The 144179-nt window shown below is 38.1% G+C and overlaps 3 protein-coding genes across 10 annotated transcripts; all 3 read right to left on the reverse strand.

Moving 5' to 3' along the window:
• Positions 1 to 15823: 15823 nt before the first annotated feature.
• FBXO5 (F-box protein 5) lies at positions 15824 to 21576 on the reverse strand. Of its 2 annotated transcripts, XM_015858231.2 has the most exons (5): positions 21464 to 21576; positions 19232 to 19953; positions 18468 to 18558; positions 17312 to 17473; positions 16050 to 16406 (listed from the first exon to the last, which is right to left on the reverse strand). In XM_015858231.2, the coding sequence occupies exons 2-5, from the start codon at positions 19936 to 19938 to the stop codon at positions 16155 to 16157; spliced, it is 1212 nt and encodes a 403-aa protein (XP_015713717.1). In that variant the 5' UTR covers positions 19939 to 19953; positions 21464 to 21576; the 3' UTR covers positions 16050 to 16154. The 2 variants fall into 2 exon arrangements, with proteins under 2 accessions (XP_032299502.1, XP_015713717.1); XM_032443611.1 differs by lacking the exon at positions 21464 to 21576 and having other exon boundaries at positions 15824 to 16406.
• Positions 21577 to 23507: 1931 nt separating this feature from the next.
• Positions 23508 to 36632, reverse strand: MTRF1L (mitochondrial translational release factor 1 like). 5 transcript variants are annotated; one of them, XM_015858226.2, is made up of 7 exons: positions 36235 to 36632; positions 33799 to 33878; positions 31628 to 31811; positions 27682 to 27845; positions 26744 to 26861; positions 25063 to 25199; positions 23508 to 24796 (listed from the first exon to the last, which is right to left on the reverse strand). In XM_015858226.2, the coding sequence occupies exons 1-7, from the start codon at positions 36530 to 36532 to the stop codon at positions 24593 to 24595; spliced, it is 1185 nt and encodes a 394-aa protein (XP_015713712.1). In that variant the 5' UTR covers positions 36533 to 36632; the 3' UTR covers positions 23508 to 24592. The 5 variants fall into 5 exon arrangements, with proteins under 5 accessions (XP_015713712.1, XP_015713715.1, XP_015713716.1 ...); XM_015858229.2 differs by having other exon boundaries at positions 31628 to 31786; positions 36235 to 36570; XM_015858230.1 differs by having other exon boundaries at positions 31628 to 31786; positions 33799 to 33939; positions 36235 to 36345.
• Positions 36633 to 38365: 1733 nt separating this feature from the next.
• RGS17 (regulator of G protein signaling 17) lies at positions 38366 to 109496 on the reverse strand. 3 transcript variants are annotated; one of them, XM_032443646.1, is made up of 5 exons: positions 109308 to 109496; positions 69967 to 70110; positions 47904 to 47981; positions 43989 to 44223; positions 38366 to 41966 (listed from the first exon to the last, which is right to left on the reverse strand). In XM_032443646.1, the coding sequence occupies exons 2-5, from the start codon at positions 70083 to 70085 to the stop codon at positions 41778 to 41780; spliced, it is 621 nt and encodes a 206-aa protein (XP_032299537.1). In that variant the 5' UTR covers positions 70086 to 70110; positions 109308 to 109496; the 3' UTR covers positions 38366 to 41777. The 3 variants fall into 3 exon arrangements, with proteins under 3 accessions (XP_032299537.1, XP_015713723.1, XP_015713722.1); XM_015858237.2 differs by having other exon boundaries at positions 47904 to 47993; positions 109308 to 109495; XM_015858236.2 differs by having other exon boundaries at positions 47904 to 47993; positions 109312 to 109418.
• Positions 109497 to 144179: the final 34683 nt, after the last annotated feature.

Consider the following 144179-nt stretch of genomic DNA (forward strand, 5'->3'; position numbering starts at 1 on the left):
GATGATAATGAGAAAATCAGCCCAGTTCTAAATACAGTGAACAACAGAATCCGATAGAGAGAATCTACAACACTGTGTTACCAATCTGGTATGTAACTCTGAGCTAACATATAAATATGTATGAAGAAAAGAAAGATGGAAATGTGATCAAATCAGAAAATGCCAGTATGTAGGTGAATGCTCTTCTCTACTCACTGCCTGAAGAAATCATAGAATCATAGAATTGCTCAGATTGGAAAAGGCCTTAACGATCATAAAGTCCAACTGCAACCTAACCATACTACCCTAACCCTAGTAGCACTCTGCTAAATCACATTTCTGAGAACCACATCCAAACAGTTTTTAAACACATTCAGATATGGTGATTCAACCACCTCCCAGGGGAGCCTATTACAGTGCTTAGAACCTCTTCTGTGAAGAAGTTTTTCCTGATATACAACCTAAACTTACCCTGGTGCAACTTGAGGCCATTTCACCTTGTCCTCTCACCTGCCACCAGTGAGAAGAGACCAGCCCTGCTCTTGCTGTAAGCACCTTTCAGATACGACATGTCAAAGCTCTGCAACAAACGTGTGCTTCAGACCCACTAAAGTGCAGCTGCTCTTCACTGACCTCAGTTTCTGAAACAGAAATAAATAAACAGATAAAAAGTAAAACATACCTAGCAAGAAAAGCTCCGCATGAAGTTCCTAGGTGCAGTAATTCACAGAAAGTGATTTTATAGGCTCTAAGCAGCTGCAGGAACCAGCTGGAAAAGGGCCTGTGTCAAGATCAGAGCCTCTACTTAGTCCCTTTTCCACTATAAGAAGCGCACATGATTCAACTCCTTGTTCATCCCTGCCCCTCCTCTTTACTTGTTGAAGGATGATGCTCTTCCTGCACACCTCCACCTTCTGCTACACACTTCCAGGTGTTTTGACAGATCTACCAGTCATATTTGAAAACAGATCCCACCTTTTGGGGAATAATGCTTCTAATAACATCCTAGGCTGTACCACTGGCCATAAATGCCTGGGGCTATTGTGACTTCTTCATTATGCCTGCTGGGGAACAATGAGCAATTCAAGCCCATTACTCTCAAATTATCAGCTGTCCCATCCTGGCTGAGTGGGTGAATATTTCCTTGAAGTGCTCCAGGCAAAGACCTGCTGGCAAAGATTTCCTCCCATAGAAATCTCCCTCCTCCAGTCACCTGAGGGAGTTGCTTCCATGATGGAAGAGACAATACAAAGAGAGTCTTGGCAGCCTGTTATTCTTCTGCAGCCCTCAGGCACCTATTCTGTATATAATGGGGAAATCTTCTTCATGGAGTACCTCTGAACAACTGAGGGGAAGGGATAGATGGAAGTACATCAGTTGGCTTTAGTCCTCTAAGAGTCAGTTCTGAGTCATCTCAGTCATCACATCATTGTCACCACTTAGCACACAGGATGACCAACACTTTTGACAAATGACTAATAAGTATCTATAACTTCTATTTTCAACTTTCCCTCTTCATTATACTGGGTCTGATTTCTCATATCAGCAATGCATAACCATCTTTAAAAGTAACCTTCACAGAATACCCTCCCAAGCTCTTAGTTACACTGTTTAAGAGAACTGAATTTTCAGCCTAACAGTCTGAAATTCACCAGCTTCAGGGCTACATCCTAGCTGACATGTTTCATTTTTAGGCTGCCCTACTCTACAAATAGGTCTACATGGTGAAGTACATGGAGATGTAGCACAAGGTCCCATTCCTATCTGCCCTCCCACTGAAATACACAAGAGAGGCTTGCTCTCTGCAGTGCTAATGTAGACCAGGGTGGCTCACTAAGACCACTTGAATTACTTGAAAAACCACTATTCAGAGAGTGTGAAGAGCCAGGCAGAATTATCTTGCAATCTAAATCCATTTTACACATCACCAGCTGGACTATGTTGCTCTAGAAAATAAAATAGCAGAAATGATAGTTGTAAACAGTATAGTAGCTACAAAAAATACTCTGTGGGGAAACACCAATTCTAAACATATTGTTACTAAGGAAACATCTCATTATAGTCTTTTCCAAATCTGATGACAAAACCCTGATGAATTATCCAAAGAAATAACATCTCAGTATATATTTTTAGGATATGTTCACCTGCTTCTCTTATCTCTTTGAAAAAAATGCTGTCACTTTCAATAATATTCTCAGCATTTCAACATCATCAATTAAATTGAATAGAATAGCATTAAGAAGTGAGAATTACTGTTATTTAGCCATAAATCTATTGCACGATTAACACCACTGTAATTTAACATGACTGTCATGAACACAAATATATAACTGCTCTGTTTTAAATTTGACAGTGGCAGCAAGAAACATGGTATAACCTGGCATCTGCATCTTTGTAATGTAGACCTTGGTTATAATACACCTCTCATTCAATGATTAAATTCTTCAGTGTTCACTGAAGTTATTCCAAAATTATATATATATGCAAATCACAGGAATACTAAGCTCCAAAACCATTCACAAAAAGAAAAAATGCGCAGTTTACACTGTATCATCTTACATTGTAAATCATGTTGATGTTTTGATTTACAACAGCTGAAAACCTGTCCTACCAAATATAAATCACAGAAGCTTTAGCTGATATTGAATCCATGTTCTGTTTTCACAGCTGCTGTCTGTGTAGTACCAGTCAAAACCTTTAGTTGCTGGATAATTCATTATACTCATGTACAGGTAATGCATGGAGAAGTTCAGTAACCAGAACCATACTATTGGCTTTTATCTCTCTCCTTTCATTCCCAACCTGCAGCAGGGATTTCATTAAGAGACTTTCTTTCCATCTTCTTGACACTGCCCAGGTCTAGAAGTCCTTACCTTTTTTTCTTCCTGCCATAGTACACAGCCCTTTTCACCTACTTCCTTGTTCCAAGGTAGGACAAAACCCTTTTTTGCCAAGTGGTTGGCACAAAGCAGAATGCTTAGCTCAGTTATCTGAGGATATCTATAATTTCTGTACTTTTCCTCTGTGGTATTTTTAGGAATATACATCTTTCCAGAGAGATGGGTCAGATCTATAAATACATGATAATTTATTCACTGTAATTGTTTTTTGAATTCATGCAATCCATCTATCTAGCAAGAAGGTATACTATCCCTTGGGCAACTGTAGAAATTTCTTACATTCCTTAAAACACTGAAAATGTGCATAATGTATTTTTATTTCTCTCTTAAAGAGTCTTCAGAAAGTGTAAACTGGAATAAGATGAGGCAGTTCACCACAGATTGCCAGATGTCTTCACACCACAATCTGAGACTCACTGTGCCCAGCAATTTGACTTAACTTTAGCATTTTGGTTAGATCTGAATGTGTACTGAATGTTAGATAATAAATTCTCTCTCTGACATAATTTATTCTAAATGTTACTAGATGGGCTTTAAAATGGGGTATAACATCTGTACAAAAACTAAAACTAAGAGTTGGAAGTTACCACACTCAGAAGATAATCAAAACCTCTGTAACATACTCATACATTTGATTGCTAAAAATGTAGCCTATGTTATGAATACCTTAAAGCGTAATACTATTTCTATTAGGTTGATAACTATTTCACAAAGAAGTAAGCATGTATTCTAGTTAGAATGCCTGTGCTGTGGTGGCTAATAGCTAAGGACATGTCTTTGTTGCATAACGCTTTCAAAGTATCTGTTTTTCAAGTAAACGGATGAGTATGCAATTAATAATACAGCAATGACATTACAGAAGATTGCATCAATAGATTAAAGCACCCCCAATCTTGTTGTAAGATGGGAAGAGAAGGTCACGGCTCTATTCAGGGGTTAAAATTAACGGGATGATTCATCAACTTTGAATCCAGTTGATGATGTCTGCAAGACTGAATACTGGGCAATAGGTTTACATACTCATTAAGATAAGAAAACCTAGGAACTGAAGGACTCTCAAATATATTTTCAGTGGAGAAATATTAAAAATTAAACTGTATCAGTTATAAAACAAGCTAATAATTTAAGGAATATGCATGTTTTACAAATCACTGGTGAATACATCAATATAGATAAACTATTATGTTTTCTCATCCTAAACTCTGATATCTTTCTCAAATGACTTTTGGAAATTAATGATAATCAATATAGAAGTACTGTGCTGGAAAGTAGTGCAAAGCATGAGTTAAAATGCTTATATATGACAAATATCTGCTGGAAGGTAAAAATGTTTGGTACTTTATGTTGAGACCTCTTTACCTTCCTTTTTTCTAGAATAGGACCCTTACTTTAGATGCATGCATGAGCTAGTATTGTTGCTGGTATCACAGAAACTGTCAATTACTGAAACTAGAGAAGATTTTATATATATTTATAGCAGTGAAAAAAATATATATATAAATAAAAGAACACTGATATAAGATAGCCAAAAGTTAGATGGTTAAATTAATATGACAACAAACTTGAAATCAGGGCCAAGTTAGTTGGGATGTGAGGTGGCACAGATGACAAGAACTCCATTGCTTGTTACTGCAAACCTGGCAGCATGTATGAAAAAATCCAGTGCCACACTGTTAGCGTGACTGTTTCTGAAAGGTCACATCAGTAAGGGGTTTCCACAAGGAAGGTCTTCACAGGAATTCACTGTGATCACCACTTTCAAACTCTGCCCTGGCTAAAGATCAAGATCCACACATGCATGAACAAAACTGCTTTCTGGAATACCTTCACGCAGCAGGTAAAAAGACAGCTGTGTCTTCTCTGCTCTGGTGGCTAAGTACTGACTGGGCTTTTTTACAATTGGAAATGATAGCACGCATAGTAAGTATTTTAAAATAACTAACCTTTCAAGGAGTGGCCCCTAGCTGCTTCAGAACATTGGTTAAATGTATGAAGGTGTGATGGCATACCCCTCACCACCTAGGAGAAAGTGGCCAGCCTGGCAAAGCACTGTGGTGGTCTGGTCTCAGGTCCTGCTTCTGATAGTGGTGGATCCCAGCTGTTCTTCCTGCCAGCCTGCTCCTACTGGCCAGGAAAGAACCTGCCCACCTCAGGATGGCCAACAATGGGTGAGTATAAAGGTACTTATAATCTAATTTTCAAGGTCAGCTTTTGTTTGATCAGACTATGGTTCAGTCAGAGAGGGGATCTAAGTCTTTTATCCATCAGCCTTTGATGAAACTAAAAACAAGAGATGCATATTCTATGTTCTTTTTTCAATATTTCAATTTTGGCATAAGCTGAAAAACTCCGTAATAAAAACACTCTGAATTCAAATTGAACTGATGCTAACTCTGTTTAATGCAAAAATGATGTTGCTGCTTTTTTGCCCTCATTAAAATTAGCTGCAAAATACATACAGGCTGGAAGGACACTGAAAATAGAAGAGTATAGTTCTTCAAAGCAATTTAGCAGCAGTAGATATGGCCACACAGCTGTATTTCTAAGGCAAATTCATACACAGGATATATTGTGCCATTGAGTGTTCTGAGTTCACCAGTAGATGAAATCCATTTTATTTATTTATTTATTTATTCGGGAATATAGATACTGGCTTAATTCCCAATGATTTATGGATTAATTTCTTGTCTACCAGCTTTGCGTCAGTCCTGTGTTTTCTTGCCCTGTAAGGGCAGGCAGGCTTAAGGAGAAGAATTCTGGGTTATCTCTCCTACTGTGATAGTTTTTTAATAACAATGTGCTTGTTCACTGGCTTTAAACAAGTCTTAAAAATGGTAACTGAATAAATGCTGATTGCTTTTGATTTCTAAACCACAGACCTTAACTACCAGTTAGTACAAGCTTACTACCAGGAACCTGTGGTGGCCTTCGTGGAAACACTCTACTTACTTTTACAGAACAATTTAAAATAGGGATTTTTCAAGTAAGTAATATTTATTTTCGACAGTTATTGTAAGCTGCACAATAAGTAATAACAACATATTTCCCTTGGAACACCAGGAGCTCAAGATCTGAAAGCCATATCACATTTCTAGTTTGAATGCCCTCTGTAGGTGACACAAAGAATTCACATTTATTTTAAATTTTTTTCACCTCTTTCTGGACACAAGTTTACACAAATGTGCCTTCTGCATAGTTTCCACAGTAATTTCTGCTCAGTCCTGACCGATATTGAAGATGAATTGAACATGGCATAGTGTTTCTCCTTCCCTTTTCTCTGAAGGAGTCTGAGATAAGAAGAAAAAGAAGGAAAGAGGCAAAAAAAAGCTTTCTAAAATGAGACCTAACAATTAAAACTTTTTGCTTTAATTATTTTAGCTAGCCTGTATAACAGTAGTTTACAGAGAATGAAAATGAATATTTCATGTCTGACACAATTTGTATTAAGATTAGGTGAGTTATCTGTAGATAAATGCAGTAATTAAATATATAGAAAACCTTGGAATAGAAGAATTCTTAAACTTTGTTTGCTGAACACATGCTGAACAATTAAAGAATTTCTTCAAATGTGGTAGCTGAAATGTTGAGAAATATTTTTGGACTTTATAATTTTATGGAGTAATTAATTGATTTCTTTGAAAGACAAATGTTAGAAGCACTTTCTTTCCAGTTTGTAATCCTTGAAAATCTATAGTAAGTTATATTTAATTTATTCATAACAGATAAAAGAGGAAAAGCTTTGGTTACCGTCTACCATCTTCTCTACTATTAACATTTGTTATTCTCTGGAGGTGCAATCAATAGGTCAAATCACAGACACTTCTTCCCATAATTTAATTTTTTTGCACTTCCAGTGTTGTTTACATACTGTAACACAACCAATTCTACCTGCTTAGCACTGCTATAAGATCATCTTGGATTTTTACAAGAGCATAAATTTCTGTTTTCATCAGTTGCATAAGCAATGAATGCTTGCTGTTAATTTAAGCTGGCAGAACAAGCATACATCACTTACTTGCAGAAAGGAGTTGTTTCAAAGGATTTGCCTTGCTTACTATGAATGCTGAGGAGGAAAATGTCTCATTGAATTCCATCACCTTCAAAAAAATCATGGTCACCAGAATATATGAAACTGATATTGAAAATAATTAAACAGTCATTTTGCTTCAGGGTCTATAAATAGATACAGGATATCTCAAAACTTTATAATATTCAAGACTAGCATGAAAGCATAAATGTATATACTAAATTACTATTGATGCCAGAAAATGTGAAAACCTTGCTATGGAGAGCTGCCATGGGAGAACAATAAAAACCTTATTCTTGACTGAAGCTAAGGGAGAGTGCCTTTCTTCTGTTGTTATATCTGAAATAAAGCAAAAGTGTTTCATCTAATTGAGAAAATTGCCTTTCATGCTTTAATCTGTATCAAGAATGTTGCAGATTATTACATTTCCTGACAAGGAAGTAAGTACAGTATTAACATATTGAGAATATAAATAGAAATATTAAGTTAGTTCCTTAAATATTTCATATCTATTTCTTAGCAGATCCATGGGACTGTGATAGTTGTGTAGGGCACTAAGACACTTTAACAATTTGAATTTATATTTCATTTATGTGTTGTAAGCAAATACAGAAAATAAAATAGTTATTTAATAAATGTGAAAAGACTAGGGCAAATATAAACTGCCTGGCTTAACTAAACTCCTCATAAATAGTATTCTGTGAGACTGGAAGCCCTTCAGTATTCTTTCTGATTTATTTATCTTCAACATGCATTTTACAAGACTTTTTACCCTGCTTCAGTGGGTGTTTCCCAATAGAGTTTAACATCATGACTTATTATATAATAGCGATGTGAAATACAGAATTGTAGGTACCCACTGACTTTCTATTTTTCTTACCAGCACTGTGTCACAGCCCACTCATAAGGAGAAGGCATGGGTGACCAGAGCTTTTAATTATTGAGGGGTACATAAGCACACATAATATAGAAACGAAATATTATTGTGTTGTCTGTTGTTGGGTTTTTTTTGTTTGTTTGTTTGTTAATTGTTTTTTGTTTGTTTTTCTTTTGGCAACATGGAGCTTTTTAATTTAAAAACATGATGTGTATTTTTACAAGCAGCTGGTGTTTAAAGTATGTTTGTAAGCAAATTGCAATTGATGTCTTCTCTACTAATTTGGTACCCAGGGGCAATCTTGAAAATTAGATCTACATATGACTAACGAAAATTTGTTGCACAATGTAATTAACTGAACTGAGGTAGACCCTTATAAAATGACAGTAAGTATGAGAGGTAAGTCTCAGAGGTCTCGTGTCATCGTGTTTGCATTATGATTCATGCATGAGCAAGCTACCGCTTTGAAGAAGCTCTCACACTGATTGAGAAGGTGGACTGCGCACTCTGGTGGAAATTACAGCGCTTGCAACAAGAGTTTCAACTGGCAACAATAGGTGAAACACCCACATAGCTGGATCCATCCTAACTCTCATGGGAAGCTGTAGATACGGTGTGCCAGCCCTGGCAAAGCTAGGGCCTTCTTATGAAACACCCAGGAGCTTCTTCCAAGCCTGGTCCTTCTGCTGTGCTCTTGTTGTCCAGTGGTACAGCAAGGATCCACCCCATACCTGCTCCAGGTCTCATAGAGTCCAAGCTTTGCAGCATGTACTGGGATACTGTGGAGGGCTGCTGAGAACTACCTGAGCTTTATGAGCCCACTGCACATACGGTTGGTTAGAGCCACAGTGACCTTTGGGATGCTCTTCATTTGGGTCTTACATTACTGAGGACTCCAGTATAACAACACTCAAAGAAACACCAGCATCCAAACAACTATCCTGATCCGGCTATAAGGTATTATCAGATATCCAAAAACTCTTCCTCATCGTGTCCCAGAGTGACACTTGCTCCAACTGTGTGTGTCACCTTGCTCTAAAGTTCCCAGCCCTACTCCCAGCCCTCTTCCATGACCCTGCCCTTCCCCTGCCCCAAGTCCCACACAACCACCTCACTTTCCCCTTGCTAAGCTCAGCTGTACCAACCAAGGGCAGCAATTCTGCCACCTACACCCCTCCCCCCCCCCCCCCCCCCCCCCCCCCCCCCCCCCCAAAAAAAAAAAAAGACAAAAAAACAGTCCTTCATCACTTAGGAGGTGACAAATGGAGCAGAAAGTGGCCAGAGAGTTCCTTCTGCTCTCGGTATGGCCCCTGCACTGCCAGAGGACATTCTCAGAGCCATCCTTGAGACTGCAGGTGGGTGCTGCCATTGCAGCTGGTTGAGGGCTTTGGATTGCTAGGCCCAACTCTTATCCACCCATATCTATCTATCCTCTTTTTTTTCCCCTCATATCTTCCTCTCTTCCTTTCCTATTCCTCCATTTATTCCTTTCTTTCTCATTCCAGACATTCCTGTAGTTCCTTATCCTCTATTACAGAGGTTAACTGTATTTGAGGGAGAACCTCATCTACTATGAGAACTGTACTCTGAAGTCAAGTATGTTTTCGAGAAATTGTCCAGTCCATCTTTTGCATCCAGACAGCACTATTTCAGCTCATAACACCAGCTCATCCTAAGCACAGGAGAGGCACTATCTCAGAATTTGTCTTACATATTCTTACTAAGCCTTTTAGAAATTTCCAATCTGGCACTGTTAGCTTCTGATAGAAGATATATCTGTGACATTCTGTAGCAGTCAGTCAGCTGGTATGTTCTCTGAATTTCAGTCATCAGAAACATAGAACCAGATTCCAGTCAGAGTTCAGTTCTGTGCTGTGTCATGGAATAGGTGAGGCTGGCAGGAATTCCCAGAAGAGGATGCTCAAGCCTACATCTGGGTGGCTTTTGGAGATCTTCAAGGAGGAGAATCCACATCTTCTCTGAGCAGTCTGTGTCAGTGTTCCACCACCTGCACAGCACAGAAGTGTTGTCTGGTGTTCAGAGGGAACCTCCCGTGTTCCAGTTTGTGTCCACTGCCTCTTGTCCTGTCACAAGGCACCTCTGAGAAAAGCCTGTCGACCACACCCCACAATTTGGTGTCATCTGCATGCATGGTGAGAGCACTCAACCCCATTGCTGATGTAATCAATGAAGGTATTAAACAGTATTGGTCCCAGCAGTATTGTTCCCCTGAAGGACACCAATCATCACTGATCTCTGTTCAGACATTGAGTCATTGACCACCACTCTCTGGATTTTGTCATGTAGACAATTCTTCATCCACTCAGTCAAACAGTCCAACAATCAAATCCATATCTTTCTAGATTGGAGAGAAGGATATTGTGGGGCATCATGTCAAAAGCATTATTGAAGTCCAGGTAGATGACATCAGTGGCTCCTTCCTTGTCTACAGATGCAGTTACACCATCATAAAAGGCCATCAGGTTGGTCAAGCAGGATTTGCCTTTGGTGAAGGCATGCTGATTCTCCCGTATCAGCTCCCTGTCTTCTATGTGCCCTAGCATAACTTCCAGGAGTAACTGCTCCAAGATCTTTCCTGCCACGGAAGTTAGACTCAACAGGTATGTAGTTCCTGGTGTCATCCCTCCTGAGCCTTCTCTTCCCCTGACTGAGTAGCCTCTCTGAACCATTCCTTGTAGGGGAGATACTCCATCCCTTCACTATCCTTGTGGCTATTTTTTGGACTCTCCATGGTACGTCCACATCTCTAATACAGAGAGGAGCAGAAGTGTACACAGCACTTTAGATGCGGCCTCTCCAGAGCTGAGTGGAGCAGAAGGGTCTCCTTCCTCCACCTGCTGGCCATACTTTGTCCAGTGCTGCTAAGAATACTGTTAGCCTTTTTAGCAGCAGGAGCCCACTACTGACTTGTATTCAGTTTGTCAGTGATCCAGAGTCCAGCAGTCAGTACTTCAGACCTTCACTGGTGAGACAGTTCTTATCCACTGCTTTGGCATCATGGCTTTGCTCTTTGCTCGTCACTGAAGGAGAACAAAGTAGGCAAAAGAAACTTCACGTTTTAGTGCAGCCAATCACTGCCTGAAGAAAGTGTATTTAACAGTAAACATTTTCTACGTTGCATGTCTTCTAATTTAAATGTAGCAAATACACATTTGACAGAAACATATTTACAAGTGTTAAAATCAGTAATTTATTTATATTTTCATGCTTGTTCTTTTAATCACAGATTTAATGCAGTTATCCTTGACAATGGTAACCGGATGGAAAGACACTGCCAACAGAAGAGGAAACTCGATGAGCTCAGCAAGAAGGAAGTCGATCAATCTGGCTTCATGCAGTGTTTAAAGAGCACCATCTTGTGGCTTCCCCTTTCCATAGCATATTTTGTTGCTTTCAAATCTGTATATTACAGTGTAATTTCCTCACAAGCTATGTCAGCCTTTGGCCTTAGAAGTAGATATTTTGGGAGTTGAGGAGGTAACTCTTGTTGCAGTCTTAATACAGATACTTTTTTAAATTCTATGAGTTAGAGAAGAGTTCATGTTCTTACAATTCAATATTCTGAGCTTTTATAAATGGTCACTGCTAGAATTTTTGAGTCTACATGTCAAAAACAAACAAATAAATACATAAACAAACCTGCTAGCGAAAGAAAAATTACACTGATAAGTGCTTATAAACTAATCTTCACTTAGAAGTATTGTATCATCAGATTAATCAAAATCCAACATCTCCCTACTTCCTCTGGCTGCTGCGGCAGGACAGCTGAGATTTTATTTTATATTTTCCAAAAAAGACATAAAGACACATCTTCAAACTGCCAAACTAATAACTGATCATCTCCATTGGTTCTTCAGATTGGCACTGTAAGTGCAAGACAGAAAAGTTGCCAAATGTAGTCATTCACAATTTATGAAAGTTCTGAATGCCTCCCTGCCCCTCTCAGTCACCGCTATCTTTCTTCTCCATGCCCAGACACAAGCAAGAATCTGGGAGAAAGCTGCATTGCACCAACTAGCTGTGAAACTCAGCCTGCAGGTATTACGTCCATGAACTATGCTGTTCATGGAAGCCCACAAACTTCCTGTAGAATTCTCCTAGACTCTAGTGCGCAGCCACGGAATCATTTAGGTTGGAAGAAATCCCTAAGATCATCAAGTCCAATCATCAAGCAGGTATTTATTACTCTCTGTAGATCTGAAATGCACAAGTACTGTGGCTAAGAAGCTCAGTTTGCTTCTGAAACATTGCTAGGGCTGCCAGATGGTGAATCTAAGTTCCGTGACAACACAGCTGTAGCAATTGAGTATTACTCATCTGTATGTAGTGACTGCCATGCCATGAGGTATAACTCTCATGTTGATTACATACCAAAGGCAGGATCAAGACTGGCCCAGCACAGACAATAAGTATAACTTATATCTACTACAGTGTTTTCACTTTTGGCATTTATGTCTTCAGCATTGGTAGCAATGTCAGCTAGTATTAATATGTAATGCCACTGTCAGGAGTGGCTTCTCATTCAGCAGTAATTACTGGTATGCATAAATGGGGGTTTCTGCTGTATGCCCTTCACAGAAGGTATCTGTGAGGAGACCAACAATCATATGGCTTTCGGGAGGATGCGCACAGTCTTCATGTTCATTGCTATACTCAGTATTGTTGGGCAAAGCTTCAACCATCTGGCAAGATTATCACAAAGGAAGAAACAGTTGTGTGGCAGCCATAGATTCCCACGCTTCTTTTAGAGATTTTGCATAATGAAATTGCAAGCGTGAAAAACTTCTTAAGGATCAAATACAAATGGACTTACTGGGATACAAAAATCCTGTTTTTAGTAGGAGTTAATTTACGCCAAGGTTTCTAAGAACATGCACCTTTTTGCAATACTTAAATACAGACATTTCCTGTAAAGTGTTCACCTTGCTGCTAAAGACACATCTTCTTCAAGCAGTGATGGGCTGTGCTAAAACATGAAGTTTTTTTGCTTACCTTGTGCTGACAAGTTGAACATGAGTTAGTAGTTTCCCTAGACTTTAAGAGTAGGCAGAAGTCACAGAATCATTTAGATTGGAAAAGACAATGAAGGTCAAGTACAAAATCATCAAACTGACTTGCCTACTCCCGTCACTGAACCATGTCCCTTAGTGTATGTATGTAGTGTATGGTATGTATCTTACATACCACCAGGGAGGGAAAATCTACCACTTATCTAAGCAGCTTGTTCCAATGTCTCACTACCCTTTCCATGAATAAACTCTTCCTAAAGTCTAATCTAAACCTCCCCTGGCACAAACTTGAGGTTGTTTCTACTTCAGAAAAGAGACCAAGCCCTAACCCACTGCAGCCTCCTTTCAGGTAGTTGTGGAGAGTGATGATGTCTCCCTCTTCTCCAGACTAAGCAGCCCCAGTTCCCTCAGCTGTTCCTCAGATATTTTCTGTCGTCCGTTATCCAGCTTTGTCCTTCACTGAACACACTCCAGGATCTCATTCTTTTTCTTGTACAGGGCCCAAACTGAACACATTGCCTGAGGTGCAGTTTCACCAGTCACAATTTGCATTCAATTTCTACTAAGCACAGCTTCCCTATAATTTCTTTCTAGAAGAAAGAACCTATGCTTTTAGTTTCAGATTCACCAGGGACACTACTTTGTTTCCACTCCACCTACGAAAGGCTGTAAGCCTATTACAACCTGGCTGAAGTTTCATTAGTAGTCAACCTTTTCAGCAAGGTTTGAGGTAGAAGCTTGAGGTTCTAAAGACAGTGAAAAACATCTTTGTATCATTTATACCCCATGACCACCAAAGCCACATAGTCCAATTTCTCCCCATTAGCTGTGAGAATAAGTTATCCTCAAAATTCTGTATAAGTCAGTAATACAAGTAAATTGACATTTCTAAAGGAAAACAAACAACAACAAAACAACACAATTTTTCACTTTCACTGTGTAAAAATTATTAGGTCTATCAGAAACTATTTAAAGTTTGCTGTATTAATTTCAAAGGTTGAAAAAGTGAATTTATGCAGTCTGTAATATCCACATTCAGCTTCAAAACTTCCATGTCAAACACCATATTGTCAGACCACCCCTCCCTCTGCTGCCATCTGTTACTTGCCAATGGTCATGTAATATTGTCAGGAAAGGTTCAGCCTCTACTGCCATACCATCAACACCTGCCTCTGATATCATGGGCTGACAAGAAATAGAAGGCATTACATTCAGAGCAGACTTTGTATAGTGGGATGAAGGGCTTTTAGCTTCCATTCTAAATTAACCCGGAGACCTTTTACATAAAGAAAGTTACTGATATAACTCACTCAGCCTCCTAGGCTAAGTCTCAGATTTATGTTAGGAAATTAAGTATACCACATAAAAGCAGAAATTAAGGGACTCTGCCTATTTGTACCCCAGTTGCCAAGAATGAAAAATTCAAGGGGTCAGTACAATATTTGATGATTGCTATACCAGCAGCATAAGCAGGGCATCGTGCTGCTTATCCCAGTCATTTGTTTGCTCACTAACTGAAAAACAAGCAACAGAAAACCACAATCATTTCCAGAAAAAAAAATGGAAATAAAAACTAGTGTTTTCATGAAAACCTTCCTTCCTTTGCTGTGGAACGGTCAGGATGAGTTTACTAACAGCTAGGTAGATCACAGAATCGTAGAATAAGTCATAAAACGGCCTGGGTTGAAAAGGACCACAATGATCATCCACTTTCAACCCCTCTGCTATGTGCAGGGTCGCCGACCACCAGACCAGGCTGCCCAGAGCCACATCCAGCCTGGCCTTGAATGCCTCCAGGGATAGGGCAGCCACAGCCTCCTTGGGCAACCTGTTCCACTGTGTCACCACCCTGCACAACAGCGTAACAAATTCAGTCAACAGAAAATTTGTTACAATGTAGTAGATCAGAAAACTATTAGTTACAAGGCCCTTCAGTAAGGAGGCCGGAAGGCAGAGAGGGGATTTGGTAGGTGTTGAGTAGAAAATAATACAAGAATGGTGGTATATAGTAGGAGATAATACAAGAATGGTGGTATAATAGATAGCCAAAAGGTTATCTATATGAAAAACTCACTGATTCTGCAGCCTTCAATCTAGATGGAAAATGCTGAGACTGGTTACCCAAACTCCACGAAGGATCAATCTCCAAAAGAGATGCTGCTATCATGGTGGTCAGCCCTTAAATGAAGTCTAGGAGAGGTGGAGTCAAGCTCCACCCCTTCCGGGAGCACAGCTGGATTACCTTCATCTGTGCTCCCACAGCTGACCCAACACTTGCCTCAGATGGTTAATCAGAGGTTCAGGCTGTGATCAACAGTTTCCTATACAGTAGGTTTTACACAAAACCAGGAGATTTGACTGTTGTAAAATGAGCTTTTTTAGGAAACACTACTAGCAATGATAACAAATGAGCATGAAAAATTGTTTTAAGATGAAAAGCAAGAAGTCCAGAGATACCAATCAACTTGTGGAAAACTGTAATTTATTTTTCACATTTACAAGATGAACAAAAAAAATATTTAACTTATTTACAAATATATACAAATACTAAAATGCACCTTATTATTTGGAAAAGGAAACTGGCAGTATTTTTTTAAAATATTGAACATGACACAGTACTTCCTTTTTTTTTTTTTTTAAATAAAAATGATAATAAAGTGTTTCACCACATTTCTAACAAAACATCTGTAGATCCTGAATAAATGAAGGAAATTTAAGATTCAAGTAATGTAAACCATCAGAGAACATGGGATTATTAACATTCACAGTTCAAAAAACTCAGGGAAAACCTTGAAAAATTACTAAAATTTTGAGTCCCACACAATTTTATTTTAAAAGAGACTTCACTCACCTCATCTGACATTTTCACTAGAAATGCTGTTAAAAACCTAGAAGAACAAGAGTAAGCATTTAAATAAAACAGAGCTTAGGCTTCCTCCTGTTAACAATTCAAGAATGGTTTGCATTATGCCAGGAAGATAACTTGCCAAAACCATGTTGTTTTTTTTTAAATTCAGTACTTCTGTGAGGAAGTTTGGAAGTCTTCAAACACCGAGGACAGAAATCATCAGAACGACATTTAAAACGTTACCAGTACCCACATCCAGAGTTTTCTTTTCAATTTGGAATCAAGACATTTCAAAATAGTTATTTCTGAAAACTCTGAGAAACACACAAGGAAATGATAAAATTTACTTTTGCTTGTTTTTTGTTTTTGTTTTTTTGTTTTTTTTTTAAACAAGTAGAATAGCAGAAAGCATTTTTTGGTTTGGTTTCCTTTATGGAAGGATTAACGTCCTAAAAACCTTTTATGGCACATCTGACAACGCTATCAGGATGGATCACAATCGACGCAGATTCTGCTTGCTTTTCTTAGTCCCAGGGAGTGCTCCCAGTTTAAAGCTTGATTTCACTGGTTTGCCACTCATACAGTCATTGGAGCTGTGGTAGCTGCACATGCACTTTGTGCAGAAGTCAAAGCCACAGCCTTCACGATTGCACGTTGCTCTTTGCAGGTAGGAATCGTACTTTGCAGGTGAGCCACAGCGACTGCAGACTTTGAAGCTTTCAGTGTTTTTCAAGGTCTTGGCTGCCTAATGGAAGAAACACATAAAGTCATAAGTGGAAGGTAAACATTCCCCAGTGTTATTAATGTGCCACAAAATATATCATAATTGCTCTCACTCTAGCAAAAGTAACTACATGCATACTAAGTTTAATTCTGGTTGCACCAAATTCTCATAGGAGACAGGACAGTCTGCAGGTACTTTGGGCTGAATTAGAGGTATGCAGTTTGTAATTTTTTCAGCTTAAAGGACAGTCAGACTAAATTCTAAGCATTTATGTATGAAAAACAGCCCAAGTCAAGCTCTGAATCCTCCAAACCTCATCCAAGAACAGTGATTTAGCTAACCTTAAAAAGGAAAAAAATTCTAAATTCTACTGAAATTATACATCCCATTTTTCAAAAAATGAACTGGCTACTTAGTTCTTGAAACAAGAAATTGCCCACTGGAGTTGAAGTAAAACTGACAGATTCTCTTGGATTGCATAATTGGAAAATGTGTGACTCATTATAAACTCATGGGAAATAAAAGGAAATGACTACAATTCTTATGCCTGATGGAGGCCAATATTGAAGACAAAGAAAAAAATACAGAAAACACTGAGCCATTTTGATGATACCTAAACACTGGGAGGAAAAAGGTGGTGTAAAACATCCCAGTGTATTAATGTTCTCCATTTTATTTCTGTCACTCTCTTATGATAGCCTCAATAAGCAAAAGCGGACAGCTTACAATCATAGAATGGCCCGGGTTGAAAAGGACCACAATGACCATCTAGTATCAACCCCACTGCCACAGGCAGGGCCACCAGCCACTAGATCAGAATGTCCAGAGCCACATCCAGCCTGGCCTTAAGCACATCCAGGAACAGGGCAGTTACAAGTACTTCAAGCTGGAGATGCTTTACAAGTTGAACAAAAATCCCCAGTTACCTCAGAGAATTCCACGAGCCTGCTGTGATTTTTAGATGCTTTGGATCTGCTGCCTTTTTTACTCAGGCTCTTCGGTGGGGTTGCCTTCTGAACTGGAGCCAAAGCTGCTCGGTAGAGAACATACTCCCTTGTTGCAGCATGTTCTGACGTCTTAGTGCCATTCTAACAAAGAGAACACAAAAGAAACATTTAAGAGACTGTTTATGGCAACTGTTCGACTTTTTGTTTAATAGAAATCAAGAACTTTACAATTTACTTTTTTATTATAGTATCATACATATTTAAGCAGAATGTTAAATTTAGCAATGTTTTAAAGCACAAAGCAATATTTCCACATTTTTGCAGAACAGGAGTGCTTTTACACTTTCCTTCTGAAAAGTAAACTCCTCCCCACCACTGATTTTCTGTTTGCATTTCTGTACAATGGGAGGGGGAAAAATCAAGCTTTGTGAGATTAATGTTTATGTCAGTGGTGTCCAGCTGTTCCTCTATGACAGGCTGGCATCAGGAAGAAGAGAGTAGTTGACTACCTCATTTTGTGGCAGACACCAAGCCTTGTTTTATTGTCTTTTCACCTCTCAAGGAAAAAAACAAACAAAACACTTTTGGTGTTCTTAAAGAATTCTGCCTTAGTAGAGTGCTAGATATAGGACTGTAGAGCTCTATAACTAGATCTTGTATCTATTGTTCATCCAAAAAATAGACATTAATAGTAGCTCAAAGTAGTGCAAAGTTTTTTTTTGTTATTTGTGGCCAACACACTTCAGACTGCTGCTATAAAATTAGCATCTCTGAGTCTCTCTCCTTCCTGGATCACCATGAACACCAAAGCAGCAATTTTCTATGGAGTCTCTCAGTGAGCAGTGCTGGAACTGACGCTACTTTCTTCTCCTCTAAACAGGACTTGTGGAAGAACATCCACATCTCTTGGTGTAACTTCTCAGCCAACATCCCTTGGACTGCAAAAAGTAGTGTATGCACTACTAGTGACCATTAACACAAGAGATAATAGGGCGTCCTAATAGCACAAACTTTGGCACACCAGTAAAACTCTTTCCAATCTAATAACCTCTTGGATCGCTTAAGGCTGGGAAGATTCCTGGAATAAAAAAGACACACCACTGGTTTAAAATACCCTACAAGTGCAGAAACTTACAGAAAGGTTTTTCAAAGCTTTACTGTACATTTCGAATCCCCGTTTATCTTCTTGCAAAACCTTCTTCCACGTTGCGCTGACTTTGGCGAAACTGTAATGACAACACAAATATATCAGTTACCTTCTAAGAAAGTTGGAAAACTCATTACCTAATAGCAGGGATAACTAACCATGTTTCTTTCTTCCATACACAAATGGGAAACGTCAACAATAATTGTTTCGTCTTTCTAGAAAAACATACTGTCTACCAATATATCAACAATTCTTGTATTAATAGAACGGAAGGGATCTTAAGGACCATCTAGTTCCAGTCCCTCTGCTATGGGCAGGGCTGCCATCCACCAGTTCAGGCTGCCTGGAGTCCCATCCAGTGTGGCCTTGAAGGACTCCAGGGATTGGGCACTCACCATCTCTCCATGCAGCTTGTGCCAGGGCCTCACTGCCCTCTGAATACAAAATTTCTTCCAAACATCTAACCTCAACCTCCCCTCTTTTAGCTTAAAGCCATTCCTCTTTGTCCTGTCACTATCAGGCTGTATAAAACATTGGTCTCCCTCCTTTAAGCACTGGAAATCCCTCTAGAGTCCCCCAGACTCCCTTTGTGAATGAACCCACACTAGCTGTGCCTAGTGACTGCATTGTCTTCTAGGTACTTTTTAATAAGTCCCACACTAATCTCTACAATTTTGCCAGAGAATACATGTGTGTTATGTGAGAATAGGTGGTTTACTTTCCCAGTGAAATACCAAGATTGGTATACTTACTTTATTAAGTCCATTTCACCAAGATGCCTTAAGATGCTTGCTAATATATGCTTCAAGTTCTTTTGGAAGAGTTCAGCAAGAATGTCTACTCTATCTAATCCCATTTTCTTTCCAATTAAATTACGAAGTTCAAAACTTTCCCTGAAAGCAATTCTGTCAAAAGCAGTCCAAGATTTGAGATTTCTTTTACCACTTTTTTTCAAAGTTGAGCACATCACTTCTTCATAATGGCTTACAGGTAACAAAGTCTTCTTGGACAAGTGTACTTGGATCTCATTCTTCTCAAGGCAGTGTTCTGGTGTACTGCAGAAATTTCCAGCCAAGGGTAGGCTGTCCTCTTGTTCTGTTGCATCACTGTATTGGCTACTTAACATAGAGGAATAACCACTGTCCTCAATAAGTTTACTATTTTCCAGTGCCTCCATTTCATAGACTCCTTCATCAAATCTTTGGGTTACATGCTTGTTTTCTTTGTTATGTACAGGCTTTCCTTCATCTTCAGGATCTAGAATTCTGGGGGCTGCATGGTATGGTTCACTCAGTATTTTCTGATGCTCTTCAGCACAGCTTCTGCAAAGCTTTTCCTCAAAGGGTTCTTCCAGTTTAGTTTTCTCTGCAGCAGACTTTACAGGTGTGAACCCACCGTGAAGAGCCGTTCGATCAAAATCACATTTCATTTTGAAAGAGCGATTAAGGTTTGATTTCATTGCTCTGTTTGTATTCTGCAGATAATAAAAGAGAACATATTAGTGCATATCCTAAACTGCATCACAAACTCTTTCTATTGCTAAGATATGCGTTCTTTGGGAAGCATGAATTAACTTCTATCCAACTGACCCTCTGGAACCTCAAGTACGGACAATGAGTGGAACTAAAAGCTTGATTAACCGCTCAAAGCTAGAGCTTGATGCTGCATATAGCTGGAATGAGGGAACAGTGAATGCTTTACATTGTCGCCATTCCACCAACTTAGATTGGTTTCACACACCAGTGCCTCCCATTCCTGTCCTAGTGCAATGATATGATGGGGACACTTGCTCCTTGCTAACAGTAGCTCCAAAGGCCATAAGAGACAGCAGAGTGCCCAGGAAAGAGCAGAGCCAGCCCAGGGCTGCCCAAAGGACTGGCACCCCAGGGCCAGAGGCAGTGTTACTGATGCAGGCAGGCACCCTGCAATTTTGGGAAGGGAGGGAGGTGAACAGCACAGCAGAAATGAAATAGACCACGTGGATGCGTGGGGACAGAAGTAGAGCTCAAGGTGAAGTAGGGCTACAAGAGTGATTTTGGCGGGTGAGAGGTAGAGGCGCGGGGACTGGTGGCTGCCGGAGGAAATGGGGCCCGCGCTGCCCGCTCCCTCCCGCCCGCCAAGTGCGGGGCTCTTCCGTGCTGTGACCGCGGGGGGATGGGCGCGGGGAGCCAGCGTTGCTGCCCAAACCAGAGGGGAAAGCATTTCCCATATGCTTCGAAATCGCTAATGAAAGAGAGGCCCCCCACATACGAGCCGGCATTTAATTTAGGGAATTCAGGTAACTTCAGTAGATTGACAAATACTATTCAAAAAAAAAAAAAAATAGAAACCTTTCAAGGCTCTTCGGAGAAAAACCCACTTCTCCGTACGTACGTGCCGAGGAAGAATGAACGAATCCTCCTCTGCCACTGAACAACCAAAACCAGAGGCAAGACGTGCGGCCCCCTCACCCCTTCCCCCGCCACGAGCTCTCAGGCCGGGCCCACACCCCGCGCTGTCAGCGAGCGGCTCCAGTTCGGCTGGGGGCAGGGACGCGCGCTTTCTTTCCCCAAACCGGCGGCTTTTCCCCCAAAATGGTGGTAGCGGGGCGGCAGCGGATACCTCCCATCGGCGGCGCGGCCCCGCGGACGGGAGGGAGACAACGGCGGATCTGCCCTCCGCTGGGATGGGCTCATTGCCGCATGGCACAGCCCGACCCCAGAGCGGCTGGAGTGCGGCGGGCAGCGTACCGCATGCGGCGCGGAGGCAGGACCGCGATTTCCATTAATCACTATCCCATCTCAGTGCCGTCAGTAAGGAGAAGCAGGCAGGGCTCAGAGACCCCCATCCCCAGGCCCCTAATTCATCCCAGAGCAACTCGGCCCGCGCCCCCCACCCCACCGCCCCATCCATCCTCAGTACCCAGCAATTCACACCTCATTACCCCCAGTGCGGCTCCCGGCCCGGCGCTACCCCGCCCCGAGCGCCCCGCAGCCGGCGCTCACCTGCAGCGCTGCAGCCGCCGCGTCCCGCGAGCTGAGAGTGCGCGGCCGAGCTCACCGGGTACTTTTAAAAACTTTGAATTTGGTACCAAAAGAGCGCCAGCCAATTGAACGCCGCCTGCTCCGGCCAATCTGCCAATGGGGAGGAGGAAAGGAGGCGGGGGCCAATCCGAGGAGCGGCGAGCGGAGCCGCCTCCTTCCCCGCTTTCCCTCCTCGGCAGGCGGGGAGAGATGAGAGTGGTCGGGCGGTGGCGCGGGCGCGCTCCGCAGAGGTGTGGCCGCCAGCGTTACCCGCTCGGCAGCGCTCGCCCCTCGGCCCCGGCAGCGCGGGAGTCGCGTAGAGCGCGGTCTCCGCTCGACTCGCGGTCTCTGCTCGACCCGCTCCCTGTCTGCTTCCTGCCCGCGTGGAGGGCATCTCACTGCCTGTTTAAATGAATGTGATGCTGCAACGCTGCATCTGAGCGCTATTGCTGCCTTCCTCCGTCTCCATTCACTTTCAAATGGGTGTGTATAGGACAGTCATAGCATCTCTCTGCGTGCACACGGTGTGAATTCACCACCAGTGAACTCTCCCAGGGAAGAACATGTCACATAAAGTACGCCTCATCACCTCTTCCCCACCGTTAACACAGGGATGAGAAGGATTTCTTTTAAAGTATATGGATGCCATCAGTTGCTGGCATCTTGAGAACGGACTGGATATAAGGAGGTACCCCACCACCCTTATAGCGCCATCTCATAGCTCAGAAAGGCCACGAGTGCAGTGACACTATGGGGGTTACTCTTAAAGTAATGCCTCCATTAATGCCCCCCCCAAAAAAAACCAGCACCCACTGACATTCAATCAATGATTGCTGAATGTTGATGGCCACCAACCAGTGGATGTGAGCACAGTGAGGGTTGGATAGTGTTTCAGCAGTGGGAACAGCAGGTCACCTCTGCTCTTGTTCACTGCTGCTAAATGTGCATAGTTAAATGGTGGTGACTATGTTGAAAAATAGTGTTTTGTAGTTGAGAATTTGCTCTATCAAATAGTGTTACTGTGCACTTTGCATCTGTTGTAGTTGCCCTGGAAATAAACAGGAGGCATAACTTTCAGAGCAACCTACTTACAAATCTTGCATTAAAACAAATACAGAGCATAAAAGAGACTTCAAGCCTTTATGGCATAAAGTCTGCACTGGTAGACCAAAGAGATCCCCACACTATGTTACAGTGAGGTTTAACAAGGCCAAGTGTGATGTGTTTCATTTGTGTCGAGGCAATTCCAGATATGAGAACAGACTGGGAGACAAACTCAAAAGCAGCTCTGTGGAGGATTTGGGGACTCTGATGGACAGAAAGCAGTACATGAGCCAGCAGTGTGCTCTTGCAGCCCAGAAGGCCAGCTGCATCACAAGAGGGATGGCCAGCATAGAAAGAATGGTGACTGTCTCACTCTACTCTACCCTTGTGAGGCTCCATCTGGAATACTTCACATAAGCCTGCAGATACCAACACAGGAGGAATGCAGAGCTGCAAGAATAGGTCCAGAGGAGCCCACAAAGGACTGGAGCACCTCTCCTACAAAGAATGGTTGAGGGAGCTGAGCTTGTTTAGCTCGAAGTAGGCTTGGGGAGATCTTACTGTGGCCTTTCAGTACTTGAAGAAAGCTTACAGGCACGAGATGTACTGACATTTTACACATTCTGAAAGCAACAGGATAAGGGGGAACAGCTTTAAGCTGAATTAAAGTTAATTTAGGTTAGATGTTAGGAAAAAAATTTTTTACTCATAGGATGGTGACAAGCTGGAATAGGTTGCGGTTGCCCAGAGAGGCTGTGGATGCCCCATCTCTGGAAGGGCTCAACGCCAAGTGGGATGGGACCTTGGGCAGCCTGGTCTAGCGGATGACAACACTGCCATGGCAAGGGGTTGGACCTGGATGATCTTTAAGGTCCCCACCAACTTAAGCCATTCTTTGATATGACAGATTGATAACGATCAGTTTTGGTTTTTCATTCCTTGTCACATTTTATATAGCATGCTTAGGCATACTCCTGTAAGCTACCTGTAGCAAACTCCTGCTTTATTTACTGCATTTACATTCTTACTCTGATTTCTTATGCTAATAAGTGTCAAAGTAAACAGCTTTATTCATGGTGATATTTTCCTTAGGGTCTCATTTCTTATTTACTGGTACTTTGAATACATTCTGTGTGTGTATACACACATATCTACAATGAATGATGGGATAATGTAGCATGGAGGCAGCAAGTTTTGCATTACCACAAATCCTTAAGACTGTAAAATGCCATCTTATTTAACCTCAGATAGAGACGTGTACTGACATTAGTAAATGAAAAAGGCAGTTTTTTGCACTTTGTACAAATGTTTTAAGATGCTGTTAAACTGAATAGTTTAAAACAGTGAGCAGCCACACATATTATGTAAACTTCAGAGAAATAAAATCAGTAAAATGCAGATCCAATTAAAAATAAAAGATAAACTGCAAAGAAACGGAGACTGAAATTGTATCAGCCTTCAAGACAGTCACCCAATTTTGTTTTGTTTCAGTTCCGATACAAGAAACATTCTTTTTAAAGATAATTCCAAAAAATAGCTACTTCTAGAACTCTTACTGGAAGGAGTATTCCTACACAATTCTTACTGCTTGCTATATAAGAACTCCCTTTCCCATACCATGTATAAGTCATCAACAAATCTGCAGATTAGCAGTGTGTTCATTTATCACTTTCTTCCCATCACTAAACAAAAACAGGATTATTATTTTTTTTGTTACCTTGACTAAGCTATTTGACACTGTGGTGATGTTGAAACTACTGTTTGAACAAGATGTGAAACTAGAAATAGCTTATTTTTAATGCATACCTTTTGAGAGTCGTGTATCAGTATCTTCTCAGTGGAGAAGGTTAAAAACTGCAGTTACATCTGGCCCAGTCAAATTTACTTTAAGCGCACTGCAGCAGCAACAAGGTGTTTTACGCAACAAGTATGAATACTGTTCATCAGTCACAAGGAAACCAGCTTCCATTATCTGAAAAGCAGTTCAGTTCTCTGAATGGTACTCCAAGAAGTTCTTTTGCAGGTGAGTATCTATACCTGCAGACATGGCTTGACAAAGAGCAAGATTCACTTTTCATATTCTGAAATAATTTCCATTAAAGATTCATAATCAGCGTATTCCTTCAGAGCTTGTATCATTTCATCTAGCATTTCCTCCCCTAACATGAAGCTCTCAGTATGATGCACTGATCTGCTTATCCTGTGGTCAGTAATCCGGTCCTGTAGGAAGTTGTACGTTCTGATCTTCTCCGATCTTCCTTTGGTTCCAATCTATCAAACAAGAAGAATCAGTTTACAACACCGATTAAAAACCTTCTTATAGGAAAGCTGAAATACTGACTAAGCATTTAAAAATGGAAATCTTTCTCATCAACACACAGAATCCATTACATGGTACTTAGACTAGACTAGATCAGTAGTCACACTAACTGCTCTCAGACTTAGGAAAGAACACAGGAATTAACAAAGAACACACGAGTTAACCCCCAAGAACATAATGTTCATACAGAATAAAATCTTCATAAAATGAAACTTACTTGAATCTTTCGAACGCTGTTTCTCTTTTTGGTTTCTTCTTCTAGTTTGATGTTGTAGAGTTTAGCACAAAGCATTTGCATAGCCTTCTCTTTGTTTCTAATTTGAGATCTTTCTTGCTGACATTCAGATGTGACCCCTGCCAAAAATATGATAAGAATTAACACTAAACTGTAACATATATAAAAAAAGAGTTTGCAATTTCTAGAGACTGTTATTATGAGAGAAAAAATTACATATATTTGGACAAGGAGCACAACAGTCCAGGCCCCTTCGTGTCTGATGATATTTGGGGAGACTATTGCCAACTGCAGGCTGAGTTGTGTTCTAAGCTTTACAGCAGAAGAAAATAAATTTATTTTGGTATACTGAACAATGAAATAGATGATTAACTTATGGAAGATATCTGTAATTTTTTACCACAGTTCCAGGAAATTTAGCAGTAAAAAACAGTAACGTGCACTAGATAGTGGTTATACAGAACATACAAAAAAATTATGGTTTCTTCCCAAAAATATACAATTCAAATGAAGATAGTAAATGAACAATCTAAGAAAACAGCAGGAAAAAGAAATGCATGAAAAAGATGGTACAACCTAAGTTTCTATTTGGAAATACTGTAAGTAACTGGTAAGATTACAGTATACTGTTACATAATTACTTAGTGTTAATGTATGAAAGACAACTTCTTAAAACAAACTTTACAAACAACTTCTGGGTCACAATGAAGACTTGTAAATGGACTTGGGATGAGAGAAATTGAAAGTAAAAGTATATTTGTAAAGGAAGAGCGATTATGAAGATAAATAAAAAAATTTCAGATTAGGTGAAATGCAAAAAAAAAACAACAAAAAAACCAAAAACCAACAAAAACCCCTACGCACTATTCCTAGGGCATAACCACAAAAAATAACTGCAATACATTTTGAGATTGCTAAAAAATACAAAATATAATGACTGCCTTCAGCAAAAGCTAAGACCATTTACTGCTTTTTGTCCTCACATCTGGAAAAGAACAAAACTATACAAAACTCTTCTGAGTACCTTTTTGTCACTTTATCTTAATTAGAATTCTATCATCTTCAATATTTACATTCTACTTTACCGAGGTGATGCAACAAGTGTAGAGTGGAATTATGTATTCAATAAATACAAAGAAATGGGTGGCAAAAACCTGGATATGCAAAGATAAAGTGTACTCAGGATTACCCTGAGGCTGTAAAGCCTGACTAATGTTTGTGGTAGAGAAGAGGAAAAGTTAAAAAGCAATGAAAGTCAAGGCAGATGTTCTGAATTGCTCAAAAGGAAGTTAAAAGCTTAGAAACAGCAATAAAAGCAAAGATATGATAGCTGACGAGGTAGCATTTGAGGGTGTATCTTATTCTTCTTACATTTCCTAACCTGGGCCCCGGGGATGGGTGTTGTAATTATATCTGTAACCTATGAGAAAGCAGCCAGAAGACAAATGGAAGCTAGCGACCTAAGTAGAACTTAAAACAACAGTTTAATAAGGAAAAAGAGCTTTACAACAGTATGGATATTTTCTGCACGCACAAAAATGACATGAAAACTTTGCTCTACAGTGACCCAGGTTTAAAGCTGTTGTTTCAAATAATATAGTACAGAAGAAATTACGACCATATTTTTACAGTGTAGTTCTTGTACTAAGGAAAACTGAAGCACCTGTTGGAATATGAACTATCCGTACAGCACTGTCTGTGGTATTGACATGCTGCCCTCCAGCTCCACTAGCTCTCTTTGTTTCTATTCGCAAATCTTTTGGATTAATTTTTAGCTCCATCTGTCATGAAAGACAAAAAGAAAAGAAGTCAAATATGCATAATTGGTTTATTTTATAAAGAATATTCATGCAAGATCTATTTTTTTTTCCCCTAAAGTTTGAGTGGTAGCTCAGATCCGCTTGTTAAAAGCTGAAAAATCAAAGATATAACCATCCATTAGCACTAATCTTCCCCTTCTTCTGAAAGCTCTGCACTCCCTCAGACAAGTTAAACATTATTTGAACTTGACTAGATGGGTTTCAGATAAAAGGGAACATACTGACTTTGTATGGCTCTGGAATGGAGTGGTGATCCCTGGGAGGAAGTAATGAAGCACATTAGGGGCAAGAGGAAGGAATAAAATATTTTGACAGTTTGGTAGGACGAACATCCAAAGTTTTAATTATTAGCTAATTATTTATAACCAAGCAAATTTGTTACGGATGAATTGTCACTCATGCAACTTAGAAGGGGAAAATGAGGATATTATAAAAATGGAGAAGAGGGATGCTAAAACAAAACTCTATGTCTTCTCTAAACTAAATCAGCCACTGCATTCACTGAGCATGCAAGGCATAGTTACAGTAAATTTTCAAGTGACAGTGAAATAAACTGCCAGTGAGCTTGATATAAGGATTATGATGAAATATAGAAATTCTTTATTTCATTCCCTTAGGCAAAAATAAACAAACAAATACATCTTAAAACTTTTAGATTAAAAGGCAAAATCATAATTAAGAGACAACAATTAAACAGACAGAAAAGACTTTGGTATCAGCAATATGGCAAGTAAAAACATTGCTTATGGTAGTGTCTGTTATACCAAAAATAGCATATTACCTCAGTGGGCTGGGGTAATATTGCAACAGTCATCGTGCTGGTGTGAATGCGCCCTTGTTTTTCTGTCTTTGGAACCCGCTGAACACGATGCACTCCTCCTTCAAATTTCATGTACTTGTAAGCATCAAGTCCCGCTATACTGGCAACTGCATGTCTTAGGCCACCTTAAATAAAAAACAGTTGTAAAAGTGCAAACACTATTACATTTTGAGCATACTTAGGCATCGTTGTTTATTTCTTAAAATGACAAACTTATCATTTGGGTGTTTGGGTAGAATCACATCAAAAATGCAAGAGAACTCCAAAACATACATACTCACACAATATATCAAGTAAAGGACAGTCAACTCCTTCTAACAGAGTCCAATTACATTTTTAACATATGCATAAAAGATTATTCATGAACCATGTGCAGATACAATACTTCCAACTATCGCAGAAATCTGACAGCAATAATGAGCTTATGTAAAGACCAAGTTTTGAAAGCCACTTTCAGCAATGACATCAAATTCTTTTGAGTAGTATTTGAGAACCTCAACGTGTAATGATAAGGAAAAAAAAAAAATCACAGTAAGTTTATAACTTTCAAGTGACATCTGCTTTTTTAATAAATTCTTCTTTCTCATTCTCTTTTAAGCCTCATCTTAGCTCTTCCATTTCATTTTAACTTTTTACTCCATAAGAGTTAGCTGAGCTCCCACCTCTGTACCCATGCATTAAGCAGAACATTCCATAGCAACATAGCGACATACTGAAAGTCAGCATGGAATGTTCACAATTGGAACTTTTGAACTAAGGCCCAGTACAATCAAGACAGAAGGTCTGTTGCAATATTAGTTGATGGTATTCTTCTTCTTCCTTGTTTGTACTACTGCAAATATTTTTGCTCTGCAGAAATTTAACGTTCCTTCCTAATTTTACTGAAACATTTTACTTTTTACAGTTAGATTTGTCAAAATTGGTCAAAACTGCCTCTTTTCCTTACTTTCACCTGATTTTTGTCCCTGCGAATTCTAAAATTTCACTCCCACTTGTAGAAATCTTTCCAGTCAAATGAACCACTCAACACAAGCAGTTCTTGATTTATAGTCGTTACCTACAACTAACTCTGCAAGACAAAACCATCACAATTAGAATATATATGACTCCAAAGCATGTATTTTAACAAATAAGAATACACTCCAAAAAGTTCAGTTCAAATTTGTAAGGTACACTCTAACAGGTACTGTGAAATCTTAATTATTATGCAAACAGTATTCAAATAAACAAAATAACCCTTCTTGTAAAAGAAGATATATATATGTAAACTATATAACTTGTGCATTTATTTGCACAATTAAAACATACTTGCTTCTTTACATGTAAAAGCAGACAAACAAAAAATAAATCAGAACAAGAACAAAGAATAGAATAAGTATATAGAAGAAGCCAAGCGAAATGAGATGTAGAAGTAACTTGAATGTTCATAATTCAACGGCACTCCAGACAAGATTAATTATGTAATAAGCAATTCGTTGCAAAAGCTAACGTTCTGTCTTTTCTCTCATACTTGTCCTAGCATTAGTACATCTACAACGGGTACAGTCTGCCTATCTGAGTTGCTACATCTGTGATATGTTCAGGAGACTAAGTCTGTAGCGATGATTGTGTAATCGTGGTAATGTGGAGCTTAGTACAAGATGACCAGGAAACTAGTTTAAGACTATTTATTTAGGTCATATTGTTTCAAATAAACTATATCAAATACAGAGTAATTTCAGGTTCATCAAGAAACACAGTCAAATACAATGAAATTTCAACAAACCCTCTACTCATTTTGATTTATTTTTTACATTGCAGACATTTTTATGCATCTATCTCCAATAAACAAGAAACTTCAGTAAGAAAAAAAAATGGCTAGATTTTTATTTCAGGCACTGAAAGGAATATTTCTGCAGGTTTGTGTTCATTATCTAAGAATCAAGCTTTCACCAAAAGAGTAGTGAAGCACAGCTCCCTTTCTCTTGCAATCTCAGGGCTGCTAGTTGAGTCAGATCTGCCTTAACTATCCAGTAACAATAGGTAGCTTTCAAGCCAAATCAGCAGATTGATCCAATTAGCACTGTGGCCTCAAAACAGCTAAAGCAGAGACACAGAAGGGATGTAAAGTTGGCAGCTGGCTAGAAAGTGGGACTGCCCTTAAAAAAGCTGACTTCCACCTTAAATCTTCTCGAGGTATAAAATAAAGACCCTTTCTCTCATATCATTTACACACATCTAACCTGTACAACACTGATTCAACTTGCTTTAAAAAGAAAGTTCCTGTCATTTCAGAAGCTAGTTCAGCTTCTGGTGAAGCACTGACTAAAGAGAGATTAGTTGCTCTGATGGATTGCATCCCATAACTTCCTACCTTTTCCAACTACATCTTCAATATTTCTCAAGGAAGTTGTTTTCCTTGTTTTTCTTTCCTCGATTAAAACGAAAATTTTCTATGATTACTTTTCATGTTGTTCATTACTTTTTATCAACAACTATTTATCAGAAGAGTTAATAAGAACAAAATTAAAACTATTAATTAACTGTTCATGTCTACAAAAAAGAAAAAAGGATGCTGATGGAAGTACAAACAGTTTCAAGTTACTAGTTGCAAACTGCACGAGCACTCATCTACCAATCCATTCCCACTATAAAATATACATTACAGCCACAGCAAAACATAGGTTACACTAGCTTTACTCACTACACTGTATAACAGCAAGGCTGCAGATCTGTCAACACAGACTTAGTAAGTCTAGCCTGCTGAGAACTGTGACTAGCACTTTGTCAGTCAAAAAATGTAGTCCCTGCCACCACTCATGCAAACCATCACATTTCAGACTGCAGTTAACTTGAGCTCACTGAACCTTTGGCTGCTAGAAGGAGATGAAATCACATTTTTCTGCTTTCACTCTCTACATGAGTACTTCTCTTCCCTCTGTTGTAATGGATCACCTGAAAACTAATCAATTTTTGTATGTAGTTTGTCTGCTGAATTAACTTGGTAATGAGACTTTCAGCAACGATGGAAGTGTCAGTACAGAAAAGTCACACAGAGACAGCAGCCGGATTTCTGTGAAACAAATTTACACACCAGCTGGTACAATCAGTAAATTAATGTCCCTGCCTCTGTTTGTTATGTAAACCTACCACGTTCCCTTTCTGTAAACACACTGCTCCGAGAGATGCAGAGAATCAGCAGCTCCAGATCACCAAACATCTGACAGGTTAAATTTTACCCAAAGGTTTTCTCAGGCAATTGTGTTTTAGTTCCTTCAAAGTTTCAACGACTCCCCCACTTGGCGTATAAATTAGCTGTTACACAAGCTATATCTAAACATCTCCTTTCCTCATACAATCATCAACTGACATTACCTGAAAAAAATCAAGATGTTTTGGATTAAATGCCAAGAATCCTTTTAATCATAACGTTTTCCCTCTGCCAAAAAAAGAACATAACAAATGGACTTTCAACCCACCTTTAAGCCAACCTATAAACACAAGGTGTTTGTATTTTTAAGTAAATAGTACAGCATATTGAGCTAAAATTAAAAAATACATATTTCTTTTTAAAAATACAGGTTATATAAAACTAAAATATATCTGCATGACCTTCTGTATTTCTAATCTGCAAGCACATTGTTTCATTTCTACTTTTCTGAAACTACTGAAAGACAGTATTTATTTATTTTTAGTATGTTTTAGTATGTTAGCATTTTAACAGTGCTTCTCAAGTGGAATTTCAGTCTCAAATACATAAGCTGAAGAAAATCGTACCCAGACATTCAATCTCTGCTTCTAAATAGATTTTCCCTGAAATCAGTTTCCCATAGTCAGGAAATTTATATGGCATAAGAATGAACATTTCAACTTAAATTAGAAAGTTATAAACAGTTACAAACATTTATTTTTTTTTTAAGTTACTGACCTATTTCACTGGGAAAATATTCTAATATTTCAAATTTCCACTTTTTATAAGCAGCATATCGTCGATACATATCAAATATCTCTGAAGTGAACAGCATCGCTTCTTGTCCTCCAACTCCAGCAGTTACTTCCATAACAAGATCACTGTTGTGTGTTTCTTCTGAAGGAATCAAAAGCAATACTATCTGTAAATGCAAAAACAATCATCTAAGATCTCCCCCTTCAATCCAAAACTGTTATTGTATAAAATGCCATGCAATAATTTACCTACTCTGCATTTTCCTGCATTAACTCACAGACTCTCCAGAGCGCTGTCTGCTCAATGCCTTCTGAGAGCCCTGGAATTAATACACAGGAATAGGGAGGGGAGGATGCTGCATTGACAAAAGTCTGCCTTTGTCTATTAGCAGAAAAAACAGATTTCTTTCAAGACCCACAAAATTTCATAGAACTTTCCACCAATTAGACTGCACTGGTTGGACACCATAGGATACATAATGATTCTTGCAAGAAAACAAAGCACCTCATTCCCATCAGATTCCTTTATAAACCAATATCGACTTCAGAACTAAGATGCTCTAGATTGCATTTCTTCAACACCGATTTATCTATATTATTTCTACTTATTTAAAGGCAAAATGGCTTTATTGATCTGTTGGATAGATATACCACAGAATCATCAAGGTTGGAAAAAATCATCCAGTCCAACCATCCACCAATCACCACTAGTTCTCACTAGTGACTCCACCACCTCCCTGTGCAGCTCATTCTACTGCCCGGCCACTCTTTCAGAGAAGTATTATTTCCTAACATCCAGCCTAAATAAATCATCCCTGGCGCAGTTTGAAGCCATTCCCTCCAGTCATACCACCAGTTACATGAGAGAAGAGGCTGACTCCCAGCTCACAACAACCCCCCTTCAGGAAGTTATAGAGAGCAATAAGGTCTCCCCTGAGCCTCCTCTTCTCCAGACTGTACAATCCCAGCTCCTTCAGCTGCTCGTCATAAGGCCTGTGCTCCAGACCCCTCACCAGCTTTTCTGCCCTCCTCTGAACGCATTCCAGGGCCTCAATGTCTTTCTTGCAGTGAGGGGTCCAAAACTGGACACAGTACTCGAGGTGCGGCCTCACCAGTGCTGAGTACAGGGGGACAATTACCTCCCTGTTCCTGCTGGAAACACTGTTTCTGATGCAAGCCACGATGCCACTGGCCTTTTCGCCACCTGGGCATGCTCCCGGTTCATTCTCAGCTGAACATCAATCAATACCCCCTGGTCCATTTCCTCTACACAGTCTTCCAGCCACTCTGCCCTAAGCCTGTGGCGCTGCCTGGGGTTGTTGAGGCCAAAGTGCAGGACCCGGAATTTGGTCTTGTTGAACCTCATCCCACTGGCTTCAGACCAGCTATCCAGATCCTCACTACCCCCCACGCAGATCAAGACCAGAATATTAGAACCAAAAACTATATAATAGTTCTGAAGGATTGATTAAAACTCTGTACAGCTCATAAATAATTTTTAGTCATCCTTTTTTTACTAGTATTAGGTGATGTCTCTTTCTACTTTAGCTTTCCTTTTCTACTTTTAACATATATCATAAGTATCTACATTTTAAAAATAATTTTAATTAAAAAACTTATTTTTAATAAGATGGCTGCTTTATTGCTGCCAAAGGAATACGAGTTATATTCTATTTCTACTAACAGCCAGCCAGCTTCTTGTTTGCCAGTAGCATTAGGAACATATTAACAGTTTAGGCAAAGGTTAACTATTTTGATACAAATATCCATGGATACTTAGTAGAACCTATACAAAGTAGCAGTGTAAAGTAGTTACATTGTATTACACTATTCCTTTCAAAACCATATCATGCAAGTCGAAAGTTTCTAACCAATAACAAACTGAACACCCATAAAGGCACATCCAGAAGAGATGAACTACAGCACCTACATATCAGGATGAACTGATAAAAAGAATTCAGCTGTAGACTATCTACATGCATCTGCATTTTCCATTTACCTTAGGTAACATACTAGTTGAGGAGTATAGTTGATGGAGATTGGGACGGGCGGGGAAACGAGCAGAGTTCATCATACATATTTAATGAGAGGACAACTTGGCTTTTTTAACTTAGGAATGATAAGGAAATAATAAGCTTTCAGAGGCAATCTAACCTGTTGTTTCAGTTCAGCTATTTCTTCTTCACAGGAAACGATTTCCCTTTCTGCAAGTTTCCGCAGATCTTCACTCTCATCTGGAATATTTGAGTATGGTTAATCCTCAGATTTAAGCCACTGGCACTCTCAGAAAACCTTCTGAAAAATAACCATGTGAAGAACTTACTCCACAAAATAATCACACCGGATCTATCAGAAAACTGTATTAATGTTACAGTCTAGAACAATGACAAACAATATCGTTCGAGTGAAATACGAGGATATGAAATACAAGAAAACCCACTTAGGCATAAGAAAATATAGGTTATTTACTGTAATGGTGGCCAAAAACTGAAGAAGGTGGCCCAGGGATGTTCAGGGGTCACACCCCTGGAGACAGTCAGACCCAAACCAGACACAGCCCTGGGCTACACATGACTCTGCTCTGGGCAGTGGGCTGAGCCATTCCCTGAGGGGTCTTCTCACTTCAGCCACCCCACCATCCTGGGGAACACCCTCTTGTATTTCACTGTGATAGGGACATCAAGAACCAAGGGGTAGAGGAGTCCAACAATTAATATTTCATTAAAAAGACTACTGCTGTATGTAAAAACTGCATGTCAGTAGCAGCAACTTCAAGCAAACTATCTGCAAAAAGTCACCGTAAAGCAGCTGCAGAATTTCTAACACATTGCTGAAAGACATAAATATGCAAGACTGCAGATAAGAGGAACTTGTAATTCTTACAAGTCAAACTTGTAATTGACTGTTAATCAGTCAAGTAATACTTGACTGATTAACATTAGTGATTTACAGTTAAATAGTTTTCCTGTGCTGCAGTTTGAATATATTAAGATGTCCCTTCCTCCCACTCCCTAGTCAGTATCAAACTTCAGACTTAAATGAAATACAGCTTAAGCTACCTCTGACCTGTAGTAATTCAGCTCACTTGCCCAAAAGAAAACAAAATAAATCCCCCAAAAGGAGAAAATTATGCACATAATGAAAGGCATGGAACACAAGGACAAAACTGCAGAGTCAATGGCAAAAGACCTGAAAGAAAGATGTCAGCCACCAGCTCACTGTGCACAGCAGAGTCTGGGAGGTTCCCTCACAGCAAATGCATACATTTTCAGTACTGCAATTCATGTTAGTGATCAACTACTTTTTAAAACACATTTTGTTGACTTTCCAGATCACATTTAATATCTGGGGATTATTTTTTTCCAAATCATTTCAGCAAAAAGGGAAGGGAAAAAAAAAAAAAGCACATGTAAATTGGTTTCAATAACAAGTATGCTTTACTGTTTCAATAACAAGTGTGCTTTGCTTACAGCTGGCAAGAAGCACACATGGCTGAGTGGCTGACAAACTGTGACACCTCAAACACACTAAGTTGGTCACCTGCATCCATCTACTTGTTTATTTTAGACTAACTACTGTCTGATCAAGGCCTTGCGTTAAGGCCAACAGAATCAGATATTCACTAATTGTGAAGAATGAATCTATTTCATAGCACAGTTGCATATTTTACTATACATATGTGCAATAAGCTCTAAAATCACTTAAGAGACATACGGTCTGATTTTTGGGTGGCTCTGTGTAGAGCCAGAAGTTGGACTCAATGATCCCTGGATAGTGATAGCACAAGGGGAAATGGTTTTAAACTAAGACAGGAGGTTTAGATGAGATACTGGGAGGAAGTTTTTCACACAGAGGATGGTGATGCAATAGAATTGATTGCCCAAGGAGGTTGTGGATGGCCCATCCCTGGAGGCATTCAAGGCCAGGCTGGATGTGGCTCTGGGCAGCCTGGTCTGGTCGTTGACGACCCTGTACATAGCAGGGGTTTGAAACTACATGATCTTTGAGGTCCTTTTCAACCCAGGTCATCCTATGATTCTATGATGATTCTATGATCCTTGTGGGGTCCTTTCAATTTCACATATTCTATGATCCTATTATACGGAAATATTTTTAAGTATGAAGTGCTCACAGTGACCGATTAAACCCTTATGGTCACCTTACTTAAGATCAGCATCAGGTTTTAATGATGTCGGTTCAGAAGGGAGACAAAAATCCTTCACTCTATTTCCCTATAAGGGAAACTAGCAGCTTTGGGCCAATTATTAACTTCACGAAAGGAAGCATTTCTCCTTTTTGCACTCCATGCCGGATGAGAATGAACAGGGGGGAAGCGAGGCAACACTGTACATTTTCCTTTCAAACAACATCAGTCACCTCCTACAGCCAAAGCAACGAGAGTTATTAGTTCACACGCACCGTCGATACCCTTAAAGGTCTGCAGTGCCAACCATCCGTCTGCACCCGCCCCCTCCTGGGGGTCACCCAATCACGTCGGGTTATACAAATAACTCCCCGTACCGCCCCCTAGGCCCGATGGACCTTTCCCCCCACCTCCGGGTCGTGCACAGGCCTTTCGTTTCGCTTCACCTTGTAGTGCCAGCTCCCGCGTGTCTCGCAGCTCCCGTTCCTTGTCACGCAGCCGCTGGATCAGCTCCGCCAGCTCCGGCCCGGCCTCGCCCTGCACCCGCGCTTCCAGGAGGCGACTTAAGGAAGGGGTGGCAAACAGTTCGTCTAAGCGAGGCCAGGCGCTCAGCCCACGCCGCGGCTGCTGCGGGCGTACTGCCAACGCGCTGACCCTGCCGGACCCCGCATGGTAGCTGCGTGCAGGCAGTGCGATCGCCCGGCAGCCTCGGGCTGCGCGGAGAGCTCGAGCCAGCAGCCCCATCCCGGCTAAGGGCCGCTCCGTGCGCTCAGCCCTTCTTTCGGCAGCTCACCGCGCCGGAGGTACCGAAGGCGCTCGGCTGTTTCCCTTCCGGGTTTCCGGAAGCTGCCGAAGAGGCTCTGCCCCGATATCAGCCATCGGGGCTCCGGCGGCGGAAACGAACGAAGGGGTTCGGCTCCGATTGGCCGGCGGTGACTGAGTCGTGTTGAGCTGGGCTCGGAAAGTGTACTGAAGAATTTAGGTTACTGTAAAAATACGCAACTGGCCATAAAACTTTATTAGGCAGTAGCTTATGTCACGGCAAGTCAGATCTTTGCTATTCTACCATCCTTGTTTGTGTCTTAACAGAAGGAGGTAACCATACTTCACAAGCGAAGTACTCTGTCGGGGTATCAATAATTGCATCGTTGTAGGTCAATAAATCGTCATGAGTGTCAATGCACCACTTTGAATAAAGCTCTATGACAAAATATCCTACATATTTATCCTACATAAGTATAGGATTACTAGCGCAACGACACATCGTCAGTAGGGTAAAACTAATCTGACTCACGGTGGTCTAACCCAGCTCACATTCCCTATACATTTTTCTATACTATTCAATTCTATACTACGTGCAGTAGTGTAGAATAAATGTAAAATGTAAAATGTAAATGTAATGTTAATGTAAATGTAGAAGTAAGCTGGGCAGCGGTGCACGGTGCAGACCAGTTATTGGTTTCAGTGACCTCAAACCACTGCCACCCATGTTGCTCCCCAAGGTGTGACAGGTGGATTGTATCCCTATTTTAAGCATGAAAGACGTAATTCCACTACGTGACAGGTTGTGGGTAAAGGAAGGGGCAAAATCTGGCTTTTGGCATAACATGGAAGTAGTTGTTTCCCAAAAGTACAATTAATGTAATCCTTTTACTAGCTCATTTTGGTGCCATAGCTGCATTGTGCTTTTGCCTTGAAAAAGACACACCTGCTGCTGAAGCCCTGAGGACTGAGGTGAGCAAGCAGGACCAAAGTTTTCTCTCTGCAGTGTGTGCTCAGGACAGAGGTGAACAGGGCTGGACAGCTGCAGCTGTGTCCCAAGCTGTTCCAAAGGAGTGCTTCCAGGCATCTACAAAGAAAGCAGTGTTTTGGATTTGGTAGTTAGACATGGTTCAAAGCAATCTGGGGAAGACACACAAAGGGCTTTTGCAGCTATGGTTTAAGTATGGAAGCTTCTTCCTTAATGCTGTAAGACCAGCCAGCTACTCTTACAAGGACCTTCTTACCTCATTTATATGCTATTCATGGTCAAATGGCTGTTGTGTTCACTACTGATGCAAGTCTGGCATCAAATGACAGTTCAAATCCCATTTATTTAAGTTATGATGAAGGTCTATTTGTATTTCGTTGGTTTAGATCACAAGCTAGCAGACACTTTTGCATACTTTTAATTTATAAGAGGATATAAGTAGTGCGCAATTTCTGTCAACTCTCTGTGGTGCTGTGAAGGGGTGATGTGGATTCCATGGATGCTTGGATGAGTCTGAGACAGTGTGGACACATTTTCAGGGCATTCTGCCCTGCCTGTGCTGGCCAGCAGACACTCTGGTCTTCTCCATATGTATGTGTCTTCACGCTAATTTAAATACTTTTGGTGTTATCTATGGTTTTGTTTTATCCTGGGCATCTTAAACCCAGGGTGTCTTAGGAGTGTACCCACATGCTCTGCTTATTTATGTCTATTTGGCATTGTGCTCTATTTAACAGGAAAGCTAGAACACCAGACAAAAATGACAAAAAAACGTAACTCACATTCCACAGTGCTATATACATTCTCATGAAAAACTGAAATACAAGTTAAATACATACTTATTTTATTCCAGGCTATAGAATAAGTGTATTTAGGCAGTTTTTCAAAGTGTATTGCACACTGCATGCACAATAAATCAGTTTAATAGCTTGACTGTTTTACATTTTGTGTTCAAAGAACTGTATGACAGGCAATGAGATCATGTTATGGCACAAGTTGTTGTCCATTTGGACTATATCCATTTTTTCATACAATTTTGGGAAACCCAAACTGATAGATGAAATGTCTATTAATCATTTTAATATGAGCATTTGCTCCAAGAAATAAACTTCATACAAGTCATGTTCAATTTATAAACCCCTCCAAATAGAGGATTTAAGACAAGAAATTTTGAACGTGATTTCATTGCAGTATTACACTGAAGACTGGTGTAATATTTGTCAAAATGATGTAACAGTTTCCAAATACAGGTTTTGGAATCTTTTGCTAGAAATCCAGGTAATATTTTAGGGCCCACACAGTTAGCTTTAAAAATGTCCTTGAAAGGATGACTTGTCTGTTTTGACAAGAACTTCTACCTATGTGAAATATCTTATAAAGATAGCTTATGACTAGCAGGTCACCATCAAATAGTAACATTAAGAATATGTAAGTCTACATTTGTAAAGGCTTTTGCATGCAGTTTTGTCTCTTACACATTGTTTAGATGTGTGAACCAAATGTTTGTGCCTCAAACACCAACAAACTTGAAATTACACTATGTAAATATATACATATATGATGCCGTGTATGTTTAGTATCACAGTAAATATAACTGGTATTAAATGATACTAAACATATGTAGGATCGTAGTTAAATTCCAGTTAAGAAAAAAAGCCAAAAAAATTCATTCTTCTAACAGTATTTCACAGTAGAAGGAGGCAGTCCTTTCTCACTGACTTCCCCCCCCCTCAGGATTTGTAAACATCATAGCTATTACTCTATCGGTATAATAATTGAATATTTTATTCATAATGGTAAGTAGCTAACCAACATGAATAAAGTTGTCATAACACAATAACACTTTCAGACAAAACAGTTATTTATTAAAAGAAACATTTATAAATACTTTGTCTTGCATTTTAAACTACATTTTCATAAATAACAATATTTAAAAGTGCTGAATATGGTAGGATAGTCAGCAACGCCACTGTAAACAGATTTGTTTTCCACTTTGCAGATTTTTTTTTTAGATCCCATTCTGTCAAACACTACAACAGTTAAAATAGTTGCATAGGGAATAGATAATAGCCCTTTTAATCATCTCCTGAATTCTATATAAATTACAAAACCAAATGAGTTTAAGAAACAGTTTGTTAAGTTGTTCTTATATATCCAAAAAAAGCACACAGGTTTCAAGTAAAAAGAATGATTAAAAAATTCCCCAGACTTGCTATTTGAAGCATGTTCAATAAATTAAGAGGAAGAAAAAAAAAAAAGAGAGAGAGAGAGAGAGAGAGGTAGTAAAATAAAGGAAAAAATAAGCCCCAGGAAATAAACTAATACCTGTTTCCTACCAGCTACTGTGTAGAGCCAGAGCAGCCTTGGCAGCAGCGATTTCGGCAAGAGCTGGCACCAAGGAGTAGCTTGCTGGTTGGAGCCAAGTTTGCTGGGGCCAGATTCCACCTAGTTACAAAACTGTAAAATCTTTTGGACCCATCAAAAGCAATGGGAGTATGCTGTATTTAGTCCTAGGAAAGTGAGAAGAACCTTGCCTCTAAGTCTTAGTACAAGACCAGAGCTGACGGTGCTAAATATATATATATATACAAACATACATACATATATATATTTAACTAGCATTCAAAACAATCTCATGGTTTACCTTTAGCAGTTTGTGAGGGATGGGAACACTTATTTGTCTCATATCTGGTAGGTATGAAGATGTTGGTTTTTTTAAGTTCCAAGTCACTCTCTCTTTAAACATCAAATTGCATCCTTAAATTGGATATTTTTGGATAAAAAGGCCAAGCAAACACCTACTAAAACCACCGTGGCAGAAAAGTGGTTGGAGTACTGTGCTGCATTAGCTCTCATTTAGGGCTCAATACAGGACTCGCTACCCAGGAAAGACACCCACTGAGTTTCAGTAGGCATTTTGCTTGGGTAAGAACTGCAGATTTAGGAGCCCTTGAAATTTGGTTTAATATTACACTCCAAACTCCTTGTTTTCAAGGAGTTATTCAAAATCAATGAGGCCAGAAGCTAAGTCTTCTTTAACCCACCATCTTGTAAAACACTTGCTTAAAAACATTTTTTGACTGGATTTAGCCTTCAAAAAACACAACAAAAAAAATCTTACAGGACAGATGCAATTCATCGAAGTGTTCTAAAATACTCTAAAATGCTACATGTAGGCAATCTTTTATTAAATTTCTTTATTAAAAAAAACTAAATTATCAAGCTTTCTGTGTTTGTTCTTGTTTTTGTTTTCTTATTTCTTTTTTTTCTTTTTCTTTTTTTTTTCTTTTTTTCTTTTTCTTTTTTTTTTTTTTGCTGAAGTACATAACATTATACAACAGTGTTAGAACTGGGTAGCCAGTCTTTAATAAATCAATTACAGTATCTGACATCTGAAATGTACATTGAAAATCTTTGTTCTTTTAACAATTAAACAATATCAGCGCATAGATTGTGTCACTCAGATATGGATCCCTTTAAGTGGTTTGTGCTTTTTTTTTTTTTTCCTTCTTTTTTATTTATTTTTTCTTTTTCTTTTTTTTTTTTTTGACATTGCAAACTCTGTAATGAAAATGCCACAGTTTTGGCAGTGAACAACCAGAGGAATCCTCCACTTGATTTATTTTAAATAAACAGTGATAAATAGCTCTTTCTATACAGAAATATTGGCTTCAAAAAGTCAGTGTATTGTACTCAGTAGAGCATGTTGAGTAATGCTACACCTTAAAAATTGGCTTTTTTCAGTTAGTGATGTTAAAAAAATGCAAGCCTCTTTCTGGTTTGCTGCAGTTGTTGTTTCTATGTACCATTAGACTGTATTGCACAAAAAAGTTCTTAAATACAGATATAATTTATGTTATTGGATTAAATATTGCAACAACTAAGTGGTAAGTGAAGCAGTTTTACCTTGCACATGCAATGTGAGGATACACAAGGAGACTGTTCATAAAACTACAAATACATCATTGCAATCTTGACTGCAGTTGGGTGAAAGGAGTGCGAAACAAATGTATTTTGGCAAATCCACTGTTTCTCTCCCATGCTATTTCAAGCAAGGAGGACCTTGGTAAAAATGTAGACAGAGACCATAGTATGTATTTGTTTTCTTCACAGTAGCCTGAGTAGAGCTAAACTGTAGTTCTCCAGGAACCCAGCTCCAGATGGTAATAAACTACTTTTCTTCTGTCCCGCCCACCCCCGAAAAAATGAAGTTATTTTATTTGAAAATTAAAATTAAAACTAAGTTTCAGAAGTAGAGCCTGTAATACTTTCAACAAGAGACTTATAAATTTGAGAGTTCAAGAACCTTGGGAAAGAGTCTCTGTGCATTAAGGTGTATATCTGGAGTTGGGCATCTTCATACATATGAGGACTGGGATCCAGCAAGTTTCTGTTGATCACTTCTCTCACCCGGGAGTCAAGACTAACCTGAAGAAGATGAGAACAGATGGATATTATACAGTAATGCTGGAAAGGTTGTATATATCTCTTTCTTTCATATGGCTCCATGGAACATCCTAAGTTCATCACTTTATTCAAGGTACACTCTAACTTTCAGAGTAAATGTTCTAAAATGCACACACATGATTTCAGACTCAGATGATAGACTTTATTTCAGTTTTGACTTGGTCTTTGCATCCATCTTAATAGCTGTAAGATGAAATGCCTCTATTTAACAATACTAGTGCTAATAAATAAAGTTCTGCAGTAACCTGGATTTCCCAAAATAAGTTCTTACACACTGAAATGTTTTACTTTTTACATATTTTGAAATATTTCTCACAAAGGAATGTTGAATGACCCTCACGAAGTTTCCTATTCAGCATTCTCCTCTGAATGTGTCACAGATCTTAACAAGACCAGTTCATGAGGCTAGCCAATCGATTCTTCATTACCAAGCAAAATGGCTTGGACAAGAAAGCTCACATTTGGCAGGATAGTGGTGTTCCTTTGCCACTGAATACTGTAAAAATTAATTGCCATTATAGAATGAAACAAATTAATTATGGATCTCTTAATTCACATTGTAGTTTTTCAGTGACTCACTAAAGCCATATGGCAAGATTAATTGCAATTATTCAAGTTATCTCTTTGGTAAATAGATGTGTGCAAGGTATTTGTTTAGCACACTGGGACATTCTGCCTCAGTGACTTCATCACTGAACAAGGCTGAATATTTCAGCTCCTATGCCAAAGTTTCATCCAGAATAGGATGCTGGGATGAACGAGAACTTTAAAGCTCCCATTCTGATCTAAAGCATTGCAAACTGTTCTCATTTGCCTCATACGGTTTCCAGTAGGGGCAGAAGCAGTTGGGTTAATGACATCCTTGCATTCCTAGGGAATGAATTATGTGAGCAGTTCTGTTAAATCCTAAGTCCCAAAAGACTGCTTTAGTCTTAACTGCTGGTTCATATTGGCTTTGGAAGACAACAGGACGTACAGTAAATATGTGCCTACTAGATATATATATATACACTGTCAGAAATACAGTAGCTTGCTGTACTGGCAGTTATCTCACTCCAAAGTTAAAACATACACTATGTCACAGAGAATGTAAGGGAATTTTAAATGGCTGTTGGTTTCATTCACAAGAATGAAATTGCAAAAATTTACTAAAAGCAGAGGTAAAATGTAGCAAGCAAGGTCCACAAGTAAGCATAAATTAACACATACAGAAACAAAGAAGAGTTGCTAAAGGTACGTGACATAGCCCAAGAAACTCTTCTACAATGCCTGGATATTTATTTATTTATTTATTTATTTATTTATTGTATGTTTATATATTTGTCTGTTCCAAACCATGATTTGATGCTGAAGATAATTTCAGTTGGACACTGAAGAAAACTGTATATAATTTCCTGGGTATTATCCCACCTTTCATTAGAGAAAATACGCGATCACAATTCTTAGACTATTTGATGGTATCTAGGGATAACCAAAGCAATTTTTGCTTTTTTTTCCCCAGACAGCTCTTGCAGCAGATAAATCTGTCATTATTCTGATTTTAATCCCACTGTGTTTTACAAGGCACTAATTGTGAATCTATTCCACGATTTGTTTCCTGTTAAATATTATTTTATTTGTCATATGTTGCTGAATTTATTTATTTTTTTTTCCTCCAGAAATCCATTTTCATGATGTACTTTGTGTCTTTGGCAAGCAAGTTGCATTACTAAAGAAGCATTCCTATTTCTCACCCTTCTGTTTCTGGAATTTCCCCTTCATTCCTCTTGTAGTGAGAGCTTTGAGGAGTTGTGGCCAGTGATACTAAGCAGCTCAGCTTATGTCAGCACTTGTGCAGTCCCTCCCTTTCTCATTTTATTTCCTATACCGAGAATTGTTTTCATCTGAGACTGTGCATACTTTTCGACCCCTTCTGGCAATCTAGAGTATAGCATGTCTGTTTTGGAATAGGAAAGGAATTCAATCTAACATTTACAGCGTTACCTCTTTTGGTGAAAGTATAGAAATGTAATCTTCATATATAAGCCTTGCTTTTTCTTCAATAACTTTCTTGTTCTGTTCCTTCTTTAGATCTTCACATGCAAGCCAGAAAAGCAGGTTCTCTTCACTATACTCTGTTCGAAGAAACTCTCTAAAAAGGTTCCTCCCAGCTGGTGTTTTCATCATCTTGTCAAAATTCTGAGCCCAAGACAGAATTTCATCTGCAGTCGGGTTTTGGCTGCAGAAGGAAGATATCATTACAAATATGTTTCTATTTTTGTAACAGTGTTTTCATACAATTGTCCAAAATTTCTCCTTTCCACTGCACTTCAGCCCAGAGTGAAAACTAGAATCAACAAAGCTTCAGAAGTGACAGGAGAATTTTGTTCACTTCACTTGCTCATTCATTATCTCAATAGGCCACTAAATGTGTTTAATATTAAGAGACATGCACTTGGCTTTCTGCAAGTTTTTTACTTGTACTGTTCACCATCAGACTAAAGAAAAATCCAATAACAGAAGAGAATTCCTACCCCGTAGTTAAAGGAGATGTGAGACAGCTGACAGTAGGTTCTCTCTCCTGTCAGGCTTGAGGGACACCTGATATCTCTGCCTGCTTCTGATAGGATTTGGCCAATCTCTGCCTGCCACACAATTTGGTTCAGCAAGGACAAGAAAAACAAAAGGCTCTTGGCAGCCAAGGGCATACTAATGAGGGCCAACAAAATAGTAATTCAGAGAGCCTTTAAATTAGCATATTTCTCTGTGCTTGTACCTAGGGGTTGCTAAGCTTCTCTGTGTTTGGTGCTATTGACCTGAATGATGATCTACTGGCACAAGATGTGATGGATGTTTCTGGCAAAACTGGAGAGAGAAGAAATGGGAAAAAAAAACCAACTTATTCCCATTTTCTGAAGGAGGCTATTTACGGCTTGTACCAGCGGATGCACAGGATGAGTGAACAGAAAACCAATTTGTGCCACTAATCCATAATGTACAAACGAACAGTCTGAGAAGGTCATATTCAAATTTCTTAACAACAGTTAAGTACAGTTTCACACTTAACTCTGAGTGCTCATCCTCCCCTTCCTGATAAGATACAATGCAAGAATTTTACAGTCTGCTGTTAACACTGTCTTTGTAATCATGTTGCACAATAAATGCCATTTGCCCATATAATTTCAAGTTCATTTTTCAATTCGTAGTCTGCATGCAAGACAGAGTGGGTGTCAGGAAGCTATTTATGACACTTTTTTGGCAGACTAAAAGATCTAATAAATGAGAAAGTTTTTAACATTTAAACTAAGCAGCAAAACTAAAAAGCATAAACATGCAGATTTTATGGTGAAAAGTCCTCACTCTCTGAGGAAAGAGAAATGAACCTGCTGGAAGGGGTGGAGCTGACAAGCAACCCATGTTGCCTAGTTATCAATTTGGAAAATACTGCAGTTAGATGAATATAAGAATATGTGAACAAAAAAAGTACAGAATAAGGCAGTTTGATAGAGTTTAATCTATTAAGATGTTTTACATCTGTAAGACATGTCATTTCATTAAAAATGGATTTCCTGTTCCCTCTCCAAAATGACAGTTTCCTGAGGAGATTTGTGAAGTACAGCCCTGTGCTATACAAGTAGATTAATTTAAAAAGAAAATCACGCAGACTGTCCAATTTGATAAACTAAAGCTCACTTATGTCTAAATAACTTATCTTGATCTTGTGAAGTAGGAGAAAACTCCTTTGTTGAGGTCTTGAATTTATTAGACATCAAAGGCAGCCTAAATGCTGCACCACGGCAGTGCTGAACTAAACGTTCCTTGTTCCTAGGTACACGAAAGAAGAGGTTGGGACTGCAATAGGATATTTAATTTAAACCTCTGGATGTTCTCTCACCTCCTGCTCAGGTATAGTCCTGACACACAGAACAGGCCTGATGTTTGCTGAGAGCAGCTCCATTCAGTTACAAATGGAGTACATCATACAAAACGGGACACTAAGGACAGGACAAGGCAAGAGCCATTCTGCAGCCATTGCAACCTTCTGCTCAAACCTCCTCCATTTTTTTTGCATCAGTAATGAGCAGTTTCTGCAGAATCCACTAACTTAAGAGCTGGTGTAGACAAAACAAGGTATAAACACATCACCTTACCCCAAAAGCTTTTGAAGTGGATCTGTGAGCAGCTGCACACCTGAGGTTAGGGGATGCCTATACAGTGATGGAGCAAAAGGCATGAGCACTCTCCCCAGGTAACTACTTCTTACTGGTGTATGAGTTGATGGAATTGCAAGTTGGTGAATCTGTGAGTTAATGAATGAAGCAGTGACTCAGGATCTGCATGAGTTAGACTAGCCTCTTTAAAGGATACTTGGCCCTTGTTTGAATTTTGTCTAATAAGTTCATGAAATAAAGTTTGATTCACAGAGTACATTGTCCCATTGACTTGACAAGTTTAGACAAACTGTAACACTAACCATAAGTGATAACAGCTATTTAAGTTTCACTATAGGAAACTATAGGTTTTGACATAGGCTAAATTCAGCTGCCCTGTGTTATGATCTAGAGTTACTGGTTTCTCCATTGGCTTACAGAAGGACCTTAAGTTATGCAAGATGAAGTTTTATATCATAGTCGAGGTGAATTAAGTAGTTTAGAATTAATTTTTACCTAAACAATCTCTACTTGCTACCTCTGCCTGAATCAGCTCAAGAGAAAGAGCTGAATTAATATCATCTGGAGTACAGTTAGTGGTGGGGAGGCAGAAGAGGAGGGAGCAGAGACAGCACAGAAGGTAAATCTTCTCTGAAGGCAGGGAGCTGTTAATTCACAGCTTTGAATTAACCACGACTTCTTCATGTGAAACCACATGCGCTCTTTTAATATTCCATGGACAGACCTTTCAGTCTTCCATTCTTCTGCCTACCACCAACAATGATGTTGAGAAACTCCCCAGATTTCAAGATCTGGACCATTAGTGAGCTGTTTCACTAAGCTTTGTACTTTCTTTGCATAGCAAAGCTACAAGGCTGCCGCGTTAAAACCTGTGAAACATTTAATCCCAGCAGGGAATGTCATGAAGTAAACACATTCATCATGATGGAGTGCTTCTGTAAATTCTTTTAAAGTGACTTGAATTCCAGAGTGCTCAGCTGCACCAAAGTTCAACATAATATAACTGGAGGATATAAACAATTAAGACATTCTCATATAAAGAAAGAAAAAAATCTGTCAAATCAATTCACCACGTGTTCTCTGTCAGTAAGGGGAAAAGTCTATAGTGCTTTCATATTTTGTGGAACGTTTTTATTTATCCTTTCAAAACTGATCATGAAAAGCAATGGTGGTACTGAGATATTTTGCTTGTGTTGCTTTTAAATTCAATAACGTCTTCCTGAATTAAGTTTTAATGTACCTTTTATGGGATTAAAGAACTTAAAGCCACAAGTTTAGCTTTTTTTCCCCAACACAAAAAAATATTTGCCTTATCTTCAAACAGAAACAGGCTCAGACTTTCAGTATATATACATCTGTCTTTCAAGACACATATTTCCTGGGTCAATTCAGGTAAAACCATAAAACAAGCTGATGTACAAAAATTAAGCATGTTAAAAAATCTAACTGTAAAATATACTTTTGCCCAAGTTTGTTTTACTTCTTGACTGGGTAAGTAGAAGAAAATGATTCTACAAACAGCAGAGGCCCATGGATCAGTTAAGCCATTTTCACATGCCTTCTGTTCCTCCCCATTGCTTTGTATCCATAAATGTGAAACTATCTGTAAGGCTAAATATCACTGATAGCATTACATGGCAAATCTGATTTTGCTTCATTTTAGAAGTCTAAAAAAAACTAAGGTAAATTAGTTACAGGTAAATAAAAATAAATTAATAAATTAATAAATAAAGTTTCACCAACTTACCATTCTTCTATGACTTGGATGCTTTCCATTTTGGTTGTATGTGTTGGCCTTCCTGCATTGTCTCCTCTATCTTCATTCCTAACAGTGAGGCTGCAATGTAGTACAACACTTTATTTTGTCTAGAGAATGTTAGTTTAAAGCAATTACTACAATAATGCAAATTTTCAAATGCTATAAATGTATTTCAAGTATAATTTTTCACTCCTACCCCTAAAATTTATGTCCAGAATTTGGAAAGAGATTTTTTGATAACAATTTTTTTTCCTGTAATATTGGTGAATATTAATTAACATGTGGCATTAGCATGTATGACTTTTTTAGAAACTGACAGTTTATCCACTGAAAGTTGGACAAAAAGTCAGAGGTCACATTTGGAGTGAGTTTACTTAGTAAATCATGAGTAATATTAGTAACAATAAAGATAAGGAAGATAAGAAATTCTGAATTGATGAGGTATTGGTATTCTACCAATCCTAGACTGGTTCTTTATGAACATTCCCTTTTGTGTCTCTTGGATATGGTGTCAGTAGATGGCTTGGATAAAGAACTTAATATGTGGCATCCCCTTACGATTTCATCTAGCTCGAATTTCTTTTTCATTCCAAAATATAAAAGTTACTGTCCTCTCAACTGAAAGGCTCCTATTACCTTCATGTTACTAGAAACAAGTCTATTACAAGAAGAGACTTCCTTTATGTGAGGTGTTTTTGTTTTGTTGTTGACTTTGAGCTGGTAACTTGCATCACTTACTTTTCTGTGAATGCTCTTTATGAGTGTTCTGGACCATGGTACTGACAGAGAAAAACCACAGTCCCTATTACTAATGTGCATTTTGAATAACAAAGGTATAGGAAAACTGGTTCCAATAATAAAGCTTAAGAAGTGGAAAGTAGTAAGAAGATAAATTCCCTTCACTGGCCATTCCCCGTGTATTCAATTGAGAGAAAACAAGCAACCAAGAAAATAAATAAATAAATAAATAAATAAAAATCCTCCTTCCTAGTCCCAATGATTTTCTAATTTTGAATATCTAGGTTCTATCAAACAGTGAGGCTCACAATTATTCTAAGTGGAGACAGATATGCAAAAGTATGTTGATATCTTAAAGATTTCTCTCCTGCATTAATCAGAGTAATTTGTACTCAGCCCTAAAAAATCCCAACTTTGAGACATTTTTAGTACAAATGACTTTTCTTCTGGCTCCTCTGCATCTCTGAGTTTCATTAATATGTTTTCAGGCATTTGGCAGAGTTAATGGGTGATCTCAACTACTTTTTGAAAATTGTCATTTTAAGCTCCCAGGTAAAGCAGAGCACATATTAAGACTTAAACATTACAAAGATATAAAATTCTAAATAAAGCTGTTTGATGCTTGCTGTTCCTTCACTTACCTGCCAAGACCTTAGTTCAGGCCTTTGGTCCTGCTTCCCCTGTTACAGCGTAGGAATGCAGCTCCAGTGCTGCTAAGGTGTTAGGATGTCATCAACTGCTGCAGGAGAAACAACACATCCTGAACTCCGGGGTTGGCAGGTAAAAAGCCCTTCCATCTCCTCTGACCTGATGTTTATCAGTCTATAGAGGGAGCACCCATTGAAAGCGATGGGAGTTCCATATATAGAAGGAGAGTAAAAGGAGCCATTTGCTTTCTATCCTGTAATCTTTAAGTCCAGACATGTAACTGATTAAAGTTCACCTTGTGTCTGTGTGGAGCACAAAGCAGGGCTGAGAGAGAAGCAGAGAACTCACAAAGCTGCTCTCACTCCCTCCTTTGCAGTTTCCAGTAGAGCCATATTTGTGTTCTCTGCTGGGTTGGAAGAACTGACTGTCCTTTAATCCCTGGAGGAGAGAGTTGAAGGAAGCAGGAAACAGCTTGTGTTGTTTGGGAATGTAACAGGGTGTTTACTTGAGTTGCTCTAGAAGTAGCTGCCTGTTTTCTTTCCCCTTTCACATAAGGAGCAGCTAAACTGCGCTGAGACTATTTACTCACTGCACAGTAGACTTATCTCATGGTTTGGATGCAGAGTCTTACTGGAAGTAGAATGTGACTCATCTAAAAGCAGTTGATCTACCCTCCTAATTTAATTTTATGTCTGGGGTCAGATGCTGATTGTTGTGCTCATGCAAAATCTCTGCTCAACTTTGGAAAACTCATAGGGGTAGATGAGAGGGGAAAACAAGTAGTGAGTGGGAAATGAGAAAGAAAAATAGAGAAATAGACAAGAAATCCATGTTGATCTCATTGCACTTCTTGTCACAAGAGTAATGGATCAGCCCCATGCATCTGGATTGTCTGCAGGATTATATGTCAGTAAAAAGTTCAGAACGCAGAATACAGTTTTCTGGTACATGGACCTGATTCCTTTATCCCAGCATTTACAGCTGAAGGCCAACAGTTGAAGTTAGTGCTGCAAAACAGGGAAGACTCTGAAGAGGTGTTATATTTGGTTGGAGCAATTTTTCAGGTTTACGTATTGAAGTCAAAACTGTGCTAAATTTATAATACATCTTGGCCTAAATTCTGCATTATGTTTCCAGTGACAACCACCAGCCCTGTATTTTAACTCCTATTTATCTACATCTGTCAAGACCAAAGTTCCATCGGATACATTTCTTTTGATATGTTTTTCCTGTGAAAGAAACCATCATTTTAACTCAGGAGTACATTCAATTCAGACATGTTCTGTTTTTACTCAAGGAACAGGTTTGTGTTTGCTTAGAAAAAAATATTTACACATTTTTGACTGTAAAGCTAACTTGAAAGCAGCACTTAAATAATACTGATCACAATAGCACACTGCTATCTTTCACATCAAAATGACAACACTGAATTGTTATTTGCTAAGTTGCTATCTTCATATGAAAATAGCCTATATGGTCACATTCCCCTGTGGAATTCAAGCAGTCCTTAGTGGGAAAGGCACTCTGCGTATCCTCCACACACAGTTCCATCATGGAAGCCAGTTGATTATGGTAGAAGAATTATGCTGTCTAGTCTACAGCTCAACAGTAAAAGTAACAGGATAGAGATTAAAAAATAGTCTTGCATTTAAGGCTTTAAGAAGAGGAAATAGTTGATTTATCTCATCAAAACATTTAGTTAAATAAAAGGGAGGTGTCCTAGAATGACACCTGTTTTAAAATAACTTACATGGTGTATATTATTATTTATTAGTACATCCAACAGATACCTTTAGAATTTAGAGATCCAAAAGATCTAGAGATAAAACTACAACAAAACTAATAAGGCCTTAAAAAGTGAAAATTTGAGAAGTCTAAAGGAAGAACATAGCAGAAAGCACAAGCAATGGTTCATTTTCTGTTCCTTTGGAAGGTGTTTTTTATCCAATTTTACACTTGTTTCATTGCTCTGGAGAGCATGGTAAGAAGTATTTCAGTAAACCCAGATGACCTTATCTTTATGTAGCATTCAAATATAACTTGGGTTCCTGACTTCTATAAAAACAGTAGTTGCTTTAACTTCAGCAGCTGTATCATCATGTGTAATTTCTATTTGAAGTGAGTGTATTTCTATTTTGCTGCTTTAGAAACTTTATAAGTAGAAATGTTATTGAACAGGGATTGTTTGAAGAAGTATACAAATTGAAAACATAGCCACATATAAGGTTATACTATTGGGATTATTCACCTGTTCATGTCCAGCAATTAAATAGTTGTTCTGTTGCGTAATTACTTCACTAAATCATGAGCCCATTGGTGTATGGCAAATCATAAAAGCCAAGCTAAATAGACAAATCATCAAGAGACTTGAAGCAATTTAAGAGCAAAGATCTCACTCATTACCTGTCCTCAAGGCACTTCCAGCCAGGGATTTTAGTCTTCTTTAAAAGATGCCTAGCTTCCCTGCTGCTGCATTTACCTCTACTGTCAATAGGAAACTAACAATTATTTAGATGCTGGACCTCATCTTTCATTTTCTGTATATATAGTACATTAATAATTTTTCATTGCTTCCCAAAGCTCAGTTTGGAACATACTAGTGCCTAAATGTGGTGAATCAATCAGTGAAATTGCTGTTATGGCAAAAAAACTTCCATAGCGACAGATGCTAAAACTGATACCAGACGTGTATGGCTACCAGCAGTTACTATTTTCTCATTATATGCATCATATACTGTATATTATCACAATATTTTTGCAACATATCTGGCACTGAAGACATTGTAATGATGAAAGCCCATACCCTTAGTAGCCTTTACTATGCTGCCATGAAGATATGCAGTATAAATCAACTGGGACACTGTACACTTGTTGGGTACGCTATTGAGTAGCTATTCAGGAGATCTCTGTTCAACTCCAAGTTCTTTGTTGAAATTTTTAGCTTATTTCTTTGCTGAAGTTTTTAGCTTCATCTCCAGATCTTCGATTCCTTTACTTCTATTATAAGCATCTGACATAAAGTATGTTGTATGAACAGACACATATTTTTCCTGGTTTTAATTTAGACGCAGAAGTTCATGTTGGTACCTCCTGTTATTTCTGGTTGTGGATCAACTTCATCAGACTTTCTTCAATACTTTGGTTCAACTTCCAGTCACTGAAAAATCAGCTGTTTGCACAGCTCTGTTCATGTGCTGAGGCATGATCCGGTAGAAATCAGAGATCCATTAGAGATGGGTGTTGCCTGTAAGGCTGTATGGCACTAAAGCAGACAACTATACTGGCACTCCTTAATTTCTTTATGAAACTTTTTTTTTTTTCCTGATGCCTTGTTCTTCTAATAGTTGGAAGACTGAAGCCTGAAGGCACTGAAAACGGCTGTGCTTATGATCAGAGTGTGAATTTGTTATATTGCATACATCAGTAATGATGAGAAATAACATCAGTATCTTCACAATCCATTTGTAAAGAACAATACAGCTATGTTAATCTCAAAATTACTTAGGCAGAGTCTAGTCAGTAATGCTGTCTTCTATCCCACATCTAATGTTGCAAAAATAGGTATCCATCAAAAAGAAATTTTAACGTGCACAATATTGTCCAAAAACAACTTTTTTTTTTTTTTTTTTTTTTTAATTGCTAGCTGAGTGAAGAATGCTTCTGAGAGTTCATTTTTGTTTCAATAAGTGAATAAGAAAAAACTTAACTAGAGCGATGTTTTTCCATGGAGTCTTACAGTAGATATTTTCATAGGCTTAAGTTACATTATATCCTGTGTGCTATTGGTTATAATAGAGAGAAAGCTCTCAAAACCACATATTGCAGACTCTTATGAGAGACTTTTTAGAATGTATAACATAGAATAATAAGAATCACTGAGATTGGAAAGACCGCTAAAGTAATCTAGTCCAACCGTCAATCCATGCCTGTGACCACCCTAGATCATCCCACTCATTGCAACATTTACCCCTTTTATTAAACATCTCCAGGGATGGTAACTTCACCAATTCCCTGGGCAGCCTGTTCCAAAGAACAGAATTTTTTTTTCCCTAATATCCAACTTGCCAATAAGAATAGAAAGACCGACTAAATCATGTATACTGTTGTAATTTTAATATATGCAAATCTTATAGGTGCAGAGTAACCTTCAGCCAAATTAGTAGTATTTAAAGTCTGGAGCAGAGGCTTATGTGGTGATCAAGACCAGAGACCCTGGTTACAAGGTCACTATAAGCTATATATATTTATCTCACTTGGAGATGTGAATCAGCAAAAACTGCAAACTTGGTATTTCAATATATCTTCATTTGCTGTCTGTGAGAATCTTTGAAGGGGAAATAGTGGTCAAAATCCTTGGGAGTCACTTACTTAAGGTGATCAGAATCTAATCTTATCTGAGTCAACAGAACATCATAATCTTTTTTCCAAAGGTGAAACAGATTAAAAAATAAAGTAAGTTAATGCATTTGTCTTACAATTAGTGTCCATCCTAGTTCTTTAATAAGCTTAACAGATCATAGAATCATAGAATTACTCTGGTTGGAAAGATCAAGTCCAACTACAGCCTAACCATAGTACCCTAACCCTAACAACCCTCTGCTAAATCATATCTCTGAGCACCACATCCAAACGGCTCTTAAACAAATCCAGGGATGGTGACTCAACCCCCTCCCTGGGAAGCCAATTCTAGTTTAACTACGCTTTCTGTAAATAAGTGTTTCCTAATGTCCAGCCTAAACTTACCTTGGTGCAACTTGAGGCCATTTCCCCTCACCCTGTCACCTGTCACCAGTGAGAAGAGACTTGTCCTGTTCTCACTGTAAGCACCTTTCAGATACTGGAAGAGAGCAATAAGGTCTCCCCTCAGCCTCCTTTACCCCAGACTAAACAGCCCCAGCTCCCTCAGCCTCTTCTTATAGGGCTGATTTTCCAAGCCCTTCACAAGACTCTTTGACCTTCTCTGGACCTGCTCCAGTACTTCCATGACCTTTTTGTACTGAGGTGCCCAAAACTGAACACAGTACTCGAGGTGAGGCCTCACCAATGCCTTGTACAGGGGCAGGATGACTTCCCTAGTCCTGCTCACCACACCATTCCTGACACAAGCAAGGATGCCATTGGCCTTCTTGGCCACCTGGGCACACTGCTGGCTCATATTCAGCCGACTGTCCATCAGCACACCATGTTCCCTTTCTATATGGCAGCTTTCCAGCCACACCTCCCAAAGCCTGTAGGGTTGCCTGGGGTTGTTGTGACCAAAATGCAGGACCTGACACTTGGTCCTATTGAAACTCATGCTGTTAACCTTGGCCCATAGATCCAGTCTATCCAAGTCCCTCTGTAGTGCCTTTCTTCCCTCTGGCAGATCAACACTCCTTCCCAACTTGGTGTAGTCTGCAAACTTACTGAGGATGCACTCAATACCCTCATCAAGATCATCGATGAAGATGTTAAACAGAAGCAGCCCCAGCACTGAGCCCTGGGGGATACCACTTGTGACAGGCTGCCAACTGGATTCAGTGAAGAAATACAGGATGTAAAATTTTATGTTGAAAACATTTTAGAATCCTTATGTAAAAATAGCTACATCCCTTTTGGAGGCAGTGAACTGTCTCAGGTTTAAAACTAAATTATGGAGAGTGTATTTAGTAGACTGCCATAGGAAGGAGGCCTGCTGAGGAAAAGCCAATAATTACCATAAGGCTATAAGGCTATAATCAGCCTACTTGGCAGTGTCCACTGAAACTAGAAACTCATTTCAAAAGGTCCAGGTACCTGTGGTGCTAAGTTTCCTAAGTGCCAGAGTAACATTTGCCCTAGGTGAAAAAATGGTGCAAGGGACATTTATAATCCAAATTGTTTCTAAAAGAAAAAAAAATCAAAACAAACCTAGAGTCCAACTTTGACTCAGCTAAAAAATGTATTTTAAAAATGTCTGCAAGGTTTACCTTATGTAAGAAAAAAAATGCAAACATTCTGTTTTGTCTTCTTCTGTTTTTAAATAAAGCAAGTGTTTGCAAGTTTAGCATCCTGAAGATTTTATGTCGCAGCTAAAAATCCTCCAATATTTTAAAGCTTCAGAAGGTGGAAAGAATGTGTAGTCATAAACCTTCCAGCTCACATGCACATTCAGCTTATTCTGTGATCACATCACTCTGACCTGCAACCATAAAAGCCAGAATGATAACTAGATGGTAACTGGCTTATGTGGTGGGCTTTTTTTTTTTTTTTTTCCCTTGTAGATCACAAAAGGAAAAATAAAAATGAGACAGATGATAAAAACAGACACTTTGTTTCTTCCATTGAATAGGATACATTCAATTTCTCCCTTTCCAGTTTTCCTTAGTGCCGTTATTTCTTTTCAATTCAGTTTTCTGCATTGTAATGTGGTGTACTTCAGAATGTTCCCCTTTTTCCATCTCTTTTTTTGAAGAGCACAGAGCTGAGAAACAATATGTAACAGACAGTTGGGCACTCCCATGTGCCGTGAATGTCCTTTCAACTGAAAAGCTGAGTGTCTGCTCAAGATCCAGTAATAGTAAATGCAGGCAGTGTTCTGGCTCCCATATGAATCTTTCTGCATTCTGTACATCTTGTGGGCCAATTGGGAGCTCAAGGTGGAAATTTCCTGCTCTCATTTTTGCTAATGAGTGTAGAAGTTATTTCACAGACTCCTCAGCTATGATGTGGTCGAGAAAGCAGCTGACTGCAACCTAGTTTCCGTTGGGTACAAATTTGACAGTCAAAGAAACTTGAGTTTTCAATTCAGTTTTAAACTCCATATTCCCCACAGAACAGTGTTTCTGAAAAAAATTCAGACTCATGAAATTCTGTAATTTGATGCTCTTAAAATCAGTGCTCTGATTAAGCAGTAAAACAACCTATAGTTTTGGATTAATTCATTGTTAGTAACTGTTATCTTAACTAGTTGTTTGTACTTATTTCCAGGTAATGAAATCCTAGATATATTTAAATGAAATATTGTGCTTAGCTTTATTAAAGTGCTTAACTTTAAAAAACTCTCAAAAAGTTACATTCTATCTTAGCAGATGCTCTCACCAGTAAGATTTTTGGTTATGAGAGATTTTCTGATAAGAAAGCAATTAATCAGAAAATCCAGAAAGTACAACTCTTAATTTCAAGATACTTCAGGTTTATTAGCTTATTATACCACCTGCAAATACTTTTTAACCTTTCATTCAGAATCATGTTTATGCTAACCAATGGGGAAAGAATCTGGAAGAGTAATATCTTAAGGCAACAAAATCCCCAAACACAACTAAAACTGTTTTTTCTCTGATTTTTTTTTTTTTTTTCCTTTTAAACACTCTTTCTTACCTAAACTAAATGAGTGGCATTGATGGTATTTATAGCTGTAAAATGTGGAGACAGGAGTAAATAGATGTGGTAAAAAAATCTTGTGCCTACACGCTAGTATGTTGTCCTGTTTATTGCAGTGTTTCTAACACCTACAATGCAGCAGCAATCAAGATAAGGAATTGCTGACAATTCTTCTGTACTTGTTCCATATTGCTGCCTTTGCAGAGATACTTGGGCTTTTCTGTGAGAAGAGAAACGTGAGAGTTTAAAAAGACGCTCAAAAACATGGCAGATTAAGGCAGGTTGAGATAAGGTAGGGGGTCTTAACTTTCTTCATTGTGAAAACCTGAACTAAGGTCTGCAAATGATTTTGTTCAAAGGAATATGATAAAACCAACCCTACTGTAATTCAGAACTGTGAACTTCCTCCTGATAAAAAAGAAACTTCTCAGTTTATCTGAGACTGTATGTTTCTGGCATGCTTTGAATGGGGTGGAGAGCAGGCTGAATAGCTAACTGCTTTTCAACAGGAATGCCTCCTTAATACTGTGCTGGATTCAGGGTAATTGGTCAAAGTCATTACAGATGTGGCTACAAACCATAACAGAAAAATGAGATCAGAGAAAATTAAGGTTTAAGCTATCTGGATCATCTCAGTCTATTAAAGTCTGATCAGTTAAGGCATTTGGCTCTGTTCACATATTCTTATTTGTGTTGTGCTACATCTTAGCCCAAGTAAAAGCAGAATTAAACCCAAGTGATCCAGTTCTTAAGAGTATAATAATCTCTTTGTTAATGAGAAGTCTTGGACAAGATTTTAGAGTTTATGTAAGATCATTATATAAGGTTATTAAATTGCATCCCACATGCCTCTGTAAAAGTAAATTATCCTTACTGAAATATGAATGCTAAGCTAAAGTAAGTCATAGAGGCTCAGTAAAGCAAGTAACTATAAAGAAGGTTTTGGCAAATCTGCAGTGTTCCACTCTATTCTCTTTCTAATATATTTTACTATTTTAAATGGAACAGATCTATAATATGGTTATCTCTTCTCTTCTTAAGGGACAGTTGGACTAACAGACTCTTTTTAAAGCCACGAGCTATATCATCCTGCTGTACTTTCCAGAAAATTTGAGCTCAGTGTAAATTTGGCAGACAAGCTTTCAAATTTGTCCAAATTCTGCATTTACCTTTTGAACAAAAAGAATTCAAAAGCAAGGCCTTGCAGAATCAATAACTCAAGTGTTGATGTATCTTCCATCACAGAGAGATATTTGCAATCTGATCACTGATGCAAATTTTCAAGTGACTCTTCCTTCTTTTAGAAAATGTGAAGAAGCAGCTTAGCAGTGGAGAAATGAACCTTGGCAGAAGGGGCATTTTCCTGAAATATCCACACATATATATCCACAACAACAAATGTTTTGCAAACATTCAAAATCTGGGATTAGTTTTTGCCCAGTCAAGCCAAAATCAAAATATCACAGACTGGGTAAGGCTGTCTGGGACCTCAGGGTCCATCTGGTCCAAGCCATGCTCAGGCAGGGACACCCAGAGCAGGGCGCTCAGGGCCATGTCCAGGTGTGGTTTGGAGGTCTTCAAGGAGGAGACCCCACAGCCTCTCTGGGCAGCATGTCCCAGTGCTTCATCATCTGCACGTTAAGGAGGTGTTTCCTGGTGTTTGGTTGGAACTTCCCATATTCCAGTTTGTGCCCATTGCCTCTTCTCCTGGAACTGGGCACCACTGAAAAGTGCCTGACTCCATCTTTTTTGTACCCTCCCTTTAGGTCTTTTTGCACAGCCCCAGCTCTCTCAGCTTTCCCTCACAGGAAAGATGCTCCAGTCCTATAATCATTTCAGTGGTCCTTCACTGGACTCCTTCCAGCAGATCTATGTCTGTCTCACACTGGGAAGCCAAGAACTGAACACTGCACTCCAAGCATGACCACCAGTGCCAAAAACATCACATTTATTAGAATTGCATTTACAGAAAGACCGCAACTGAAAATATATTTAGGGGCTATGTAAAAAAAAAAAAAAAAAAAAAAAAAAAAGTAACAATATTTACATTTTGGAATGTCTTATTTTTTCTGGATGGAAAAGGGAAATGTTCTCAAGGCCAATAAGAGTAAATGCAGGCTAAAGGGCATGTGAAAGTAGACTTGTCCTTTTAATGGGCAGCCTTTCAGAAAGCCAAGGCTTGCTGAACTTGCTTTTCTCCTCTCTTCTTGTGTGACTGATTTAATCTACCTGGCTACAGACACTGCAGCTCAGCAGGCATCCAAAGGCAGATGGAAACTACCAGTGTGCACTGTACTTGAACTCCGGAAATAAAGGACAGTATCTCCCTCAAACTTAAGGCTTTCACTGTTACTGAGAGGAAGGAACTGGTGACTTAGAGCAGTCTGATTTTCCTAAATTTGCTTTTTTTTCCTCAGAAGTATTTTGTCCTTCTGAAGATCTGTAAGAAAAAATGTTATGTTAGATTCCACTACAAGGAGGATACAACGATAGCCACACCAGAAGGTATTACATTTTTAGAAAACTTTGAGTCTCATCTCGGTTAAATTTCTTTTTTCTTTTTCTTTATTTATGGCTTCACATATAGAATGTATTTTCTGTATCGGTAAGAAATACATTGCTGCAATGTGAACAAGTCCTGTTGCCATTGATTCTTAATGGAATCACTCTGGTTTGTTTCATTACTATAGGGCTGGTTTCAGCTTTAGGCTGAATTCAACTTCAGCATGTATTTCTCATGTCATGTAGCCCAACAAATCACTATTCTGGCTGTCAGTTTCATTCCTTCCTTCTGAATAAGATTACCATCCACATTCTGTCTTGTGCAATGGATATATCTAATTACTAGTGAATCTACATTGTCTGTACTCCTGGCTACAGCTATTTTGCAAGCAATTCCTTCATATATTTATGACAATTAAAAGTGACAGTTGTCTAGCGTTCAAAGAAATAGAAGTTATATATATTATTTGAAAGAGTAATGATGAATAAAAGCCCTCCAGTCCTGTAGCAAGCAAGCCTAATGGTCTCAGTTTATTCAGATAAATGGACCTAGTCTTGATTTCCATAGCAGTTTTGATCATTCTTAAAGAAATTAGAATAGCAGCAACAGTCAAGAATTGAAGACTCAGTGTTCATTTTCAAATGGGAAAAGATGCATTGGAGCATTAATACTAAATTCATGCCTTTTAAAAGGCATTGCAAAGTTCTTCATTTAAAGAGGGCTTTACATGTTTGGAAAGTGTAATTCCTACCACAGTGTTTATGAGCACTTTATCTGATGAAATTAACTTGGGCCAAGTAAGATAGAGATCTTCCATTTAACATCCTAGCATGGGTATTAACAGATCGTTTCCAGATATTGTTAGACAAGGCTATGAGCTGACAAGCACTTTCAACATGGATATCAAAAGGAACTGAAGATATCTTTGAAGACTCCAGAACACATGCTCAGCATTTGCTGGTATCAGGATCTAAATCATCTCCTTCAGAAAAGCTGGAGTTGCCATCTAGACCAGTATTATGGTATAGAGTTATTATGAGTGACTAAAGAAGATTCTCATCTTCTTTTGCCTTTCTGCCTCTCATAATGAATATCTGACCCACTTTCTACTGAGAGGATCTCCATCACATAAGTGTTATCTGCTAGGGGTGCAGCCTTATTTCCATAATACATTCCCTCATTTTTTTCCCTTAAAAGCACTAGGCATTTATTCCTGTTTTAACTGACATTTTAAACCGATTTGGAATTATACATGGTTAAAAAATAAGCCTTCATAAGATGGAAGTTTTGCTACTAACAGATTTAAGTAGCTTTTTTTTTTTTTTTCCTGCTCTCAGCTTGGAACTGCAAGCTGCATTTATTTTTTCTGGGGCTGGGAAAGTTCTATGGCCCTGAGGCTGACTGGCACCCCATACCTCAAGTCCATAAAGCCTATATCCAAAACAGGGTTGGTTTCTGCACCTGTGACAGGTGGCTGAAACTGTGCCAAAACTCTATCAGGGAGGTAACAACTTTTAATTTAACAGTACCATATTGCCTGGGCTTCTACTAGATGCTGTCCCCATTTAGTTTGCTAATACATTTGCAGCCAGTGTTTTTAATTCAGATAAGATTTTGTTGTTGTTCTGCATTTAAATATTCAAGTCCTTCTTAAACTGCATGATGAAAGAAGTTCTGAGAATTTGCAAGGTCACTTTTGCTCCTTTAAAACTGTCTATGAACAGCAAATGACACTATGAACATGCCTTAGTTGAGCTCAGATTTTGATCTCAGACACACTTTGATCTTTTGCCCACATCTTTATTTCTGTTTTCCATAGATTCCTAAATTAATGCCTTCTTTGTAAATACACTGTTGTCTAGTTTTCAAGAAAGGGAAAAACAAGAGTGAGAATGAAAGAAAACTGATCCCCATCTGGGGAGATGTCAAAAGCTCCAAACTCCTAACAGCTGAAAATCATTCAAACTGTAGCACAGACTGGACTCAAGCATCCTCAGCACTCGTTTTTACTGTGGGGTTTTTTGTTTGTTTGTTTTTTCCCACAGCAACAGTCAAGCTGTGTACTAGTGACAGAAAACCTGTCCTGACATTATGAATCTTCCTCCAGCTCACAGTCTGCAGACATCAAGGGGGAAGAGCATTTTGTCTCAGGAAGGTGGGAAATGGGTATGAGTGGCAAGGGAGAGCAAAGATGCTGATGCTCTGAAGTTATCCATCTTTTAAGGAGCCTCAAAGGACTCATCAAGTTGCTGTACCCCAGTGCTGGTGATTCAGCCACTGCCTTCTTTCTCCCTGTTCTCCTCATAGCAGGTGTCCCTGAATACACCCTGCATGCTGTGCCAGGACAAAATCAAGATCATTTTCTAAAGTTAACTAGATTTAGTCTTCCTTCTCCTTCTAAGGAGCTACTGTCAGCATCTTATGTATGGCTGAATTAGAATGAGTCTTGTGTAATCCCAAATCCCTCCTGAGCATGTATTTATTCTTCAGTTTAGGAAGATTGTGGTTCTGATTTTTTTTTTCCTTGCATTCCAATTTTCTTTGCAGAATTATTTGCTTGAAATAGGACAATTTATTTGCAGTTAGGCTCTGCTTTTTGAATAAACTTAGCAGTATTACAAACATAAAATTCTATGCCTTTGGTTTGTGAAGTTTCAGAAACATTTATTAAAAATTTACTAATATATTATGGTTAAGTTCTACCCATTCTCTAACCTGCTTGTGTTAGCACAGATGGGTAAAATGTTACTAAATACTTAAGTGTCTGTCTATTTCGCAATATGAAATAAATTTCACAGTTTAAAATACTAAAAATCTAATCCTGACACTAGGGTGCTTGTCCAAGAGAGCCCAGTACTGATTTTGATGTTAATGAGAATTCTATCACTGGCTTGAGAGGCATGATAAGCTATAGCTTATTAGATTCCTATTTTGTAGTGGTGAGGAACATAATACCTTTGAAAATAGAAACTCTTCTCACATGGAGTTAGACACAGTTATGATGGTAAAGGTTTTTTCAGACCATGGCTCTTGACTGAGAACTAATTTAGAATAATTTTTATGTGCCAAACATCTGTGCAATGCCTTGTGTATCTTTGTGCTTTCACTATGATTTTATGGTAGACCAGCAGCATCTTAGTGACTATCCCTTTGCAAATATTTGCCAAAATACATTCAGTGTGTAGCTTAATGATTTATCCTATAGAAGTTCTTGACTCAGATTTACTTTACGTATCTCATCACGGCAATGATTTGCACCTCTGTAGCAAGTGACCTATGGGACTTGCTTCTGCTGTGAGCCACTGACTGGTCCAGAGCTGCACAAGGCATTCTGCAGTGGTCTTTAGAGGTAGATGTCAGGGGGATGAGAAGAACACACAGAAAGAGAAAAGACAATTGATGCTATTGAAAATAGGGATTTCTAGACTGCATTTTGACTAGGGGAGATAAGACAAACTTGGTCATTTTAGAACAGAGCTCCACAGTGACAGAGGCAGGTTCTCATGAGATTTTACTGCTGAATTTTTAACCTCCTTTAGATGATTTTACATTAAATTCTACTTTGTAAATTTTATTTCTGCAGTCTTTCTTGTTTGCTGATATTCTTTTGATTTCTTGCAGTGTAATCTTACTCTCTAGAAGTGGATGCAGGAAAAAATGTATTGAAGAAGTTCACTGCTGTTAGCATACCTGAGACCCCCTCTGTCATATGTCTGTACTTTGTGGCATTATTCATGTAGAAGAAAAACACTCCCCTCATTCAAACAGTATCATTTCACATCCGCTTCACAGTGTTGCAGGAAGGACCCTCTCTCAATTATAAAGAAGAGAGAGCCTATTAAATATCAGACTCTTTAGGAATATGAAATTCTCCGCCCTGATTTTTTAGCTCTAGAGATCATCCCTTTCCTTTGCTTTAAAGAGAAATGAAATGCTTTACTTACTAGCATGGTCTACAAAAGTATGAAAAGAACACTTGACAAGCTATTTATTTTTAGAGTGTCTTCTGTGTGTTTTTCCAAATGCAGAGAATTTAGATTTCTTATTTTAAGTAGCTGAGGGATCATCGAGAGACTCACTTCTGAGCACTATGCATTTAAGTCTTTGCCCCAAGCTCACCCTGTGGTGCATTCCTATGACAAAAGGAATGTCTGCAGGGCAGCTTTCTCTCATGGCCTTGCCACTCAGGATCGGTAGACTTAAAGACAAGGTGATTTAAAACCAGTTTTCTAAAATATTGCTGTATACTGTGTGTGACAGGTTATGTAATGGATTTTTTCCAGCGTTAAATTCTACCTGTCAGGAAACCTAGTGCTTTTATCCTCAGGAAGCACCAGTGCTGCCCACTGCAATGTGATAACCTGGGGCAAGGAAAGCTAGGCTGTCCATAGAGGCATAAAGCACAAGTTCCCAAGCACATTAAGCCCGATATCCCTAAAGATTATTCTCCTTGAGAGAAGGGGAATGTTTTCATTTTTACCTCTGTAACCACAAATTATAAAAACTGAAGGAAGTCCTGGAATATTTGAAAGAACTAAAATACTGAGATTGAAACATCTTTTTCGTTTATATAAAAAGATGACACCTATTTTAGTAAAATAGCGTGCAGTAGTCTTCACTCTTGTATTCTGCAGTGTACCCTAATTCCCAGTGCACCTTTACACGTTTGCTTTTCTCAGGTCTGATGTTTTGGAAAAAAAAATAAATAAAAAATAGAATGCAGAGAATAGAGTACGTCTTTTTGAGATATGTTGGCCTATGCATTCAGGGAGGAAAAGAAGAATTTAAAAATTAAATACAATTAAAAAAAAAAAAATAAAATAATAAAAAAAAATTTTAAAAAAAAGCAAAAAATGTTCTTCAAAATGACTTCTTCTTGCTTCAAATACAAAGACTTTTTTTTCCCCTGCTAAAAGCTTACACAAAACACTGAAGCTTGGGTGTCCCTCTGTACCACCCCCATCTTCCCTCCCTCCCAGTTTGCTCCTAGCATAAAACTTCTGCAGACAGAAGCAGAATATAGATTTTGTTTTCCGTGTTTTTCAGAACATGTGGGTATAATTTAATGCATTAAATTGCTGGGAGTTTTTGTTGCTGTTGTTATTTGCTTTTATTTCCTTCCCCTCCAGACTTTCTACCATAGTTAAATAAAATAAAACAGCCCCAAGGATTACCTTGTATAGAATCATGCAAAGCTTTGACTTAATTTTTCAATGGCAAATGAAATGCTGAACATGCTGGAAAACTATTATTCATCTCAAAGTACTAGAGGTGTGAAGGACAGATTTTATTCATTTATTTTATTTTACTTAGAGTACCATTCATGCTATCTATTAGTTGGAAGGAAGAAAACATTGAACCCTATCAAGAAAAAAATAAAATAATATAATAAAAAATAACTCCTTAGAACTGTATCTGCCACCTTGTACTCATGGCACAAGTGACAAATATATTTTTGTTGTCCTAAGTCAACTACTAAACCCATGCAAGGAAAATGTTCCCTTTAATAAAGATAAATATTTTTGTAGCAAAGTCTTGTGTAAGAAATTTCATTTCTAACGCACAAAAGTCATGGGCAAGTTTCAAGAGCTAGAAGGGAAGATTTCTTGCCAATAGTACCTACTGTTTTCTGCCAAGCTGTCAAATATCCTATCTTCTTTGAGATCTCTTGCGTGTGGGAAACTAGCTACAAAAGGGTCACAAGAAATCAAATGGCAGCCATAACTTTTGTATGGGCACAGCTCAGAGATGCTAGGCAAATGATCACCTCTTTCATAATAGCCTTCAGCAACTGCTTTAATGGATCCTTTTTAGGAAAAGGCCTTTCTGCTTAGATCTTTGAAACAAGCTACAGAACCAGGTATGGTTGTATGATCAGCTTCATTTATTCCTGGAAATTTCTGGTGTTCCTAGGCTCCTGCATTGAAAAGTCACTTGCAGGGCAGATGCTGGACATCTCCTGAACCTTCCTGTGTGTGGTAAAAGAAGAGATTATCAAGCATGAGAATGTTTCAGAGCTCTGAAATTCACTGAGCACCTTATGAAATGAAGAGGACAAACAGATGTAACTCCTTGTATAGGTGAGAGACAAAAGAGGAAGCAAAATAAAATTGACAGAATACCCAATGTTCCCATGTCTGTGTCCTGAGTTTCTTAGAAGAATGTGATTTGCAAATGTTTTCAAGAGAATGACTGTACTGATGTCTGCTCAGGAAGCTGAAATGGCAAACCACAACAGAACGTGAAATAATGGGCTTCCACCCTTCACTCACTGGGCTGAGCTCAAAGCAATCCATAGCACTAAATACTAAATCCATAGCACTAAATGCTAATAGTTCAGCCCTCTGGAGACAGTGCAATTGAAGAAATTATAGACAGTTCTTCTAGGAGAGTTATGGCAAATTTTGCCACTCTTAGGATACCTAAGTCAATTATGCCTAGTGAGGAAGTCTTTTCTCCTTTATGGGAATAGTGTTTTGTGGGGCTTAAGACACAGGGTGAGATTTGTACTAAAATTCTTGATGCATTAGTGAGGCAGCCTTTCTGAAGTAAATACCGAAGGTCTAAATCTGATCAGCAGAGAGAGAAATGTGTTACAGGAGACCTCCAGAGGGAAATTTTTGCCTCTGAATTAAATGGATAAGCTTTTCTTGTTGATGACTTTAGAAACACTGTACTATATCTATTAAGTACGAGTTCCTTAGCTAATGATGTTAAGGTACCAGTCCAAAGCTTAATTTAGTTGAGCAACATCCTCACCATGCCTATCAGAATTAAATGCCATCTTAAGGAGTCTGTTTATCTCTATCTGGCCAATGTAAGCAAACCTTAATAATCAGACCTGCTCAGTAAATGGAGGAATTTACTCTCCTGACAATTATCTGTACCAATGGATTTACTTGGTCTATCTAAGATGGAGTTAGTTATCTCTCCATAGTAGCTGCTATTTTTCTGTGTTCTGGATTTGAGGATAGAAGAGTATTGAAAACACACCAAAATTCTAGCTGTTGTTGAATCGTGCTTACACTAGCAACATCAAGGTCTTCTCTGTTTCTTAAACTGTCACACCAGCAAGTAAGCTGTGGGTACACAAGAAGGTGGGAGGAGACACAGCCATGATAGCTGACCTCAAATGACCAAAGGGGTATCCCATAACTTACGAAGTCATATTGCAATAAAACTGGGGAAAAGAAGGAAGAAAGGAGATGTTCATCTTTATGGTGTTATGCATGATGAACCCCGCTTTTCTGGAAATGTCTGAGCATCTGCCTGCCCATGGGTAGGAGTGAATGAATTCCTTGTTTTACTTTGCTTGTGTAAGCAGCTTTGCTTTACTTACTAAACTGCAATTATCTCATCCCACAAATTTTATCCCTTTTACCTCTCCAATTCTCTTCCCAACCCACTTGGAGGGAAGGAGGGAGTGGCTGGGCAAGGCTCAGTTGCCTGTAGGGTTAACTAACAATAGTGGAAATGTGCTCCAGTTGCTTGTTACCTTTAAGAAGGAATTATGAGAGGAAACTGTTTGTAAAAAGATGTGCTGAAAATTTTTGGATCTAGACTGCTGCTGTTAAGTCTCTATTCGATAAGGCATTATTTCCTCAAACAAAGGCACCAATATTTGTCTCTACTGTTATGCAAACAGAAGATTTAATGTCTGTTTTTAACACAGGGTAGGAAAAAAAGGGAAACAAACATCACATGATTTACAGAAGACACTTTTAGAATTGCAGTGATTTGTATGGAGATACAAACTATTGGACCAACTTTTCAAATAGATACAAGCAAAAGATTTTGCTATGAACTGCCTCCCTTCTCTCCACATTTTTGTGAATAGTGAGGAAGTTGAAGCAGTACAGTGTATTGATATAAGAGTTATCCACAATCAAAGAAGCTGGAGGAAAAACAGAGGAAAAGCCTTCTTGTCTTGATATCGACAGCTAGATCATTATCATCACCATTAATTAACCCAGCTACATTTCCAGATTGGTATCCCCAAAGAAATTCATATTACTCAAAATTCTTGTGGTACTAGGGAAAGCAAGTAATTACAATAAGTCCAGGGAGCCTGTTAAAATCATTGAGTAAACCTTCTTATTCAGTGACTCTGGAGAATTATCTACCAAGAATCACCTGTATAATGAGTGACTAGCATTGTTTTGTATTTTTTTTATTTATTTATTTATCTATTTATTTATTTGTTTATTTATTTACTTTTAAGGCAAGTTAATGGAGAAAGAACAGTAATCTGTATGCCAGCTGGACTGTTCAAGTCTAATAAACAAATATGGAACTAGAACCAATTTGCTTTAACTCAGATTCTGAAACATCTCATATTGCCTTTTTCAAAAAGTTTTGTCATCTCCCCTCTTTTGAGGTTTCCTCTATAGATTCATATTAGACAGAGCTGGGAAAAACGTATTATATTATCTATTTTATCTTTTTGATTTTGGAAAACAAAAGCAATGTCATTATCTAATTTGACTTATTGTTATGACTTAATCCAGAAAATTATTTTAAATTGACAGGATTTCTGCATTTTCAAATTAATATATGTTACCAAAACCAAACCAACCAACTTAATGACAAAATAGCATTCAACTCTGCCTAAACCCCTGAAAGACAGGATATTAACAGCAGAAGCAGTTACTAAAGCAGCTGAAAGGACGTCCTACATTTTAAAGCAATAAATGCTTTTAGAGTTTATATGCATAATCCATTCAAATATTTCATGGTATTGTATTCTAAGGAGTGGAGGCAGATCAAGGGTAACAGAATTCATGAAAGCATCAAAACAGTATAATTGTCAGGTAAGGGCTCTTGACCTGTAACATGCTTAAAAAATATAACCAAATGTTATTAAATTTTACAAATTAGACAGACTTTTATGATCATTCATATTCCAGTATGTAAGTAAAAATCCAACCCTAGCTATACATGCACAACAATTCTATTTCTGTTCAATAGAGGGATATTGTAGTCATGGTGGATGATTCTATGGAAGTGTAATCTTAAGGATGGTTAAAAAGCAAACAAGATATTAGGAAGTAACAATAAAAAAAAACATGAGCAAACAAAAAACTGCTGTGTTACAGCAAAAGCACTTTTTATACTCTTATCTACACTACTGCAAAAATTCTGGTCACATGTCAAGTGGGAGGTTGTAGAATAGGAAGTGTACATAGAAAGACATGAGGTAGGTGGATAGACAGAATATAGACAAGGGTAAAGATCTGGGTCAATGTCTTCACCACAGATCATCACAGAATCACAGAATTGTAGGGGTTGGAAGGGACCTCTAGAGATCATCAAGTCAAACCCCCAGTCATGATGAGACTATGGAACAAAAGACAGATGAAAGGTGATAGAACAGAACATTTAAAAAAAAAAAAAGATCATGAATAAAATTATCCCCTGTTCCTTAAAATCATAGGAACAAAGAAGAATCAAATGAAATTGTCTCATAGTAGATGAAAAAAAATAAAAGGGATTAATAGATGATGCAGAGCACAGGTCAATTGTAGGATATATTGGCAAGGAAAACCTCGAATGCCAAAAGTTTAGGCTAATTCAGGAAATCACTTCAGAAAACTTGTTGAAGGATAATTCATCAAGGGCTATAAAACTTCTGGGTCAGGAAGTTGTTAAGTTCTTGATTCCCAGAAGTTGTGAGATTTGCTGGGATAATGATGAGGAGGTGGATGTTCGTTTCTTTTACCCTTTCCTTCTGGCCTCATTGGGTTACTTACTGAGGTAAGATGCTGAGCTAAATGGACCTTAGGTCTGCAACAGTACAGCTAAACTTAACACAAAGAAGAAAATAACAGTAGCAAAACATCCTTCCTTTTCATTAAAGCACTTCTACCTTTTTGCTGTATAGAATGAATGCATTACAAAATATCTTCGTAAAAGCATGAGCATTTGCTCATCTTTGCTCCAAATATCAACTTATATGTATTTTTAAATGTACTGGGGGCAAATAGGCTCTGATTTTAGATTGGAGGAAGAGGGCTGATTCAAGTGAAAATAATACAGAAACACAGAGGAATGGTCACTCCAAAGAGACTGAACTGCATAGGTAATAGGATGCACAGGCCCTGAGCAGCACTGCAAGTCAATTAATTTATCTAATATTAAATGTTTACAACAGTAAGATGTAAAGACTCAGTGTCTCTCAAGATACTGAGAATTTAAGGACATTTCTGAAACTGTCTTTAATTCTCTGACTTTCCAAGCCAATTGTTCGTTCATCAATAGACAAGCAAACATAATTCCTGAACCTTTTTTCAACTAAAATTTTGACACATCAGTCACTGTTAGAAGTAGAATTTAAAGAAATTTCCAAATTATAAATTATTTAACAACTAACTAGTAATAGAATTCTTCCTTTTTCCCCCTCCTGAATGCAAGGAACTACAATATAAAAAGGAATAGCAGAAAATAAAGATTAAAAAAAACCAACAACCTCACCTATTTTGAATGCAAATATAAAAAATTCAGTATGAAGTCTCACATATATTAATATTATAATGGATTTTTTCTCATCTAGTTATGATTTAGGTAGGGTAAACACAGCTTGAATTTACTACTCTCTCCTCTTCCCCCTCACAAGATGTCCAGCCAGATTAGGGAATGATTTAATGTGGGGTTTTTTTTGTGTGTGTTTTTTTTTTTTTTTTTTTTGAGCGTGTGTGAAATGTTGAACTGTGCCTCTTGGCTGCAATCCTGTCCCAGACGTTTGCATGCTCCCAGTACTTGGCACTTGCCATTCTCATTGTTTACCTGTTGTGGATATGGAACCAAATATACTACAGGACATACCATGAACAGCTGCAGCAACAGCACCAACAAAAGCAACATGTGTTGTTGGGCCTTTGGTTTCCAGGTGCTTGAGACACAGCTGATGTTCCTTCATTTTGTGACTGCTGCCTCTTTCTCATTTCAGCTACTTCAGTGCCCAAGTGGCTATAAGAACACAGACATAAGAGATGTACAGAATTACTACAGACCGTCATGAAGTACATTCACATTTCTATAATATCCTCTAATTCTACTAATTCTTGCAGCTTATGGTAGCAGAAGCATGTGAGCATCAACTCGGCTAGTCAAGTCATAGTTCTGTTGGAAAAGCAGTTTCCAGAAGACCACCTTTTGGTGACAAGCTTATACTACCGTGCCTTTCAATCACATCTGTTCTTATCACTTCAGATGGACTAAAAGAACTGTTCTACTCGGCTGAACACCAAGTTACACAGCTTGGGTAGCACTTGCTAGAGTCTGAGTCACTCATTACCATGTGAATATCGGAGCTTTTTCCATGGTACTAAAGTTTTGGCAAGATTGTTATTTACTTTAAACGTGAGTTGGAAAGTGATTTTTTTTAAAAAAAATTAATTAATTACCTAATTAATTAACACCAGTATGGACTTCATTGGTCATTGTTGGACCAATGAAATTTATATAAGTGATGTAAAAGACATGGGCAGTAATGGCTGTCTGTTAATAATGAGGCAAGATTACAATGTGTGTAACTGAGAGGTTTGCTACTTGAGAATTATTTTATGTAAATAAAAGGAATAATAAATACGCATTTCCAAAATACTTTGCCAGCTTTGGCGCTATTTCTGGTGTCAGAAGATTTGCTTTTGCTCACTGCGGTCTTTCCTAATTTTCACTAGGCCAAGATATTTTTCTTTCCAGTGACTTGCACTATACAGCTGGAAGTAGTATTCCATGCATCACTAAGCTAGAACATCTATTGCCAGGTTACATTACTTTGGAAAGTTTAGATGCCAGGGTCCTTCTAAATGGTTCACATCTTTGTACAACTGTTGTTTTCCCAGAGTAACAGTTACTACAAGCAAATGCAAATTAGAATAAATGTAGTACTTCTGTCTTTGACAAAAAAAACAAAAACATTTTTTAGTGAAGGGAGCAGCTGAGTTTTAAACAAATGTGGTTAGGAGAGGGCATGGTATCAGCAGCACGTGCTCTGCTTCTACCCATGGGCATTCTGCAGCAGCTGGAAGTATTGAGGAAAGGTGGGTTCAGGTTAATTTGGCACTGGGGTATGTCATGCAGCACTAACTGAGAGATGTCTGTACTCCTTCCTCCTACATGCATTCAAACAGCAGCTGTGAGGGTTTGCATCTATGTAGCTTGTAGCAAGAACAGTAAGCCTTAGAACTTGAACACATGCTGCAAAATTCGGGTCTGATGCTCATTTCAACTTCTTGTGCAGCTAAATTTTCAGCACACATTGAAAAAATGAGTAATCACTATGGTGTTTTAGTCAAACTAAACAGTGAACAACCATCTTTGTTTCACACAAAATGGTCTTAATTTAAGTGGAATTAAATCCCCAACACTTCTATCATTTAGGTATACTTTCTGAATTAACTACGAACTTATGTTAATGATGTTATTTATTACAGTTCCTAAATTACCAAAGATTAAAAGGTTTTTTTACCTGTTGCAAACATTTTGTTAACATGAGACACTATGACAGAATTGGAAGAGCACCTGAATTTCGACAGTACTTAAGCAGGAAAGAAGTACTGCAACACAAAGTGTAGCTTAGATAGGGATAGCATGCAGCCACTTTCTTCAAATTACAGTGCTGAACTTCTGCTGACTATGCATGATGCATTTAAATTATTTCATATATAACTGTGCCATGCTGTGAGTAGTACATACTTCAGCAGGTGCAACGACTATGGGTAAATGAATTAAAGCCAGATATTTTCACAGGGAACATTTGCTTCTTGTAAGATAGAGGTTCTCACAACATTACCACATAATCGCAAAAATGTATTAGTTTCAGAAACCAGGAAGATTATTGTGCATTTCTCAGACATTTTTAGCTAGACATATAAAATGTACTATTAACATTGTTGGATAATGGCTAGAATCTGCTTCATTATAAATACAAGGTGGCATGATAAAGGTTATCTATTCAGACATACTGATGACAGCTGTGACTTTGCAGTACTTTTAAAATAACTTTAACATAGCACAAGCTGCTGCTGAGATAGATGAGCCTGGTCTTTGCTTCTGCAGAGCTCACAATCTCTCATTCCCTCACCTGAGGGTGCAGGCAGTAGCACTTGTGCAGGCAGCTGATGAATTGGATAAAACCATAGACGCATTTTGAAATTATTCCAAAGCATCAAATGAAACAGATAGGAGACATTCAGCTGCATAAAGGTAAAACCCACAGCTGTAATTCTCAACACACCTTGCCAGGCATGTCTTGGGGCAAAGGCAGAACTGTGATTTCACAGAGGTGGTCCATGTCCTCAGCTTTGCCCAGCAACTTCCATCATTGGTTGCATGGTCAGCCTTTTCAGAGTCTTGCAAATCTGGCAGTACACAGTGGTGTGAGAAAACATGAACCTTCAATGCACAGCATTTCTGGAGGCATGGTATTCTCCAAGGGAGCTCAGAGCCCACAGACTAGTTGGTCACTGGAGTGCTACTGCTTACTTTGCTATCTGCTGAGTATGAGCAATGATGCATCCTATTCCTGACCATGCACCAGCCCTTTGCTATAACTCACATTACATCTTTTTGGAAAGATGTAACTGAAGCTATCAGAGATATGAAAACTGCACACTTGGTGCAAAACAATATGTTTACAGTGGATGAAGTAGAATGAGTGGAAACTTTAGTTTCATGTTTATTTAGGTTTCATGTTGTATTTGCAAATATCAGATGTCATCTATGCCAAACTGTAATTGGTTCTGCTAGATTATTTACAATGCACGAATATCTTGACTATATTCAGGAACTGAATCACAGTCAGAGGATTTCTACTTGGTACTTTGTTCCAAGGTATGAAACATAAATTTATAATCTTTAATTCAGCAATTAGTTTAATGAAATAAATTATTTTAATGAAAACAAGTATAAAAGTTAGTATGCAACTAGAAAGAATACTATGAGCTGATTATTGATCTGACTGTCGAGGACAGTGGTACAAACTGCATACACTGTCACCAAGACATCAGTTTGCTTTTTATGTTTTTCAACATTTTCACTCTTTAGCTTGGCAGTAATACTCAGTGGTGAAGGTGGACCTTTATCTAGTAGAAGCAGTATTTCTCCTTGATACTCTTTATGATTCTCAGACCATCACAACACACAGGTTCAACATTCTTCTGCCAGTTTTGCGTCTAGTTCTCAGCCTGTTTGGTGGCATGGTTTATTAGCAGTGCTATGATTTCAATTTGTGCTGATCGGAAATCAGAGCAGCGTTCCATTTCACTTGACTGATTCATTCTCTTGGGGATGGGTGGATATTATGTCCCTCTGAGCAATACCAATAGTCATGGAGGATTTCATGTGCTGCCTCTACTCTTCAGAGCACATTTCAAAATGTGCTGCCTCTACTCTTCAGCTGAGGAAAGTAACTCCAGGGCACAGCAAGTGCTTATTATACTTGTTAAAAGACAGGTAGTTCATATAAGTTTCAAAGTAAGAAAGCCCCTACAGCTCTCTCTGCACCTTCAATATTGCAGTGCAAGAAGAGTATGAAAACTAAAAAAAAAAACAAAAACACCCTAGAAATCTGGAGTAAGGCTTCCTGTCAGTTGGAGAACTGATGGCACAAGGATCTATTTCTATGTTTAGGTGTTGTAATTAACACTTATTCCTCTGGGTACTCAGGAGTAATTATTAGAGAAATTCCCTTGTACACAGAAGAGTGAGTAACTTGGGAAGATAGCTAAAAAAAAAAAAAAAAAAAAAAAAAAGACAAAACATTTGGTTTATTACATTTATAACTGGGAAGTCCCACTCAATACTGAGTGCAGTCATGTCAAATTCCATACACTGTCTCTAGAAAATGAAAAGAAGGTAATTTCTGAATGATCGCACCTCTCTGTCCCTCCATCTCCCTGTACTTGTACTAAGGTTTTAAAATGGCTTCCTGGGAAAATCCCAAGATGCTAAACACAGCACAAAGCACAAGCTGCATAATTACAGTGACTCTGTTGATATCCATCATCTAATGAAAGAAGAACATTTGTTTGTTTGTTTGGTGTCCTCAACAGCTTGACATTACTGCCCTGCAAATTATCTGAACTTTACTTTTGGCACTACCCCATTCAGCTTTCTCTGCTAGTGTTGTAATGTTCCCACGTACATGACCCTTCTGTAGCCTTTTCTGTTCCCCAGTCAGGATTGAAAGCGCATTCGCTGGAACAGCTCAGGTACTGGAAAGTCATAGGAACCTCTTGTAATTCCATTAGAGACTGAAATTTTTTTAATCATATCTTCTCAAGCTATTCCCTAATGTCTGTTTTGAAAAAGAGATATCAAATAAGGGTGCAGATAAATGCACTATGCCTGTACAGCAGGCAAGTAACATTATGTCTTCTGTTGCAGGTAGGACACATAGTAACTTAGTTTTCAGGACAGAATCGGAGCAGAATCTGTTAAAGCAATCTGTATTCTTTCAAACTTTTGCAAGAAGAGAAAAAAATCACCTCACCTCAGAATGCAGCAGTCAATGACAAGGCTATAGAGAGTAAATTACTCTGCAGGCAAGAAACTTAGCTCTTAAAATACTTTTCTTAGTTGATCTGGCACATTAGCTCTTCCACATTCTTTTAATTTTTCCAGTTAAAGGACCAAAACTTCATCTGTGTAGCTCATAAAAATTCAAACTCAGTTCTCTAGACATGACTCTACTAATGCTTACAGATGCTTCTGCTGTTACTTGAGATACAAAGACAATTCACACACATCAGTCTTTCATCTGTGCTCTTCATACATCCAAGAGAGTGTCTAAAGGGTAGTAAACAATGACAGACTGAAAGATCTTATCAAATGTCTATGAGCTATAAAGATTTCTATACATTCTTGGCAATACTGAGTGAGGAGTGAAGTCAAGACAGCAGGTTACTGACTGCTACTGACTACCAATACAAGCTTCATGGAGCAATGATATTCACTACTTGAGAGATACCTTAACATGGATATATTCGCTGTTTTGCCACTGGATCTTGACAATCACTCAGTATTTCACAAATAAATAAATGCAAAGTAATAGAGTAGAATAAGGTTACCAGAAGAAGCAATGTAATTGAGTTACCTTGGGCTGCATTTACTTATTTCAATGTACCTGTAGTCCATTAAAGAATATTAGAAACTACTGGTAACAATGGAACCTTAATTGCACCTTAATTCCTTCAAATGTATCTTACTCGTACAATTTAAATTAATTATAGCAGTATGGAAAGTTTTAAATATTTCTATTGTTAAGAATTAGCATTTTGGAAAGAAAGATCAAAGCAAACCTAATTTCTAGGAACCATTCTGTTTAACAGCAGATATATCAGAACTTTGAACTATAACTCCAAATTTTAACAGACTTGTTTTCTTGTGTTCTTCAAAATCTATATTTTGCACCAAGTTTAAGTTCTAAAAAGACATTAAATGTGTTATTAGAATAGAGCACTGCTCCATGAACATTCATTTAATTTCAGACTGTGAAATTTTGGCTGAGCACTATGAAGATTTTACCTTGCATACAGTAATACACTTTTTATGACTTTTCTAGGCATTTTGTGTACTCATAAAGAATTTCTGAGATTTCTTAGTATCCTTAGGAAGCCCAGCTGAAATCTCTGCAATCTCATCAAGTAGATATGCATTTGTACTTCTGAATCAGATGTTACTGCTAAGAAACAAAACATTAAGTCTGACAGTAATACATTACTGAGAAGTTTGAGATGCCTGCATGTGGTTTTTAAAGAGCTGTAATAAAGTTACAATTAAGAGCACTCTACAGCATTCAGAAAGATTTCCTATAAAGAAAAAAAGATAAAACTCATCAGGAAAGCTTTAATCGTTTTTTAAGCATATTGTTTTTATTTTTACTTTTGAGAAACACCTGAGAATCTCCTTTTTTGCTACATTTACCTGTTGATTGTGGCTGGTGTGGTTGCATCTGACTTGGACATATGAAGCTACCACACTTTTGAAAGATGCAAGATATTTTCCTCAGAGGGAGAATAATTATTTAATTTTTTTAGCAACAGAAAAAAATAAATGTTTGTTAAAGTCCATGACTATGATACACTAGATAACACAAAGAACGTTATTGCAAGCATTAGAGTTCTAAATTCTAAATGTGTTTATCTGCGCTTAGAGCCAATTTAATGTACAGAAAGCCAGGAGTCATTTTTGGTGACATGTGAACTGCACAGACTTTGTACAAGTTTCAGTGGGAAAAAAAAAGAAAAAGAAAAAAAAAAAAAAAAGAAAAGAAAAATTATAGGGTCAGTAGAATTTGTAGCAAGTGTAGGAGAAAAACATTTGCATGGTCAAGGAAATTATCCAACAAGCCTTAATGCTGGTGAACTACATTTTCTGCACGTAAGACCACACTTGTAAATTTCCACAGGCAAGAAACAGCAGCAACTTTGCATAAGCAATGCTTCATTTAATCAAATAAACGCACATAACTTTCATTTATAATACATGTTACTATAGACTGAAAAACAAAGAAGGCATTTGAAAAATGGCTTTAGGGTGAAAACAGATTTTACAAAACCACTCTGGACATGGTTCTAGTCTCTGAAATGAAGAAAACCATCATTCTTCACTGTAAAATGAACATACGCTTCTTCTTCCAAAGTTGTTTTTTTGTTTTTGTTTTTGTTTTTTCCACTCCAAAATTCCCTCCAGAAATAGAAGTTGCAACTTTGGACAGTAGCCTCAAGAAAGCTTCTGTAAAGTCTTCTGTAATAACAAGACTTGGTCATCATACCGACTTTAGGTTTGCTAACTGTCTTCTGACAGAATCCTTGTGTGTTCCAGCCCTCCTTTCATCACACATCATCAAAAGCACAAAAGAAAATCAAAAAAGTAAAATAAAAGCAGGGAAAAGGGTTTTTGTTAACACAGCAGAAAAAGAGGAAAGGAACAGAAGGTGGCATGAAGGAGGAACAGGTTTAGGCATCTAGCATCCTTCAGGATGACTTGGAACAGTGGGAGGTTAATGCAAGTGCACACTATAGATAGGCTTAGTAAGAGTCTGATGAAGCAAGTATCTGCCAGTAAAAAAAAAAGAAGGGGGAGGTTGTTGACATTTTTACTCTCAAAAAGGTAGCACTCAGGTTGTACATATACACATTAGCTCCTGTGTCTCTTCCAATCCCCACCTTCCTCCAATTTATGCTACCTTTTATTGAACTTGTAGCAAGCTTCTTGTATGTGTGCTCCTCTGGTGCTAATGCTTGCTGACTAGAGGAAGGGAGAGGAAACCAGTTTCTGCTCATGGCAGGGAATTTGTTTTTTCCCACCATGCTAGTATTTAGCTTCATAGCACTAAGTTTAATGCTTTGGCTCTCTCAATGCACTGTGCTATTAGCAGAGTCCTTGCTTCCACCTTGCTATTTTCTCTGCTCATTTACCTTTCTGGTTCCTCTAGACAACAAACTTATCTCCTCTGACCTTAGTTGTTAACTCTGTTTTAAGAGTACCTGCTGTATCTGCATAATAGTTTCAGATGCTGTCTACTGTTACTGCACAGTGTGCCCCACCACCATCCCAAGTCTGTAGCTGCAGACTCTGTCAGCTTGGGCTTTTGGTTTCTAGCCCTTGGTGTGGGTAACCACCTGCTCACTTGCATAACAGGCTCAGATTTTTGACACTACTATTCCTCATCATTCTTATAATTACATCTCTGTCATGTCAAGCTTTTCAATACATGTTTGACTGTCATAGGCAGGTCTTCACCTAACAGAAAAGATGGGGCTATAATCAGAATCTGATAAGGTAGAAGGGATGATTCAGTATCACATAGAAGGGATCCCTTCCCATCCCTTCCTCATCATCTGCCAATCTCCTTATCTTTCCTGCTGACAAGATCTCTCTGTTGTTTTGTGCTTACTGGTACTAGGACTGGTGCTACACCATGGGTGCAGCGTCATTGCATACGGTAATAGTACCAAGCATCGAGCACTTCACAAAGAACAAAACTGCAATCACAGTTTTACCTGAGCATCTTCCAGACAGCTGACTCATTTCTGGGATATGGGCTAACAGTCATTCATATCATTAAAAATGAACAGGTTTTTACGAGACTTACTCCAAGGTTGGTTGCAACATACTAAGTACGTCTTCTCAATGGTTATGCTTTTATACATACAAATAATTCTCAGTTTAGGAAGACACTGATTTTTTTAAATTTTTTTTTATTTTTTTAAATTTTTTTTTCCTGAATGGCTCTGTTGCCATTAATTTTCTGGACTGAAACTCTAGGAAGAATCCTGGCATTATCACCAAAATCTTTGCAACAAATTTTAATCAGATGTTTTGTAAATTGTATGTTTCTAAATTAGGGAATCATGTAATTTCAAAAATCACCATGGTTCTTACAAGTTCTCATGTCAGTCTTGTATTGCAATGTGTCAGTTCCCTCTGTGAGCCCAGATGTTAGGTTAAAAGCAAAACAAACAAACCTCCTTTTTTTCCCCATCTACTACTGAGTGTGAGCTTTTTATGCTTCAGACACTATTCCTAACACAGATGCCTTCGACCCTTTCCATCTGCTCTTTCTTCTTACCACGATAAATAAATAAATAATAATTAAAAATCCAACAGTTATTCTGTTTCCACGGAAGCAGCTTTTACTTCTGTGCTTGGAGAAGGTTTGTTGCCTGAACTCCTGTACTTCCACTGGTCTGTCTTGCTCTGTGTTGGATGCTGCTTCGCCTTCCTGTTAGTCACACATCCCTCCTAGTGACTCTCACTTCACCATCTGCTGCTTCCAAGTTTTGTGTCCTATATGCAGTGTCACATGCAAGGATTCCCCACTTATAAAAAGAAAGTGTCTCTTTTCCTCATTAACAGCACAGTTTGTGAAGGTGCCAAAGCTGCAGCAATTATCGTGGTCTCAGACTTCTGCAGGGTTTCTCCAAATCTCTGAGACAGATGCATTCCCCAGCTCATAGCCACAAGCATGGGGGCAGTCATTCAGAGGAGCTCTTTACTCCCTTTCTGCCCATGGTGAGCAATCATTAAATACAACACACAAAAGTAAAAACCCAAAACCCAGCCTGAAGTCAAAAAGGGAGCTGAAGGCAGTGGGTAAATGGAGAGAAAAATGAACAGATCTGGAGGAGAAAGCAGGGGTTTACCTCACTAAATCTTGGGTTAGAACAATTTTGGAGAAAAAAATTAGAGCAGGTATCACCTATGTGACTTGAAGAGCATCAACATTTGTTTGGGTATTTGCCTGGAGGTACACAAAAATAGATGCATAGCTTTCAATTTCTAGGTGTCCTGAGCTACATATATGTCAACAAAACAAACATTTCAGCAACATTTACTTTGGTCAAAAATGTAAAAGTTCTGCTTGGGTCTCATGGAAAAGCTGAGGCACGCTCCACAGACAACACATCTCTGGGCAGTGGAAACAACCAGTCTCAGCCCTGAAGCTGTTTCCTTCCAAGTTTCCCTGAGGCAGAACACAGCGGTGATTTTCACAGCAATGAAGCTCTTCAAGCTTTTTTTATTTCCTCTCCTGCATATTTGTTTAATCCCTTCCCTCTGCTCATCTCATTGCTTGAATACCTGCCTTAGCTGCTTTAGTCCCTGGTAGCTTCTGACTTGCTAGCTTACCTGGGAGGACGGGTTTCCCCATCTCCTGGGGTTTGCTTCCCTGCTGCCACAAACTGATGTGGCTGCTGGTACGTTATAACGTCAGACAGTGGACCCTTGTAGCACAGTCTCTCTTCCTAACTACTGTGGTGTGGTGGAAAGGTACACCATAAATGTCTGAACTAAATAGAGAAGACCTAACACTTGAACAGGCATCTCTAAATTCAGAGATTCACAGAATGCCAGGCTGAGGCAGGGAGCTTGAGACATTCTGAAGCTAGTATGGGTAGTAAGTTAGCATACTGTGTGCCAGGAGAAATATATGGAAGTACAGAGAAAGGAAGCAAAAGCAATTATGATTTACTCACCCCTCATTACTCTTCCTATGGTCATTTTTTAACACCATTTTTAAAAATACAGATTTCCAGCCATACCAGTAAAAGAGTTTTCATTGTAAGCTACCCACATGCTGTACCACATTTGCCAAGAGAAAAGAATAAATTATGTATTCCTGTAGAATTTGGTAGCTAGTGCTGTATGGAAAACATGCATATTACTCCAGAGTAGAGAGAAACAATAATATAGAAAGGATTTATTTATTTATTTATTTATTTTAAGTGAGTTTACTATTTTAGCATCTGTACAAACGCTAAATAGAAATTTGTTTAGAAAGAATCCACTATTTTTCCTCTTGGAAAAAGATACTTGAATTTGGAATTCATGCACTGAGAGTAAGCAATTTTCCAGAAGTTATTTTGTTTCCCCTCTTTCACTGTATGATGCTATTCCTGAATCAGTGTGTGATAAGGGAATGCTGTGACCCGCTTGCATTTGTTTCAAAGCTGAATAAGTGAAAAAGAATTGCAAATCATTTGCTGCATAGAAAAGAACAAAACACATCCAAAGGCAGAAAGCCCTTTTAAAGACCACTTATAAGGGAGCTGCAAAAGCATGTTATATACAAGTTTTATTTGTAACGCCTTATTTTTAGAAAAATTTATAGGATAAACTTGAAGCTACTCTGCTTTTGTGATTTATTATAACTTTCATGATTCCCCATAATCCAAGTCTAGTTATAGTGTCATTATTAAAAATTAAAACTTCTAATTCTCAAATGGAAGGGATGAAAAACATGCTCTGAAAACTTGAAACCTTTCTAATCTCTGGGAACATGCAAAGTTTGTTATGAAGTTGTCACATCCAGCCAGATCTGTATACTTACAAACTCTCTAATCACTTGCTGAGCATTATCTGATTTACAATCACCAGCTATGTTACTATACAGTAAGACACTCAAATACCTTTTCCACTTGAGTATGCAATGAGGTAGAGTGAAATTATTTAATTTAGATAAAGAGATCCCAAAAGATCAACAGATGACATGTCTTGGAATACTGTCTTCACAGATGTCTAAATGAAGCTTGATGCGAATGTCTGGTATACCACTCCTCTTCCTATCAACTCCATGCTCACCGGCAGTGCAGACTATTTGATGCCCTCCTGTTTTCACTGCCAGACATTGTAGACTCCATGAGAGAAATTCCTTAGTACCTTTATATCATGTACGGTACAGTGTTTAAATAAATGAGAGAGCTTTAGCATAAAGAACTGTATTTCCTCTAGACAGTGAAATATACTTTTCCTGTCTGAATCATAAACAAGTTATATCTAGAGCAATTAGAGGGCTAGGTACTGCTTTCATTATTTAAAATGTGCAAGAGTGCTGGGAAACTCTGGAATTAATTTTAGTTACTGGAAACCTGCATTTTTAGTATTAGACACAAAGTTGTTTTGGGAGGATGGTTTCTAAGGTTGCATGATGTGAATCAGATTCCTTTGACATTTTAAATTTTTTTAGTAAGCAAAAACCAACTATGTTTGCTCCAGCCAAATAAATGACAATATCATTTGAGGCAAAAGATGAATTTTCAACACAACTGTGTAGCCTCAGATCACAATGCACTTTTTGACAGGAGGTGTGCAACTAAGTGCAGTGATAACTAAGAACAGAGGCTTCAAACAGGGACATGTAAGACATTTCTCAATAAAAGAGAGCACTGCTTGTTTCAAGAGCTCTCAAACTAAAGAAGCTTTCATGTTTTATATTTGACTCATGATTCTTGTGAAGTTTTGGCATATTTAGTAAACGGAAAACTGGAAAGACAAAGCTCAGCTTTTCCTCCCAGCATATTTGACACATGGCAGCATGCCTAATGCCAGATCTCCCAGTCTTTGCTTGTTCTTGAAGTGGCTTCATTACATGTTATAGGCAAGAAGATTGGAAAATCCAAGCAGAGTTACTCAGCTGTTTGGAGACAACTGATGGAGAAGAACTGCCATATAGTGCCTAGAGGAATTCATGGATAGGGAAATAAATGGGGGTAATGCAGCCAGCGTGGCACCCTCATAACAGTGTGGCACCCTCAGAACTGTGTGGCAGAGGTCTCTGGAACACTGCCTGGAGCCTCTTCTGGAGGAAGGATAGCTGATGCAGAAGAAAAGGTATAAGATATTAGTTCTAACAGGAACAGATTTCCCCAGTGGTATTGTGGGTATCAGCTTTTCTGTTTGTTGTTCAGTTGTCCTTCCTTAATAGAGGAAAGGCCAACATGCAAACTCTGTTTCCTAGTTACGTATTCCTGTCTGCTGCTTCTCCTTCTGAGGTACTTCTAGTGCTTCCAGCACTACACTAACATGACATCAGCATGCAACTGACAGCTGAGATTCCATATATTTGCAGCTAATAACCTGGTCATCTTTTATTCCAGTGCTTTCCAGGACTGCTAGCAAACATTCTTCTGTGCACTCAGTCAGATGGTCACCTTACATTCATCATTTTTTCTTGATGTTTGCATATTCTTCCCAACAGCATATTCCAACACAGCTCCTTCATTTTTTTCCATGCTGGGCAACCACGTCTGCATTGCATGTCGGCTACCACACATTAATTCTGAATACTGCAATATTTCAAGTCTGCATTTAAAATGCATTTTATATTTTTCTTCACTGTCTACAGTATCAAATTCCTGTTTCTCATTCAGAACTTCAGGTAGGGGCACTTCCTTTGCACATCAATAATCGTACTGCAAAGTTAATTCTGGTACTTTAGTGGGACAAGAATTTTGCCTCAAACTGCAGTCCAAGTTTAGTTTAGTATTAAAATAAACATTCCCCAAATTGCCTTTAGCAGTTCAACCAGACAAAAGCTCCATCTTCACTTGCACATGCAAAATATTGCTCAAAAGCATATTGTTTCCAAGGCTCATTTCTGTGTATTTTCCATACTTTAAGCACAGCCTTGTGGTTAACCATCTCTGCTCAAGTTAGCAAAAATAACAAAGAATGTCAGATTTTTCAGTGCTGTCTACTTCCTGAAACATGAATGCTCCTACCTGACTTCTTTTCTGGATAGTTCCAATTTCTGCCAAAATGAAGGCAAGTCTGAAGCTTCTTCAGAACCTTTCCCCATTTCCAGAGAGAGCTTTGGCTCCCAGTGGAGGATGATTCGCCCCTTCTCTTCTTAAAGCTACGAGAATTATCTTCATTGCTACAGATCTGCTCTGAACTAGGATCTGGGTGTGTTGCGCATCCTTCATGTAGCATATGGTCATCAGAGCTGAATGTGTGACGGTTATATGATGTTTGGAATAAGCTTCTCCTGTAGGGGCTAACTCCATAAGCAATTCTTACTGGGGAGGAACATGACAACACAAGGGAGATTTCTTTTTTCTATTTATATGTAAATACATCTGCCACCCTTCCTTATCATATAAAGACAGTGTTTTAATGAGACACAAACAGGAAGTGGTTAAATGAATGTTTCCAGGCAATTTATTGAAGTTGATTAATCATTACAGATGAACTGAATGCAACTAGCTAATGAAAGGGATGAGAGCTAAGAAGCTCAATACTTCATTGATACCATTTGCTCCAAAGTGACAACTAATTCAGCTGTACAAAAAATGGCTTTTGAAAAATACGTAGGTGATGTAGCTCACCATTCTGTACTAATAGTTTGGTCTCTCATGAAACTGTTGGGTATCTTACAGGCATATCTGTAAATAAAACTTCCAAATAACCTGCAGTGATCTGCATCACTTGTGAATTACTTGGTAATATTAATAAGTGTGATTGCATTTATTTCTCAGCAAAACAGATACAAACTAAATGCTGGTGATGATAGCAAATAAACAAATTTCATGGGTATTTTTAAGTTGCGTCTGAAAAAAATGCAAAAAATCCCCAGAAACTAATAGTTATGCCTTGCTGCATAGCAAATAACACTTAACCTGATTGTACCAAGGATTAATCAGAATTTTCCTGTGATTGTCAGAAAACTGCATTTTTGCAACATTACAGGTTCCTAAAGAGTGTGGTAGTGGTGGAAAAAATGTTGCTGGTTTTGTTCTAAATTTCTGGCTGGGAGAACCCTTTCCACTTTCCAATCTTTCAGTTCAGTGTTAGGATCTTTCTTCCACCGATGTTGTCATGATTCATCAGTTTTCCAAATCCTGGGAGTGTTTGCTAGACTTATCTCCTATGATGCACTGTCTTTCTCTTACTATCTAAACCACATAATGTATCACAGAAGTTTCAACAGTGAGAGCACATCATGGGAAACAGTGGGTAGAGAAGATCCTGGTACAATATAAAGCTGCTTTTCTTCAACTAAAGTCTGAAATGCCTTGGTCAGAGTTGTTCAAATGATGCTTTGGTACTTCTGAATACCAGTTCAAAAATTTTGCAGAGTTGCTTCAACAATTTGAGGAAAAATTATTTAAATACTACACATTTCCACTGAGTGCAGAACTTCCTGCTCATCCCACCTGTACCAGATTCTTTTGCACTGTGCTTATCACTGTACCATTTCCACCTCCACAAGTAGAGCTCCTGCTGTAAGCACTGCTGCTGTTTCTGTGCACCTTCCCACCTCCTCTTCTAGTGAGGCACCTGCAGTAGTGACAAGGGTGGTGGGAGCTAGAGTAGCAGCAAAGAGAACCTGTGTTATTTTCCTGAAAATTTAGCCTAAGAACCTGAAGATGCTTCATATGGAAGGTTAATTTACAACTAGCAAGGTAATTATTCTGTTAAGGTATTACAACAGGAAAAGGAAGATGTGACTGTATACACTTAGATGGCTTTTCATAGCCCTGCAGTTGCAGAACTTAATCTGCTTACTGGATGTTACTATCACTAAAGCCATTCTGTGGAGTAAAGGGAAATCTATTTTTTATATTTTTTTATTTCTTTTTCTTTTTCATGAGAATGAGATGCTGATGACCCTGACAATATGCATGTTGATATACACTGCTGTCCTGAGGAGGACATAATAAGTGCAAGCGCATTCCACAGTCAGGACAAGAAGCAATCTCGATTTGGTTATGCTAGCTCCCCATGCTGTCACAACAAACAAAATCAGTAACACTTTATGTACTTACGATATTTTTTGGGGAGAAATAAGCTGCCTTATATAACATCACCTTAATTTTATGCCTTCAGTAGCAGCTTGCTTGGGTAGTGCATATATCATAGTTCTTCTGCACAGTGCCCAACTGCTAGCCAATTCCCATGTCATTCCAGAATAGACTTGGTCAGGAATTTTTCAAATAGAAAAGATCATATTTGTCAAAAACAAAACTGACTACTGAAGCAACTGTTTTTGACAGATGTCCTTAAAAAAAAAAAAAAATTAAAAAAAAAATAAATCTTATTTGAAATAGAGTTTAGAAGTTGCCAAAGTATCTCAGTAAAGTAGTGGTGTTTTTCCGTTGTTATTCACTTTTTCATTTGTTTGTTTGTTTGTTTGTTTTCCCTAAATAGAGGCCAGTTTTTTCATTTAAAGAAATTTCTGTTTTTAATCTAATCAATTTATGTTGGGAACTGGAATAAAAGCATTCTAAAAAAAAAATCTGTGTTTTCATTAATCTTAACAAATTTCCTGATTTTCTACCCAGGAAGGAATGCTATGTCTGAGCAAATTTTTCAGCTATTCAAGACAGAAACATTTTGGAAAATGTTAAAGATGCTCAGGAGATGGAAAAACTTGTCCTGTCTCTTTTTCTAGGCTGGAGCTTTTCAGGACATTGTGACATCTAGGTCTTAGGGACATTGAGAGTTAAAAGTGGAATACAGTCTTTCTATGATAATACCAATTTTCCACTTGTATCTAAACCACTAATTTTATAAATTTAAAAGTCATACTTTCCACTAGATTGCAATTTATCTTGTTTTCTAGCAGTCATGCTGAAAAAAAAACCCTGAGTGCTTCCACATGAATAAGGAAAACTGCTGTGCTGTGATTAAAATAGGAAAACAATTGAAAGGAGAAATCAGAACTTAGAATAGAATTTGTAAATGGTTATTTGGGAAAAAAAAACAAAAACAAAAAACAAACAACAACAAAAAAAACAACTCCAGCCCACAGCAAACTAATATTTAGAGAATAAATTTAGAGTATTTTATGTGTTTAAACTTGATTTTTATCAAGTTTTTTATATTTTATATTAATATATATATATCTGTTATCGAAGCTTTTACACTTTAAACAATTATACTTGAATGGCAAAGAGTGGACACAAAGGCACTTGGATGTACTTTTTCCTAGAAATATATATATTAGCTAGGAAGTAATTTAGTTATTCTTTACTTCTCATAACTAGAAGAAGAAAAATAATATTTAGACACTCAAACAATTTAACATCTGCTATTACAAACATCTGGGTTATCTGACTGAAATAGCTCATCCCCTTTTGAGTACTCCAGCAGACAAGTATACAGTTGGTCTGGTGGAATGGAATCTTTTAGCCAAAATTAAGGAAAGCCAGAGTTTTCCTCAGTCACATAGTGTTGAATAGTCAGGCAGTGTCATAGAATCATAGAATGGCTTGAGTTGGAAGAGAACTATTTGGAAGAGCATCTATTTCCAGTCCCCCTTGCTGTGGGTAGAGCTGCCACCCACCAGCTCAGGCTGCCCAGAGCCCCATAGAGCCTGGCCTTGAGCACTTCCAGGGATGTGGCACCCACAGCTTCTCTAGGCAGCAGTGCCAGTGCCTCACCACACTGAATAAAGAACTTCTTCCTGACATCTAATCTAAATCTCCCTTCAAACGGTCAAGGAGTACACAGAGAATTATAATGCCGCTGAAGTGACATTATCCTGTGCGAAAGGAGCTGTGTGACAAAGGATGTTACATCTTTTTTTCCCCTTTTCTCCATTCATCTGCCATGAAGAGAATCAATCATACTTATTAACATATGATTTTTGCTCTCTTTTCAGGATTGCTTCATTTACAGAGGTACAGCTCAGGATGTGGCAATGACAGGCTTGAATTTAAACCTGATAGTCTCCAAAATCACAAGGATGTCCGAGAAAAGTTGCAGGAAGGCATATCATCATTTGGTTTTGTTCAGACAGAGATGGTCAATCATTAGCATGAAAGTGTCCAGATAACTAAAAAAATGCCATAACAACAGGACTAGCAAGTATAGCCAATAGCGTTGATCTCAATTTTAATTTTCAAGAAGAAAATGATGAATAAATCACATATCAATGGGAAAGATATGTTTGACTAGCATATTGCTTCTAGTTCTTGTATGAGATTAGACTTCCTTATGAAATGCACTTAATGTCTAGCAGTAAGAGTTTGCAAGGCACAAGATTTACTTGCTAACAGTACATCAACAATTAGTACAAGCTGAGATGCCTATTTGTCAGTCAGTAAAGTTAACTTCAAAACTGACACAACCTGTTATTCCAAGTTTTGTTTAAGTGCCAAGATTATACTGACAGTCATTTTCCAGAGATCTCAGCAAACAGTTTAAGAAACTTTTTATTGGTTTCCATCTTAATTAATTAAATAAATAATACTAAAATTCTTCAAGTATTTATTTCTCTCAGGTTCCAGGTAAGCCTATGTGAAAATAAATCTCTGTGAGACTCATAAATAACCATATGATTACTCCTGTCCTTGGCTACAGAAGAGTGACCACAATCAAGTTTACTGAATATAACAGTAAGTTATTTAGTCCTGATTACATCTCAGCACATGATCTGTCTGGAAGGATTCCTGTCTAGACAAAAGAGATGCAAAACTGAGCGTTATGCAGTGACCTCTGCAAAGACTGAGAGATTTCTCAGGTACTTGTTTCATGAGACAGATATGTGTTACTTGCATAGGTGCTTTCTAGCAGTGTTGAATCATAAATATATCTATGATTTTCCAGCCACCATTTACTTTCTCTTTACTATTATACTGGAAATGCAGTATTAAACCAGTATTATAAAACAAGAAAGTGAATAGTGAGCTCTAAGCTTTATACGAGCTGTCAGAGAAGTGGAATTTAAACAGTTGCTTTAGTGTACATCAGACTACTCATTTTAACGAATGAAATTTGTTAAAAAGTAGCCTTATGCCCTACACACCATCACTTCACACTTGCACAGAGCTTTCATCAGCATCTCAGGGCTGAGATATTAATCAGGTTTCCAAATAACGCTGAAAGCAAGATGACTTTTCATATCCTACAGGTTGTCACATAAATGTGAAAGCAAATGCAGAAGGTAGTTGTTTTCTTTTTGTTGATAATCTTTTTCTTTTTTTTCCCTCCAGTTATACAGAAAAGTTCAGAGTAGGGATTCAAGCACAAGGCTGTTGACTTGCCCAAATATCACCAGTGAGGATTACACACATTTGATATTAGACTGTCAAATTGCTTCTAAAATGATAACAATAATCATAATTATTATCATGGTGGGAGAGTTGAAGTCAAAGTTCTTATTTTAGAATAGATAACCCCCATGATTTTATTCAGATGAAGAACATAGGAGTAATACAGGACTCAGTGTTATGCTTTATTGTCTGATAGTCAGGAAGATACTGAGAACTGCAGTGTAAGGAGATGCAAACTTGTTGGGTTTTTTTTTGTATCAATCAGAACTCAAGCTTGGATACACTGTTTCCTAAATGAGTCAGGATTATTCCTAATCAAATGCAGAGGATAGCTTGCACTCCTTGCTCAGGAAGATGACATGTGCCACGATGTAGAAGCTTGCAGGTGTTCACCTTGTTTTCCTTTTCAAAGGCAGTTCTGCCAGCTGTCTAAGCATCTTCTGCTTGCTTTCCACCTGTTTTCTTTACTCAATCCTCCTTTATGCTGCTTCATTGTAATTCAGTAGGTGCTTATGGTTCTGCCATAGATGACTTCTACTCCAGAGCTTTAGCGGCAGTTCATAGCCATTTGGCAAGGAGAAAGATGGGTTATGCTTTATCATCGTGGCAGAAAACTGCAATTTGAGTCAGTGAGAAGCCAGGCAGTTATAACTGACCTCAGGTTTCAGAAATAATCTCAGTCTGGTCTCCTGCTGCAGCCTTTGCTATCTAGTAGCTTAGCTCCAAAAGTCCACTAGATGAAGTGAATTTATACAGGCTCAGCTGCAGTCAAGAGAATAATACTTTGGTCTTCAGCACCAAGTCAGATTCTGTTACCCAAATAATATCAAAGATTCAGTGGTATTCATTTGACTCTAAATGGTGTATGCAGTTGTTCTCCAGTATATTTTCTTCAACAACAGCTGATACCGATCACTGTGGCATGCTTGCTTTAGGACAGGTATAAACAAAACACTTTCAAACTGCATATTCTAACCTAAAGTAATCCAACAAGTCTCACATACCATAGCTTCTTGAAGAATGGATTTTCTCTGTTCTGGAGCAACTAATCCATAATCTTCAACTAAAAATTACTATTATACTAACCTAGATATGGAATGAGGATGGCCCTCTTTCAGATATAGAAGCTATTTTTATGAAATGGGGCAAATAAGTTGCCTTTTGATGTGATATCTGAAACAACAAAAACTAGAAACTGGACTAGCTGAAAATATTGAAAAAAATATATATATAATCAGTTAATCATTCTTTAGATATGCTTGGCAAATTTTCCTGGTAAGAAGGATATCACTTTGGAAGATAACTTAATAGAGAGACAGTACAGGATAGCTGGTACACTTCTAATGGCATTGCTAGGGTGTAATGGGGTTCAGATGGCTATATTCAAGACAGATGCTATTATTTGTTCTAGTTTTACCATAAGTGACACTATGATATTTCAAAAATCAAACCTGAAAGCCCATTAAAAACATCTTGCTGGCTTGACTCATAACAAAATGTAGGAATTGTGGTTTTTTTGTATTGTGCTGAATAGGGAAGCTTTCAGAACACTCAGCCTGAAGATTCCTAGCTTTTACAGCAAAGTACAAGGCAAACTTAGTGGTCTAGTGATATGCTTTTACAATCCTTTCTCTTTTAATGGTGTGTCTTTTTCTATCTAAGTAACTGAAGCAATAGATAGGAATGTTGCTTCCCCATTTATTCGTTTATTCTTGGTTTGGTGCATTTGTGTCACATTCATAGGAGGCTTAAAAAAGTTGGTCAGTCTCTTAGTCTCACACAAAGTTATCTACATGCTTTTCAACTGAAGACATTAGTTCTGTGCTCCAAATGCAATCCAGATAATGAAAATTTAATTCAGCACAAAAACCTGCTCCTTACTGTACTTTGGTTTTAAGTGGTCCCTTAGAGTAAGCCATTGTTTTTCTCTCACAGACCACACCAATTCTTTATTTGATTTGTCATTCAGTGTTCATCTTCTCTGCTCTCTCATATCCTAAAATCCTAGCATGCCAAATTGATCAGAAATCCAACAATATATAGAGAAAGCATGATCCAGGATCTGAGGACTATCCTAAAACTGAAGAGTCCTGAATTGTTGCTTACCATCTGAATTCTAGCAAGTTACTTCCTTCAAGGGGAGTTAGAGGTTCTGAAATGATGTACTGTAGTTGTTCTTGCAATAAAATATTTTTTCAATGACATGAAACAAATTTATGACTTTAAATCTTCCCAGTTTTGAATCAAGTGTCTCCAGATTTCTTACTTGTGCATAGACTCCATCAAAGTGGATGCAATTGTTTGCAGGTATATAACTAGGGGATGCAAAAGATGCAGAAGCAAGACCCTTTTTTGCACAGGTTGGCACTAAACTTTTCTTTCTACATCTGGATATAACAACATAAGTTATAAGATTGACTCTTGGGTGAGTAGAAAGGAGTCTTATTTTTTATTAGATAGTTTAGCTAAGACTCGACATAGTTTTTTAAGATTCTGAGGATGAGGCGATAATGAAAGTTACATCAGAAATGTAGATAACCAGAGAAAAAAATTCATTAGTAAAATTTTATGATTTGCATTTCACTAAGCTACAGTACAGTACAAAGTCATAATAGTGGATCTGTCTGCATTTAAGAAGTCCTGGATGCAATTACAAATAATGCTGTATGTTATTAGTGTCAGTTCTTCAATCACAACATTCAATCACACCTCCCATGTGTGACCTCCTTTCATACCAATAATTTCACAGAGTAGGGGAACTTGCATGAAAGGCTAAAAATAAATGGTCTTTTTCCACAAAAGAATAATTTCAAAACTGTCTGATAACTCCCAGAATTGCTCAGCTGCTTATTTACACCAAATTCTGTGTCTGAAAAAATTCTTATTAAAAGGCACTCAGTGCACTCCTCATTCAGATTTGGTAAATGTCTTCACTCAGGTGAACTATCACAAGACTTGATTACAGTATAAACAGAAAAAGGACAAAAATATGGGGTAGGGTATAAATGACTTTTCTACTTGGAAGCTTCAGAAAAACACACAAGTGTAGAACTTCTTTGCAAAAATAAACATATTTTAGGATGTCTGGTTAGGCTGAACACCAGTTAGGTGCAGGTCTTTGAAGAGAACTTGTCGAGTAATTTCTTGCATGTAAAATTTACTGTAGGTTTAGTCTTTGTTCCAGGAATGGACCCAGACTTTTTTAGTTTAATGGTTTGTTTGTTTGTTTTTCTGTTTTTTAACTAACATCTTCCATCTCTTTGAACAATAGTTCAAATGTTAAAAGACCTTTTTCAGCTACTCATTTATTTATGTATTATATGTCAGTCCTACCATACGTGATCACATTTTTTGCAAGATAACAAAAAAGACTGAACATAAGAATAATTCCTAAAGCTAAAACTAAGGCCCAATCAGAATACCAGAAGAAAACAAAACAAAACAAAACAAAACAAAACAAACAAAAAAAAGGATAAATCACACAGTTCTGGAATTTTTAGCAAAATGAGGAAATGAGAAAATGAAACCAATGCTTCCTTTTGTTTCTAGCACATCATGGGGACTACTACTGAGTCCTGGAGAGCTGGCCTGCTTGGCTGGTTTGCAAATACCAGATCACAGAACTCTGGCTACAAAGTCACAATGAGCACCTTGCTTTTAGAGGCCTTTCTACCTCCAAGAAGGAAAGAGTACTGCATGAATTATCTGTGCATCTGCAATAAATTAAAAGACTTAGACACCTCAGATGAATTGCTGAAGGCAGCACACCATGCAGCTTGGCAGCTTCAGCCAGCTTAAGTCTATGCCACTAGTCCTCAGAATCCTGATTTTTGATTATGTATTTCTACTATGTGTTAAGCCATATAGTAGCTGCTGTGTCAGGAAACTAACTCTATAGTAGTCAGCTGGATTAGATCTCTGGACTGATACACGCGTGGCAGGGAGACAGAAGCAGCAGTTCTGGTTTGGCTTAAGCAGCAGCACCAGGAGTGGGGGACACATGACCAAGAGGGTTCTTTAAACTGCCCCTTCTTGGGACTGAGAAATCCAGGCTGGACTAAAGAATCACCGAGATTTTGAGGCATAGCCTTCTCCTAGATTTAGGACTCTGAGTCACCTCTTTTAAAAACACATTAAGGACCAAATTATACTTTGAAAAATGAAATGGTGGATGTGCTTTCTTTCTTACACTCAATATCAGAAATATTAAATAATGTAGCTCCATCATTCTCTTTGGTACAGGGCAGCTACCAAGATGTTCCTACTGCCAGGTGAGAGCCACAGTGTTGGGTACTCAGCTGCCTCTTTGGAAAATGGCTGTTTGTTTGATGGGTCCAAGCAGTGTGAGTGTCTGTTTTTTGTTTTTGTTTTTGTTTTGTTTTGTTTTTTGGGGGTGGCAGGGGTGCAGAGGTTTTTTTTTATTGTATCTTTGTTTTGAAAAGCAGCATCGTGTCAACAGAAATAGCAGAAAGTGATCTTCCCTTTAAAAATTTTCTGAATGCAATACTGATGTCTAAGGCAGGTCTTCTTGTGTCTGAGAAGGGAAGGTCTGAACTGAGATTCACACAATGTGGAACTGAGGCATCTCACATCCTGGCCAAAGCTGCCCATCCTCCAATTGTTTCACGAAAGAAAGATGGAGAAAATGGCAGCAGTTCTGGTGAGAGCAGTGGGGATTAAACAACTACAAAACCAACTTATGACTAGAATCCTTCTTCGGCTATATTTTGGAGTGACAGCTGATTTGTCTCCTGTGTTGTGTGATCTCAGCTCAGCTGATTTATGAGAAGTACATTTTCAGCATGTCTCCAGCTCTGAGATCTCTGGTAGAAAACTTGTCCTGATAAAAGCTGGTAGTGACAGCTGGAAGCAGTTTCAGGCATGCCTGTAAGCAGAATAAGAGACAGCTAAGGAACATGACTTGGGAAATTTGGGTGTATGGGCAATTGGATATTGAGGATTCTTGGATACAGAGGACTGAAAGCCAAGTAAACACTACTTTGGTTTCCTGGTATCTGTAGCAGATTGTGGCCAAGGTACATACAGCAGCTACTACCATCCAAGCCTGAGTAAAGAAGATAAATTCTTCTTTGGCTATTTCTATGTCATGCCAATTCAATTTATACATATATACCTCATCCTGGAAGGCTGAATGCAAAATGGAAATGTAAGAAATGTTCCAATTAAGTGAAATCATTCAATACTTTAAATTCTGTTTTGTCTAAAAATTACGTTTACTTTTTCATAATAAGAACAACAATCAGTAATGCCTCTAACCCCTTCAAATCGGGTGATCTTAGGTTTGCATCACAGTGTGAGTTTAGACATTAATGAAAAAGCTAGTATCTTTCTGTTTACCAGAGAACTGATACTTCTTGAAAACAGTGCTGCCAATAGTTATGTTATAGTATGATAGTTATGCATCTTCCATAAACAGAATTTATGAGAAAAAAAAAATTAGGGAAATTTTGGATGGTGGACAGCATTGCATTTTTGTAGTAGAACAATTAAACAAAATCAGTTTTGAAATGTTAAGGATATTGATTAGGATATGATGAAATTTTGAATTATCTCCAAAAAGCAGCGATAAAATCTTTGGAAGGCTTTCAGTTGGCTCAGCTGTATCTGTTTCCTTAATACTTTAGTTCTGTAATAGAAATAAAGTATGCTTTGGACAAGAAAAGTCTTCAGTAGATTCCGCTCATAAAGGAATGGCACGAGCATTTACTGCTATCAAAAGCTGTCTGTATTCTTTCTTTTCATGGGTGGATCTTTAGATTCAAATGTAGTTTAGCTTTGGAAAAGTTGATTTTCTCTCCATTCAAGAGGAGCGTATTTGCTCTTCTTTATACAAAGAAGTATTAATTTGAGGGTGGGGTGTCTTAATTTGAATGTAGGTAATGATTAGAAAGGGAGAGAGGTTATAAAAATGTAATCTATTTGTTGTTGGTTTTGATCTAGTTGAACAGTACAAAGTTTTGAGTGACTCAGGAAGAAACTTTAGTTGCAGATGGCAAATGAAAACTAAACCTTTTTTTGGTTGGTTGGTTGGATCCAGTGCTGTTGATGAGCAGCATTATAATTCAGTTAAAGATACGTATTACGTTTTAAACTATTTTAAAATCAAAACTTCATTAATAACTGGACTAATATTCAGGTGAAATAAACACCTTGTTACAGACACCAAAATCCTCAGATGTTACAAACCACATCTGATAATGAAAAAGTATTAGAAATCAGCATTTATGTTAAAAAGTGACAATAATAAGTTTATTTCGTTCCCCTCAGTCTTCACTATGAAATTCTCCAGCATCTTTTTTTAGCTCTTTAACATTGCTTTTCTTTTCCCTACAATATGTTTCTCTACTGCTTTATGTCTACACTGGTATCTATGTAGTCAGCTTATGGTTGGTGAGATCTTGCTCTGTTCAGCCTCTCATCTACCTATGACATTCTCCTTGAGATTGCACCGGCTACTTAAATTCATTGGATAAAAAGAAACTGTCTTTAATTCCTCTCCAGATTTTCCAGTTTGTTCTGTACCATAATCTTTCAAATCACTTTGTTTCCAACCTTTTAAACTTCAGTCATTTGTTCCTCACTCCTTCATTTGTCTTTTCATCTGTTGACATATTTCATTTTTTTTTTCAGAGATTTGATTGCCTTCCTATCTATGCAGCAAAAGGTCTTCCTACCTCACCTTTATTATTGTCCCCTCAGCTTTATGCTCTTTACTTTTACTTCTGAACTCTCCTTTTCCATACTTCAGTGTCAGTGTTGCCATCACTGAATTCCTTCTAACATCTTGTAGATCCCTTAGGTTCCGGAGGTTACTTCCAATCTTGCAGAATTGTTTCTTTACATGGGAAATCTAGATAGTAGTACATACCACCTAAATCTTTCAGTAGACCGTCTCTATAAATAATTTGTTTTCTTGCTCTTTAAGTTCAGCAGTACTTGCTTCAAGACATAAGCAAAGAAACAGCTGGAAAGCCAGAGGCAAAAGGTTCACAGTGAATATATATGACTGTGGAATAAGAAGTTTTTCAGATCATATAAAAGGGCTGTATGCCAGACAATGAAACAGTAGTTAGCATCTCAATAGAAGTTTAATCCCACTTATTGAATAAACTTCTGTTCTATGTGAAGTTGACTCACGCACTTCCTCTTCCAGAAAGCTTTTGTTTGTTTGCTTGCTTGTTTTTGTAGTTTTGTGGAATGAAAAAGAGTTTAATTGAACTGTCTGCATGTTTTGTCAGAAAGTAAGTTTTTGCAGATTTTTCTGCTAGGCTGGTGGCCTATGCTCATGCCCATTGTCCCATATTCAAAATGCTGGCAGTTTTGCCTTGCTGTTATTTATTAGGAATAACACATCTTCTCACTGGAGTAGACTTGTGGGCAAGCATTATGATATTTTTGTTGAAAATATTTTTAATTTCATTTTTCTGGATGCAGGAGCATTGAATACTTTAAAAACGTATATGGCCACTTCCACTGTCAGCAACTATCTCTGGCCACTGATCATCATATTCCTACAGATCTACTTCTGATCTTGCCACTCCCATTGCTGCTTTGAAGAGGTTACGGTCACTCCTCAAAGACAATCAAAATGTCTCAAAGTTTCTTGAATTTTTTTTGACGTCTTATATCCTAACTTATAACATTGTTATAATTGTATTAGGATTGATGACTTCTGGAGAGAGACTGACAAAGATTAAGATATTCTTGAGAACAATATTTTGTAAAAATTCATACCTAATTTTTTATTTTGTGGAGTTGCAGATTATATTTGTAGACTGAATAAACAGGCTTTGTGGTGACTTTCTTTCTGCCTTTAAGAAGCTTTGCTTATGAGAGGACAAAAAATCAAGTGTTCCACTCAGTTGTATGGGTGGGAGGATCCCATGTTCCATTCACAACACTATGCTGCTAACAAGACAAGATTTTTTATGTAGAAGAGGGCCAGGCAAGCTCAGACACTGAGCCTCATGGAGTAAACAGTCAGTGGACACAGACAAGATCAGTGATCATTACTTGGTCACTGAGACCAGCACTGTCTCCAAATATTTATTTAGAGTGCCTGAGTTCCAGACTGGCCATTAACAAATTGTGTGTGCATAGCTACAACCTTGGGGTAGCTGCTTTCTATAACCAGGGAACTCTCTTCTGACACATGTAGATAATACTAATGACACATACCCTTTGGTCTGGCATCCATGCAGCATCTTAGGAAGGAGATGTGGATGAAAGCATTTTCAACTTGTTAATATCACTAAACTTGAGCATTACTCAGAAGCAGTGAAAAACATTCAAAGTCTGAAACAGTCTAGAAGCCAAATTTAGATAGCTTCTGAAAGGTTTTAATGTTTGTTTGAATAATACAATTTCTTTTTAACTATTAAAAATAAACTGAAGCTGAGTTATAATTGCATTTGCTGAAGGCATTGCTGCCTGTTAATTGCATCAGACATTTGATCATTGTTCAGCCCTCATAAGTTTAAGCCTGGCCAAATCTCATTTTGCAGCAAGGTCCCTGCCCTAACACAGAGCTGAGTGTTTCTCAACTCAATACTCAGCTAGAACTACAGTAAGTAGAATAAAGGAAATGTCATGCTTACTGTCGGTTCAAACCTTTGCTTAGGTGTTCTTCATGTATGAGAGAGAAACTTTCATAAAGCAGGATGATCTGTTTCAGTTCAACTGTTCTTTAGTTCAACCCACTGGTCAACAATACCTAGTTCACAGTACAGCTGAACTATAAGAACAATCATGAACCAATTCATCCAAATGATCCAGATTCTTTGTATCTTTGACAAATGTTTCATTTTCTCCCATGATTTTACTTTTCTTCTGAAGGTGATTCATGCAGTAGCAAATAAGTGTATGACATTTTTGACTGCACTGTGCAGCCTCAAGTAGCTGAACCAAAGCATCTGCATCTTACAGTTATCATTGTCGAAACCTTGTTCTTCTAGACTAATATCTAAATGTCTGTATATACTTTGTTCATTTATATTACCAGAGGCCAAAATCGAGAAGCACTTGTAAATAACTTACAGAAGTGTTGCCTGAAAAAGCAATTTCTGTCTGAGAAGAGAATGTATGATGTTTAAGCTATCCTGCATCCCAGTCAGTGGAAATGTAATCCTGTGATAGATAAAAGAAGCGAAAAAAGCCAAAAAACTTTTAGGCCTCTCTAAATAGTAAGTAGCAGTAAGTAAGAGCAGAGCTTTTGGGAGAGTAATAGAAAATTGTTATATTAGAATATTATTTTTTAATTAAATTAGCAACACCTCAATTTGTAGTTTCCTTTATTTATTTGGTTTGAAATAAACGTGTATTGACTTTTAAAGAAATTGCATCTACTAAAGTTACATAAGTTCAGCAAAACTTAAGTGTATTTTAAAGACTAATAAGACTAATGAAAAAAATTGTAGTTTTCTGAGATATATTTTTCTCTCTTTTTTTCCTATCTTATGTCTTGTTTATTTTCATTCTAATATTCAGATACACTTTTTCTCTCTGCTTTCTCTTTGTTTGTTTGATTTGTTTTTTGTTTGGTCAGTTGGTTGGTTCGTTGGTTTTGTTTTCTTTTATTTTGGTTTTTGGTTTGTTTGTTTTGTTTTTTTTTTTTTTACATTTAAGATAGGGAAGATGCATACAGAAGTTGGTGGAATTTTTATTTTTCCTAACTACTATTGCACCAGAAATGTTTTTTCTTTTTCTTTCACACGGTATGACCTACGATACAGGTGGCTGTGTGTAAGCCCCTATCATCACATCTCCTGACAACCAGTCACCTGTTCATCTCAGTAGGAGTACCATAATCAACAGGTTTCTTCACAGAATAAGTTGCAACAACATTAGGAGTATCAGGATATTGCTTTCAGTTAGGCACAGACTGTAGAAGTTTATGTGGTTGAATTTTTTCTTAGATGTTCAATTTCATGTGTTTTGATGCCATTATTTACAGCAAGGAAGGCTCTGTGTCACAGTGCGGGAACTCAAGTGACACAATTCTAAGCTTTCTTTGGGTGTTAGCTGCACCTTACCATGTAATCGCCTTAAATAAAAGAAAGTGAGAGGATGTTTATGGAGTAGTCATACAGTCAATCACATTCTCATTACACTGAACTCCATAGATCAAATTAGGAAGAGAAAGAGATGGACGAGGTTTTTCATGAATGGAAGGAGAGGTGTTGCAATGGTATTTGAGTCATCCTCCTTCACAAGATACAGAGATTTCACATTCTGAGGATTCCCTCCATCTTCTGAGGTCTACTTGATCTTAGGAGCAATATGGGGACAAATATTAAAGGGGGGGAAGATGATTATGTTAGGTGGACAAATGGAAGGATGGGAGACCAGTTTAATATGGATGACTGCAAAGGAAATAATGGGGAATAAACCAACTTTGAATAAATGCATCATGAAAGAAGAAAAAGGTTATCAACTGGATCTCTGGGTCATTCTGAGAATAAGAGTAGATGTAAAACCCTTCCTGCTTCTAACATTAAATTGATCCTGAAAAAGAAGAAAAAGTAAGAACTGGTAGTTTGAAACAGCTGGGGATTTGGATGCAATTAGCCAGGGTGTTTCCTTCACTCTATGCTCTTATTTTCCAGTGCTCCTGCAACTATTCTTAAGCCACCTGCTGGAATTGGCCATACTAATAAAAAAGCAGCCTAAACCAGAGAGCTGCCAAGCACATGCTGCCAGTCTGGTTCAATAGCAGTTGATTTGCTTGGCACCCTGCTGCATATGCTCTTTACCTCAGAGGATAAGACTCTAGCACAATTTAAAGCAGTCTCTCGCCTACATGGATTGAGGTCTAGCACATTTAAAAGAAAAAGAAAAAAAAACAAAAGTATATTGTTTTAATACTGCTTAGCTTCGTTTTAAAACATAAAATGCTGTCTTCAGGTGGTTCCAGTTAATATTCCGTATAATAAAGTCAAAGTCAGGATGTCTCTGGTATTCAGTCCCTTAGCTGCATATGATCTCACTGCCCAGCAGAATAGTTTCTACTTAACAAGCTAAATACAGCTCTTGCATTTGCATGTTTGAAATATGACTGACAGCAAGCATAGCATGTAAGAATAGTTACTGCCATAGAACTCTGTTAATGGAAAAATGCCTTATATGTTAATAGCAATTGAAGTATCTAGACTCTTAAAACCCTTATGTACCTTAAACCAATTGAATTCCAGCTACAGCTCAGTCTGCAATAAATTACGCTATCAGACAAATGTAGTCTTCTTATATTAAAATTATTTTAAACCATATTTACTTGAATTCAATGAGGCTTTTACCCCATCTTTAAAGGAACACAGAGTAACATTTCACTAAAAAATAAACTACTTCATATTTACTTGGGGTATCAGAATACTTCGGAGCAAACATCTTGGAAAAATTGACGGGAAGTAACTTATGCCACTGCCCATGGATGTGTTCTGTGCTCAGCAAAAGGCAATTTATTCAAAATATTTGAAGCTAAATTAAAAATAAAAATACATATGCTGATACAGATTGATTAAAGCATCTCTCCTAGGCCAAGATTCAATCAAGCTGAAGAATGTACAGTGTTGCTGACGTTCACAATAACTTAGGATTAGAAAATGTATTGTGCATTCGTTAGTAGAATTAAGCATGAGTTGACTAGTTAATTCACTCTTACTCCTCCTTTTTCCTAGCTATAAAAAATAAAATAAATGGTGTGCCTTATAATCATGATCTCATAGGATATTTTATCAGAAAAACGAGAAACAGGTAAGTGCATAAAATTATTTTATATTTCATTTGATAAAGCTAGCATTGGTATTATCTTACTGACTCGATGTATTACGAGTTATCTCAGACAAAGCTATAATAGTTTAATGGGTCACACATACACAAAAAGGCAAAACAAAATCAAATTAAACCGTACCAAACAAACAAACAAACAAACAAAACCCAACAGAACACCCCACAAACAAACCAACCAAACAAAACTGAAACAAAAAAAGAACTGATAAACCAAATATCAGAAGATTTGTGCAGAAAGTATCAAGTGCAGAAACTGACTATGTTTCCCTTTTCTCCTCATTTACAAAATGTAGGGCTACACTGCTCAACCACCCAAAGCTATGCTTCCTAGTGAGGGATGTTTTTCTAACAGGGCCATAAGTAATATTGTAATGTAATCAGGTTACACATGCAAGGCATCAGTGTAATGATACTGGATGAAAATACATGGTCTTTGTACTGGTCATTCGATTAGAAAGACTGACTTCTGAGTCAAATGCAAATTCCCATTTTTGTCCAGGAGATTTTTTGCAGCTTAAGCTATCCTTGATATCTTACATATCAGTTAAGCTGTCAAGTGAAGCTCGAGTCAAGATTCTTGGTGTTAAATTTTAACTCTTTAAATCAACAAGAAAACTATTTTTCCCCTTTATATTCAATTTCTGCATCTGTCAGTAATTTACTGTGTGATCCTGAGGAATCACTTAATTAATAACCATTTGTTTTTTTTCCATGGAATAGCAGTGCTGCTATGTCCTAGAATGCAAAAGTGACATGGTTCTTCAAACAATAGGCTAGCAGAAAAGAAAAATGGCATGATGGGAGAATTATTTTAAAACACTTCCTTAGATAGCATTAGTAAGGATAGACTTTTCATAATGTGTTCTGTATTTGTTCTCAGTGTTTACTAGATTATTTAGATTCTCAAGATCATGATATGAAGGATAGAACTCCTTTGTTTTACTGCTTGGAGATTTCTCAACTCTATTTTCTTAAAAGCTTCTGAAATGTCACCTGCTTTTACACACTGTATGAATCCAGGTCAGAGTGTTTGTCCAAGCATTATATGCCTGGTCAAGAAAAAAGCTCATCAAAATTCAATCACAGAAGGTATATCTAACTTTCCCATTATATCACACACAGATATGTTTTAGAATAATGAAATATATTTATATGAATATCTTACATAAGGTTACCTACCAATTTGATGGCTGAAGTCGATGCCTACATAGTCAACATAAATCAGTTGACTTCTGTTAGTACACATAACATTGTGATTGTAGAATAAATGAGATGAAAATGAACTTGGTTAAAATTATATGCACTAAAAACTGATAAATCTTGATCTGAAATTAAAAATGATCTTTAATTGGATACTTCAGAAATTTGTTCTAATATGCAACTTGACAACCTTCCCCAAATTATGAACAAAACAGAAGGAACTATACAAATTGCTAATGACAATGCTCGTAGTAGGCAAATATTGAGGGAGTAATGCCGTCAACAAGGACAAATCATCAACTTAGGGTGATCTATATCCATTTGTAACTAAGTTACAGCAAAGAGGAGTTTACTTTGGTTGAATCCAAGCCAGAGAAGATAGGATGCAAGCCAAAGCAAGAGGCTGGAAGTATTATCCTGAAAAGATGTGATGTATGTATTCTGAAAAGCTAAGCAATTCCAGGGCTTCTTCTCTGTCTTCGAGGCTAAATGAACAATTTAGTTATATTTTTTTAATTAGCCTGCCCAGATCTAAATAATAGAACAGCTTCATGCAGGCATTTTTTTGGGAACAGTCTCTGAATCTGGGACTACTCTAACCATGCCATACATAGATAGTCAGGTTCTGGTATACCAGCTCAGACTTCTGTTTGTTTTGTTTTGTTTTTTGTTTGCTGGGATATAACTTTGGAATCTAACAAGAATTGAAAATTATGGCAAGTAAAAGAAGTGCTAAGTGCAGTCTTGCACCCAGAAGTGCTGCTCTTTCTTAGCTACAAGAATCCAAAATCTTCGCCATGTGAAAGCCACGTTACTGCAGTATTTTTCACTGACTGCTTTAGAAACACAGTTGGGAAGTCCTTAGATGAAGAGGGATATTGATCATTTGAGGCAGGTTTAAGAACAGCTAAGACAACGGCTGAAAGAGTATGAAACATATTTCATGGTAAATGCCCTCAGGAGTCATTTAGTTTTAAGAATAAAAAAGTTGAGGAGTGGATTTTTCAGTTTCTGAGTGCTGCAGGATATGAGATGGCATACAGATAGTAGAGGTAAAATAAGGGCATTTTCTTGCACAGTATACAGTGCTGCTATAACTAGATTTTTCCAGTGTTCAACTTATGTCAGATCTCTCTACCCTACACTGCAATTTGCAGTACAGACATGCACTTTAAGACAGGTATTCGATACAGGACGGTTCTTCTGCAGGCAGAGCTCAGGACAAATCCCATAAACAGCCAGACTTCTCTGACCAAGTGAATCTTTGTATACTGAATCACTGATCATTGCCTAGTTGTAGAGGCGCTGATCACTCATAGCTGCTATATTCATAACTTCATAATTTATGAAGTTGCTACATTCACTGGGCAGAGGTGTTCCCTCTATTCTTTTCTATACCTTTTCACCACACAAGTACTGTCTTGACTTTTTATAGTAGCTCTATAGGCTGGTTTTACATACGAACTAATCAGATACTGAATCTGATAACATCCTTGTCTGTTCTGGTAAGCGTGATGCTTACCATGCAGCTAAGACTCTGAATATTACTATCATTCTTTTTCACATTGTGTGAGACAATAAGAGTTGATAAAAATCTTTTAACACAATAAATACAGCAGTGAAAAAAATAAATAAATACAAACAGTACAAATTAAACATTTGTTACTAGATTATGAGATGTATCAAGCCAAATGAGTTAGATTATCAGACCATTATATGACAACCACATTCCAACAAAGTAAAGCTAAGCATGAAAATAATTCATGGGTATACTTTTAAGCCACTGTAAATGAATAACAAAACATAGGCTACACATTTCACTCCTCTCTTCTCAAACTCATCTTGAAAACCGTGAAAGTATCTCATTAATATTTTAGAGCGTTTTTCATTTCTGAAGACATTAAGACATGGAAACAAAGCTATCTTTTGGATACTGAGTAATCAGGACCACAGTTCCCATCTATGTTCATTAAATCGGGGCTTCTTGTGAAGCCCACGTAAAGGAAGTTATTACTCACTGCTCTAGATTTTCATACAGTGCAAACAATGAGAAAACCTCATTTACACCACCCAAAGGTGTGGTGCAGTATGAAGACTAGGAGCTGCCTGCAGGACTGGGTAAGAGCTCCATAATAAAGTAGACTGACTGCAAAATTCCTAATTTCAGAAGGTCACTCTAATTGCATAATAAGCACAATATTAAAATATATATTGATATTTACCTCTTATTTAGGCTTTTAGGAGATCAGTGTGTATATGGTGACAGTGGTTGGTACTGTGAGCAACAGAAGGACTTAAGCTCCTTGCCTTAGCTGCAATGTATCTACAACTGACTGAACACTTGCCTCATGGAGTGACCTGCATTTTCAGCTCTCTCATTTGAAAGCTGTCTGAACTGTAATAGTTATATGAATGTTGTGCTAAGGATAACCTGACAGCCTTCATCTGTGATTCCTGTGGTCTAATTGCTTTATCTAATCTATGAGCACATGGGATTATTTTACTGGAACTGTCAAGAGCTGCTGATAAATGAAGACATTGTTACAGCAATACCACACCACAGTAAAGCATAACATAGCAAAACATAACACAACAGAACAGCCCAAACCATATTCAACCTTCCCAAAACAGACTAAAAGAAAGTCTTGCTTGGACTTGCACTGAGCTAAAATTACAAAGCGAAGTGGCATATTCAACTGACTGTTACAGCAGGAAGCCATGACTGAGTAGTAGTCTCCTCTCACAGGCTGTATTTTCTTAGTTTCACTCTCTCTCAGGCAGCACATATAGACTTAGGGCTCTATAGAGTCATCTAGCTTATGAGCACTCCCTCATATTTCATCAGGCACGGGGCTGGCATCACTGGAAGGAAGAGCCAAGCTGCTTTAAAGGAAGCTGCTTTGCTAGCAGAAGCTGCATAGCTGTGTTAATGCATCACTCACTAATTTACTTTCTTTCTTGCTGATGAAACTAGGCTATTTATTTTGTATTTCTGTATGGAGAAGGATTATGCAGCAGTCATCTTTAAGATATCCAAATGTCTTTTAGTGTAATTTGTAGTATCTAATGCTGGCATTAGGATTTAAGATTTTCTTAATGTTTTATTTCTGTTCCACCTACCTACCTGCAAATTCCCTACATGTTTTGTCCAGAAATTTTATGATTTCTAAGAACTCATTGCCGTTTGCTTTCTAAATAAATAATGTATGAAAATTGAGATTGTATGAAAAATATGAAGCATTTCATCCATATTTTATAAACAAGGCGCCCGAAGACAAAGCTAGCACTAAAAACATAAAGATATGATAGATTCAGTATTAAATCAGTTTGTGTTACTTTGATTTATTCTACATTTTAAAAAATTAAGCTGAGATTAATTAATATAGTAGAACAGCACAAAGCACATCAGTCGTTTAAATTGGATTTTCAGCTATTTTGCATCACCAGAGTAGTGTAAAACAGCTGAAACACATCAGCATGCCCAGCCCCGACTTTGGCTTAGAGGATCCGTTAGCCTCAGCCTGGCTTTTGTGCTGGTTGGGAAGGAGCAGTAGTTCAAACTGTGAGATCATTGGTTGTGTGCTTTAAGTATTCCCGTAGTTCCCTGCCACAGTTACACTGCATGGCTGCTTCCTTTGTGCACATTCGAAGCAGTGGCAGTGCCAAGAGAAACCTTCTGAGAGTAGATACTCAACTTTGGGTAGAGGCACCCACTTTTTCCAGGCAAGAGGTCTCTGAAGCAATAACCTACCTATGGGATTGGCTGTCATGCAGCTCTGTGCCACAGTCCCACTTTACAGCACCTGCTGAGGTGCAGAGCTGACAGGCTGTATACCTTAGGAGAGAGGTAGCACCCCTTGGGAGCCTGCAAAGCCACTCACACAGGCCTGCTTACAGCCTGCATCATTATAGCCATTAGCTATAACCATAAATAGATCAACTTAATTATGACTTAATCTATTCATTTGTTTTTATACCCTATGCACAAGCTTTTAATTAATTAACAATATGGAAAGTCTGATCACATTATTTCATTACCAGGACTGCTTAGGACAAACAAGTGGTCAATAGAAATGCTAAATTTCTTGTACAATTTCATTTTCAACTAATTTTAAGCCAAGCTAATTGGCACATTAATTTTATGTTCTTAGAGAATTATTTATATATTCACAGAACAAGCACTACAAATAGGGTAAGGATATATTTTTCATTAAGAACACCAAACCTGGGACATTGATATGAGTGCAAAATAAATCCACAGCTGAGAGCACAGAGATGTGATCAGAAGGGAGCTAATGGAACTGCAACCAATACCTCTGTAAGAGTTGATACAGCTTTATATAGTACACGTTGTGAGTCCCCACAGGAATCCCCATGAGCTATGTATTTGAAGACACGTGTGAAGCATACAAGTAAGAAAGTGGTTCCATTCACTGATTACAGGAGTAAAAAAAAGGTTTAATCTCATTAATCTTACTGAAATTTTTTTCCAAGCTTATGCATTTTTAAATAATGGAAAGCTTATGTAAATATATATGTTTGCCATTTATATATGCATGTGTACATACACATACATGCCATTTATTAGTGGAAAACCATTCTCATACTTGGTTTAAGATTGGTTAGAGTCAGACTGATTGACATCCATTCTATCCTGTCTTTGAAATAATGCCACCTGGTCCCCTCTTCCTTTAAACTGTTGGGATTACAGCACCTGAGGCCATTGGTGTTTTGGGTTGTTTTTTTTGTGTGAAAAATTTCTCAAGTTATGTGCGTTTCTACTGATCTTCATCTGCCCACAATCTGCTGTGGATTATTCCAAGTTGTGCCCATGGCTACTTTCTGAGACTTTGGGTCTAAGTTGCATGTTTTTAGCTCTCTAGTCTCTTAAATTACTCTTCTGATGGACTCAAGTATGGCGTGGCAGTGAGATAAGGGAAGCTCTCAGCTACATCAGTCTCATTAATACTGATGCTCCACAAGCACGATTCAACCTCAGAAGTACTCCTTGTGTCACAGGTCCTTACAAATCAATTTGACTTTATAGGAGATTTAAACTTTACTTTTGAGACTATGCTCATCATTCAGTTACACACACTCCCTAAAATTAACTTTATGCAGAGGAATTATTAGCGATGTCAATCCCAGCGTGCAGAGTTCATAGATACGAACTTCACGTGCAGCTTCCATTTTGTATTTAGTATACTTCTTGAAAAACGCTGTAGTTTGAAAAGAAAGCATTTTACCTTCTGTTTGTGTTAAGGAGAGACTGGTTTAGGATGGGGACTTTTGCTGTCAGTCAGACTTCATTTTCAATCAATAGTGCAGGAAGTTAATTTTCAGCAGACAGCTTTTCAGTGCCTTTGTGAAATGAGTTCATAGGTTCAGGGCAATTTTTGTTTGTAAACGTCCACATGGAATAACAAGAAAAAGAATGTTTGTTCTTGTCTATAGACTCCAACATAAAGACCAAGGACTTGAGATGGCCTTAGAGCCCCAGGCAGCTCTCCTCAATTAATGTTAGACAAAGTGAAGGGACCCGAACAGCCAGTGCAGGACCTGCTCTGCTGTGAGGACATTGCCAGCACCTGCGCAGGCACAGGGCATGCCTTTGTCACACACGAAGGCTAAGGAGCACCTAATGAAATCATCAGACAGCAGGTTCATGGCAAACAAAAGGAAGTACTTTTTCACACAAGTCATAATTAAATTGTGGTGCACACTGCCAAAGAACGTGGTTGAGACCAAAGTATAAATGGATTAAGAAAAGGGAGTAGAGAAAGTCAGGGGCTTATTAAATACAATGGTCTGGAAGCAAGCACTGGAGCTTTAAGAAATCCCTGTACTACAGGGATTGAAAACATATAGCAGGAAAAAAAAAATAAAAAAAAAAATCACTGCATACCAGTTCTGTTCCTTATGTTTTTCTCCCCTTAGTATCTGCTAATGACCACAGTCAGAGTCAGGATATTGGACTGGATGTCTAACTCACTACTGCAATTCTTTTGATCGTGTGTTTTTAATCAAATTATGTTCCTATTTTGGCTACTTGGAAGGACCTGAGGCCTTGATTGAGAAAGGCATTCACTGTCTGACTCTCACATATTTTACAGAGGTAAATATACTTGCATTTCTCATTGCCTTCAGCTGTGCAAACTAATTGGGGTGGGGCACTTGCATCTTTCAGTAGGACTTTGCTTATGCTGAGTATACAATCAAATGACAATAAATATTTGATAATGGGGATAACAGTGTGTAATACCATCTCTTTATAAAGGTCAAATAATTTGTTTGCCTAACTGGCTTGGGTTGCAGGAAGATTCCCCAGTGATTTATGTTAGGAAGGTGACACTCACATCCACTGATTTGCATAAGAATTATCCTCTTTTAAAGAACTCTCAAAATTTGCAATGTGTGTATATTACATTTGTGGAAAGCTATTTATCACCTCTTACCTACAATAGTATTGCAGAATGATACATAACTCATTCACATTTACCTAGCAGGGTGTTTGAGATTTCATCCATTTTGCAAAAGCAGCAAACCTATAACGTGCATCGGGTAAAACTCAGATACAGAATCAAGGAAACCAAATATTGGAAATCCTAAATGCCTCTGCCAGTTCTCAGCCAGGCAGAGCGGGTAGGGTTTCCCTAGGAATCAACAAGAGGCAGCTATAAATTGTGCAACACTGGCTCGATAAACGAGCGAGGCAACCACAGCCTCTTTAGCTGCGGGTGCTTTCATCCTGGGGAGAGGTGAGGAACCGCGGGAGCAGCAACAGTAGCAACAGCGCACCGCGGCTTTCGGCGGCTGGAAGGGCGGCAGCATCCCCCGCCCCGCCGGTGTTTCCCCGGGTGCGGGGAAGCCCCGCGCCGCCGTGCGCTGTGTCTGTGCCAGCACCGGGAGCAGCCCCTGCCCCGCCGGCCGCGCCCGCCACCTGCTCCTGCCGCCGAGCCGCCCCCGCCCTCCGACATTTCCCGGGAAGGAGGCCGGGGCCGGCGGATGGCGATGCCGCAGGGCAGCGCGGGCGGGGGCGGCGGGTGCCGCCCGGGTGCCGCGGAGGGCGGTGCGGCCCCGAAGGGCGGCGGCGGGGGCTCCCCAGTGCGAGACCGGGGAGAAGGAGGGGTCGGAAAGCCGCTCTTGCGTTCAAAGCGGCTTCACGCCGGCTCCTCCGATTGAAATACTAATTGCATTAATAGCAATAATCACTCCCCCCCCGTCAAACGGACCTGCGTTACAAGAGGGAAGGTCAAGAGGAAAGGCAGGAGAGCTGCTTCACCGCGAGCCGCCGGCTGTCACCCCGCCAGCGCGTGCCCACGGCTTTCCCGGGGGCGGCCCTCTCCCCCCGCCAGAGGCTGGGCGGCATCGCCCGGCGCGGCGCATCCCCGCAGCATCGCCCGGCGGATTCCCGCGGCACCCCGGGCACAGGCAAAGGGGCTGCGGAGGAGGGAGCGGGCAGAGCCAGCGGCACGGCTCCCCACCCCTTTGTGCACCGCGGGCACGGAGCCGCACACACACACATGCTGAAACACCACCTTGCATGCAGCCTCGGCGGCGCAGCCGCCCGTTGTTGCACACACACACACACACACATATACACATACACACGCACGCACACTCACACACTGCCGGTCCCCTCGCTGAACGCATTTTCGGCTGCTCTCTGTCACCCTCCATCCATCCTCTTTCCCTCCCTCCCTCTCACCTTCCTCCCTCCTCTTCCTCTCAACCCCCCCTCCGTTTTGTTGTTTTGTTTTCTTTTCTTTCCTCTTTTTTTTTTTTTTTTCCCCCCACTCCGCGCATCACTCCGAAGCAGACATTTTGATGCCATTTCAACGCGGTGCGGGCTCAAACACAAGCGGAGCGCCTTACCCACCCCCGCCCGGCTGCGTGCAGTTGGCGCTCAGCGATCCCGAGGAGGGTTGCGGCGGTTCGTCCCTAGCGGAGCGGGGCTGCTGCCATCCGCCCAACTTCAGCACCCACAGCCGGCACGGAGCGGAGACGGCGGCGGGCAGGGAGGAGGACGGCAGTAGGGAGGAAGGGCGGGAGAGAGGCAGGCGGGGAGGGGAGGGTGCGAGGAGCGGAGGCTGGGAACCTCCGCACATGCGCTCTGCCACCGCAGCCCGGCGGCAGCGGGAGTTTCCCCGCACGGCCCCGGAGGGTGAGTCACGGCTCGGCCCCGCCGTGCTGCGCTCCCGCTTAGGGTTAGCTCTTGTCCCACGGTGATGTATCCAAACGGGGGGGAGGAAAGTACGGGAAAAGGTTTATAGAAAGCTGTCCAACTCTTCTAGTGTCGGCGAGAACGATACGGCTATGTAGTGCCTGAATAACTTTTGGATGTTAGGCACCTGAAGCACAACGACTGAATAAAGAACGGATGTGGATCTGTCAGTGGCGACCGCACGAATCAAGAGCGGGGTGTTGTGAAAATCTGGCTGCAAATCCCGATTCCTTATTTGTTTCCTTGCTTTCCAAACTCCACTTACCATATTTTGGCTCAACGGAAAATGTGATTTAGCTTCTTTACTGCACCTTACAAATCTGGAGCCTGATACACCTCAAGGCAACAGCGCTGGATTTGTGTTTGGCATCTGGATCCTGTCAAATCATGCCATGAATCCAGAAACGTTAATATCTCAAGAGAGAATGCATTGCTGCATTTACCACTCGGCCAAAGCAATCTTGCAAGGTGCTACAAGGAGGCTGAGGGCACACCTTGCTGTCAACCCCTATTAATTCTGTTTACAACACTGATCTAGACACCTGTGTATCACATCAAGATCTCAAAACAGAGTGCTGCAAAACCTAAGCCCAGAACTGCATCTATGGTAGGGCTGAAATTAAAAGGATTGGCCGCAGTCCTGAAGGGAAACTGTAACTTCTGTTTGCTTCTATCCTGACTCTCATAGTGGAGAAGTCCAAGAACTGGAAGGCATAGCTCCACTTGTTACCAAAGGTTGATGATTAAGTGAAGACTCTTACCTTATGTCATGTTTCCATCTCTTGACGTTTCCACAGTTAATTTTTTTCCATTCTGTCTCTTCTGCAGCTCATAGCTTGTCTCCTGGCAAATAGACCCCTCTGTGCCTGGTCTATCTACAGCCTTCTCTTGAACTGTTCAGCCAATTAAAAATAACAAAAGTAAGAGCAAGGGATATTTGGTTTCACTTTTAAGTTTTTGAAAGCTTTAAGCTTGAAGAAGACCTTCAGGGCCTGATTTTTTTTCCCCAACTATATTAACTGTCTTGATAAAATTCTACCTGCACGTAGAGTCTAGCCCTTGGATAACCAGACAACTTTTAGTTATATCCCCAAATAAGGATGTAGGTGTAACCTGACGTTAAACAACCAAGTGAATGGCAATTTGGAAGTGTTTCTGAATTTTTTTCTCTCATTCTATTTTGTTAGAAATAGTGCTCTGTAGAGTTTTTTAAACAAACAAACAACTCAACACAATAATTAGGAAGTGTTAAAGGTTTTAAATGTGCTTTTAACTCATCTTCTCTGTTCACAGAGAGTTAAATGGAAGTTAATACTTCCTTTGTCTTTAGGCAGTCCACACCCCAGGGTGAAGTAGGGTATCTCAACTGTCTAGAATACAGCAAATGTAAACTAGATTTTCTGATCCTTCAAGAATCATCAAATATCCTCAGGTGGAAGGGATCCTTGAGGATTATTGAGCCTGTCTCCTGGCTCCATATAAGACCATCCAAAATCTGAACCTTATATGTGAGAGCAGCGTCAAAGACACCTTGAACCCTGGCACTTGGAGCCTTTCCCACTGCCTTGGGCAGCCCATTCCATGTCCATGGTCTCCTGGTGCAGAACCTTTCCCGAACCCCCAGCTGCTCCTCCCCTCACACAGCTGTATGTTGTTCCCTCAGGCCATGTCACTGTTGCAGAGAGCAGAGCTCAGAGAATACAGACCCTGGGAGACATTCAGAAAAGAACATGCCTTACTATCAAAAATTCAGAGCATCACTGATAAATGTGCTGCCCAGTGCTTGGAAACATGGTTCAGGAAAGCCAGCCTTTTTAGGAAATATTCCTGAACCTTGTTTAACTTACAGTTCTTATAGTGGAGTTTGTTGACTTCATACTGAAGGTGGTAAGCCTTCAGAGCCTTCTGAATACTGAGACAGCAGTTTTGTTCTGACACAAGCTGTGAAACCCACCAAAGCAGGTGTCTTCTCCCATAGATTTACATTCATAGGTAGTATATTCAAAAATTCAAGCTAAAAGAATGAGTAGTGAGTACAAATAAATGAAACAATTTTATCCACTTACTAGGAAAAAAAAAAAAGAAAAAAAATAGAAATCTAAATTTTAAAATTTCATGTGACAAAAGGTCATGCTTCAGTGATTTAAATGAATAAAAGACTTCATTTTCCTGTGAGTCTCTTGTTATTTCCCACAGCCATTCCTATTTACTATAGCTTCCTGCCCTGAACCCTTTCCTTGTTGTTCTTTAAACTCTTGTTTATAAATACACTTACTTCAAAAGCTGTTCAGCTGCTCTGTTCAGACCACTGTCTAATCCTTGTGCCTAACTTTTTTTTTTTTTGTTTCTGGGCCTTTCTATCTTCTCTCCCTAGCTCCTGTGTCTTGTTCCATGCTTCTTTGCATTTCTTAACCCAAATGATTTTCCAATTGCCCCTTATTCACTGTTTTTTAATTAAAATCTGTTCTTGATTTTCCAATTAATTGTCACTGACTTTTTAGACAAATGGGATGAATGGAGCTGTGCATTATAGAAGAACTTGTAAAATTTAGAAAGCCAAGTACAGGAGAAGGCTTTCTAGTACAAAGATTGCATGTAAATAAAAAACAAACATAATAAAATACACCATCTTTGTGATCTTTGACACCAAGATTAATATTACTTTAATGGAAACCTTGATGATAATTGGTTGACAATGTAACTTCGGTGAATTTCATGTTTTACCTGTACAGTACAAAGTATTTATAATTTGTCATGGTCATGAACTCTTCAAGATTACATTCTGTAGTCTCTGTTCCTTTTCTACTTAAGAAGAATCACTGGCTGTAATTAAAACAAATCATTATTCAAAGCTTAAAATTAATCAGAAAGTCATGACCTTATTTCATTTCCTCAACCTAGGTTCAGTGTGACACAAATTTAATTATTTAAAATGTGTCAGGGCCTCTGATAGTATATATATATGATTTTCTCTCTAAAAAGCAGTATTACAACAGCTTACATAGGTCCCATCAGCTAGATAACTGGAAAAATGCCTTGTAATGACAGAAGTGACTGGATATTTATGGATCACCTCATGCAAAATACTAACTTGAATCTTTCTTATCCATGCCTGTACAACACCATGATTTTTTTACAGCTGTTTTGAAACATCACAGTTTTTAATGCTTTTTGATACTATTTGAGTTCAAATAATTAAATAGGCCTTTCTATGCTGCTATACAGAAGATAAGTCCCAACTTCTTCTTGGCATAGGCAAATAAGTTGAAGAAGTTGACTGTTTGGATGAAAGATGGATTGCAAAGAGTAGAAATGCGGAATTTTGGTGTTACAAAGATTCATTTTTTGCAGCAGCAGTAGACTGAACAAACTTAGAGCCTGTTTTTGAGAGTCCAGTTCCAGATTTCCCCAAGCAATGCCTATAATTTGTCTTTTCGTATACAGAAACAAAGGCTTCAGAAGTCCCCTTATTAAAGAACTGCTTTTTGCAGATGGCAGTGCACTTGTAGCTCTCAGTGCAAGACCCAGAGATAATGACATCTTGTTTTGCAGCTGTTTCTGTTAACTTTGGCTGAGCAATCAGTATTTCAAAGGCTGGTATTATGTGCCAACAGCCACCAAGCCCCTAAAGTCTGTTGACTCAAATGGGAAAAAAAAATGTCACTGGCACTAAACCAAAGAAACCAAAATGAACTACAGCTCCGGTCCCTTAGATAGCTTCCTGTGGGCTTAACTTGTCATGGTGGCCCCTTCACCAATATATTCCTCCATTACAAGCTAGACAAAGATTTCTTGCACTACTCCTTGAGCAAAATGCATTTTATCCCCCTGCTGCATGTGCTAGACTGAATGGATTTTAAAAGGTTGCTTTGCCCAGAAGTGGGAGATAGAGATTTACATCAGTAACCAAATGATCTGAGCGGTTTACAGTGAAACAATTCTGCTTTTTAAAGGGAAGTGAACAGAAAGGACCGAGAGACAAGAAGTAATTTTTTTAAGGCTAGTAGACACAAAGTCACTTTATCTCCTAAGAAATGACACTTGGGTGGCAAGAATTATGTACTATTTTGAATCTGTTTGTTTTTAATATATGTTAAACCCAGAGTTATGAATTTTGATAGGTGTAAAGTTGATGATCAAGATTGAGAAGGCACAGCTCATTAAATACTGATTCTTACTTAGCTTGATGATCCACATACTGTTTCTCTATTGTGATGTAATCCTAAACCATTGTTTTGTATCAATAAAAAGAGAGTAATCAAGCTTTATAATTTTATCCTGTGTCAAGAAAGCCTTTGAACACGTAGTATGTGGGACTCAAATATACATTTTAAGATAAATTCATAATTAAGAAGTTGAGTAAGTATTAAAAATACTTCATTTTTTCTCAAATGAGAATTTGTGCTTTCTGTTGTACTGTACATAGCTTATAATTTCATACAGCTTAATTAAGTAAAATGAAAGCACAAAGACTTATTCTTTGTACATTCTGTTTTAAGTAAGTTCATCTCATATTTCCACAGAAATCATAATTAAATGGAAGTAAAAGGTAAGAGTGCAAATAACAGTTGGTTTTAAAAATAAGAAAAGTCCCTCCACCTCATTACAGAGCAGTGATTGGATGCGCTGGAATAAAATTGGATATTCTATTTCATGGATGGGTCTGTATGGTATCTGTTCTACACCATAATGTAGAAGCAATGTATCCAATACAACATGAAAAAGTTAATTCTGTGTCCAGTCATTAAATTTGTTCATTTTTCTTTATAGCACACTTAGTTCTTCTGTTAGAGTTCTTACCAACAACCAGAGCAGGAATTAGAGACATACTCTGTGAGTTCCTGAGAGGATGGAGGAGAACTACTTTTCAAATAAAACCAACCAAGAAAAGTAAAGTACTAACATGTATCTGGAAATACAGAGTGATTATATTTCTTGTAAATTTGCTTAATTTAAATGTGGCCTTCTCATCTGTCCTCACTACATCTGGCAGAAATTTAATAACAGCCCAAAGCCCAAGTTTCCTGCCTCACACTGACATCAGCCACAGGCTGGTGTTGGTGGATTGTATATTGCTACAGTCCCAATGCACACGCAGGATCTCAGACAGCAGGGTAATTCTGCGTGTTTGAGACCCATGGCTGCACCTCAGCCCATCAACAGTAACTCAGCTTTGATTCTTTTCCTGCTGATCTTCAGGTATCAGAACCAGATCACAAGTGAGAGCACACTGGTATACTTGTTTCACTCTGTCATTTCCTATTGAAGAATGCCCTCAAAGTTAGATTTTCTTGGCTAGGAATCAGCATATGATAGCTGTTGGGATACATTAGAATTAGATACCTTTTTCCTCTTTTGTCCAGAGAAGCTGTGGATGCACCATCCCTGGAAGCATTCAGGGTCAGGCTGGACGGGGCCTTGGGCAACCTGATGTGGTGGGAACTGTGTGAGCTTTAAGGTCCCTTCCAAGCTGTTCTGTTATTCTAGGATTCTTTTTCTTGGATCACCTCTAGAAGCTTCACAGGTACCTGTGGCAGTGGTGTGTCTCAAGGCAGTGGTGGGGACACTTGAGTGAAGCTGTTGTGAACAGATCTTTGCCAATTCTTGCCTGCTGTATCACAGCTGTCCTCCTCTGAGACATCTGTTCCTCTGGATGAAAATCAAATCTCAGCTGGCTGTCCTTCCTCTTGTTCGCCAACAGATGGAAGCAGAGCACTCCCTCTCTGATGTTAGAACTCCACCTGTGCCACTCGGAGCACTTCATGTGGGGAAAAATTTTGGTGCTGCCATTTGGCACGGCTGATTACTCAACATTCACAAACACACTCCTGTTTGAAGGATGTCTAGTCTCTTCACCAGCATTTGTATTGGCGTGTTGACAGCATTATTCTCTTTTTGGTACTTGCTATTCCTCTTTGCAATGTAATAAGCAGAAACTTTCTGAAGTGAAGCTTCTATATAGTCACAGAGGAGCAACACAGGGTGACTGAGGTAGGTAATCAGTAGCAGATGTCTCAAAGAGTGGCTAAATTTTCCCTGTGAAAGATGCCTCCAATATTCTGCAACAAATTATTTTTCTGTATCTGTTTTCAAATGGGTAATAAATAGAAACATGAACTTCATTCTTTGTCTGATAAGCTCATCTACAAATAATTCCAGATATTTACTGTGTGCAAAGTACTTGCCAACAAGTTCTGCAAAATCTATCTGCTCTGATAGAAAGTAACTGCCAGGAAAACTAAAATTGAACAGGGATTTGTCAAAGCAACACTAAAATTACCATTTTGCTTCAGTTTAAATTTTCTGCAGGATAATGGAACATTCTTCTGTAAATCAAAGAATGATTTTCTTGTCAGATTTTCCTACGTGATCAATTTAGCCTTTGGTCTGCAAATAAGCAGCTGGATACAAACAATGGGAGATGAGAATGTCTGCAACTTCCACTTCTTTCTTATAATGCTGCTCAACCTCTCCTACCAGATACACCATCTGAAAATTTCTGATAACACTCCAGTGACTGCCTGTACAGTGTTGCTATACTCAGCTCAGAATCAGCTTAAATTCTCAGCATAAATTCTGAATGCTCTTGCATAGCTTGCATTTGCCCATTTTTGTTCCTTTGCTCAATTGCAGGTGCCAGGGTTTGTTAGGATCTGTTCTGCTTCCCTTTCCTTGCAGTTATTTTTGAGGCATCCCCAGGCTGAGAAGCATGGATGTACATACACTTCACTCACAAATATAGTCTGCATCAGTCTCAATTCAGAAGAACTACTGGGGCTTTGAGAGAGATGAGACAGGCAAAAGAAAGTGAGTGTAGGCCTGGTGATTTGCAAAACACTGACTTGAAAATATGCTGCTTCATGCAAAATGGCTCTTTTATAGCTCCACTTGGACTTAGCCTTTTGTTTCTGCTATTATCTCTCACAATTTTACTACTACTACTACATTTCTACTACTACTACTATATTTCTAACTTAATGGCTTCTGCACTCTACCTAACAAGAGAGAGTGCTGGTAATTTATTTCAACTATGTATGGTTTTAAATGGAGCCAAGTGCTAAATCAAAGGTGTATCAACCACCCTATTCTGACACTTGGGCTGTGACAGCTGCATCAGGGCTGAGCAGACAATTGTGGCAGTTGACTCCTGTGCTTTATGTTTTCATTCTACATTTTTTAGAGCACTTTCACGTCCTAAACTTACAGTTCATTTGGAAGAGGATAGGAGAAAAAAATCTGCTTTTTAGTGTGATTTAATGGACTGAGCACGACTGGAAGCTGAGATGCTGCGTGTAGCTACTATTCTTATATGGTGATTATGTACCTGTCAAAACTCACTTCCCTAAGTAGACTCCTGAATTAGCCTTTATTTATTTAAAGACTTTTAGACTAGTCTAAATTTATTTAAACGTGATAAAGCAATTCTCGGATTATAGTGAGGCAGCCACCTAAGCTCATTATTTCATCCTTAGTCTCCCTCCCTGAAAATTTTTCCTATATTTATTATCTTCTGTTGCTTTTGTGTCAAACTACCATGCTCTCTTTCAAGCAATACTCTTGTCTTTATTTTCTGAAGTACAACACATGTCTACATCACTAAAGGGAAAGAAATTGCCATTGCGTCAATTGTTTAATATTGCACTGTCTGATAGATACAGTCCATAAACACAGCTACAGTAATATACAGAGAAACATGGACTGGTACTCTTTGTTCTGGAGAAATCATGGTGAGCTCTTGAAATTAAATCAGCCAAAAGCCTCTTTCCCTTTTGAAACTTGTTGGCTAGAATAGACTATAGCATACTCTATGGTAGTCCTGAGTTATTCTATTTAACACATTGCAGTGGTCATTTCAGTTTTAAGATATCATGTAATAAAAGATAATTGACAATCTCAAGGAAATTTATGTTCATGTGAACTCATAATCTGCCCACCAATTTCTTTTCCTTCCCCTCCATGAAACACAACACCTTGCCAAGCTTAGTTTGTCTGAAACCAAGAAAAATAGTATTATGAACAAGCTGGAAACAACATAATTGCTTAAGTATTTAAAAGCCCAGCTTTTTAAGATTATTCGCATGTTAGCTAAAACTGTCCAAAGCCTCATAATTCAGTAAATGGCTTGTAACAAATACTACTTTTAAAAATAATAGGGCCCAGTAAACAAGATGAAACAGAACCTTTTTGAGAAGAATGATTTCACTGTTTTCAAGTGTGATTTAATGCCTGTCACAATCCAGAAAGCAGCAGACCAGAACTTGAACAGCAAGCTTAGTCTGAAAAATGAATGTTTAAAAATGGCACTCTCTAACCAAAAAGGTCTGTTTCCCAGATATAATCAGAGTTATAGTGGTGGGAAAGCATCTGGAAATTTAATCAGACTAAGGAATACTACAAAGAATTCCTAGAAACTGCTTTGTGAATCAAATCAAAGGGCTTAAAATTAAGTAACATCAAAGCATCTTAAACGATAGGGTCTCGTTTATACTAACCAACTGCTATGTACAAGATTCAGGCAATGCTTATGACCTGTGCATTGTCAGAGTCAGGTAGACAAGGTTACCAATGTTAAAGGAAATCACTTTTCAAGAAATGACTCATTTTTCTCAACTAAGATACTTAAAGCCTCTAATTTATAGAGAAAATACAATAGTTTGCTCATGAGTTTTGGAAAGGCTATCCTTCTAGTAATATCTTAAGTTGGCCACTCTAACTCTGTCACGGTTTTATGGTCATCAGTATTCCGCATTCACCATTTAAAAAAAAAAATGTTTTAAGTTTTATCTGAGTGTCAATGCTGTAAATTCAGAAAGCTCACACTAGTTTTAATATAGTTGATTGAGCAGCTGTACTATCATAATTTAGATAAGGACAGAGTTTTCAGGACATTTTAGATCCTGCAGGCAGAGATTTGAAGATATATCTTCTTTTTATCAATTCTGCTTTAGAAGATGACATGATCTGAGAAAGGTGGAAAAAAAAATGACTCACACAAGTGGTCAGGCCATTCTCTTAATAGCCCTTTGTAAATTAAAATCTTGAGTAAAGCTCTCTTTAAAGTTATATGAGCTCACAAAACATCAGTTTCAAAGGCAATCATTGAGCAAATTTCTGGGTCACAGCAGAGTAGATGAAGATTGCCCATTGGAACTGGGAAGGCCCAGTTATCATTATGTATTCAATCCTGAGAGCACAGTGAGATATACTCAAGTTAGAAGTTGAGCTGCATTCCAAGACTCTTCTGTTCATTGATGAGCACGATCTCCCCAGCTATGAACAAGCCTGACCTTGCTTGATGGCATCTTTTACAGGATGATAGGCCATATACTATTTTGCAAGTTAATTCAAGGAAAAGTGTCTAACTTTTCTGGTGGTGCTGGTAGATAGAATAGCATTTGTAAGAGTCTCTGCAGCACCAGATACGATACTTTGCTTGTGCATGCAGAAAATGGTAGGGAAGTTTTTAATTACTGAAGCCCTTAAGCCCATATATCAATATGCTGTGAGCCTAAGTCCAAATGTTGAGTAACACCAGAAAATCCTAATAGCAAAGCAGCAGCTATTGGATATGATCTTTTAATAACATTTATATGGAAAGTACAGTAGTCATTTTGCTATTAAGTTACTCCAGTCTTTCATTCCTTACCCACTAAAAGCTCCATTGCTATAGAGAGCTATTGTGTCAGAATTGGAAATGAAGTTTGCATTTCAAGATAAATAACAAGGGAACAGTTGAGAATATCCAATTTAGGAGAATAGCAACATGACCAACATACAATAAATGCAACTGTAGGAATGAAAGAATTTTTCAAAATGAGAAAGAAAGGAGAAAAACATTAGAGGAAAACATCTAAAACGGTTTAAAATTTATCAACCTGAGCATTTTCTTAGCATTTCCAAACAAATAAATTATTTAGTTTTTCCCTGCCCCCACTCCAGCACTGGGGTTTTGAAATAAGAAGACTCAGAGAGATTTACATCTGCAGAAGATTTGGACCTTAGAATGTTTAAGTGTAAGTACTGGGGATGGATTACAAGAATCACAATTGCTAGGATTTGTCTTTGTGTTATTGTTGATGACCAAAAAATTAACTGATGCTCCAATGTTCCCCATTCCTCAGATGATTATTACTTGTCCTTTGTGAAAAATATTATTGCTATAAATCCTAGCAAATAATACATTTTTTTTTCAAAGATATTCTTCACATTCATTTTTTCCTATTCTGTGTACATTAATGATACTTTTCACTGGCACTTGCACATCTCATCTCATTTAGACTCCAGCATTCATTCCTGAAAGTTTACAGTGACTAAGGTATTTTCTGCAAGGTATTTGATATTTAATAGCTTGGTCCTACAAGGCACCATATCTTCTCTCTAGGGCACTCAACTCCTTAAACTCCTGCAGCAGTGAGGGAGTAAGCAGAGAAGGTAGGAAAAAAAGTTCACTATCTTATTAAAGTTGATTTAGTTAAGCATTAAATAAGAGAGACTGTAGGAGATGTAGTCCACGCCATGCATCCAGAGGTTGTTGATGCTAATAAATTTATCAGGCTTTAACATTTGAGAGTTAGTGAATAAATGAGGAGGGAAAAACATGCCCTCCCTGTTAAAGTTTTTGTCCCTAAAAGAGGCCCAGTACCTTCAGAAACTCAGCCAAAAAGCACACAGAGAAAAATGAGTGAAAGCAGCAGGAATTTAAAAAGCAAATGCTGCATCAAAGGGACAGGAAGGAACTGCAATAACACTGCTGTGATTGCAACTGGGCACAGTCCCAAGAGTGTGGGGAACAAGCACCTCCAATAAACAGAGCTGTTTCTGTATCAAAATGCTTATGAAGGCTTGGTGAAACAGGAAAATGCATTGAGTAAAAGGTGAATATGCTGATATTTTATCCTCACAGGCATTTACTCCTCAATCATCAGCAAATGTAAAGTCCAATAAGGACACATCCAGCTGCCAGCATGCGAGGTCTCTGTGAACCTTAGAGCCCTCGTGAAATCACACTCCCAAAGCTAAACAGGCAATGGCATTCAGATGTGTCAGCAGGCCCCGTGTTAGAGCTCAAGGGTTAGAAATGGATTAGGAAAATGGGAAAAAAAGGAAAGAAAAAGAATTAGGCCTCTTTTTGTACTGTGTTTTATCCTAACCCTTCCCAGCTGAATGGCACTACAACTCCAAAAGTAGTTACATTGGCAGTATTATTTCCCTATTTATTCTCTGTTGAGTAACCCAAGAAAAAGAGAGTATTTAATTCTGAGAGTCACCATCCAGTCTTGCTTTGCACGCCAATGACCACGATTAAAATAACCACTGTGCATCTGGCTTATGTCACTTGTGCCTCTGTATGCACTCTCCAGTCTCAGTCTGAGGAATACAAACACAGGAAGTAACGTCTGCTTTCTTATTTCTTTTAAAACCAAACAGGTGTGTGCCTTGGGATGTGCAACAACTCTGGAGAGGTACAAAAGAAGTTTCTGAGGGCTCCTTATGTACCAACTAATACAGCTGCTCATCAGTTTCCAATGGCAAGAGCCTGTTTGTATTTATGATGTGCTCAGTAAGCCCTGATTCTGCAAACAATTATGCATGTCTTTTATTCAAGTAGGCTGTTTTCTGTGTTTAACTTTATGTTTGAGGGAACCATCTGTGACTGTAAAGTTTAAAATGTGTGAAAGAGAAAGAGAAATAAAGAACAGGATTATTAAACAGAAACAAAAAGTTAAAGCAATAAAACCCTCACTGAATGATAATAATTAAAACACAAAACACCAGCATAAAAGGATGCTTCAAATGACTTGGAAGAAACTGAACAGAATATGAGAACCATTTCTTTGATTTTTCAGAAGGGCCACAAAAGGATTAATTGCTATTTGACAGCTGTGTGGGAGGAACAGACTTATAGAATTAACAAATGGCTTGTGTTGGAAGGGACCTTTAAGATCATCTAATTCCAATCCCCCTGCCATAGGCAGAGATGCCTCCCTCTAGAGGAGGCTGTTCAAGGCCCCATTCATCCTGGCCTTGAACAGCTCCAGGATAGTGAAAAAGTGACTTAGTTACTCATGTATCATGCATGAGTAACTAAGAGTTCCAAATGGGAGCTAATGTGGCATCCCTGCATAGCACAACACACCTTGTGGAAAGGAAAGGGCAAAAAGAGGCTTGATGCCGATATTAAGCTTTACATCCTCAAATTTCCCATCTGTGATGGAATCAGCATGACTTCCCTGTCTCATCAGAGGGATTAGTGCTAGATTGTGAGGATGTCTACATCTCAGTCTTAAGCACCACAGCAATGAAAGCCTCTAGAAGCAACTAGTGGAATGAGAAATGAGGTTTTGTGACCCAAGACACAATGAAGACTTCCTTTGTTCCGTATGTGGGTTCATATTTTAAATTCTTGACAGCCATTTTGTGATTTAGAAAATACAGACAATAAAGACAGACTTCTGAGTAGCCAGCAGATGAAACTGATGAGGAAAAAAATGTGAGTTTTCCTACAGGAGCTAAATGAGTCAGCCTGTTTACAGAAGCCTTGTTAGCTGAAGACATAGAGGAGTAATGTGCTACAATGCCAGACTACCAGTCAGCCAAAAACAACATTCTTTTTGAGCTGAACTTGAAATATTTTTTTGTACCATTTGGATATTGATCTACAGCACACACTGGACTTTTCAGTCGTAGAATATGCAATGTACTGTAATTTGTGTTGTTGATCAAAGAGATTGCTTTGATTGGGATGATTAAAGTAGGAAAGCAGATCCTTGTGTTTCTCTTTTGCACAAGAGCACACAAGGGACAGAAATTAATCAAAACAATGTCAGTAGCTGAGGAAGCCTTGTACCACATGCTCCTTCTGGTCTACAAGACTTAAACTGAAAAGATTTTTAAAAGAGAATATACCTTATGCAATTCAGTGCTATTATCAGATGCAGAAACAGACTAGCCACACGGATCACATGGAAGGCAAGAAGACTGGGCTGTTACCCCTAGGTAGGAATACTATCATGAACAAGGAGGTGTGTGGCCAGTCAACGTCTTTCAGTTAGATAGAATTAGTGGTGAAATACAAACTTAGCTTTTTGAGTACCCTAATGTTTTTTTTTTTGGGGTTTTTTTTTTTTTCTGTAAGACTTGGAAGAAGGCTCTTTTTTTCTTAAAAAGAAAAAAAACACAATTCTTCACATGGTCACCTACCTTCCGTTGTATGATGGCTTCTTCAGAGATTCAGTGTCAGGACAGAATTGATGTTTTACAAATTTTTCTTGAAGTCCTACATCTCAGAGAGATTCTTGTATTATGGTTAACAAAGACTGCAGTTTTCAGGAGCTGTAAGTAACCCTTCCCACCTTCCCAACCCTAAACTTGCCTCTGAAAAGACAAGGGGTCTATTGTATGTCAGCATCTTATACCCTCACTCCCTTCAGGCACTTCTTTTGCATTTAGATTATCTTTAAGAAAACATTTGGAGTTATCTCACATCAGTCACAAACAAAGTGATCACAGCAAAAATCACCAGTACCCAATCCAGTTAGGAACTGCAAAAGAGACATTCTTGTCTTTCCTATGGCACTGCTCTCTCCCTGGTTTTTCCCCTTGATTTACTCTTCTCAGCATCAAGAATATCCCACACACCGCAAGTAGACATATAGGCTCTGTTTAGATGTAAGGTTCCAGGTGTAAGTTCTCCTATTCATTGACTCCTGCCTCCTGCAGAAACTCAGAAACACTGAGCAAATTTAACTGACACTGAAAACATTTATTCATTTATTTATTGCATGAAACCAGCAGCATTTTTCTTTCCTCTTTGCATCCTGTCACATTTCATTTTTACCCTTAAACCTTATGGATATTTTTTCAATGAAACATGAATATTTTACAGTAATTGTTCAGAAGAATGTGACATTTCAGAAAATTCTGACCCCCTTAAAGAAATAAGGAAAGCAAGATAGCATAAGCACCATCCTCTCCACCACACAAAGGTAATACTATATCTCTACAACCAAAAATTCTGAACGTCCCTTCATACCACAAAGCATAGTGTCTACACATTACATTTGTTGGCATCTGTAGACAGAAAAACTCACAACAAGCGCTACACTCTTTGAGATATTTTGACTATTTATTAGGAACAGTGTCTTGACTGACCAGCAGAATATCCCCTCAGATTAACACATCCTGATTACAGTTTTCTTCTACAGCCTCATCATTTAGTGGGACAGAATTTTAGTGAATTCCACATGGATAAAATTCCATGTCACGAGACACTTACTTTTAAAATCGAATGGCTTGGAAAGCTCACTCATCCAAGCACATTAATTGGTTGAACGCTTTTGAGTGCTTTATCACATTATTTCCAAGGGCTGCCCTAAATGCTAGGAAGCGAGCCATGGTTCCGGTGATTAGTGCCAGAAAGCTGAATATTAATTATTGCTAGGCTACATTAATATAGCAAGAGATTATCTGTAACAAATTTCAGAAATAGATTGTTGAAAGAACTAATTAAAATCTAATCATTTATATTATGAATTTCTGATTAGATCAGTACAAAGGTTGATCACATGTTCTTTTATAATTGATCAGAAAAGCATGGAAAATTACCAACTTACTATTAATATTTTGCAAACGCAATAGAAAAGTTTGTTGTAATGGCTTTTCTTAGGACAGGAAAAATAACTTTTAGTCAGCAAGCATTAACAATGATCCTGTGAAAGCACAAATTTCAGAAGAAACTTATTTGTCACTTGCTGTGAGACCAAGATTTTTAGCAGGTCATTCTTTTCTGGCGCAAGCAATGTAAATATTTGTGTGTATTTCTTTCCTTTAAGTTGAATTCTTACCAGTTTACCACATTACTATCACAGATTAATACATATGTACATTGACAGATGTATTCAACTATCTCTGTTTATATTGAATGTGCATATGTTCTATGATTGCTTAAGCAACTGTACTTCTAAAATAAATTAGTGATATGGAAAAAAAATGGTACAGATTATCTGCATTTGCTGTTATTTTTGCATAGGGAAAAATGTAGGGTACACACATACCACAAAAATGTCGCAGTATTGTGACATCATATAACATACTATAACATGTACTTAAATTTCAAGTCTACTGACTAAACAAAACCAAAGGGCAAACTTCAGAGTTTGACCTTTGTTCTTTTATTATTTGGAAGTGGAACTAAGACAACAATTTATTTGCAAGTGGGTTTCATTCCTAGGTGATAGGAACAGGAATATCACAGTGTATGTTTGTCTCATAGAAGATTTGAATCAGTTTAGGTTTATGAACCCTGGTTTCTTATAGATAGGTAGAAAGCATGGCTCTGAATCAGGCTAGAATTGTATCTTAATGCTTCATTAAATAATGTTCTCAAGCTTTAAAAAGCTGTTAAGCTTTTATGCAGTTAGACAAATAGATTAATGACAAAACTACTATTACTGAGGATAATGTAGATAATGCACGCTTGAAAGTTTACCATTAGGATGAAAACAATTATTCTAAATTCATAGTGAGGAAGTTTAAAATGGATGCAATCTGGAAGCATCACTTAAACATATAGGAATAACTCCAGGAGCTATGAACAAACTTCAGAAACTAGCAAACTGATTAATCCACCTGGGTGAAAACAGAAGAATGAAGTTCTTATTTATCCTTTATGAAAAACAAAGAAATTAATTTCTGGAAAGGAGAGGAAGCAAATTCCCTTTTCATATCATTTCAATGATAATAATAAGAAGGAAGAAAGTATTTCTTGTTTTAGGATGTCTGAGAACAAAGAAAAAATAATCTTAGATCAATACCAATTATTTATTTTGTAATTTGATAGCTAAAATTTGTAGTAGAAGTAGTTTGATCAGTTGCATTCCGAACTTTAGAAAACACTTGTTCAATAGGAAAAAAAAAAGAATAAACTATAAACAAGATACACTTTAATAAATACATTTTAAATTGTTTGCTTAGAAAAGAACCCTTGTGTCAGGCTTCCTATGTTTTCCGCTTTTTTCTTTATAAAGCCATGATAAGCAACCTCTAGTGCATACCAATGCAGTTCCCTTCAATTTGAAATTTCTGTTGAATAAATGTTTTTAATGGACTATTTCACTCACTTGGCTTAATATTTCTGGCGTGGAATTTTCAAAGCAAAGGAAATTAAGTTCAAACTATGCAGCTATCTATCTGAGTTATACATTTTTCCTGACAGACACCAACAAGCATTTCAACTTAACCAAATATTTTTAAGAGAAAATCCTAGCAAAATGCATATCTTCTATTTGGTGAGTATTTTCTCCCCTTAAGTCATACAGCATTTCCACTTGTTACTATTTACAATTTCCTCATGATTTAAGAAAATAAATAATGCCTTTTGATCTAACCTAAGAATTAAATGTAGAACATGTGTTATTAACACTAAGTAATTTTCATTTTATATCTTCTGGTGTTTGGGTAAGCAGAGATTGTTATGGAAATTTTAACACCTCCATAAGGAGAGTTTGCATACCTGCCTTTGGAACAAAAATAAAATGTGGTGGAAACAGACTTTTTACAGAGTAGCCTTAAGTGTGATGCATGTTGTCATGTGGGAGGGCTGGCACTTTCCTAAGGCAGAATGAAAAGAAGTGGTACACGGGTAATTAATAGGGGAACCCTCAGCCCACTCATACAAATTCGGCACCTCATGCGGTTCATTGGATTTAGACTGCTGTAGAACAGAATTTAAGATCATTATTTGCATAAGCTTGGTACAGCCTAAGTGGCTGTATTAAGTGCTATTTTCTACAGTGATGTAGGGAAATTCATTTACCAATCAAAATTATCCCATTACATCTCTATCATATTAATAACTGTTAAATTCCTGTGTGATTTAGAGTATAAAGAACTTGTGAAAATAAGATTTAGCCTTCTAAATTGGTGCAATCTGCAATACTAAGAGCAACTCAGATTATATTCAAAAACAATTAGTTTCAATTCACAACTAGTGAATTGACCCATATGACTTCAGAATGAATAAATATGACTACTGTGCAGGTGGATAGCTGATTAATGAAATATATATTCATCCATTTTGCCATATGATTCATTCAACAAGTTTGGCTACTATTTTCTGAGGACTATTTTGGGGGTTCAATATACAAAGGTAAAAGATATAAATAAAAATATGACACCAACTTAAAGAGATTACAACTGTTGAGAGATTCCTTGATCAGCATTTTTCATATTTCTGAATATCTCTATATTTTCTTTCATCCCCTCACTAAATTATTTTATACCTTGTTCTGCTGTTGAAAATGTCTATTTATTGCCAGAAGTATTAATAAGCCATTATTACCAAATACTGATAGGTAATTTCACTTTATGATAATATTACATGCCCAAATGCATCTCCTTCCTAAAGCTTGACAAATATCATCTGACATAGAAGTGTGGATGAAGTAACAGTGTGGAAATGAATTCCTCTATGTGGAAAAAAATAATTGCAGCAATTGACATTCAGTGACTTTTGCTGAAATTGATGGAAATCGAAGTGTGGATGTGAGCTCAGAGAGGCAGCATGTGGTGTGTTTCAGCAGTGACAACAACAATGTGAAAGACAGGCCAAATTTTGGACAGACATGCAAATTTCTACAAGCATGGCAGGCAGGCTCTTGTTCATTCCTGGCAAAAATCTGTAGTTAATAGTAGTGACTGTGTTGAAAAATAGGGAAAATTCTCAGCTATGAACCACTGCCTGATAGTGTTATTATGCTCTTTGTATATGTTATAGTTTCCCCAGAAATAAATAGGAATCATTACTTTCAGGGCAACTTCCATATATTTTCAATTGCCATCTACTTATACAATAAAAACTTAGAATTTTCTTTGGTTTACTTATTTTGGATGATCTCCCTTGATTGAACTATTGACATATATTTTTCATCAACTGCATCCAGATTGAACCACTGCACTATATTTCTTGAGAACAAAATCAGACCAATAGAACTATCACTAAGTGCCTCATTTCTGTTTACACATTCTAAGTATTAACACAATATTATTTTTGCTCCAGATCTTGGAAAAGTGTAGAATTTCAGGCTCCTGAAAATTTGCAAATAATGTATTTTCTCATAGAACTCAGAAGTGACAATAGTTACACTAAGACTATTAGCAGAAAGCCAAAGAAATTAATCTATTTCCAGGTTTTTGTTTCATTGTTGGTGTTTGTGTTTTTTGTTTTGTTTTGAGAGGGAAATTTAAGCAAATACATAAAAATCAGTAAAAATTGGAAGCTGCTTTCTAAAACTCAGTTATTGCAAGAAGATAATCTATCAGAATTGTGAAAATGATAGCATAATTTGATAATTTGATAATAATAAAAATGAGTCAAAATGTGCTGAAAAGCAAAGACATCAAATTTTATCTGGAGAAAATAAAACCAAGACACTGAGTCAAGCATTCAGCAAAACATGTTTATTTACTAAATGGTGCAACACAACATACTCATGGACACCTTAGTTTCTCATTGTTTGTGACCAAAATAGTTAATGCCAAACCTACAATTTCTTAGTCAAAGTTGATGCCAATAGGATCAGATTTACATCATATTTCAAGCAACACTGAAATTAAACAGTGTGTCTTAAAAACTTTGTCATGTTCACATCTAACTGAATATATTTAAGGAAAAGAATACAACAAAACTATTTCATACTGTGTTTATCATTTGTAACATTTCAAAGATCTCAGCTGGCCAGCTAACTATAAACACCATGAAGATGCTCTTGAAATCCAGCCTTGGTTACCCTGTAATTGATGAATCAAGTTTGCTAACTCCTCCTTTTTCAGTCCCATTTTGTTATTCCCAAGTACTGGAAAAGTTTTTGCAGAAGAACCTTTCAGATACTAGACCAGAATAAGTTTTGCTTAGTTCAACAAATAGAAGATATTTGCTAGGATGTAGAATCAATATTCACAACCATTATAATAAATAAATATCTTCTGTTGTGAGAAACTATTGTAGGGACTTACTTGTTAACTCCATGTAGCATCATTTACATAAATGTATATTGATAACATTAATCTTCCCCAATAATTCACAGTGAAGTCACTGAAGGATTATGAGTAACTTATTAGTCTTATATCATTTCAGCAATACCTACTTCCTGCCTTTCCATTTTAAAATCCTGGGCTGGAAGACAGAAAAAAATGTCACATCTAGTAAACTAATAAAAATTATTAGTGATTCACACTGAACACTTGAGACTCATAGTCTACCCAAATCAAGTTTCCTCAACTTAATAAAATTCAGTTATTATACAGGTTCATAAAGTTATTGAAGTACCGAAATATGCGGATATGTACCCACTGGGATTTACAGGAGAATAGGAGTTAATTGCATAGAGTCTCCTGCAAATACCAATATCAGAGTATTTCTAAGGAAGGCAAGCAAGTTTAGTATAAAATTTAGCTCTAATAGCTGAAATATCTTGTCAAGCTACAACTAAAGCTGAACAAAAAATAAATTCAAAACCATTAAAAGTCAGCCTTATGAGTGGGATAGTAAATAGACCCAGCTGAAAGCACTTCAGATCTCATTCTGCATGTATATTAACCTATCTCCTAATAACGAAACATACTAAGAGGTGTTGCTATTCTCGACACATTTCACTAGCTTTCATTCAGTAACATCAAATTTACATTGCAATGAAGATTCCTGCCTGAGACGTCCTTGAAATAGTGACAAACCTCTGTCAATATAGCATTTCTCTTGAGAGAAAAAGTGACATTTTACTTGATACAGAATAATCAGTTTTGATCAGGGTTCCAAAGAAACCAGATTGTGAAGAAGCTGAAGATTAAAACCTTCCCTCTCTCACATTACTGCTTCTCTCTTTTGTAATTAATCATGATGAACATGTCCTTTTTCAAATGTGCATAACATAGGGTCTTCATATCTATGAAAATATCAGGAATGCACTTTTCAGAAGCATTATGTAACTACATAATCACCGAGCAGGTTTAGTACTTTAATAAATGGAACTTAGTTCCATGGAATGGGCAATGGAATGGTTTCTTCAATGTCTTCATCAATGACATAGATGAGTGGATCCTCTGCAAGACTGTGGATGGTACCAAACTGAGTGTTGCCATCGATACATTGGAAGGAAGGGAAACCATGCAGAAAGACCTGGACAGGCTGGAGCAGTGAGCCCATGTAAACCTAATGAGGTTCAATAAGGCCAAGTGCAGGGTGCTGAACTGGGGTCGGGGCAACCCCAGGTATTTATATAAACCCGGGGAAGATCTCCTTGAGAGCAGCCCTGAGGAGAGGGACCTGGGGGCCATGGTGAACAAGAAACTGGACATGAGCCAGCAGTGCGTGCTTGCAACCCAGCAGGCCAACTGTGTTTTGGGCTGCATTAATAAAGGGGTATCCAGCAGGGAGAGGGAGGTGATTGTCAGAGGGAGGTGATTGTCCCCCTCTACTTGGCACTTATGAGCCCCATCTGGAGTACTGCGTCCAGGCCTGGGGTTCTCATCACAGGAAGGATGTGGAGCTCTTGGAGTGGGTGCAGAGGAGGGCCACTAAGATGATCAGAGGGCTGGAGCGCCTCTCCTATGTGGAAAGGTTGAGGGAACTGGACTTGTTTAGCTTAGAGAAGAGAAGGCTCTGAGACCTCATTTCAGTCTTCCAGTACTAGAAAGGAGCATTCAAACAGGAAGGAGAATACCTGTTTATGGGGGTGGATAGTGATAGGATGGGGGGGGGGGGGGGAGGGGGTTGGTCTCTTAACTCTAAGACACGGGCAGCTCTAAGGTCTTAGACGATTAGGAGCAAAGTTTCTTCTTTCTCAGACGGGTGCGCTGGCACACGAACACAGGTTGCCCAATGGCGACCGCCGTCGTCGGAATGCCATCCTGGCGGCGATTTCAAAACAGGCCAGCTGGGCCGATCGTGGCACTCCCGGCCAGCCTTGGCTCTCGGTGGTGGCAACCCCCCCTTGCCACCTCCAATGCGTGGGGGCGAGGGCGGCCGGGGGCCGGGGCGGCCCTGAAAAACCTACGCCCCACTGAACTGCATTCTGGACGTTTTCAACCCAGGCCATTCTATGATTCTATGATAAAAGGCTTAATTGTAGTTATCTTTAGATAACAGAACTCATAGATGGAACAACAATTCCATTTAGGCACTCAGGATAAGATAGAAGTGGGGTCAGCACCTGAAAGTACTTCATGCCTCAGCTACTACCTGCATTAGGACATAGCACAGCTCATAAGTCATCCCTTGTTTGTCATTTTTCACTACCCATTTAAAAAGATACTATCTGAAAAGATCAGGATTATTTTGACCTTTAAAGATCAGACCTTGGAGTTGGTTCAGGCTTAAAATGGAAAGTTTGGAGCAGAGCACAAATTTCTATAACTAACTGTTTCAAAACATGACCTTTATCCCACTCAAGCTATGTTCAGATGATGCACTATTTGATCTTCCTTTTCTAAGCCAGATAGATGGCAATGGCAGCCAAAATAAAGGGTTAAAAACAGGTAGCTATAGAAACCTATTTCATAAATACTTTTGTTTTGCAGGTCTGATTAATTGAGTGTAACATTAAAAATAAGTTTCTGTACTGCTTATGAAGAGGCAAAATTGCTTTTGTTAGGCTCTTGGTGATATGAAGTAAGGTATTCAGAGGTAGGCCAATAGTACACATAACAAAAAGTATGTGTTTTCATACACAAAATCCAACCAAACAAAAAACTGACACAACAGTTTTTGCACCTAAAGCAGCCACACCCCTTCACAAAGCACTCAATCACCAGTTCAAGATGTGACCTAACAGTTCCCCTACGCTTTGTAAACAAAAGAAAACTAGCACAACACAAAAGCACATCCTTTGTGCACACATGAAATTTTCTTGCCCTTCAATACAGCTTTTATATTTTTACACTTTCTGGTGATTGCCATTGATTGGATTGTGTTATCCTCTCCATATCATTGTTCTACTCTGTTGTTTTGACTCTCCTTGCTGCTATAGTTGTCTGCTTTCAATGCTGTGGGTTCCAGAAGATCCTGGTGACAGGACCTCTTTTTACACTCCTTGGTACCACAGGGAAATGTGAAGGCTAGATCTTAAATGTCAACAAAAACAACAATACCCTGACAACATGAGTTAAAGTATTAGCAAGGAAAATGAGAAAGCTGTGCAGAAAATGATCTAACTCCAGCAAAAAGGAAGTCCAAGCACAACAGACTCAATTAGACCACAAAATTTACACATAGAACCAGCGCTATGCCTGGCACGAATACGAGCTATGCCAAATAGTTGAGCAATATCAGATTTCCTATATTGACTTTACTAAGTGGAAGTACCAAGACCTAGTTAGTTCTAAGAAGCTCTACTCTAAGAGGTATTTTGCACATGAGTACAAATTTAGGGCTGTGCATTCTTTTCCTTTCAGGTTCAGTGACAAGGCTTTAGTTTTTATTATCACAGGCAGAACATTACCATGTTTGAGAGAGTATGTCAAGTTACCTGTGCCTGGTCTTGTGTAGTGAACTGCCCCTCTTCTTTTCTGTTTAATTTCTTATTTTTCAAATGTTTTTCTGATGAATAAAAGTCAGAGAAAGGTGCATGAACATAAATATTTATTTATTACATGTTTACTGAGTAAACAGCATACCTAGAAAGGCTATTAGGGTACCTAATAGAATGTATGAATTATGGCTGTCACAAGCACTAATAATTATTTCCCAGCACTAATGGATTACACACTCTGTTAGAATAATGGTAAAAAACAAGGAACAGTTGTCCAAGTATCTTTGCAAGGAAAAGACTTAATTCAAGTTCCTGCTGTCAACCAGTGATCAGAATACAGCTACAAATGATTCAGTCTTACTTTGGTTCATGCATGCAACTAATGCAGGTAATTGTGCATACATACATACATCACTTAGGTTCTTCAGTATCATGCTCCACAATTGTCAGTGGTTTACGGGCTGGTTCAGCCCGGTTCTGTGATGAGTGGGGTGGAGGGATTTTGCAAAATCTGTGCTTCCAAAAAAGGGAAACAGAGGATCCCAAAATGATTAAAAACAGTGGCAGTGATCTGAGGAGAAAAAAATAATTTACTAAATATGGTACTGGAATGCAAGATAACACACTATAATACAATATAATTAGAATTGAAGCTAATAAATCAAATATAATGAGAGAGTATCTAAAAGCTATAGGCCTTACAATAATACTGAAGTGACACATGCAGTTGGGACAGGCAGCAGCGAGGAGAGGTGAAAAAGAGAGACAAAGAGAAAAGCCTGATCAGGTGACTTTGCCAGGAGTTACATCTTCTCTTTGACCACAAAGCACCCTGGGGAATGTAGTTCTTCTCTTCCAGACAGGTACTTAGAACTGGAGCATTAACACTTGTCGAGGTTTAAACGAAAATCTACCTGCATCCATGACAGGGGGGCTGTGGGCCCCGCAGGGGCCCTAGGCCAAAAGGAAAAGTTAATTAGGAAAAGAAAACAGAGGCAACGATCTAAGGAGGCACACTTATTAACTAAATACTATATCGAAATGCAGAATAACACAATGTAATACAATATAATTGAAAGTGAGCTAATGAATCAAGCAAAATAGGAGAGAGAAATGAGTCCCAAAACCGAGAGACCTACTGTAAACTCTAGGCGACATGGTGAAGGCTCCCACACACTCCCCTGAACGCCAGAACTCGAAAGACACCAGTCCTGCCTGCCAGAGAGATAATATAGTGTCCCAGTCCCGTGACCCATCTCTGACCGTGATGTTCTCTGGAAGATGTATTCTTCTTCTGTAAGTTGCAGATTCAGTAAAATTATTCATGCTTTTATGATTTTATGATGTGGAATACTGATAGCAAAATTACAAAATTATTAAACTACAACAACACTTTAACTCCCAGTGCAGTGGGAACACATGATGTTACAGTGTGGAATATCAGTAACCAAAAATCATAAAACCATGATAACAATGTTCTTGTATCTTCCTTTACCAATTTATACAGGTGCCAGGTGAAATGTCACTCTGTTGGTGATGGAGCTGTCACTTAGAGGAACTGCTTGATATACAGCTTGGAAGACTTGTCACATAAACTACTACTTGGTTTACAAATGGATTTGTTTCTATATGTCTAAGCTTTTAAAGAAGCAAAAGAAGGCAGTGACTTCTACTGGCATAAAGATGCTTTCGAGCAATGGAAGACAACAAAGAAGAAAAAGCAAACCTGGCAGTTTGACCGCAAATGATGTACACAAATATCAAGATGAACAGAAATAGAGTGAGTAAAAAACTAAAGTAAGTAACTGGTATATATGAATGTAAGTGTAATCTTGACTGTTGTGTAGTCAGTCTGTGATTCACAATATCAAGCATGTAAATTTATCTCTTCAGCAGGTCTGCTGCACAACCCTTCAAAAATCTCCATTTACCCGATCCCTATATAGCTCATTCACCCAGACTGAGTAGCACGCATCTTGAAGATTGAACTGTAATACATTTCCATCTTACCATACCCACTTTATTACAGCCTTCCTGAATAAAAAAATTAACCAGATTTTCCAAGTGGTGTCTGAATTTAAAATATAGTTTACATTTATTTTTTCTAATTCTGCTGAAAGAATACAGACTCAAGTTATGATTAAATTAAAGCATATGCTTTTTTGTAAGTCTAATGATTATCATTTCACCTTGCCAGGTTTTGGGTTTGGATGTTTTGTAGCTGATCTTTAAGTTCAAACCACTCTGCATACTATAGCTTTTTTAGATTTTACTTCCATTTGTCAATGGATGTGACTCATTATGTTATGCTATTTCCCTTTTCCCAGTTTATTGTTTCTTAATATATGCACATTCTCATTTCTCTGGAAATTCACTGAGGTTTGGGACGTGTTGTTGAAAGATCCTGACTTATAACTTTGCATTTGCAGCATAATTGCTTTGTATAAGGCAGTAAAGACAGACATTCTATAAATCTAAAGGTAGAAGTTTATTCTAAACATATATTACTCAATTCAAAACTTTTATGAGATCGTAAATAGCCCACATGTTATTCTCGTTGCTGTATTCTGAATGATTTTATTGCAAAAAAGAGTAATAATAATTCTCTTTCTTCTCTCCTTCATTCAAAAATATTAATCAAGTAATCATCTGTGAATTTGAATTTACCAAAAAAGGATTGAACATGAAGAGATTTAGTGAATATAATTATAGTTGATCTTCTTGTTCTCTGCTTTCCTTAAAACATCTTTTCTTTTTTACATTTTCATTAGAATACTTTGCTGAGCTGACCCAAGAAACCATGAACATATATCAGCCTATCAAACACACAGATTAACAGCACTGCTGATACTGGCACTATTTTCCCTTGGATATGGACGTCTTTAGAATGTACCATTCATATTGTTAAGTAATAGTATTTGTCTTCCAAAAGCATTGATAGAGTTTATTCTAAAAACACCCTAATTTTGTGAATATCTTCTTCTAAAGTCAAAACGTGTTTACAGTACATCTGAAAATCTGCTTAGACCTGGAATCAGCCATAGGAAAAGCAGTAGAAGGGACCACAAAAATTCACTTATTTCCCTCTGTGCCCAGGTGGTAATCCTAACACACTTCTTGCAGACATCTACCTAGGTTATTCCTGGAGATCTATAGTGAAGATTCTGCAACAAGGATTTCTACTCTGATGCTGATCTGTCCTTGCCTGAGAACAAGTCACTTTGCTCTAATTTCCACCACTTGTTCAGTGTTCTAATTCAAGTGCACAGAGAGAACAGTGCATTCTCTTCTTCTCTGCAGTCTATTCACATAGGAGGTACATAGCAACTTAAATGATGCTGCAAGAAATCTCTGGCATTAGATAATACATTGGTTTTGATTATATACTTCTATTGCCCTCTACTGGGTAGGAACATGAGGCTAAAGTATGGTTAATAGTGCATCCAATATGTATGCATATGCTACTATAGCAGCAGTTCCTAAGATCAGTCTTAGTCAGCACTGCACAACAAAAGCACTACAACTTCACTTCTTAGTTGTAACGAGAAATTGTGAAGAAATGAATCTAGAACTATTATATGCATAATTTATCTTGTTTCTGTTAACCTGGAAGTAGTCTGTGTTGAAAAGAGAGCTGTAGTTGAATTTCCATTATGACCATTTAATCCTGTAATTGATCAAGGCCATATTTTGAAGCCACTTGTTATCAGGGTGCAAAAGGAAAATAAAGGGAAAAATGCCAAGTGTATTTACAGTACTTTTTGTAATGTGCATCACTGGTAGCTAGGCATTTACTTGGTGCAAGAGAAGAATCATTTGCTTCAGAAGATTGACCTCTTCTGTTTACTAAAAAAAATCCAAACTCTCTCCAAACCAACATAAATCTTTGACCAACAGAAATCTCTCTGCAGGATGAAAACTACTTCTGCATTTGGACAAAGACCTGCCCATTGTAATTACATTTATTTTTCCCCCACATAGTGATTCTAATTTTTTATTTGTGTGTGTGTGTGCTTGCTTTTAGCTGCACAGAGCCACTTATTTATTAGCTTGCAGAAGGCTTGATGAAAGACTAGTGGCAAAACACTCTCAGTTAAATGTGTGCAGCCCACGGAAGCAGTTTCTTTAAAAACATTATCTGAAATACATCCTGAACTGGTAGAGAACTTCATAGAGAAATAATAATTAGATCTGGAAATGCATATTAAGCCTCTTTGTCTGTCTTCTGTGAACACATGACTGTTTCCTATGCTGAACTTTAGGACATTTAATTTAGAGCCATATTTAGCAGCTCTGTAAATACATGAAAAATAAATACATTCATTTTAACCATACAAAACTGCAGTTCATTCTCTTTACTAATTTTAATGATAAGACAAATGTTTTCTTAGCTAACTGAAATATGGGGGGGAAAAAACAACAAACTTATGTTTCCTGCTAAGCTACTTGTTAATGTCCTAGGAGACTGAATGCTGAGAGGCTGAGCTGCAGAGCATATTCAGCTTCAGTAGAAATACTTCCATAGCCTCCAGCAGCTGCATGTATGCAAAGCCAAGCAGGGGACAAAGGTATCTGAGTGGACAGAATTCACATGGAATAGTCATTACTGCTGATGGCAGTGCGTAAAGTGGAAATAATCTAGCACAAATGTGAGCTCTCAGGTCGAGTGAGGCAGGGCTGGTAGCCATAGAGAACATCTTACTCAAGAATATAGGCCTACAACATGGAAATAATTGAATTGAAGTAATCTTCAACATAACAGAGTTATCAAGATATTTTTCAAAGTATCTCTTCTCTATAGAATAGAACAGAATAGCTGGACAGGAGATTCAAAGATTATCCATTCCAACTTCCTGAACTCTTGAGGGCAAATCACAAGTTAAATTATGTTATTAATGTTATTACTCAAATAACTTTGTCAGTGGTTTTACAGGCTGGCTCAGCCCTGTTCCATGATGAGTGGGGCAGAGGGATTTCACAAAATCCGCACCTCCAGAAAAGGGAAACAGGGGACCCCAAAATAATTAAAAACAGCAGCAGTGATCTGAGAAGAAACAGACTCATTTACTAAGTACGGTATTGGAATACAAGATAACACACTATAATACAATATAATTAAAGCTCATAAATCAAATATAATGGGAGAGTATCTGAAAGCTGTAGGCCTTACAGTAATACTGAAGTGATGCACACAGTTGGGATGGGTAGGAGCAAGGGGAGGCAAAGGAGAAGAGAGAGAAGAAGAGAACTATCAGGTGACTTTTCCAGGAGTTCTATCTCCCCTCTGACTGCAAAGCTCCCTGGACAGGTACCCAGAACTAGAGCATCAACACTTTAACTCCCAGTGCACTACATGATGTTGTGATGTGGAATACCAGTAACCAAAAATCATAAAACCATGACAAACTTTTAAATAGTGACAACCATGGGGCATCAACCACCTCTCTAGGAAACCTGTTCCAGTGTTCAACCTCCATCATGGCAAAGAAATTCTTCCTAACATCAAGTCTGAACCTCTTCTGGTACAGTTTTGTGCTGTTTCCAAACACACTGCCAGATTCTCAGTGAAAGAGACAAGCAGAATATGAGTATAGACGATAGAAGGCACAAGTCCTGCATCCTGGTTTCACGGAAGAGTCCAGCACTACTGCTTAAAAACTGAATGGCTTGCCAGTTTACCTGGAATATCCCAGGCACTACACAGAGAGACTATTCCATGTAACTGTCTGTCTGAAACAAGTCCCTCTATTGGGGCCCGAGGGTATCATGATTAGCCAGGCAATGCTACTTCCTAGCACAAAGTTTTAGAGCCGCAGCTATTTCAGTAACCACTAGCTGGGTTGAATGTGTATCCTGTCATTGAAATAAATAAATAAATCTATATACTGCCTTGGAACATTTTTAGAGAAGAATTTTAAAAAGTAGAATAAATAAAATAAATTTTTAAAGGCAGTAATTTGTTTGTTTGTTATGCTTGAGCAGAATGAAATTCATCTTCGTATGAATTCTCTTCTACCTGCACTTCCAGGCGTTAACACAAGGCGGCACTAAAGCACTGCAGTACTTCGTCGGTCTAAAAGGAATGTTCGTTTGCGACTTTCCGCTAAAAAAGACGGACCGCACAAATTAACATGAGCAAAAGATGAAAGGAGTTTTAAGCTGCTATTCACTGCATCGCGTTCTTAGTTCTCATTTCAATTTATACACGCATCTCTCAGTGTGTTGCTGTGCTTGGGAGGACAAGTTTTCCAAGCAAAACGGTGAGAAAAACCCAGATGCAGACATCTCCAGATATTTAGTCCTGCCCCTTCATGTCTGACAGCACAGACAAATACTTGGATAATTCAGTCATGAGGGAAAATAAAAGGGCTGTTACGATGAAAATCAAAACAATATTATGGCTATGGGGGCTGGAAAGGGCACTGAGGAAATAAGATGGAATATTTCTTTTGTTTAATGCAATAAAAAGGTTAGAAGATCAGAAGATCAAATATCCAGAAGTGAAGCAAAAAAAGAAAAANAAGAAGAAGAAGAAAAGAAAAGAAAAAAAAAAAAAGGAAAAGAAGAAGAAAAAAAAAGAAAAAGAAAAAAGAAAAGGCATATGACAGTCTCACACTCACAGGTTTTTTTTTATATTTATATAAACAGCATGAGAATGTGGTTTTGAAACACTGATTTCACCAGGAAACACATCTTCAGTCAAAGCTTTAAGTCATTATGCTCACAATAAGAGCCACAGCAAGAAGGAAGAAGAATGTGTCTGCATCAAATAATACCAATTGCAGTGTTTGATTCCATTTTACATTTGCTTTACCTTCACACAGAAAAGGTGTAAGAGTGGCTCCATGTTTTGGTGGCCAGAGTTTTCAGTGCTAGTAGTTTGAAGGGCAGCAGTTGCCAATGAGATAGAACCAAAACAACCCCATTAACATTGGCAAGCCTGCAGAGAGCATCTTGAATGTACAGGGGGCAAGCACAGCTTAATTAGCGCTGAAGGAAAAAATGCAGGAATAGAAGCCCAGCTTGCACCTTCCTGCCAAGCTAATGCTCAAGGGATATGGGGATGAAGTCATTCTCATCCTCTATTTAATGTATTCAGTCCAGATTGACAAAGAAACTTTGAAACAAGTTTGCTCACAATGCTTGAAGACACAGGAAAACACGCTTATTGCAACAGGTCTACTACTGATCCATGTTTATTTTCTCTGTGAGGTCTCTTCATAAAAGGTAACCCATCACTTCTGTTTAACAGGAAAAAATAGTTTAAATAAATAGGAGCTTTCAGTAGTACTTATTTCAACATCTTTCAAGACAGTGTGCAGTAATCTGCTTTCTTCCAGAAATATTTATGGGGGTAGGAAGTTGGAGAAATCCAGACTTAATAATTAACATTATCAGTAATATTTGTGATGTATTATACATGATTCAGAATTTCATTTTGTCCATTCTTCTACAGGAACAGTCACTCAACTAAACCTTCTCAACTAAAACTATGTTACTTCTCAAGGTTGTCTTACAATATGCATCATCATTAAGAAAAAATAACAAGTAACTTTAACCACTTGCATGTGTTGTGCTTACTATATTTGACCTGTATAAATTTAGGCAATCTGTTGAACTGTGGGTCTTAATTGTGATGAGGAACTTTGTTCTGGTACTGCACCATTAAATCTCACAGAAAAATTGCCGTTCAACTCAACAAGAACAGAAATGAGGTTTCTGTAATTAGAACTGGAAAATGCAGTATTCAGAAAAATAATGAGCCTAAGAAATAAGTCTAAATTGACTTGATCACATTTTGCCCTTGAAAACTTCAGTGCTGGAAGTAGCTGCTGGTGTTACTCAACAATCGTCAGCTTTTCTACATTCTGAATTCTAGTAATCAAAAAGTAGCTACAGTTTTCCCTCTGCAAAAGACCACAATATTCAAAAACTCCAAATTGCAAGTATATAACTATAAAATACAAATATGTAAATACCAAACTACTTTAAAGAAAGAAGGCCACACTTCATATGTTTCTTTGTGTCCTAGAGATAGTTAGCAGGCAATAAATATTAGAGCATTTTAATTATCCACATGGAGGAAGACCTTTAAGTGTGAACATGTTCTGCTATCTGGATCAACATCATTCTTATAGTCTGAAAGAGACACTTGACTATGATTGAAGAGTTAATACACTCAGTCTTTTAGAAAGATATTTCTTGACTGTATTACTTTTCATAAAGATCAGTGGTGTTTGTCTTGTCTTTGAACTTTCTAGTTTGAAATTGATATTGCAAAATGCTGTATTAAGCTTTTCCCTCAGCAGTAGATTCTGGCAGGAAAACTAGCTTCTGATTTCATTGAAAACCACTTGGCAACTTGGGAACTGAAGGGAAGTTCTTTTGAAATACACAGTTGAAAAATAAAGAAAAAGAAGGTTAAAAGAAAGTGTGAAATTACCTTAGTAGACCTATTTATTCTCACCTTGAAATCACTGTGAATGCCCCTCTCACACCAAATCCAAGAAATGAAATGACTGAATTAAGCCCAGAGAGGCTAGAGTCTAGAAAACTGCAACAGAATAGTCTAACAACAAGTAGACCTGTCCAGATTAGAAGTTGGGGAGAAATTCACAGACTTGAAGGGGCTAGAAGGGAGCACTAACAATTGTCTAGCCCAGTCCCCCTGCCAAAGCAGGCTCCCTAGACCAGGTTGCATAGGTAGGCATCCAGATAATTTGAGATATTAGAGACACAATTGCAATGTAAGACCAGTAATAAAGAGAAGATAAATCAAGGAGCATAGAATTGGCTTTAAAACAACCAAAATACACTGGTTCCTCGTGGGAAATAGGAAGGTAAAATGATCTTTCAGGGAGCTTTGTCTCATTAAGGAGGGAAAACAGAAGTATAGAGATTTTTGACTTCCACTCCTGCACTCAAACCTATTAATCAGTTAAATCAACTTATTTACTCAAAGCCCAGTCCTTGGCTGCAGCTTAGTGGCAGAGTAAGAAGTCCCTGATGAAGGCTTTACAGACAGTTGACATACGTTAGCACATTCTTGCCAAGGAACATCACAACTTGAAAGCATTGCTGTGTTGTGCTTCTTGCCATTCTGCTTCAGTGGATCAAAAATCTAACAGAGAGAATATTTTTGTTCCAAAAAATAATGAGATCTTTCTTACTCCTACAGTAGATACAAATGAGATTTTGTCGTGAGCTTTCAAAACACCTCAAAAATAATATGTAGATGACAGAGGCACGCCAATAAATTTTTATCTGCATTCATAACAATGCTTCCTGCACTGCCAGGAATCCTGCATTTGGTCTTTTGAGAGAGGTTATTTCTAGTGTTTCTTTTACTGACACATCAGAAGTTGTTAATCATAGGCACCCTCTTGCTTCTGTCTCATACAGCCATGATTAACTTCAGGATGGAATATTTTAAAGTATTTCTGGAGGCCATCTTAGGAAAAGATTTTAGTTAAGCTAGAAGTCTATGTATAAAATAGATAAAGTGGCTTATCTTTGTTTAGCACTGAGCATGTAATATAGGAGAGAAGAGAAACTAAGAAGTAAGAGGTTATAAAATGACTCCCAGTTTGTCTCTGGAATGAGATACTTTTCTGAATTGCAGACTCAGAATATTATTTGTAAGAATAAACAATACCTCTGATAAATCAAAGAAAGAAAACTCTGAAATAGTCTGCCCCATGTAGTAAAAACTACCTTGGAGGTAGACAGTGACTTTCATTTGATCCTTCAGATTACACATGAAAGAGAAAAGAAGTAACTCTTCAGTCTTCACAGATCCTTTCATCACAGGGTGGATGCATCTTGTTTTATTATTCCAAAGAGAATCTCAGATTTTATGATGCAAGAAAAAATCTCCATAGATACAAAATTCACTATGGCTGTCTCAGTTTTAGAAGATTGGCACAGGGTCCATGCTTTGAAACTCTATAAAGGAGTGAATAAAGCCATAAAACAAACAAAAAGACAAGGAGGAGGAAGATAAAGAACAGATTTCTGAGACACAAGTTTGAGGATGTGCAATTTTATGATCGCTCACTAGGCAAAATAAAGCATTAGAAACAGAATTAGCAAATACAGTTTAATGAGATGTGAGAAAATAACACAGAATCACCTGAAACAAAATGAAACAAAACATTAAATGTTCTCTTGTAGGAAAGTCAGGGATCATTTGTCAGAGAGAGCCTTTGAATCTCTGTAGACGCAGATTCAGAATCTTCTGTGAAAATAACATTGATCAAGTTTATCTATATCAGAGACCATATCGTCATAGACCATTTGATGGGATATTTTGACCATGTTAAGGAGGGATATGGGATTGTAGTGATGATAATCACAGGGTAACTACAAAGCTCTCATAAGAAAATTTGCTCATCTTACAGATGAGTTGCTTGTATTATGTTGGACATTGCTCTTTCACTTCAATCATAGCTGCTATGTTCACTTATCTTCAGAATATATGTTTTAAGAAATGACATTTTAATTTGTCAAAAATGAAAAGTCTAAAACTTGAACCCTACTGAACCTGAAAACTTGTCTTTTTCAGTGACAATGGGGAAATGCATGAAGAGACTGTTCCTTGCTATCCTTGCTGCTCTGAAGTAAACAAAAAAGTTTATTTGTGTACTTGCTTTTGGATACACTACAAAAATAGTTTTCTATAGTTTGAAATATAAATGCAAAATTTCAGGTCAAAGGAAAGCCTTAGCCAAGTATGAAATATGAAAAATAGTATTTATTCCACAACAATAACTAATTAACAAGGAAAGGATGATGTGTAGGCCAAGTTAATCAGCTTCTGCATTGTAGATCTATCTGTAAGGTGAGGAAGCAGCCTGCATCAACTGTCACCAGATGAATCTGAGTATGAATTAGCGGAGAAAGTGATGACAGCAATCAAGCATCCAATACATTACTCTGTGGTAGCTACTGCTCTGCTAACAGATAGAATTTGCTTGTCTGCCCCAAATTGTTTCTCTCTCAGGAACATGCTGCACCAGCTGCTGTACCTGCTGCCTACAACACCAGTACTGTGGGCAGTGCTCAGCTGGGAACACGCCATGTCCTGTAGCAGCTGTGACAAAGCCAGCTCTAACATCTGCTGATAGCACCTGAAGATCCATGCTACCAAGAACTGCTGAAATAGAGCTTGAAATCCTCAAGATTATTGCCTGGGTCCTATTTCTGCCTGAATGCTCATACAGATAATGAACAGGATTTGTACCGGCTTTCCCTGGATATTGCCTACTTAGACATACAATTGTAGTAATCTGTTCCTACAGATTTTTGTGCAGGCATGTGAGTGCCTGTATGCAGATATGTTAGCATTGTGTGAGATGCTTCAGTCAGTGTGAGAAAGACACAAGAGCACTACTCAGAACTAGTAAAGCTTCAAGTCTGCACAGTAGTTATCTTCATGAAAAAAAGTATCTTAGCAAAACAAATATCACAGTAGATGTATAAATGCACACACTATGCTTTTAAGGTAAAAAAAAGTCTCCCCTGCTAAAAAAACAAACAGGAATAAGAAGCTGAATAATGTTCAGAGTCACTCAGAAAACGATACATTTATTCTACGTCCAAGAAGATCTAGAAGAATTTGCATTTATAAAAGTAAAACAGAACTACAAAAATCCAAACAAAATTTTGTATGTATCTGAAATAAATAAATGACAGTCCTATTAACTATTTCACATTATTTTTCCTTTCTGCATGATATCTGTCTTACAAGGTGTAACATGATGGAAACAAGACAGCAGAGCAACAGGGTCCCACAGAAAACGAGGATCCACTCAGATATCCCAACAGCAAGCATGGAAATAAGAGAAACTTCTTACCATCAGTCTTATAAAGCCCTCAGATGTGTAGAGATCTCCACACAAGACACTCTTGCCTCCACTGCCAGCCCTTAAATGAGGAAGGGTCACTGTATGCACCTGAGCTCCCCTAGGTTGGCTCTGCCTTCCTTCCCACTAGGTGCGCAAT

Source organism: Coturnix japonica, chromosome 3, assembly GCF_001577835.2.
Source record: "Coturnix japonica isolate 7356 chromosome 3, Coturnix japonica 2.1, whole genome shotgun sequence".
NCBI classification, from domain to species: domain Eukaryota; kingdom Metazoa; phylum Chordata; class Aves; order Galliformes; family Phasianidae; genus Coturnix; species Coturnix japonica.

What these genes read in the sequence shown, in the direction of transcription:
- MTRF1L (XM_015858226.2), bottom strand. Translation starts at nt 36,532, where the DNA reads ATGGGGCTGCTGGCTCGAGCTCTCCGCGCAGCCCGAGGCTGCCGGGCG. An exon ending in GCGGGAGCTGGCACTACAAG is followed by an intron (nt 33,879 to 36,234) that starts GTGAAGCGAAAC and finishes CAAATATTCCAG; the next exon opens with ATGAGAGTGAAGATCTGCGG. An exon ending in ATATTTTCCCAGTGAAATAG is followed by an intron (nt 27,846 to 31,627) that starts GTCAGTAACTTA and finishes TTTTTATTTAAG; the next exon opens with GTGGCCTAAGACATGCAGTT.
- RGS17 (XM_015858237.2), bottom strand. Translation starts at nt 70,085, where the DNA reads ATGAGAAAGAGGCAGCAGTCACAAAATGAAGGAACATCAGCTGTGTCT. An exon ending in TGTTGCTGCAGCTGTTCATG is followed by an intron (nt 47,994 to 69,966) that starts GTATGTCCTGTA and finishes ACTACATTGCAG; the next exon opens with CCTCACTGTTAGGAATGAAG. An exon ending in CTATACTTTCACCAAAAGAG is followed by an intron (nt 41,967 to 43,988) that starts GTAACGCTGTAA and finishes CATCTTCTTCAG; the next exon opens with GTTAGTCTTGACTCCCGGGT.
- FBXO5 (XM_032443611.1), bottom strand. Translation starts at nt 19,938, where the DNA reads ATGAAATCAAACCTTAATCGCTCTTTCAAAATGAAATGTGATTTTGAT. An exon ending in GGTGAAATGGACTTAATAAA is followed by an intron (nt 18,559 to 19,231) that starts GTAAGTATACCA and finishes TTGTCATTACAG; the next exon opens with TTTCGCCAAAGTCAGCGCAA. An exon ending in AAGCTTTGAAAAACCTTTCT is followed by an intron (nt 17,474 to 18,467) that starts GTAAGTTTCTGC and finishes TCTCTTTGTTAG; the next exon opens with AATGGCACTAAGACGTCAGA.